The sequence below is a fragment of the Planococcus citri genome, chromosome 2, assembly GCF_950023065.1.
Source record: "Planococcus citri chromosome 2, ihPlaCitr1.1, whole genome shotgun sequence".
NCBI classification, from domain to species: Eukaryota; Metazoa; Arthropoda; class Insecta; order Hemiptera; family Pseudococcidae; genus Planococcus; species Planococcus citri.
Window position 1 is genome coordinate 51,019,148 of NC_088678.1, and position 110,080 is coordinate 51,129,227.

The 110,080-nt window shown below is 32.9% G+C and overlaps 2 protein-coding genes across 2 annotated transcripts; one reads left to right on the forward strand and one right to left on the reverse strand.

The window, feature by feature from the left end:
- Window positions 1-1,115: 1,115 nt before the first annotated feature.
- On the reverse strand, window positions 1,116-86,184 carry LOC135836368 (uncharacterized). The gene is made up of 5 exons (XM_065351162.1): window positions 86,017-86,184; window positions 36,980-37,160; window positions 19,103-19,245; window positions 8,959-9,097; window positions 1,116-4,785 (listed from the first exon to the last, which is right to left on the reverse strand). Exons 1-5 carry the CDS (start codon window positions 86,063-86,065, stop codon window positions 4,548-4,550), a joined length of 750 nt encoding a protein of 249 aa, XP_065207234.1. The 5' UTR covers window positions 86,066-86,184; the 3' UTR covers window positions 1,116-4,547.
- On the forward strand, window positions 26,142-34,450 carry LOC135836366 (uncharacterized). Its single transcript, XM_065351159.1, has 5 exons — window positions 26,142-26,682; window positions 29,783-33,079; window positions 33,169-33,593; window positions 33,676-33,999; window positions 34,077-34,450. Exons 1-2 carry the CDS (start codon window positions 26,472-26,474, stop codon window positions 32,380-32,382), a joined length of 2,811 nt encoding a protein of 936 aa, XP_065207231.1. The 5' UTR covers window positions 26,142-26,471; the 3' UTR covers window positions 32,383-33,079; window positions 33,169-33,593; window positions 33,676-33,999; window positions 34,077-34,450.
- Window positions 86,185-110,080: the final 23,896 nt, after the last annotated feature.

Here is a 110,080-nt window from a genome sequence, read left to right on the forward strand (position 1 = left end):
GAAAAATACAACTGCAATTTGAAAATTTTCTTTCAACGTGTACGTATATTTTATTCTCGGGTAATTTAAATATACACGTATGGAATCATAACAACGTATTTATGATGAAAAAAAAAGGTACGACGGTGAAAGAATAACAATTTTAACAAATTTAGAAAACGTTTTCGCGTTCATGGTTAAAAATTCTCCGTCTCTTTCAGTCGTAGACTGCACACAGTGTACAGTATTGTAGAAGTGACTTTTCTCAAGATTTAAATAATGCAATAGGTAATAAACTAATAAAATGTCACAGCACCAAAGAAACACCTACGTGTATTCAATGAAAAAGTCCAGAGCTACCAATTTTATAAAATCAATCTTATACATACACTTATAAGTATTCGTTTCTATGCTTCATACAATGTATGACAAAAGGAAAAATCATTACTTATTTAAAATGTGCTTAAATGAAATTTACCTAATATGAGAACCAGCAGCACGTGTAAATTCACTGAATAAATTTTCAACTAAATACTTAGATCGCAACTTGCACCAAGTAGGTAGTAAGTCGAATTAACGTACAACTTGTAATTAAACGCAATTCCAGGCAAATAAAACTTTCAACTATGCATATACAAGTAGGAATGTACTTTTGTCTGGTACACTACACATTTTACCCTACTCTACATTTCACGTATAATGTATCTACCTATATGATGAAAACTTGAATATGTAGTAATAAACTTCTCACACTTCCACATGGCAAATTTCAGCTGACAATTCTGCTGACTAAATGGTTTATATGTATGAAGAGGAAAAACTTTGTCAATATTTCGAACAGCATACCAAGTACCAACTATAATACTAAGTCGTACTTTAATACGGGAAATTTTTAAGTCACCTTTACCTACTAATTAAATTTACTCGTAGCATTCGCGGATGAGTACATACTTAATTTCGTTACATACTTTTAGTGATTCAACGTACTACCTACTATCTATTTAATGAAAATATTTTCTTACTTAGTAACTTTTTAGCCTTTGGGAAATTCGCAGAAAAGTTTGAAATACCATATCTGGTCGCATCTTCAGGTCGTCGCGCTGAAAATACGAACGTATTTCTTTTCAACTCGTATCAACATTAAACGTCGTTTATTAAAATTGTTATACCAAGTTTACAAAATATTTACTCGCGGTAAAGAACGTATAAAAATCAAATATCTGTACACAATATTAAATAAACCTAATACATTTTCTTTTTCTCCCATACAATAGAACATATACCAATAAAAATGCACATCGATTTCTTTAACAATTATTCGTAGCTTCGATACATAAGCGAGCTTTCCTTACATAAACACAATTCGTTGGAAGAATTATAGTGTATCTTATACTACGAGTACGTAGGTAGGTATAGAGTATTATATGTAGACCCCCACAGCCTATATTATTTATTTTTCTATTGTAAATCAAACAAAATGCCTTGCCAAGAGCTGAAACTAGCTGAAACACACGTTCCTTCTGTTATCTTCGAGATGAATTTTTTTCTTCTTCTTTTCTTACATAATCGATCATTTAAGTAGAAACGTTCAACGTTGGTTTGTTCTTTTACGACATTTCGGTATCAACTCGTGCACGAAAATTTTCACATCAGTTTTCCATCAGTTTTCCATCAGTTTTTCATTCCGAGATTTATTTTATTTGGTTTTCAATTAAAAAATGGTAGATATTGTTCGAGTTGAATTGATTCCACTCGTTTTGCCATTCTTGATTAACATAATTTTTGATTATTTCTTCGTAGAATACTTGAGAATTTTGACGTAAGTAGGTGATTAGAAAGTTCATCATCTTCGAAACCGTTTCATATTTTTGAAAAAAAATTAGATGGAGGTGGAGGAGCTAAAGCGAATGAGATGACATCTAAGTATGCAAGGCCTGCGGGCACGTGTTCAATGGACAAACATTCAGGAATTTGAAGGAGCAGATGAGATTTGAAGGTGATGAAAATGATTTTGAATAAGTTTCTGATAGTAAGAAAGGTGTACATACTTTGAAAACTATATTACGAACTAGGTAATCCAAATCGAGTTTTGCTAAACTTCAATATTCGAACTTCCGAGTTCTGCAAATCCTGGCATAAATTTGATATTTCGTCAAACCAAACTATAGGTATATTTCCTAAATTTCAGGAGCTAATTCAAGAAATGTTAGTACTTAGGTAGATAGGTACACAAATTGAAAGTTTTGAGTATGAAAAAAAAAAAAACACACAAAAACGAAAATATTTTTTTAAAACAAATATTTCAACAAGAAATAATTGAAACAAAAATCAATTTCCATTTGCATCTCTGTATTTTAAAGACATTTTTTCGAAATTTCTTCCAAAGGAATATTGTACTCCAACAGTCATGAAAATGTTTGGATTGGGCAAAGGAGAATCGGAAATGACCTCAATGTGCATCATCAGCAAAAGTTGTAGCTGCTGAAATTTATTTTTGGATTTTTGGCGAATTATTTTTAATTTGGCACATTATTTCGTACAAAAAAAAAAAATTAAAATTTGAACAAATTAACATGGCAGGCTGGAATTTGGTTTGTGTCCTATTTTCAACATCTCCAGTCGATTTGTGATAGTTTCGAGCAATTCTAGAGCCTCTAACGGATTTTTGGATTATCATATTTTCAAAAATTCATAAATTCAAAATGAAATTCAACATCCAACTTCAAATTTTATGCTAAAAGCCAAACCCAATTTAAATTTCAAAGTTGGTACTTTTTTTGTTCAGCATAAAATATGATTCAAAAATCCATTCCCATTGAAAAAATTATATTTTTGATTATTTTAAATTTTTTTTGAATTATCCACTTGCCAAAATGAACGCTTTTCAAAAAAGTTTTGTGTATTATACGCGAAAATTGCATATTACGAGTGGATTACAGTAGCAATTGTCTTCTAAAAAGAAAAAGCTTTGAAGAAAATGAAAGCTTAGTTTTTTTTTTGAATTAAAATTTGCAGAAATCCTACTTTTTCATCAAAACTACTCAGAAAAATCTGTTTGTTGTCAAAATGATCAAAATGAGTAAAAGTCAGCTGTTTTCTGTCAAAATTTCTAGAAATTATTCCTTTTTTTGTTGCCAAAAAAGTGTTTCTTTTTTTGTTAAAGTTGCAAAATCAGAATTAACAAATCGTCTTACTTTTTTTGTCAAAATTGCAAGTAATCCTACCTTTTTATAAAAGTTAAAAAAAACATGTTTTATCAAAATTGCCAGGATTTGAAAAAAAAATCAGGTACTTACCACCAAAAACTCTTGTTTGTTTGCCAAAATTACAGAAAATTATACCTTTATTTGATCAAAATTTCAGACAATCTTGCTTCTTTTTTTTTTTTTAGCAAAAAATCAGTTTTCATAAAAATTATTTACTCATTAAAAGTTCTACTTTTCCCCCCAAAATCCTAGAGAGGCCTGTTTTTTTTTCTTGTCATGATTTTCCTAGAAGTCTTACCTACCTACTTTTTCCTTGCCAAAATTGCATAAAAGTTTGTTTTTTTGTTTTTTTAAAACCAAAATTGCAATAAATTTTTACATTTGGAAATCAATTTTTGAAGGGAAATTCATTCAGGGGTACAGTCGTCCGAGAAATATCAATTTCGAAAATCGGATCCAGAAATTCAAGTCATGAAAAAAACGTTTAGGAAAAATTTGTTTGGAGGAATGGTCATTCGGGATGATGGATTTAGGAAGTTGTCCCAGAATCATTGTGAATCACTGTATAGGGAAACGGAGTCTTGACTTCAAAAAAATTACTCAAGTCTGAAAATGAGCCTTAAAAAATTTTCAAGTTAGTAATCGTGAGATGAATTTTCAGTTCTACTTTAAATTATTGTGATCAATTTGAAAAAACCTTTTTTAAAAAAAATACAACGAGCTCGTTTACTTACATAAATTTTTAATTTTGGAAAATTGCGATAGTAAAAAACGATATGAACTTTACATTTTATAAAACCTAAAAATTACACGCTTCCATCATATTTAATGGACTATAACCTGCAGAGACACATTTCTTACTTTTTTTTTTTGATAGAACAATACGAGCATTCTGATTGCAATTTGTACTCAAATAAGTGGGTAATTTATTTCATCACACATATTTTCCCAATATACGTATACGTAGGCAGAGGTACTCGTTCAAGCACAAAATAATACATATTACACGACGACGTACACAAGTCTTTTGCCAAACTTCACACAGATGAATAGAGGAAACTTGCAGAAACGGTTGTTGAAAAATCCGTTTACCAAACAGACATCGCGGCTTTTAAATAATCTAAATCGAGCTACATTTCAACTTCACGGTTGTTTTACTCGGTGCTGAAAAATTAAACATCCATTTCAGCATTGTTCGCGGTGATCGTTAATCATTTTTACACCTTTATTTCAGTTACAAAATAGGTGCCATTTCGTTGAAATATTACGTTTTCTTACTAAGTTGGTAATTTTTTCAGATTTACGGTATTGCTTACGTACGCTGCCGGAAAAAAATTTATAACGTCGCGTAAGCCGGTTTAACTAACCGTAAAATAATTTACAAATCGAAACAATCGTTGCTGAAACCATTAATAAAATAGGAGCTCTTAAACAAGGTTCTGCTGAACTACATAAGGTGACGTTGATACTTTTACAATGAGGACCATATACCCTGGTATTTGATAAGGTGTCGGCAATCCTCGTTATGAATAACGTTTCCTCTTTACGGCATTTTAACCTGGTTGTTACTAAAACACAATTTATAAAACCATGCCTGGCGCTGTAACAAGCAAAAAAAAAAAAACCAAATAGGTATACGAATAAAGTAAAAGAAAATAAACGCAAAAACCGTATTAATTAGAGGTTTTAGTATGAGGTTCACGTACTGTACATGTGTTCGCAGTTACCTATTTTCAAAATACCTTCATTAATTTACCTTTGAACTTGAAAACATACATCAACCGGTGCTCTGGGCGACTTTCCGTATTAAAAATCTAGCCTTGTTTATTCGAATATAAGTAATGTATCCGTATGCGTTATATTGAGTTAACTGGCCTACGTATATTTTTTCTTCTTCGCAAATTCTATTATTTGGTATTTCATTTTTCAAATGGGTACTTGCACGATTTTTATATGAATACGGTCGAGCTTTTCGACAATATACGAGTACGTTACCTGCACCCATGTATCTAATATTTTCTATAGAAAAATATCCCATAATGCCTTCCTATAACCGACTAATGTGTATATTGGCGAAAAGCTAATAATCAATCATCGGAATTATTACTTTCCACAAAGTACCTGTATATGGTACATATATTCTCTTTATGATGAAAAATTTTGATTTTTTTTTAAAGCTCATTATTTTATTTTGGGTAGTATTTTTTTTAGAAAAATAACTTGAAATCTGATAATTCAACTCGCCTACACAGACGTAGGTAAACAATTTATCGGTTGAATATAAAATATAAAATAGGTACCTACCTTACCTAGCATGGTTTGAAAAATTGTGATTAGGGTGACTATTGTTGAAACCGGAAGTTCTTATCGAATGCACGAGCCATTTTATTAGATTCATTTAGCATTCTTATACGTACATATATGAATAAGCAATCACCCTTTAGTGCCAGAATTTTTTACTCGTCAGAATATGGAAAAACTGTTGGTCAAATAAGCATGAAAAATTCAAAGTTATTTTTAGAGTTTAAATAGATTTTGGCTGATGCAATTGTATTTCCCGAATGAAACATTTTTCCAATACTAGGTATACTTCACTGAATCGTTAAAATGAATATTTTTTTCGTTCTATTCTGCAACCTACTTATTTACTTAATTTAAGTTACAATTTTCACTTTTAGGTAGGTAGGTATAAGTTCCCAGTTTAGATTAAAAGAGTATACTTCGAAAAAAATACATGGAACTGATTATTTTTGATTTTTGATAGCAGAAGGCATTGATTTTTTATAAAAAACTTTTAATCAAAATAATATTTATTATTTTTTTAGATCAAGAAATTTTAATGGATTTCTTTAGAAATATTGTTTCCAGTTGTTTAGACAATTTTCAATACCTAACAAATTTTTTCAATGAAAAAATACCATTTTTTGCTTTTTGAAAATATTTTCCAACGTTCTCGATTTCTTCAATAATTTAATTTTTTCATTAAGTAACATTGAAAAAAAAAGTTTACTAGAGAAAATTAATGAGTAACATGCTCGTTAATTGATTGGTGAATTAATTTTCTACAAAAAAAAAGAAATTACCAACTATACTCGTGGAGATAAAAATCTGAGTATAGGTTTATTTACTGAAGTAGACCTCTTCACCTCCCCTCCCCATCCAACCAATCCCATCCCGAATCGAATACCACCATTTTTATTAAACTGATCTGAAGCCTCCAATAAAAGTTGACTTTACTCTAGCAATTTCAAATACATAGCTTCACAGGGTGTTGTACTGCACCACCCAGGGAGGAGGGGCATGGTCAAAAAACAGGGCAGATTCATAGTCCATGACTCTGCTTAGCGCTTTTAGATAAGGATGATAGTATAGCATATACGTAACACCCGAGCTTCCTAGAACTTTGTGTATTTGAATCCCAATTATATTTACGCAACAGATCACAAGTGAGTAGTTCATGTTACGTAAATATGATGTCCATTCGGACCGGACACTCACATAGGGGCGCTAGTGAGCTGGCCAGAATGTTTACATTTTTCAGATGGGGCTTTCTTATCAGCGTTTATGAAAGCATTACTTTCAACGGTTAAAACTGAAAAATTAATTTGATGTACTTGCATTATTTTTACGATTATTATTGCATATTAATCATGACCGAATCATATTTTCATTTTTAACTTGTAAATTTAACGGTTTGGTAAAATATGACTGATAAGAAAGGGTTAAGAAAAAAGCCCCGTCTGAACTCTAGAACAATGGGCACACTAGTGCCATCTACGTGAGAGACCGGTCTGAATAAAGACAAGGCTCCACACCTCAACTTGTCTTATCTTCCAGATAGGAAGCCTGAATGACATAGACCTATCTCGGTGAATGGATGGAATACCCATGCTACGCATGGTGAGTCTGTGGATGACTGAAGTCAGTGTGGCTTGGACACTTGGAGCTCTCACAAGTCACAACACGTTCGTCAAGAGAGAACTAATCCACCAGATGGTACTATTATGTAACTAAACCGCCAGAATGCGTTTTTATGTAACTAAGATGAGAAGCAGCTGAATACAGAACAATTTTCTCTCACCTAAGCGATAGAAAATGCTGCAATTCCTCCCTTTACACGAATTTTAGACAGAATTAAATTTTCAACAGTCAAAGTTGATTACGTCTTCTAGAGTGATTTAAAATTGCTGGAGAAAACTCAACTTTATTTGGAGATTACAGATCAGCTTGAAAATAATGACAATCGATTTGGGATGGGGAGGGGAGTCAACGGCAGTAAATGAAAAGATTACCAGGTATTCATCTCTACATTTAGGTGATATTTCTTTTGTAGAAAATTAATGTACCGATAAGCTACTAATATTTCCACTATTTTCAAAAATTCTCCAAAAAACATTTTTCTTTTCATCACTATTTTTTTCATTTTTTCAATTTTGAATTAAATTTTTTGTTTTCGAGCCCTTGAAATCGTTTTTAGTTTTTTTTTCAATATCAATTAAAAGATTTATTTTCATTTTTTATTAATTATCAAACAAAATATCTTTCGATCAGATATTTTAATCCATTTCCTCAAAAAACTAAAAAGCGAATTTTATTTTTCTAAGAATTGAGAAAATTGTTGGTCTGTTTGATTTGATTTAATATTATTACAAATAATATGGTTGATTTTTTTCTTTTTGGCCATTTCAATAGGATTTTTTCCATTTCATAAATAGGTAAGTATTTATATAGGTAGGTATATTTTTTTTAATTTAAAAGAGGTTTCATTAATCTGCTTCCTAAAACAAAAATGATCCATTTTCATTTTTTCAACATTTTAACAAGGTCGGTATCATTTTTCTGCCATTTAAAAAAATTTCCAATTGTTTTTTTGAAAAATGACTTTTTTTTCTTTTCTTTTCATTTTTTGGGTATCTTATCAAGATTACATACCTATTCCATTTCATAAAATGAGTGTTTTTATTATTATTTTTTTTTTCATAGCAGGTCGGCTATTTTTTTCATTATACGCGTACTTAGAATTCTAGAATAAAAAACCAGCCATTTTTAGCACAACCCAAAAATTAGGCATTTTCATTATTCTTCAAAGTACCTAAAGCCAAGAATTAAAAAAATTTCAAGGGCATAAGAGAGACTGAAATTCCAATAAATCAAAGAAAAAGGTTGCCTCTCTCAGAAGATTTCTTCAATAATCTGCAATACATTAACAAAATTTCATCCGCAGTTACTAGGTTATAGGAATAGGTAAATCTAATAGATATACAATGAAACTATTCTCTTTATACATCGTAGTTACCTACGTAGGTGGATAGTTAGGTACATTTCTTTGTTCGGCGTTTATTTAATCCGGATTATTCATTCACTTTGTACGTTGTACGAGTAATTTTACTTTATCTGGCTTTTTTGGGAGGGAAATAGCGAATTAGAAATCTGTACGCGTACCTATGCAAAGGTACCTACTACCACCTACTATAAGCGAGCCTAAAAAACGTGAAATCACCCTAATGCAGAAGTGGTAAAATTCAAACAAGCGTAAAACAGCTTTCAATTCGTCTCAGTTCAAAGGCAAAAAATCCTTCTTTCTGGCAACTCCGAATACCGCAACAGAAACCTCATTTTGATCAAAAGGAATTCAAAACACCATTAGCGTTCAAACAAAGGATGTAAATTTTTCAAATATTACAAATTCAACAATGATAAACTTAGTTCATCAGTTAGTCAATCGTTGATTTTTAATTTCACATAGGCCTATATAGTTGTACTATGTACTTACCAACAAATTTCGAGTAAACGAGATGCCTTTGAAACATTTTTTCTTGCGAATTCTTCTTTTACTAGAGCAACGAATTGATTAGCGCAAGCATTCCAGTTATCTTTTATGCCACGAAGGCAAGTGGTGTATTTTAAATATTCTGTAAAAAAAGAAAAGAAAAACAAGGAAACTTGTAAAATGTACTTGACTTGTACTTGTCGCAATTTTTATAGTTTTAAAGAGAGGTATCCAAACTAGCAAAACATTTTTTGAACTGTATAAAGCTACATACCTATAAGATGGGTCGAAAAAACAATATGCAAAAATATATCTATTTGTAGCTAAAATTTCAAGTGCTAAAGTGCATTTTTCGATTTTTGGTAAATTTTTCAAAATCAAAGGGCCAAAAATCACAAAAAAATCAAAATTTCCCAAATTGACCTAGAAAGCTGAAATTTGAAATGTGCCCTATTTTCGATCTGCTAAAATCGATTAGAAACGATTTTGAACCGTTTCGAGCAGTTCGAAAGCTTCCAGAAGATTTTTAAAACTTGAAATTTTCACAAAATTTTACCAAATGGAGTTGGAAATGAGAAATTTACTCTGCGCTCAGATTTCAATACGCTATCAAGTCGACTGCAAGTGGTTTCCAGTCGTTTTGGAGCTTCCAGCGATTTTTTCAGAACTCTTTGATCATACAGCAGATTTTTGAAGCTTGAAAATTTCATAAAATTTTACCAAATGAAAATGAAAAGCTGAAATTCATTTTGAGCACGTTAAAATTAAAATACGAAGAGAATTTCTGCTCCCCAACACGATTTGGTAAAATTTTGTTGAAATATCAAGTTTCAAAAATCTGCTAGAGGCTCCAAAACTTCTCAAAACGGGTCGAAAACATTTTCAGTCGATTTGGGAAGTTGAAAAAAAGTTAAATACAAAATTTTAGCTTTCTCGGTCAATTTGATGAAATTTTGATTTTTTTCTCATTTTTGAGCCAAATTTGGTTTTTAAAAATTTACCTCAAATCAACGCACTTCAGCGCCTGAAATTTTGGCTCTTTCTATCTAGCTTTGTCCGATTCAAAAATGTTCGTGCCACATAATATTATTTCAACGGATGTCTTCAAAGCCCTATAGATTTTTTTTTGATTTTTCACATCAATAATTTTTTTTGTGAATAAAAACTCAAATTTTTATTCAAAAAGAATAGATTTTCAAAAAAAAATCAAAGATGTTACGAAAAAATGAAAAGAAACAGAATTGTAGAGGGCAAAATTCCCCACATTTGAAGTTCAATTTATTTTTTGCCTCTGATACTGTGTTTTTGAAGAAATTCGAGGTAAAGCTAGAAAGTTCCACTTGAACAGATTGTTTGTGGTAGGTAGACCTACATGAACTAGAATTTCTGGAACTTCCTTTTTCTCAAATCCATTTTCTTGATGAAAAAATAGAAAAACGAGATACATAAACGTATAATATGAGCCTTTCGTTTCGGAATTTTTACCAACCAAAGCCGAGAATATATTCATTATACTTTTTTTAATATTAAAAAAAATCCTCACAAAATGTTATTAATAATTACAAGATTACGCAACGAAACAGGATTTCGCGTGGCTAAATATTTAGCGTGACACTTTCACAGCGAGCTGAGCTGGAAATTAAATTACGTTACCCAAATGGCACATCGTTAAGTGCATGCTGTCGAATTCCACTTGAAATAATTTCACAAAAGCCCACAAGTGTACTCATAAATCTGGACCAAGTATAACGACACTTTCAAAGCTTACCTTTCCTGTTTCCTCACTATACTCACGGAACTTGACAAATAATGAAACGTTAATCTATTTCTGTTTTTAGAAATCTGAGAGCAGGACGAAATAGCGTAACCATTCGCCTGAATAAAAATTTTCAGACGTCGTGTAATGGTAAAATTTAAGTAGGTAGATATTACTACGTTCGAATATACTTCGGAGCTGGAAATTTTTTAGAAAATTATTCGATCGACGAAAGAACCAAATGTAAATTAGAAGATAATATCGTTATACCTGAGCAGATTAGCATACATCATAAAGAAAATTTGGCAAAAATTTCGAATCAAATTGCCTATACAAAATACCTATTTTCATCTCTAGTCTCTCTAATAGGCAAAATGAATTATTCCGTTTGATACGAGTAAAAGTCATCGCAAAACTCTGTATATTATGCTCTCTCTAGGTTTATTTTTCAAATCACCGAAGCACGTCTCATGGCACAGCTTCGAATTAAATCACTTTCTGAACACATACTCGTACGAATAAAAGTTTCTAATATTTTTTTAAAAAGGCAAAATTTCGACAAAATTTTCCACATTATGACCGCAATACAAATTACATACGCGTATTTTCGTATTCGCCCAAAAACACTGATGGCGAATTGAAATTCGAAAATATTCATTGACCATCGTTTCAGTCTAGGCAACGAGAGCGTGACTTGAATTTTCAATACGATAACCAAATTTTAAGCTGCGGCGTGGTGTTTTGTTTATACAAAGCCGTAACATTTAAAGCGATCCTCTCTACCACGTGTTTCTTTAACGTTCGATGATGTTTGAAAGAATTACTCCGAGGACCTTTTAATAGCTCCTTTTCTCGCTTGTTAATTATATATCAGAACAAATTTCGTATAGAGTCGACTTCGGAATCGCGATAAACCTCGTAAAACCGGCATTTACCGTGAAATGTAAATGGTTTTATAACGATTAAGGCCGTCTTTTTGATAAATGGCGCATTTAAAATTCTACTTTATGGCAAATTTTATCAAATAAAAGAACAGCGTATTTTCTTTTAGCAGCACTAAGTGTAATAATTGTTTTACTAACCGGAACAAATTTCATATTTACTTTAATATAAAATTAGAATTAGCTAGGCTGTAACACCTTTGAAATCCCTGCTTCCGACTAACTTTAATTCGTATAAACGCGTCTATTCATTTTAAAATTGTAATTGTGTATCCTACTGTAACGGTTGAAATCGGTTTTAATGAGATTACCTAAAATATTAATTATGGTGAGCGCATAAAAAAGAAAAATTTGAGTTATTAGAGAGACAATAAGAAATACCTCCTTATTCGACCTCCGAAACATTTTGAGTTCTCACTCCTCTTCACTCTTCGTTTCTTTTTTATAACAAACCGAGCCAGGAGCCCAAATTTGAGAAATTAGTGCTCTCAAGCCACAACAGAAGGAATCGACATATAATGCATTGTGATTTTACAGACTTTTTTTCAAAATTGTAGCAATTGAAAAGAGCACTAAAAGGTATTTCTTATTTTTAAGACTTTTCAATTTTTTTAAAAATTTGATCAGTATTAAGAGGGATAGGGAGGAGGTGCGTCGCACAGTGGTCCCTGAGAATTTCTATGCGGCCAAAATTCCAAAAAATGAAGAATAATGCCCACCCAAAACAATAATCACATTTTGATTATTACCCTTCAAGGCGTCTAGTATCGCATGTGACAACCGCCTAAATGTCGAATTCGTTGCTATAGCAACGCGGAAAGTTGGAGGTTTCTACCATGAGCTGGTTCTGCGATTAATGTGCGCGTTTTTAAAACCTCGCGCAACGTGTTACAAATGTGCTAGTGAAACACATGGTTATATCAATTGATAGCATTTTTCACGCTGATTTCAAATCTACATTCGTTTTTATGTTTCGAAGTACCTATATCAAGCCGAGCATCGAGCTTTTAAAGAGAGTACATTTTTGACATTTTCATTTTCACAAAAGTATGCTTACAAAAATTGCTTGGAATTTCTTGGAAAAATCAAGAGCATACATTTCATTCTTAATGTATGTATTTTGACTACCAATCGTTACTTTTTGCTACGAGCTGCTACCTTGGAAGAAAATGTTACAAATACGTTCAAAATTGAGCTGAAAAAGTTTGAATATGCGATTTTCTCAGAAATTTTGTTTCTTCTATAGCTTCATGTGAAGGCAAGGTCGGCTCTGGTTATGACGTCACTGTTTTACACTCGTCAGCAGTTTGAATGTTACATTGCTGACGATTAGCGATCTGTATTTAGTTGAAATGAGGAGGATAGCCATTTGCCCTCGTGGTGTAAAGCTTGATGCGATGGATCGGGGAGATGAAGGTTGTGGGTTCGAATCTTGGTAAACCCAGAATTTTTTAAATTAGGAATCAATGTTTTTTTTGATAAAGTTTTGTGAAGGAGTGCTGATTTAAAAAAAAATGATATAAAATGCAAATATCAAAGTTGACTTTTTTTTCAATTATTTAAAATGAATTATAACAAGTTTTGATCAGAAAATTAATTTTATTGCTATTACCTACTTATCATTTTTCAACTGAATATTTTACAATTTACCAAGAAGTGATTATATTAAATGGGGTCTGGGGGCTAAATATTTCTCTCCAATATTAAACAAAATAGAATAATTGAAGCGAAAATGAATTAATAAAGCAGCAACGTAACATTCAAACTGCGGATGAGTGTAAATTGTCCAGGAAAATTAGCATTCCCCAGGGAAAAGTTTGATAACAAGCTGAATTGGTATAAATACGGTGAATCCAGTGCACGATTCTCCCTTTTTTGTGGACCCTAAGCACCCCAAATTTGGTTTTTTGCGTAGAAGTTCAAAAATATGCATTTTTATGCAAAAATGCTTCTCATTGATTTTGTTCTACTCAAAATTCCCCTTTGAATGAAAGGGCGGCGAAGTTTCCAACCCCAAGGAGGGTGGACCTATGGTCACTCGAAGAGGGGGTGCTTGAAATTCCAAAATAAGTAATTGAGATGTTCATATTCAACTTTTTCTGCATGAAAAATGTATTCAATAACGTCACAATCTCTAACGAGCGAGGGTCAATTTTTGGAACACTACCCCCTCCCTTATGGGCCACATTTTGATTTTGGGTAAAATAGTTTACAGAAACTATGTTAGAAGGTTCAAAAATATGCATTTTGATATCCTACTTGATTTTTTTGAAAATTTCAAAATTTTACCCTCTCCCCTAGAAGCTCTATTGAAAGTTCAAAAACATATGTTTCATACCACACATGATTTCTTGGAAATTTTGAAATTCAAAGCCTTCCTGTGGAAGGCCCATTGAAGTTTTGAGTAAAATAGATCACAGAAATGTATTTAGAAGTTTCGAAAACATACATTTGGATACCCCATATCATTTTTTTTGAAAATTTTGAATATTCACTCCCCCTCCAGAAGCTCCAATGAAGTTTTGAGTGAAATAGTTCCCAGAAACGCATTTAAAAGGTTCGAAAACATACATTTTGATACCCCACATGATTTTTTTGAAAATTTTGAAATTCAACTCCCCCCACCAGAAGCCCTAATGAAGTTTTGAGTGAAATGGTTTCCAGAAACGTGTTCAGAAGGTTCAAAAACATACATTTTGATATGTCACATGATTTTTTTGAAAATTTTGAAATTCAACTCCCCCCTCCAGAAGCCCTAATGAAGTTTTGAGTAAAATGGTTTCCAGAAACGTATTCAGAAGGTTCAAAAACATACATTTTGATATGTCACATGATTTTTTTGAAAATTTTGAAAATCAACTCCCCGCTCCAGAAGCGCCAATGAAGTTTTGAGTAAAATGGTTTCCAGAAACGTGTTCAGAAGGTTCAAAAACATACATTTTGATATGTCACATGATTTTTTTGAAAATTTTGAAATTTCGCTCCTTCCTCCAGAAGCTGCCTGAAGGTTTAGAGCAAAAATGGCTCAAAAAATGAATTCAGCACCTTTGAAAACCCCCATACTGTGAATTTCAGAATTTTGGCCACATAGAAATTCTCAGGGACCACGTGCGTCGTCTCCCCATGGATGTTGAGATCCTAGTTTGAAAGTAATTTTGTTGAAAAGAGAACAATAAGTTATCAGCACAAATAATACATATATACCTATTAGAATTTTTAGATGGTAGCTTTCATTTTTTAAATTCTACGTGAAAGTTCATACTTTCAGGTTTTTATTGATTTAAAATCTGATATTTATTTTTTCTGAAACCGCATAAGCAGTTTTTCTCCAAGTTCAACTAATCATGAGATGTCGAGATATAAGCGTTCAAAGTTAGACACTTTCATAAAAATCACAACGGTGTGTAAATTACAAGCCCCCTCTCCTCAAAATAAAATACAGGGATGACAATGGTTATTTCGCTTTACTCTCAAAAAGATACCACAAAAAAAAAGTAAGTAGCTCTGTATTAAAAGGAAAACGCGTATTTGCGGCAAACTGGTTATGCAATTCTATTAACATCTTAGGAAATATTCTACGATTTGCGTCTATGGAGATCTGAAGGCAAAACAACACCGAGCACAATTTTGATTCAAAATCATCACCTCTTCATGCTGGATGAAAATCTGATAAGTTACCTACTTTCAAAATGGCCAAAGCTTTGAAAAAAATAAGACAAAACATTAAAAGGCATCAAAATTTGATCATTTTAAATAATTTCACACAAGCTGGACAGGTACATTTCAAAAAAATTAAGCTCGCAATATTGTTGAAAAAAATAATTATTATTATCTTTAAAAAAAAGTTTCCAAATTGATAGAAAGCGTCACTTACAATTAATCTGAACTTGTGAAGTTATAGCTACGATTTTATTTGAACCCATTGAGTTATTTTTAAACATACATATGTGAATATAGAAGCCTGCCGGAGGCTCCAAGATGGCTCAATCACACCTATTTCCGGCAATCGGGGCGGTATGATTGAAAATATGGCGCAAATTCAATCATTTATGCAACTTTCTATTTTGATTGCATTAGTTTTTATTAGACGATTCATAAACCGAATTGGAATCCCCAAATTTTGTCCAAATCAAGAAAGAAATTTAGTCCTTGAAATTCAGAATTGTGATGGTTTTAAATCACAACTTCGAATTTTTTAGGTATCGTTTGCAGAAAAATTTGCCAACATTTTTTTCCAATCTATTTTTTCAAAGTTTTTCTTTCATCCATCAAAATTCAAAAACGATAAAGTACGGTGAAAAATCGTTTTTGATGATGATTTCTCACCAAAAATTTTTTTCAGAAAAATAACTCATTTTGTAGGTAAGTATCTAATGAAAAAAATTTTTGTGAAAATGAATATAATATAAATTTTACGACTGGGAAGTCCTTTATTTTTTGAAAAAACTCCTTTTTCAAGCAGTTTTTGCTTTCCAAAAAAATTTGATTTCTTGCAGAAATTACATACTAAAAATTGTGAAAAAGCTTTGTTTTTTTGGTTAAAATTTTCAAAATTGTCAAGAAGTATCTCCCCCTCGAATTACCAAATAAATTTTGATTTTTACAAACTGCCAAAAATCTTGCTTTTATGAAATTTCAGAAAAAACTAGCCCAAATCGCTTACTAAAAAATTATACGGTTTTTTTTTGTTAAAATTGTAAACAAATTTCGCTTTTTTGGTCAAAACTACCAAAAAGATCTTGCTTTACATCGAAATCTCGTTTTTTTTGCCAAAATAACAGTCACAAAATCTTACTTTTCGTTAAAACTGCCACAAAGTGTGTTTAAAAACTCTCTGGTGAAATTTTTGATTTTCTAAATGACATCTCCTATTAACAACCAATTTTTGAAAAACAACGAAAACGAACAATATGTCTGGATTTGAAATAACAGAAATAGATTTTGGGAAAGTGGGTCGAAATGAATTGAAGAAAAGGTAATCGCTAATACAGTTTGGTTGCCATCAAGGGTACTTTTCCTAAAAGAATCTCAAAAAAGGATAAATCTTCCAATTGACTAATTTCATATTTGGAGCCTTGATCTTCAAAAAAACTACGCACAACTCAAACTCTGGTCGACGGGAAAAACACATCTACCCACAAAGAGCCAAAGTATCAACCATAATGATGACATAAAAACATCCAAGGTGAGGTAAAAATTTCGCGACCCATCAATTTATTATTTCAACACACTTTCCATCCGAGGTTCCTCTTCGTCTTTCCACTCGGTGTTCAAAAAATTGAAAACAAATTGATTTTTTTCACGTCGCTCGCTGTCAGCATTATTGTATGTGTGTTTATTTTATAAGCCTAAGTGCGAAAGATGGTTTCGCCATTTATTTACGTATTTATTGCCACCGTAGATTCTTGAAAATAAACTCAAGACGGAGACGCCGAATTCCGACGTAATAAACGAATGCCCCTGAAAAGCACAAAAATGTCGGCCAAGTAAAAATACATGTATCTTTCCAAGTAGCCTATACACGGACAACGATTTATTTCTCTGAAAGTTTTTATAAATCGTTCATAATTGGAGGCCAATACCACGTATATACGTAAAGCAGAAGATGTTAAGATTTGACTCAAACTAATGGTTTGAAACTACATATTTTACTACGCATATTTCGTTTTTTACATCCTCATTTCGTAACCATTTTCTGTCGCCCTATTTCCACCAAGATTCTTCTCTTCAAAATGAATTTCGCCCACCTCGGATTTATATAGCTACCGCGTTGTTTATTTATCGATACTTATTTTTCACTCGTCATTCGTATAAATACGTAGCTGTAGCAATGGGAATATCTTTATTTTGGCGTTATAAAAAATAAAATTAAAAAATAGCCTTAAAAATAAATCAAAACAAGTTTTTTTTTTCTTCTAAAAAGACAAGAATTTGCGTCGAAGGTTTTCCAATAAAAATTCATTTGAAGGGAGAAAATTACCGAAGAAATGTTTCATCTAAAAAATTATTTCGAATATTTAAAATATTTGAGAAAAAAAAATCAAAGTAATTCCTGTATCTTTAAAGATTAAAAAATTTTCGTTTCTCAGCGATTTAAAAAAAAGAGACATGACCGGGGTCAATTTTCGTCGTCGATTTGAATTGAGAATAAATTAAGCGAAACAAGGTTTCGTGATTTTATCCGGTATTACACTCTTACGAGTATATCACAGGAAAAATATGTTAATATGAATTTATCGAGAATAAAGTTTTTTGCCGGAACGCGATATGTGGCATAACTCTTATTGAACTTTCTGATAAATGAGACTTTGAACGCAAAATCTCTAACGTTGCGGCGGAAATTTCATATCTATACACCCGAAATAACCCATCCGGTGAAATATTTTGTGTCGCTCTTATGTGAGGTTGCTAAAATATCCAGATATAATGAAATTTTCCTATCTCGAGACATGATTCATAAATCAATCTTGCACCTTGAGCTTTACCTATACCTAATATGTTTTACAAACTGTGGATACTGGATATACACGTTAGATAAGTAGATAGATACAGGATACTAGGTACATATGCGTGTATTAGAGAAATAAAGGAGGAAAAAACAATCGAGTACTTATAGGGTTCTGCACACACAGGTCCACTTTAAGCTTATTACTGGTAGCGTGGTTTAATCAAATATCGCCTCGTCATTTTTCTCCCTTCATGGAAGATGGAGCTGCGAGAGGGAAATAATCGAGAGGAGTAATTGAAGCAAGAACGTTGTGAGACGAAGAATGGTCGAATTGCACAAATTTTTCTTCGTAATTCTAAAATAAATAATTTTACAAATGAGATCCTCTGATCACTACAAAATGTGGCCCAAACTGACCTGGGTTAAAATTTTGAAAATTGAGAATTCATCGTGATTAATGGCAACACTTTTCTCCTTTTAACTGAGCTAATGGTCCAAAATTTCTTTCAACTTAGAGTCAACTTTCAGAATTAAATTTTCAAATTCGTCGAACGATAAAATTTCCAGTCGACTAATTAACACAGCAACGTCAAATGAAACAATAACTTCGTCAAAATAAATATCTCATTTGTCGATCTGCGTCTACACAATCCAACAAATCCATTACAACAGCACAGCGGAAACACGTCAATTTGTTTATTGTGAAACGCTTTCAAATAATCAAGGGCAGTCACAACATTGTTGATAATTTATAAATCATGTCGCGCTCGCTATCTCACGTCTCGCCTCATCCATATCTATAGCACGCTAATTACCTACTAAATTTCAACTTTAATATACTTGAGAACTGAGAACAACTTCCAAAACTCTTGAATTGTCTGAATGTGCACGGTTAATTTACTACGAAATTTCATTCGAAAAAGGAAAAACCTCCCTTCAACGTGTTCATCGCATTGAAAAACTAATAAGTAGGTAAGTTAAGTAGGTACAACTAAAACTGACCAGTTTGAAAACGTGCATCGTCGCATAAGAACTTGAACGTGTATTTCGCTCCCATAACGTTATTCTCGATACTTTTCTTTTGTTCGTTGGATAAACACGATGAGGAATAATCGTCGACGCATTTCATGCCTGTTTTGAATGCTCTGTAAAAATCGTAAAATGTTATTATTTTCACAACGTGAAATGAAGACCTAAGGTAAGTACATAAAGTTGCTGGCAAAGTTGAAAACTCGTAATTACGAAAACGAGTGGGCAGAATTGCATATAAGCGATGTCTACCGAAAAAAAAAATATTAGCTTGAAATCGACGTAGGTGCTTACAAATACGAGTAAGTAATAAGCAGATGATACATATACATCGAGTCTCAGAATATCACGTGCTAATCGTAAAAATAAAGCTAGAGTTGATTTTAGAAAATATAAAATTAAATTGATTCCGAATAGCATGAACATTTTTCGAACAGATAAACTGACAATTGAATGAAAATAATATCCAAAAATCTTTAAAGTTCTAAAGAGTTTACTCATATGGTCATTTATGAAGGAGGGGGGGGGGTGGACGGAGTTTTGATAATAAATAATCCTCAGTACCAATAATGAGAAACCTACGTACTTTGATAGCACTTTTCAGACCTTGATAGGTAGGGAAAATATTTTGAGAGGACGGAAGAGAAAAAGAGAATAAAGGCAGATGGAAGGGAATGGAGGGGAAGGAGAGGGGAGGGGTGTTGAAAAGACGGTAGTCACAGTGTTTCGACATTACAACGCATTTTCATCTCATTTCAAAATACGCTCTCTTGAGAAACATTATACTGATATATCGTATTTACGGCAAACTAAGTAGGCAAATTATTTTGCATATGTGCTTATATTTTTCAAAACCATGAACAAGGGTCTAATAAAATTTCAAAATGAAAAAGTAGGACTCGGGCACGTCAATATTTCGCTTTTTTCTAATATTTTTGGATATTCCAAGCGCTTTTAACGGAAGAAGGGATGTCAAAAATATCTGTACTATTTTAATTTTTCATTTTCAATGTATTTTTCGAACACCCTATCCATGGCTTTTTTAGGAGAAGAGGGGAGGAGATCAAAACTTTTTATACTTCAATTTTTCGCTGTTTCAACGTCCTCGAATATTCAATGTGTTTTCTTTTCGGGAGTAGAATGTTACAATAGGTACCTTTGACTTTTTCAGCTTTTCATTTTTCAAAATTTTTAAATGTCTTCTAAACGTATTATTAGTAATGAAATTTTTACAATAATTTTTAACGAACGTATTTGTTCTAAAATAATAAACCTAAATCAAGACTTTGAAAATGAAATCACTTTTGAAAAATAATCGAAAAAAAATGTACTTTTTGATAAAAAAGCAAGACAAAATCAGAACTTTGCAGGATTAGCAGAACTGTTGGACTGTGGACACCCTAAAAATGGGCATTCATTAGGATGTATCAGGGTGTCTAACAGAATTTCAAAATGAAAAAAAAGGACTTAAAAAAGGAGTTTTAGTAGGACTTTCAGTAGGTCATTTTTCGATCACTTATGGAATTTTTTGAGGTTGGGGGGGGGTCGATTTTTTTTTCAAGGTGAGAGGTTCAAAATTTTCATTCAAGTATTTAGCCAAAGAAATTTTAGCAGGACCGTTTTTGAACACTTGAAAACTGAAAATGAAAAAAAAACAAATGGGCACGAGCAATGTGATGGCAAAAGCTTTCGGAAATTAATATTCCGAGAGGCATAAAAACGATGGCATTCAAAACGGGCCCGAGCAAAGCGAGGGCGAAAAGCTTTCGAAAATCAGTATTTCGAGAGGTACAAAAACAAAGTTTGCTTGTGTGATGAATTATTAATTTATGGTTTGCTTCAAAATTTTAAAATTTGAATTATGATTATTTTTGGAAATTTAAAACCAGAAAAAGAAAAGCTAACGGGCCCGAGCGAAGCGAGGGCAAAAGATTTATAAATTCAACATTTTGAGAGGTATGAAAATGATGTTTTTTTTTGTGTAATAAGTTACCTACATATATTTTGCTGCAAAATCTTAAAATTTAAATTATGATTCAACACCCCAATTCAAAAAAAAAAAAAAAAGAAAGAAAAGAAAAGAAACGAAAAAATTCAAACTTGAAAAAGAAAAGCAAACAAACCCGAGTGAAGCAAGGCTAAAAGTTTTCAAAATTTCATGTTTTGCAGAGAAGTAAAAAAAATCTGTAAGGAAGGAGGAGTTTATTTTTCTGATTCAAACATCAAACTTTGAACATTTCTTGAATTCAAACAATAAGTCACTTATTTTGGAAAAAAGGTGTCATAGGCAAAAAAAAGGACTTTAGTAGAATAAATAGGATAAATAGGAGTGTTAGACACCCTGTGTATGAACTGTACTTTTTCTTTTCCATCTTTCTTTCAGTAAAATTTAATTCGAAAATAAATTTTAGTAATTCAGAAAACTTTGGATTTTTTTTTTAAAAATCCGCTATTTTTTTCACAGCATTTGAACGTGGACATTTCAAAAACAATTATGATACACTCCAGGAAAAGGTACAGAAAGTGGGCAAAGTTGATTTTGAAATATACCCTAAAATAGGGGTGGGGATTTTTGGCCATTTTGGGGTTATGATGGGAATGGATAGCCGAAGTCTTGAGGTTTACGAGGTAATGGTCAACATCGCCATCTGGTGTCTCTCCTTTAGCCTGTAGAGCGCATTAAATAATAATTTGAAAAAGTTACAATAAGTCAGTAACAGGGTTTTTTGAGTTGTAGGGACTACATCTGTGTATGTACCTCTGCACAAGAAAGGCTCAAAGATGGAATGCTTGAACTACAGAACTATATCACTGATATCACACGCAAGCAAGGTACTACTGGCAATCATACATGAGCGTATCAAAGTGTACATCCTGCCACTGATACCTTCAGAACAGGCGGGTTTTGTGCCAGGAAGAGGCAGAAGAGAACAAATCCTAAACATACGCCAACTGATTGAAAAGGCAAGCAAATTCAACAAGCCATTGTACAGCTTCATTGACTATGAGAAGGCATTTGACAATGTGAAGTGGAAGATCCTCTGGCAAAACCTCAAAAAGCTTGGAGTACCACAGCACCTTGTCAGTCTCATGGAGAGTCTGTATGAGGACAATATGGCATAGGTGAGAGTTGAAGGAGAGCTCACCAATCATTTCCATACAGCAAAGGGAGTAAGACAGGGATGCATACTAAGCCCAATTCTCTTCAATGCATATGGAGAATGGGTAATGAGAACTGCCCTAGAGGATTGGGAAAGGGAGTCAGAATTGGAAGAAAGACATTGTCAAACTTACGATATGACAATGACACAACCCTCCTTGCAGAGACACCAGATAAGATGAAGGAAATGCGCAGGAAAATTGAAGAAGCCATGCAATGAGGCAGGCCTGAGGGTCAACAAAGGAAAAACGAAAATAATGATAGTTGATAGGGGGCAAAAGAACACACCTGAAATATTGGAGATTGGTGGTATAGAGGTTGTACAATGTACAGGACTTTGTGTACCTTGGTTCATTAATAACGAATCAGGGAAGCTCAGCAGGAGAAATCAGGAGAAGGTTGGCTATAACAAAGATAGCAATGGGAAAGCTCAACTGGATATGGAAAAGCCACAACATAATGAAGGCCACAAAGCTGAGAATTGTAAGAACGCTAGTCTTCTCCATCTTCCTGTATGCGTCGGAGTGCTAGACAATACCCAAGGCAGATCAAGATAAAATTGACGCATTCGAAATATACTGCTACAGACGCATGCTAATGATATCATGGGTCCAGAAAAGAACAAATGTGTCAATGTCAATACTTCAACAACTGAGTGTAAAGGAAAGGCGAAGCACAGTCATTAGGAGACGAATACTGCGCTACTTCGGACACATCGTGAGACAGGACAACTTGGAAAAATTGACAGTCCAAGGCCACATAGAAGGCAAGAGAGGAAGGGGAAGATCACCCACCCGATACACGGACTTGATCAAGAAAACTGCCAAAATGTTACTGGGAGAATGCATGAGAAAGGCCGAGGACAGAGATAGCTGGAGGGAACTGGTTGTGGGGATTTTGTAGTCACAATGTCCGGATACGAGCAAGCGAGGAAGAAGAAGAAGATTGAAACAGTGACTGTCTCAACCACAAGACCATACCTGGGTCTGAAAACACCTATGAGTTTTTTTTTATATAAAACATTAACTTTCAAACATTCCAAAAAAAAAAATTCAATCACTCAAATTTTTGTAAGATGGGTGATTTTTGATTCTCTTTTTAATTTTTGTCCATATAATAATTTTTCAACCCATCATTTGGAATTGGGAAAATTGAAAGAGTTGATATAATTTTAACATAGGTAGGTAAATAATTCGATGCTCCTAAATTTTCAAGTCAATAAACTTTTAAAAAGTTTTCACACTTGTATTGCTTAAATCATTAAACGATGTGATTGCTGTTACCAAATACCAACACCCCTTCTGTCCGGCCCCTACACTCAGAAAGAACTTTTCCGTTGAATTTTATTTATTTTTACATTATTAAAAAAGCGATTGAACTTGATCTTAAAAATACCCTTTATCTATACTCAATATAACTTTATTTTATTCTCGTCATTGTACGTATACTAAAATTAATGAAATTAACTAAAGGGCACAATCTATCTCGAAATTTTAATTAAAATTTTCCAAAGAATTAAAAACCTGACGTAAAAACTAATCGCTTATGTCTTTGTTTTCGCTAAACATACCAGGGCATCTAAAAAAAAAAGGTAAAAATATTAAATAAGGAGAAAAAGGGTGACGTTATATTTTGAAAAGAAAATAGGTTCGCACCAGCAAGACCTACATAATGGAAATTGTTTATTAAATTAATTCAACGTTTACTCGGTGACTCCTAATTTAATTGTTTCGCAAATAAAATACCTACATATCGATATCCTGAGCTTTTTTTCACGATAATAGGTAGGTAAGGTATGTCAAAGGTATACATAACATCAATACCTACACGTGCGTAACTAAACTATATACATTCTGATTCTTTTGAACTTATCAATACATCACATGCTGTGTCATCATAATACACGAACTTCAAACTAATAACAAAAATTGCCTTCGCATTTGCAAAAAAATATATGTATTATGATGCAAGGTTTCAAATTACTTCGATAGGTACTCCATACGTCAAAATAATATCTTCGTTCGTACAATTAATTTTCAGCGCAGGTGGATTGGTCTATAGGTAATATGTACGTAGATATCTGTATCTGCGATATTTTCACTTTTAAAACGCATCAAACACGTCGACATTCCATTTTCCTATCATTCGTTCAAACTACATCACGACATAAAATGAATTAATTGCTGTAATATCGCCAATTGCAGCTTTTATAGCTCATCGTTTGGGGGAAAAAAATCACCCACCCTATCGATTAAGCCACCCGAGAGAGTAGGTATTTTTTTCAGGAACTATTCCAAACATCGACATAGTATCCAATTAATTATTAAATCTGATAAAGTACGAGGTGAAAATCCCGCCAAAAACATTTCATAAACGTTAATCATTAAATTTTTAACAACTAAACAAAAAATTTAATTCGATTTCCCGTTCCTCGTTCACTTTCATCAAGTGGTTTATTTTCATTGAACAAAGGGACACTTTAATGTAAGTAGTATACCCGTGCGTTTAAACCCAGCCTGCGGCTTGGTTTAAGCGCTCGGGTAGGAGGTTGTTGGAACTACGAAAAGGTAGCGGATGACGACGCGGTGGTAATGGAACCAGTTTGGTTATGAATTCGTACTGCTAAGGGATGTTTTTAGGAGAGGGGTGGCGAGGTATGCACGATGAAAATTTTAAAAAAAAAAAAAAGATGACGAAAATATTATTTTTAAAGGAATCTTTACTTACACTTACCAGGTCTCTACTTTGAAATAAAATGTTACGTACTATGCAACAGTTTCAATAATTACTATACATATGCTTTTTCATAAAAAAGTACCATTTTAAAATGTGGCCCCAATTGATACTCTTAAGAAATTATACCATTTCACTCTTACCAATAGAGGAAAATAAGTATGTTTCATCTCGTGGGTACATCGTCTAGTTAGGACTATGAATACAAACCCTGGGTTATTAAGTGACCACTATGAAGCCCGTCTGACCCCAAACTTCGTGCAAATAAAAGCTGCAGGAAGGGAACAGCATTGCCATAGATGAATAAATGTTTTTTCAAGAAATTCATCAGCCTTTTTACCAGTGTAGAATCAAACCCCGCAATTATTAATTACAATAAAAATGTTGACTACAAAGAAGTAATTGTAATGTGGTGCATGGTGCCCAGTAACAGTAGTTCTGGTCCCTGTATGTTTCATTTCGCGGGTACATCGTCTAGTTTGGACTATGAATACAAACCCTGGGTTATTAAGTGACCACTATGAAGCCTGTCTGACTCCAAACTTCGCGCCAATAAAAGCTGCAGGAAGGGAACAGCATTGACATAGATGAATAAATGTTTTTTTTCCAAGAAATTCAGCAACCTTTTTACCTGGGTACAAGGAAGTTGGAACTAAGGATCATTAGTGGGTGATGTCTTGGAAGCTGTGGCTCCTGTTTGAGCACCTATTTATATATAAAGGCTACGGATAGGTAATTATCAATTACAATAAGCGTCCTCGCCAAATAAATAATTGTAATGTGTCGTATGATGTCTAGTAACGGTAGTTTTACTCCTAGAATGTTCTGCCTGTTCTTTTCGAGAATATTCTAATAGTTTTTCTAGCACATTTCGGCATTTTCGATCATTATTAATTACTAATAAATGTTGTCGCCAAAAAGTAATTTCAATATGATGCATTGTGCATATAACGGTAGTTTTTGTCCCTGTATGTTTCATCTCGTGGGTACAATGTGTAGTTCAGCTTGTACATATATACCCAGGGTTATTAAGTGACCACTATGAAACCTGTCTGTTTTGAAAAATGGTCGAAAATGTCCAAATGTTCTAGAAAAACTACCACAAATAAATCATTTTAGAATATTCTGGAAAAGAAATGGGGGTAGACCATTCTTCAGTAATTGAAAAATAAAGTGATGATTGAAATCTTCTGAGCTGAGGAAATCAGTTCAGTTTTGGCAATCCCAGGGTGCATTCTACTTACGAAAGTGTTTTTTGCTGGGTATAAATGCAAATTTTATGAGTACTTTACGGATTGAATTGAATACATTATTTTCGTTATTTTTTTCCGCTTTTTAAATATATTTCTTTCGTGATTTTTTTCATTTTTTTAAACATATTTTTTCGGGATTTTTTTCTTTTTTTTTTTCTTTTGCTATAAATTTCATTTGAAATAAAAAGTGTTCAAAATGAGTGACATCCGTGAATTACAAGAATTGATCGAAAGTTTAACACCAGAGGAGATTGAAAACTTGTTTGATGACTGGGATCCGGTGGCAGTTCCTGTGAATGCTGATAATTTCCCACATAATCCACAGCCGAATAATGTTGCTGCTGCACAACCATCGAATAATGTTGCTGCTGTCCAACAGCCGAATAATGTTGCAGGTGCCCAATCAGGTAATAACCATATTATATTATGCTTTATTATTTTCAAAATTTTCTCTCTTGCTGGTGTTTGTGTTTTTTTTAAATCCATATTAGTTTTTTTTTTTTTTTTTTTTTTTTTTTTGGGCTGATAATGGATTCTTATAAATCAAAATTTAAAAAAAATTCTCAACCATATATACTTAGGGCTTTTCTACAATCCACTGGTTACATACTCTCTGTCTGATTCTTATCACTCTGGTAGGCAAAACATTCCGCTGCTGTACAATGGTTTACAATTGAAAAAAAAAAGTAGACAAGAATATTCGCTCGTTGTAAGCTTCTTATAAAGTCATACACGAATATCAGAGTTTTCAAAATCACTTAATCTTTTTTTTTTCATAGCTGACTTTTGCAAATAGTGTTAGTTTGTGAATTCGCATTTATCTCGAAACAAAATAAACATATTTGAGGTTTAGGCTGTTTCCCTAGCAAATATAGACGCGATTATAAATTCACCTACTCAACCTGTTAAATAGGCGATGTTCAACAATTTCGAACTAGGTACTTTCTTAACTTTGGTAGGGAAAATACTATCCGATCGAAAATAATTCTCAAAAATAAACCATCAAAACCATAGATTAAAAAATACGATGATACTTTTTTTTGATACCTACATTCGAAAAAATAATTTTCAAATATTGTGAGTAAGTACAAAGTACATACGGACTTTTTTTTTTTGCAACGATGTTCTTTTGCATTCTACGGACGAATACATCTGAGCTCTATTCCTGTTAAAGTACTCGTAAGTATATTTCAAACTGTCTTAGAGAAGAAAAAAAACCAAATTTCTTTTCCACCTGGTTGTTGGTGTTGTGAGAAAAGTGTAGCAGACCCCACAACTCGTTCTAATTCTTCAACACCATTTTTTTCCAAACTTGCACAAAATCACCGCTCACCGCTTCGGAGTTTTCTAGAGACGACATGAAGCATTTTACAGAAAAATAAAGTAGAGAATTGAATTTCCAATCAATCGTGTTATTGTACTTAGTTTTTTCTAAGAGGCTTACTTTTTTTTTGACATATTTGCAAAAGAAAGTATATTTTTCTCAATGTTTTCAAATAGACAATTATTTAAAAACATAGTATGGGGTTCTTTCGCATTGTTGAGTAAGTACTATTTCTCTGTAAAAAAAAAAAGGATACCACCTACGTAACTTCGAAGATCTGTTCTTTATTTTTTCTAAAAACGGGTACTTACTTACCTACAAAGTGAAGACAGTGAAGACAAAGTCAGTGGTTTGAATTCTTTTTTTTCTCATTCTTTTTTTTCAAAACGAAGTGTTTATTTCAATACAATTGTAGAAAATTGCAAACTGAAAAAATATACCCCAATTGAGATAGATTTTTTTCCAATTTTCATTGTACCTAGGTATTATAACATTGAAGTAACTTCGCAGATCTGTTCTTTATTTTTTTCTAAAAAAAAAAAAAACTTGTACTTACATACTTACCTACAAAGTGAAGAAAAAGACAGTGGCTTGAATTTCTTATTTTTTCAATTTCGAAGATCTGTTCTTTATTTTTCTACAAACTGGTACTTACTTACCTAAAAAACAATAGCTTGAATTTCTAATTTTTTTTCAATTTTGAAGATCTGTTCTTTATTTTTCTACAAAATACTTCGTTCCAAAAAAAAACTTTCAGTGTACTAGAACTTTGAAACAACTTCGAAGATCGTATTATTTGGGGGTGATGGTAGGAAGTTTACTTTATTTTTATTCACTCATTCTGTTACGAAACATAATTTCAACTTGAAGTACCTTGTCACTTTTGTAAATAATTATTTTTTAAAAGCAATTTTCTGAATTCCGAGGATCGCCGATGTCTCAATTTTATCTTGAAATATTAATAATCGTATAAAATAAAAAATTCAGCAAAAAGTTGCAAAAATTTAAAAAAAACAAACAAAAAATCACACTACTGTATGAATGAAATGAATACGCAACGCTCTAGACAAGAACAACAACGACTATTCAATAGGTAGGTATTTTATTAAGTGGTTAGTGATCAACAGTTCAACACTAATGGCCAGTAATGGCGGACAGATTAACATACTGAATTAACCACTTTCCGCAACTTTAAACAGCGAGAGCTTTTGAACGGTAAAAGCTAGAGCCTAGAGGTGAAAAAAATCATTTCAAAGAGAATAAAATGACCATTTTGCAATAATAAAATACCCAGGTGTTCGGTCTAAATTTCGAGTATTTTTAGTTCAAAGTTGTCATTATGAAGAAATGAGGGATAAAAGTACTCATAAAACCGTTATTTTTACGCGAAATGATAAAAATTATACATCAATCGATAGGGAATTTCACTGTCTTTAATTTGAGACTACATTCGAGTTCACCAGCATCCGCAAACAATCGAAAAAGTTGCATTTTTTTTTTAGGTAAGCGTCCATTTTAAAGAGAATAAAATGACGAACATTTTGCAATAATAAAATACCCATTTGCTCGATCTAAATTTCGAGTATTTTTAGTTCAAAGTAGGTATTATGAAGAAATGGTGGATAAAAATATTCATAAAACCGTTATTTTTACGCGAAATGATAAAAATTATACATCAATCGATAGGGAATTTCACTGTCTTTAATTTGAGACCACATTCGAGTTCACCAGCATCCGCAAACAATCAAAAAAGTTGCATTTTTTTTTAGGTAAGCGCCCATTTTAAAGAGAATAAAATGACGAACATTTTGCAATAATAAAATACCCGTGTGTTCGATCTAAATTTCGAGTATTTTTAGTTCAAAGTTGGCATTATGAAGAAATGGTGGATAAAAGTATTCATAAAACCGATATTTTTACGCGAAATGATAAAAATTATACATCAATCGACAGGGGAATTTCACTGTCTTTAATTTGGGACCACATTCATCCGCAAACAATCGAAAAAGTTTCATTTTTTTTTACATAAAAAACTGGAAATCCAAGTATTTTCTATAGCACGGCGGAATGTTTTGCCTACTAGAGTGACAAGAATCAGGTAGCGAGTATGCAACCCTTGGATTGTAGAAAAACATAATTTTCTGGGTTTTGGTGGTAATTTTTTTATTTTTTTTCATTCCCAGACTCGGAAGAATATTATCGGGTTCTGCAAGTTCAAAATCGTACAGTTAAAAAATTCAACGCTACAGCCAAACGAATTATCATACAACTGATAGAGAATGACAGTAATCCGATCGAATTTATTGAAAATGCCTTTAAAAAATTGATCGAAGAATTCGTAAATAATGATGATACTGGTGCTAATAAAGTTGGCCTGACGATTAATAATAGTGAAAATAGTGAAAACAACAGACCTATTTTTATATCGTACAGGCCACTCTCTGAATTAACAGCAGAAATTATTTTGAATGAATTTCAAAAGGTAATTCAGAGCAATGCCAATTTTCTGAGCGATGAACCGCTCCAAATAAATATCACGAAAATTATTGTACCGCACGGAAGAGGAAAATCAACCCACCTAGACATGTTACCGTATGATGAATTTTGTGCTTCGAAAAAACGGTCTATCCATGTGATCCGCAATAACGATAATTTATGCTTACCTAGGGCTTTAGTTCTAGGCAAAGCCTATTTCGACAAAAATTGGGCCAAAGAAAATTTGCCTAAAAAAGAAGACAAGGAATATGCCTTAAGATATAAGGAAGCCAAGAAATATGCCTTAAGATATAAGGCGCTAAGTAGGTTAGATCGGTCTGATAAATTAGGAGATGCTGCGAGGGATTTATGTGAAGATGCTGGAGTAGTGATTGGCAGCGATGGAGGGGGTCCAGCTGAGCTTAAAAAATTCCAGGATTACTTAAGTGATTACAAAATTGATGTTTATAATGGATCGGACCACAGTGGGAAAACTCTAGTTTTCGAAAGCGAGGTGCAAGCTGCGAAGCACATAAACCTTATATATGGACAAAATCACTATAATGTGATCTTGACACTTGCCGGTGCATTCGCAAAAAATGAGTTTTGCGCTGGTTGTCATGAAGGATTCGAGCATAAAATTGAACATAATAAATGTAAAAAGGCATGTCACAGGTGTAAAAAGGAAGACGAATGTAAAAAAAATCCTAATATTGGAAGGATACAGTGTCCCAAGTGTCTACGAATTTTCAATGGTCAGCAATGTCTTAAAAATCATACACTACCGCACTATGAGAAAGGTAGGTCAGTTTGTGCCGTTTTCAAATATTGCGATATATGCCAGTACCAGTACTCCACGGAGAAGCTAAAAGGAAAACCACATAAATGCGAATACATTCACTGCAATAATTGCGAAACATATGTGCTGCATGGGCATTTATGCCATGTTCAAACGCTGAGTAAAAAAGATACCAATCGGCCAAAGAACGCATATGTATTTTTCGATTTTGAGAGCCGTATTGACGATGAAAAGCATATACCAAATTATTGCGTGATCCAAGTGCAATGTTTTAAATGTGTTGATGATATGGATGTGTCTCAGAAATGCGCATTTTGCGGTGAACGCGAATTCGTAATAAAAAGACATGAAGGAGATCACCTTTTATTGGATTTTTTCAGAGTAATTCAAGATCTCCTTAAAAAAAAATTTACAAAAATACTGGTATTTGCCCACAACGGTGGTGGGTATGATTTCCAATTTATTGCTGACTTTATGCTGAGAATGAGTTGGCAACCTGAATTAATTCTCAATGGAAGCAAAATAATGCAAATAGCTTATAAAAAAAAAGTTGTTTTTAGGGACACTCTCAATTTCTTTCAGAAACCTCTGAAATCGCTACCCTCTATGTTTGGACTTCAAAATATAGCAAAAGGACACTTCCCTCATTTCTTCAATAAGCCTGAAAACCAAAACTATATTGGTACCCTCCCAGGTGTAGAATACTATGGTGCGGACCAGATGAGTGGCAAAGAGAGAAAAAATTTTCTGAAATGGTATAATGAGCAACTTAAAGAAAAGAAAACATTTGATTTCCAAAAAGAAATGGAATTTTATTGTCGTGCTGATGTGGAGATTTTACGCCGTGCATCGTTGATATTTCGTAAATTGTTTGTTGATCTACTCCATGTGGACCCCTTAGCTGTAGCATGCACAATTGCTTCGGCATGCATGGTTGCATATAGAACTAATTTCTTGCCAAAAGATACCATACCGCTGATGCAATTTAAATCATATCGAATGAGGGAAAAACAGTCCGAACTTGCTGTGAATTACATAAAATACTTCGAAGAAAAATTTGATGTTCGTCTCCAATCTGCATACAGGGGAACTGAGAAAAAAATAGCAAATTATCACATTGATGGTTACTGTGAGAATTTTCCAGCTGAAAAACTAGGGTCGAAATATGGTACTGGTAATCGGCCATTATTATTGGAAATTCATGGATGCTTTTATCACGGCTGCCCTACTTGCTTTAAAAATCGCACCGCACCAATTTACAGTGGTTCTCGCACTTCCGATAAAGTTGATATGGACATGAGATTTCAAAATACCCAAACAAAAATGAGCTTCTTGAGAAACTTACCATGTAGACCAATTGTACTGGAAAAATGGGAATGCGAGATCTACAGAGATTGTACCACAGACACGCAACTGAAACGCTGTATGACTGATAGATCAACTATAACCCCGATATATACCAATCGCGAAGCTTTCTTTGGAGGCAGGACTGAAAATTTTTATAGGTAAATTTCATAAAAATTCATTTAAAAATGCTGGAGGGTTCAATCATGTAGCTTATTTCATTTCAATTTTAATTTTGTTTTTACAGGTATTACAAAGTCAAAGAAAATGAAAAAATTCGATACATTGATGTTAATTCATTGTATCCGTACATTAACAAGTATGGTGTTTACCCTATAGGACACCCTCAAATATTAATTGCTGATGATGTACCTCAAACTTTACAAGGTATAACAGGTGTAGCTAAAGTACGCGTTCTTCCTCCAAAAGATCTGTACATGCCTGTGTTACCTCTTAGGGCCAATAACAAATTGACATTTGCACTTTGCATAGTATGTGCCAACTGTGAAAATACAGGTACGTGTACACATAGCGATGAAGAAAGAGCGTTTGTGGGTACCTACACATGTATCGAGCTTAATAAAGCCGTTGAGAAAGGTTATATATTGAAAAATATATACGAGGTATGGTCATATGAAAGTATGCAGTACAATGAAGAGAGTAAAGGGCTGTTCTCTGAGTATATTGATCTCTTTATTGCCATCAAACAAAAATCTTCGGGATACCCAGCAAATATTCAAACACCTGAAGATAAAGAAAAATTTGTGGAAGAATTGCTGAGACGTGAGGGAATCACACTGACCACTGACGAAATCGAATCCAACCCAGGACTTCGTTCCTTGAGCAAAATATGCCTTAATAGGTACCTATTATATTTTCTACATTAACTTGATCAGTCGCATTCTCGTCTTCATAATACAAGTCAATTATTTCATTTTTTTTTTTTTGCAGTTTATGGGGCAAGTTTGGTCAGAGAAACAATGTGGGGAAAATATCTGTATTAAAGAAAGCATCGGAGTTATACACTTTCTTATCTGACCCATCTAGAGAAATAAGCAATCTCAAATTTTTGAATGAAAAATCCGAAGAGGATGCTCTAGCATACGTGCAGTGGAAAGTCGTGGATGAATGTGCTGTTGATGCAGGGTTTATAAGTCCAATTATTTGCGCATATGTCACCTCGCAGGCTAGACTCCACTTGTACAGATATCTGGATGAGCTGAAGGAACGTGTACTTTACTGTGATACGGACAGTATCATATATGTTGAAAGAGAGGGAGATATACCCATAGAAACAGGTCCATTCCTAGGTCAAATGGGGAATGAATTGGAATCTGACTATGGACCAGATGCTTATATCACGGAGTTTGTATCTGGTAATGATCAATTCTTCTACCCAAATTTTTAAGAACTGTTTTTTTTAGGCGTTCACTAATATATTGTGTTATTTTAAAATAGGTGGGCCTAAAAATTACAGTTTAGCCGTTTACGTGCCTAATACAGGTGAAACGGATTACATCACCAAGGTGCGAGGGATAACGCTAAATTTCCAAACCAAACAGCTGATGAATTTCAACAGCATGAAAAACTTCATTTTAGAAGATTCACCAACTAATCCCCCAACACCTATTGAAATAGTTAATCCCAATAAAATACAGAGAAAACGCGGTTTTTCGGTCATAAGTAAAGACATGACTCGTCATTATAGGCAAGTCCCCAGCAAGAGGCGAAAACTAAATCATTACAGAACCCTGCCATATGGATATGTGGAGAATTAGTCTTGTATGTAATAAGTATTTTAAAGGAGGAAAATTTAGATTTCATTTTTGCTAAAACTTTTTTTTCTTTTTGTTTAACAGGGTTTTCAACATTGCCTTATGATGCTATGATGCAGATTGTTGATAGGATGTCTATGGCGAATATTTACAGCAAATTACCATACATAAACGAAACATGCCGTGAATTGGCCATTAGAAAAATTTACCAAATGCGTCATGTAATTTGCAGGGAGAGACGCAACAAAAATTGTGTATGTCTAACAAAAGAGGGGAAGCTAGAAGAAATTAAACTCATTAAAAGTTTAATTGATGCTAGAATGTACCCTATCTTCGTAGATGAAGAATTAGATGACGATTAAAAGTAATCTTTAAGATGTACATATTATAGGCATTGATATTTTCCTCATGTATTTTGTAGAAATTAAAATAAAATGTAATACATTTTGTACAGTGCAGCTGCTTTTTACTACTTTGAGTTTTATTAACTTTTGAATAGTACGTGCTAGTGCTTTGGGTTGAAAAATATTCGAGAGGATAAAATTCTGTGCATTTTGGTTAAATAAAATACCTATGTGTCCGCTGAAAATTGCGTGTAATTTTAATTTAAAGTGGTATTTTCAACATGAGTGACTACTTTTTACAGCTTTGAGCTTTAGTAAGGTTTGAGCAATAAATGCTAGCACTTTCGGCAAAAAAAAAGTCCATTTGTAAGAGGATACAATTCTGAAATTTTGGTTAAATAAAATATTTGAAGTTGGAATTTCTTCAGCTAATTATTATTTTTACAACTTTGAGCTTTAAAAACTTTTGAATGGTAAACACTAGCATTTTCGGTTAAAACCCTTTTGAAAGAGGATAAAAATCTGAACATTTTGATGTATTAAAATACCTATGTGTCCATTGAAAATTTTGCGTAATTTCAATTTTAAAGTTGGATTTTTACTGTAAGGACTACCTTGTACAACTTTGAGCTTTAGAAACTTTTGAACGGCAAACACCAGCGCTTTCGCTAAACAACCATATGAAAATGAAACAAAACGAATTGCTGTTCCATTTTACATAACTTTGTGAAAAACAAAACGAAATTAATTTCGTTTGCCAACACCAATAAAAAGACTGGTGAATTTCTTGAAAAAAAAAAAAACATTTATTCATCTATGTCAAGGCTGTTCCCTTCCTACAGTTTTTATTGGCGCGAAGTTTGGAATCAGACAGGCTTCATAGTAGTCACTTAATAACCCAGGGTTTGTATTCATAGTTCAAACTAGACGATGTACCCAAGAGATGAAACATACAGGGTCCAAAACTACTGTTACTATGGCCACTTAATAACCCTGGGTTTGTATTCATAGTCCAAGCTAGACGATGTACCTACCCAAGAGATGAAACATACAGGGACCAAAACTATCATTACTACGCACCATGCACCACATTACAGATTTATTTGAAAATCAAAAATTATTGGTAAACATACTTAAGGGTATTGAAAGAGGACCACCAAGACGCAATTTTTAGCACTGTTTAGAAAAAAAATATTCACATACGCCGACGCTGTTGCTACCTCAACAAATGGTGGCTTAGTCCCTTTCTACACCCAATTACCAACGTAGAAATCAGGTAGGTAAGTATAAGTAAAAAAATTTTCAGAAAAAATCATTTCATATCTGTCATAATTATTCTACTCCATACTATTTTCGCCGTCTTTTTTTTTTTACCCCTTTCATTGTGCATACCGCGACACGCCGTTCCTAAAAAACCTCCCTTGACAGTACAAACTCCATAATATTTTCGTCATCTTTTTTTTTTAAAAAAACTTCATCGTACATACCACACTACCCAGCTCCTAAAAACCTCCCTCGGCAGTACGAATTCATAACCAAACTGAACTCCATAATATTTTCGTCATCTTTTTTTTTTTTTTTTTAAACTTTTCAGCGTACATACCTCACTACCCCGCTCCTAAAAACCTCCCTTAGCAGTACGAATTCATAACCAAACTGGTTCCATTACCACCGCGTCGTCATCCTCTACCTTTTCGTAGTTCCAACAACCTCCTACCCGAGCGCTTAAACCAAGCCGCAGGCTGGGTTTAAACGCACGGGTATACTACTAATGTAATGCCATTTTAACGCCGGGTTTCTTTAATTAATTTTTTCAGAGTAGATATAACGTAATCGTCGAATCGTTTTGTTTTCCTTTTATCGAGTATATAATGCCGAATCATCCACGGTTTATTTCAATTGCGTCGAAATTCAATTTGATTTTATCCAATTCAAAAAGATAAATTTATCAAACAGCTATCGAAAAACAATCCACAAAATTCTCGTAAAATGACGAAAAATATTACGTATAAGCGGATAAAATTTGTACAAGAGAAAGACGTGTATCGCCGACCAGTCCACGAATTAGGTACTATTTGTTTTAAACGTTGAAAAACAGAAGAATAAGTGCTCCTTCTCGTACTTTCAATATTTCGCAAAACTTTTCAAAACTCCGTTACAAATTTTCCAGCCGCTCTAAAGCGGATATAAAGCTTATAGAAAATTTAAAAGAAAATTTTGAAACGTACCAGACTCTAGCGAGTACTATCTCCTTTTTAACATACAACAGACTCTCGTCGTCTCGTCTCAACGTCAAAGTACCAGATCAATATAATACACTTGAAAAATCATAAAAATGTCGCTGCAAAAAACCTCTCAAGGTAGGCGCAGGCACCTTAAATTTCTAGATTACCAATACCACCTCGCTATTCGTATAATATAAAAACCATAAAAGAATTTATTTTTCAATCATTCTGAATACGAAAAAGTAAAGTGATAAAAACTAATGAAGTTTAAGTATATTTTTGTAAAAATATCTCTCTAATAAAAGTAAACAAAATACACCATAAAGTTCACCGAAGTAATAAAATCTTTTATTTTGTTATTTCCGTTCAGAATTATTGTGTATTCGTGTATCGATAAAACGTATCATTTTTTCCTTACTTGCAAAGTACATCGACATCTTCTTTAGATGTTGGTATGCCATGCTCCGTGTGTTTCAGTATGGGAGATAATTGTCCTAGGCAGTCTTTTAAAAAATCTCGAGCTTTGCATTTTTCTAATATTGTCACGTTTCCCAATAAGTCGTCGGTGGTTGTGGCTGATCTAGCCAATACATATTCAACTGCGAACATAATAAAAAATAGGTATTGTCGCATTAATTTGACGTTTTACTACGTGAAATTTATTCAGTTTATACATATAAGAAGAAGTTTAATATTTATACGTAAGTGTATGGTGTATCCGGGTTGCAGCTTGATGCCTTTTATGTGTGATGACTCTGCAACCCAAATTACACGAGAGAAAGTACCTACCTAAGTGAAGTTGTTGAACTCGAAACCTCAAACTTTACAGGAGAGGAAGATAATCAATTAACATTAATGATGGACGCTTTCAAGTTACTTATCAAGATAAACTAGGCAATTTCTGGTAAGTTGATGAAAAAAAATTTTTAAAAACTTTTTAACTGTATTCATGATTATTTGAATTTTCAAAGAGCTTCACCCTCACTTCGTTCCGATCAGATTTATTTATTTTTTTTTTTTTCGTTTTGAATTATACTTCGTGGTTCGAATTTTTAAAAATGTCAAGTGTAGACATTTCTTTTTGGGATGTTTATAATTGCAAGATTATTGCACCCGAACCAATCATGTGTTATCATTATGTATTGTTATTCACTGTGACCATCTGAAACATTTAACACATAACTTTTTTGGAGGGTAGGTACTCAATATTTCTATGCTTCCTGTACGTACAAAGTGGGTTAAACAAATTTCGTTCATCCGCATTTCGAAATGATTTACACAGCTTGAAAAAAATTTTCAATTCGAAATACGAATAGTTTGGCTGCTTCGAATTTCAAAGCTGGGTAACTCGCTTTAATTGTGTAGTTTGGATTGCAGCATTGTTACCTGGAAGGAGGCCAAAAATTTCGGCACACACAGAATCTACAATAGACGCGATTTTACGAGTATAGCGTACAATAATGAATAAAGGTATCTATATAGTGATAAGTACCAAGTAGCCATTTTATGGGCGGAAAAAGTGGACTAGAATAAATGTCAGTCTGCGTGCAGCTGCAAAAGCTTTATGTTATGCTTAAACGTTGGCAAATCTGGGCGAAAAAATTATCTAAAGGGTTTACAATAACACGCGAAAAGTTAACAAAATGCTTCCAAATGGATGGATTTCAGTTGAAAGAAAATTTAAAACGTTAACCGAATGGCAAAATGGAGTAGAATATTCGATACGCGAAACGTTTACATTTAAATAGCACCAAAGCGCAACTTTATACTCCCCTGTCCCGGCAAGTTGTTCATTTTATTCACGAAGTTACATCGCCAAGTTTAGCTGCCTTTAAGTATTACTTAATGCAGCGCGAAAACTATCAACGCGAGTGAGATAATAATAGAGTACATTTATAAGGACTTATTTTTTTCAGCAGGTTTTTTTATTCCTCATTTTAATAACGTAGGTACGTTGGTCTCTTTTTTTTCTAATATAGATTTATATACATCACATCGTATTATAGATGTGTTAACAATGCGATATAAAATTCTTTTACACGGAAATGATTTTAAAATACGTTAGTTGATAAAATTTTATCTGGAGTTGTGCGGAAACGCAGTGAGTACCCTACCTATTTCTAATTGAAAAAAAAAGACATCATCAAAATAAGTAATACTCATATTCGTACTCGTATATATATCAAGTACATAGGTATACCTATTCGTGTTTTATGCATAACCGAAATGTATCATAACTTGAAAAATAAACAGGGTAACCGCATCGTTTCGCTTCGTGTTAAGGTGATATTTATCAAAATTTTGCCATTGCCACCAGTGTTAGAAATTCCTTACCAGTTGTACTCGTAATTGAAATTGGTAGAAAAAGTTTTCACTTTTCATGCACGACATTTGCGTTTGCGAAGATGTGAGTTGTAATGGGGTTGCCTGCCGCTTTGATTATAGGATGAGACGGTTGCAGCAAGAACGACGAGAAAAGCTTTTCAAATCTGTTATACCTGCATGAAATTGAGTAGAAACTGCGGTTAAGCGAAGCTGTAACGCGTTAGTTGAGGTTTAAAATTAACGTCCCCGTTTCAGTGAAAAAAATCAGAAAATTTCACCAAAGGTGTAGGATGAGAATTGGGAAGTATACCTACTATACATATTTAGGATGGCAATAAGTAAGGTACCTATTGCTAAAATCGACGTTGCTGTATCATTATAGCGTAATGATAGGTAGGTCTAGATACGATGCTACAGTTCATTACGACGATAAACGAAGCAGATAGGTAATTAGTTGCAGATAGTTAGGTCATGCGATAACGTATCATTACCCGATACATACGACTCATACGAGTAGTTGTTACCGAACGTTCAGATCAAATAAATGGGTTTATTCGCAATTTCGCACCAATCATTTCAGCTATACGTAGGCTAGATATGTATTCACATACGCACATATTTTATTTACAAAGTAAGTAAATTTGATATGCCTATTATTTTAATAAATATCCAAAAAGGTAGAAAATTTCGTGTTCTACGTAGACATATTCGTATCTTTGACAGAACGAGTTTTCTGAAAAACATGAAAACTTCATAGTAAAAAAATCCAAGATTCGTAGGAAGTTCCAAAATAAAATTAGAAGACTTTATTTTAGAAATACAAAGTTAACCATCCAAAAAAAATGATCGTGATTTGCATTACTTACCTTCCTATCAATTTCGATCTTTTTTTTTACAAGAGCATATGAAACTCATCAGTTAATTCCCCCAACATTTTTTTTTTTCAAATTTTAAGTGTAATTATGCTAAAATTCTGTAAGTAAAAAACACTTTTTTTGTTATTTTTTCTCTATTTAAGCAAGAAAAAAAAATTTTAATCATCTTTTCTACATCAAAAAAATTATACTTAAGGCATTTTGACATAATAGAAAAAATATTTTTTTGAAATTTTTTACAGGAATTTTGTATTGACTCGCAATCTTTAATTGCATGCATTTATCAACATTACAGTTACACATCAAGTACCACGCCATCTGTTAGCAGAATCAAAAAGCTAAAACTGGTCCAAGCGTCTATTGAGGTCAACATTCAGGAGCTCAGCACCACACTACCCCTCTACCAGAGGAACAACAACTGCAGACCCTGGCTGGATCAACGACATACCTATGTATTATAAAAGTAGTTGACTTAAATCACGTTATGATATTGATAAGTTGTGTAATGTTAAGGGTATATACTAGAGCTGAAAACAGTTATGCTACCCGCTAACTGGTATCTGGTTAAAATACCGGGTAAACCCGCTAATGGTTGTATCCGGTTGATTCGGGTATAGATAGCAGAGTCCTGCACGGTATAGTTAAAAGTTATCTGCGTTAGTCGCGCGCCGAGGGCGGGTAGCTATAGTTATTAGTCGTCCTAACGGCAGGTTATAACCACACCGGCCCGTGCGATTATATTTGTAACTCAGATAACTTAACCGTCGACTAACTTGTAGTTAAAATAACTACGCTACCTGCGATTATCCGCACTCTCATAGATAATATTATTGTGCAATATATTTTTGAAAAATGATTTTTCAATCCCTTCCCCGATTGATGAGTCACTGAAATATATCGATAAGGTCTAATCATTGCAACGAATGCAACGATGACGAATGCGGTATAACCGTAGTTATTAACCTAACTACCGCTGCATCGGCGGGTAGTTGTAGTTAGTTATTCGTCGGTTGCGCGTGCCGACAAAACTAACTACAGTTAGTAACCTGTAGTTAAATTAGCCGATAGCTCCGGCAGTTATTCGGCTATTTTAACTATACCGTGCAGGACTCTGATAGATAGTAGCGTATAGCGAGCACAACACAAATGTTTTCGCACTTGGTCTGCGCACGCACCCCAAAATTTGATAATGCGTAAGTGGGAGGAGTTACATTTCGACACCTGTCGTTTGTATGTGTGATTGATGTTTGACATGATTGATGACAATGATGATGTCATGCTGGTGCGCTACTAGTTATAATGTGAACTGGTGCGTCATTTTTTCAACTCGCTACCCGCTACTAGCGAGAAGCGAGAATTTACGATATGGGTACAGTAGTTACCCGCTGTCAGTAAGTACTGTTTTCAGCTCTAGTACATATGTAGCAGAGCTGAAAACAGGTACTTGCTAAAAGCGGGTAACTACTGTACCCATACCATAAATTCCCGCTGCTCAGTAGTGGCTGTCCCACTTACACATAATCAAATTTTGAGGTGCGAAAGCAAATGGGTTGTGCTCACTATACTCTACTATCTGTACCCGAATCAACTCAATACCATGGCTACTAGCGGGTTCACCAGTATTTAACCAGATACTGGTTAGCAGGCAGCTTAACCGTTTTCAGCTCTGATTAGTAATAAGGAACCTCTAGGTAAGTTATTGTACCCCCATATACCGCAATAAACTAGCCCCGCCCACAAAACATTGGGACTAGGGAACCCACAAAAAAAAGTCTCTAAACAACCCACCTAGCTCTAAGGTACTTATGTAGATGTCACTAGAAAGCAAGTGAAAAACTTCAAGTGAAAGCTTGAAAATAAATTTCCATGAGATATGTAATCAACGCAATAGAGGCAACACCAACAATCCAACATAAAGGATGATAGTCCAAATGCAAATTTTGGCTGATTTGGCATGGATGCAGTGTTTTATGAGAGTCCAACTTTTTTAAAAAGCATGCAAAAATTGTAAAAAAATATACTTTTTTTACTCATGTCAAGGGAGGTCCTCGAAGTATGTATAATCATCATTCATCATTTAATATTGCCAAAAAAATATTTCCAAAAATGTATTGGTCCATAATTATGATTCGTAACTCAGGGCTCTTTTTTTGAGTATATTCGAGCCCAGAAATACTTGTAGCTGTTCAATCGCATTATATTTTGAGATTTGAGAGATTTTTTAAAATTTTTACAAAAAATACACTTTTGCTCACCTAGTATGAGAATTTCCAGAGCTGCAGCTGCCTAACCACACATTTTGACAGTTTGAAACTTTTTTTTTGAAAAAACTACTCAACAACACACTTTTACCAGAACGTAGATAGGTGTTGAAAAGGGCCCTCAAAACGCGTTAGTAGTAAAAAATATGACTTATAAAGAAACATTCGTTGGCTCCATGAAGTTGTAGCTACCTGGCCTCCTAGATTTTTCGATATTTTATACTATTTTTTGAAAAAGGGGCCTCAAAAACATCAGTTTCCTTATTATGAGTCAGTATAATCAATCTAATCATAAAATTGAACCTCACGTTGCTGGAATTTTACCGTATCCGCCTGAAATGGTAGAGAGGGTGCCTACTTAGCACGTACTACTTACTGAAGTTTATTTTTAGCCCCTTCACTGCTTCAGAAAGATTTGAAATATCTAGAGAAAACTGAAAAATCACTGCATGCTCCAGAATAGCCCAAAATTGTAATTGTTGATGTGTGCGAGTGTAATTTGAAGGGAATATTGACATTGGCTCATTTTGCTCGAAAAATTTATATTTCAAGAAAAAGTTTACAAATCGCTTATAAACAGCTTTTTTGATTTTTCAAAAATTCGTCAAAAATTCAAGATTAAACTTCAGCCCCTGAAATTTTTGTTACAGGAGTTTTAGAACATGATCTTTCTATCTGGTTTGGTTTCGTTCAAATCGAGAGAGCCAGTTGAGAAGGTTCCCTTGTAAGAAAAATGACGAATGTGCTGAAATAAGAGAACAAGAGGGAAAAAGCATGAAAATACTGAAAAATAAACGAATGAAGCTCGAATGCTCGATCATCTGCAAACAATGAATAGATGACTGTTTAATTCCAATTTCTTCACGATAGGTTTTTTGATAAAAATATCTTGGAAACACACGTAGGTAGGTTTGAAATTCGAACAAATTTCCATCACTCTTCGTTTCAATAAAATCCATCTGAGAAATTGCGATATCACTCAAATGTAAAAACATGTGGAATTCGGCTTTTCATACCTATCCGTAAAAGTAAAAATACCTATTCGAAACAATCGTAACAAAAAAAGTCGTGAATTCAACGTACAAAATACCTACCTACTCCTAAGTCCCACTTTCAACTACTGAAATAAGGTTGCTTTCGCTGTGACGGAAGAAAATGCCTTATACTGTTCAAGGAGGATTGCGAAAATTAAGAATTCGCTAAAAAGTAACCCAATTGAGAAGTGTGTCGTAGATTGCGGATTTGAAAAAGAAGCAAGTTGAGAACATCCGTTATGGCGAAAAATATTCTAGCAACGAGAAATATATATGAGTAAGAAGTCGAGCTGCGAGAAGATATAACATTGCGAATAAAAATATAGCCTTATACGTTTTTTTAAAACAAGATTTATTTTAAAGTAACGTAATAATTTAACTTTTAGTTGCGTCTTTAAAAATCTTAACTATGATATTTTTCCGTTTTAACACTGTCTCGTTAACTTTTGTCGTTTGGTAAATTTTAAAAACACTCGAGAATGGAAATTTATATTGCAGTAGAAATTGCGCGTTGGCGAACAAGGATAAAAAATACCCATTCGTGTGATTTTCCTCTCTTTTTCGAATTACAAACCGAACATCTTTTTCAATTATTGTTTTTTAAATGGTGGACATTTTTTGATAAAATACTACATAGAAGATATTTTAATCTTTTTTCGTTCACGTTTTATTAACTTCGAACTAACTGTAGGTGAAAAAAACCTAATCGACGGAGTACTTTTTTGCTCTTTTTTTGCAAAGTGATAGGTATTCTAAATATTTTATATTTGAAAAACCTTCGTCTGGTTGAGCTTTTTTTGCCATTTTATACGAAGTATCGGTGTGGTTGTAGAGTTTATACAGATTAATTTTTTTCATCGTTATTCGTTTTCATATTTCACTTTTTAACAAATGAGTCCGGAAGGATCTTGGTATTGGAGAAACTGTTACGAAAACAATAAAATATTTGCCTTTTGTTAAAGTCTAATCTTACTGTATTGTTGCTTTTTTTTTGTGTATTTGATTAAATATTTCATCGCTTGTTCGAATTCCAAGTAAGAGAATTGGTTGAATATTCGCGTTATTGTTTGATACGAAAGTTTTTTTTTCAAAACGTCGATCCAGATTTTTCTCGGGTAATATGCATCGATTCGGTTATTACGTATGAAAATATGAATGAAAATGCATCCCTTTTCGATTGCGCCCTGTCTGTAATTTATGTACGAGTTGGAAATGCGAATAAAAAACACAATTCGTACGATTTTTCATGTTTATTGAATTCATCAGTGTTGGGAAATTCTACACAGTTTCCTGTTTCACGAACGAGCTTTTTCGTTTTGTACGTTGATAAAATGCCAATTGAATGAAAGTTCATGTTGGCAGGGGGAGATGGGAGTTTGATTAAATGATGGAAGTTTTCAACGAATTTATAGCTCACGATTAGAACTGTTGTGAATTTTCTTGTTATTTTTTTTCTTCATTTTTTGGGTATACATAGTCAAACTGAAAGTATATAGGTTCAGATTTTTATTTTTGGCCAAACCTAAACAAATATTTCAGCAGAATTTTTTTTTGGAATGAATTTTATTGCTGTAATAATCCATATTTTTGATTTTTTTCTAAATCGTATCTCGAGGTTTTTCCCACTGATTTCAATTAATTTATTTCAATTTTTCAATATTTTCAAAGTTTTGCTGCTTTTCTGTTGAATTTTTAAGAATTTTCAATTTTTCAATTTTCTATTATTTTACACTATTTTGATATTTTTTTTTCAAATTAGCTTCAATTTGTAAACAAATTCTCTCATTTTAACAATTTCTCAGCAATTTTGAAAAATTTAATAAACGATTTGAGCAATTTTTCAACATTTAAAAAATTTTAGGTCCATTTATTTCTAATTTGTTCAACCCTTTGACCATTTATTTCGACTAAAATTTGACCTTAAAATTTTCTACCCACCAATGTCATTCAATTTCTCCATAAAACCCGTAAGAAATTTTGAAACAGTATAAAGTAGGCTAGGAGAGCATCATCCCTAATCGAATTTTTCCACATCACAATACACTCAATCTATTGTAAAAATTCCATCGTGAGAAGCTACTTTTTCGTTTTTGTCGCCTCTAATGAAATCATCCAAATACTCCGACTTCGGCGAGTACCTACTCTTTGAAAAATACAATAGGTCAGGTTGTTATTTCAATTAAACGGAGCTCGTTTTAATCGGTGTAATAAGGAAGTTAATACACTTATCTAGGAAGAAAAAGGCTTCTAGACAAACAACAATATTCCGTCTTTTCTCATCAAACAAATTATCTCGAACAAAATATAACCTAAATCAGTCGCCCGGACGGCCATGAATTTAATAGAACAGTTCACCTACATTCCTAAACGCACTTTTCTTGTAAATTTGCGTCATTTTTCAGCTAGCACGTGGATGAATTTAGCATGTGTTCCTTTCAAGTTCTACATTACAAATACATTAGTCTAGGTATATTTATTTATTCGAAATTTAACCAAAAAGAAAGTACGATGTACGAGTAAAAGGTATGAATAGGTAAGCTACGTCGTCGTTTCTCACCGAAGTAGAGTTCTCTTTTTTTCCAAAAATGGTGCTTTTCGTAAAAGTTCAAAAAGGAATTTAATCATTGTCATTGTAAATGATTATCAACAAGGTACAACCATCAACCAAGGTGGCACCTTCTCCCCCTCTTCCACCCAAAGCATTTAACGCGAGCTCCTTAGCTGTAATTTTTTGTGCATTCTATCAATGGAATCACTCGAGCATTTTAATTTTTGAATTTTTAGAATACATAAGCGAGTTCAAATCAATCTATTTCAATATCAGGTAAAGTTCAATTCAGTGATGAATATAGGCTCTGCAGGGATGTTCCTCTCTTCGAACAGCACTTAAATTTTAAAAACAGTTGAATAAACAACAGAATTTTAATTCAAGTAGAACCTACCTAAGTAAATTATTAACCACACTTTCAAACCAAAATTTATACCTAATAATTTTGCCGGATTTCCTTTTAGGTACTTAACGTTCGTAAATCGTTACAATCGTTGAACTAAATCAAGTAAATATTTACTCGCTAATTAAGTAAATATAAGTTTAAAACAGCGAGGAAAAAAAAAAGTTTCCTTCTGAAGCAAAAGCGTTAATTAAAACACACAGATTTTACTCGATAAGCAACTCGTTAAACCATTATACCGCTAGTAATTCCGTAAATAATTCATTTACATTTCAACAAGAAGAGAAATGTGAAACTTACATTCAAATTTACAATTTACTTAACGACTTTTTATTCCAAAATTCCATTAAGCATTGTATCGAGATTCGGTAACGAAATTAATTCTTCGTTTTATCCTCAAGTCGAGTAAATTTCGATGTTTCGAAATCTCAACACTTAGCACCAGAAATACGAGGGGCAATCAATAAGTGCGTGCACTTTTGCTATAACTTTTGAACGGGTTGATATTTTTTGATGAAATTTGGAGAAAACATTCTTCAGACCTTTGAGAAGGTCTTGTGATAGTTGGTTTTGAATTTGGTCACGGTGTTGATAAATTACAGCGTTATCCGTAAAGTAAGTTTTCAAAAATGCCGTCCAAGAATGAAATTTGTTCAAATATTCATTTCCTGTGGTTACAAGAAAAATCTGCCACCTAAATGAATAAAAAAATAACTAAAACGTATCGTGCTAATGCTATCTTAAAACAGATTGTGTTCAATCGGAGTAATTTGTTCAGTAATGGTCGTGAAAGCTTAGCTCATAAGAAATGCATCAGTAAAGCAAAAAAGTTGTTTTTTTCACTGCACCTTTCATCAAATGAACAATCGCGACTGTTACTGAAGAATTACTCTGATTGAACACAATCTGTTTTAAGATAGCATTAGCACGATACGTTTTAATTATTTTTTTATTCATTTAGGTGACAGATTTTTCTTGTAACCACAGGAAATGAATATTTGAACAAATTTCATTCTTGGACGGCATTTTTGAAAACTCACTTTACGGATAACGCTGTAATTTATCAACACCGGGACCAAATTCAAAACCAACTATCACAAGACCTTCTCAAAGGTCTGAAGAATGTTTTCTCCAAATTTCATCAAAAAATATCTACCCGTTCAAAAGTTATAGCAAAAGTGCACGCACTTATTGATTGCCCCTCGTAATACTGCATAGTCGTAAAAAATCATCTTCGAATATCAAATAGTAGCACACTTGTAATGTTTCAATGGAAAAAAATTTATAACGTTGTTCTTTCTCGTTCATTGCGCGTTTCCCACAGACAATAAGCTATAAAAATTCACTAGAAAAATTCTCGGCTCGAATTGCAACATTTACTCTCGATGGTGGTTGTCGCTTCCAATAATTTTTAACCATTGTAAATACTACGAGTATAACATTTGATCGTGTCGTTTGGGGACACATTCTGCAGCACTTTACCAAAACCGCGTACTCGTACTTATAAGAATAGCGGATAATTTCATTTTTGCTTCGTGTACAACATCCATTTTCATTGTTTTTATTTGATTTAAAATCAAAAATGGTTCTTGAGTGGTGATAATATCAATCCCACATGTTACACAGATTTAGTTTCTCCTCGAGTAGGTACCTAAGTGTACATCTGCGAGTTGACAAATTGCTACATCACCGTTTTACGTTTCGTGTAGGTAGATTGATACTTTCGTTTGAAACTTTTTTTAATTTTTTGATCGTTTGAAAAATTTTTCTTTAATTTATCATTACGTACTTCATATTTTGATTCGAGTTCGTTGAACCAAACTGAATATACCGGATAAATTCGCCAGAATGTACTCGTGTGGAAATTCATTTAAAAGGGATTGGATACTCTTATGGTGTTCTACACCACCGTCGAGAATTTTATCAAGTTAATCTTAGGGGTATTACTACCTACTAAATATATAATTTTAAATTGCTCGTAAGTACTTATATCTGTCTATTCGCAATTTCTATCAAGATGATCCCAACAAAATAATGTTAAATCGAATCTAATGCAAGAAAATATAAACCAGCATATTTCGTTTTATTAGTACCGACGAGCTAAGTTGTGTGTATTTTTGGAATGTTCTTTCGACTGGAAAATTTTAGATAGGTACTCTGAAAATATTCAGATTGGTACACACATAAGTTATGTACTCGTAAGTAGCTAATCCACTAGGGAGATGAAGTCCTTACAGGTTATCCATTCCACTCATACGTAAAATTGATGTTGAAGCAACTTAAAATTAAGCACTCAAACCGTCTCGATGTGTAAGGAAGAATGAAATTTAGATTTTAACATGAGAAATAATGGATTTTACAACTCACGATCAGCTCAGCTGAAAATCAACTTGCAAATTATACCTATCTACTGAGGGTACTTTTTTGTAAAATTCTGGTAATTTGGCAATTGTTGGTAAGTCACTGGTTAATTTTGGTAAATCACTTGTCATTTTTGGTAGGTACTTTACTGGTATTTTTTTGGTAAATTACGGGTAATTTGGCAGTTTTTGGTCTTTTGGTTAATTACTGATAATTTTATGCGTAGTTCATAATGAATTTGGTTAACTTTATAAAACTAATGAAGTGATCTGTCAATGTTCCAAAAAGAGTCGAAGTCGAGTTTTTTCAAAGATTTTTTAAAATTCGCCAAAAATCAAAAAAGTCGTTACCTTGGAAAAAAAATCAAATGGGGTTGGAAGGTCGAAACCAGCAAAAAGCGCTCAAGTGGCACCATCCCATTGAATGCTGGACATTGGGGCTCCTTAGGTCAGTTTTAGGGGTGGGGTGGGGTCAAAAATCGGGCTAAAATAAGGTTTTCTCCACCTTAAATGGGATGCGGATAACCTAGGAATCTGAAATTTGGATATGTTGATTACAATAGCGGTACACATGAGTGGTATGATTTTGGACCATTTTCATGTATTTGGGACCAAATTATGCTGCTTCAAAAAAATGACCTTTCTATAATTTTCAACGTTGACCCTCCCAACTCCAGGGGTCAAATATACCTCGCGAGAAAACATTATTTTCAAAGTTTGACTATATTTGATCAATAAGAACAGGTTCCAGATCATAAAATGTGAAGCTGAAACTCACTTATAAATACAGTATGACACAAAAGTAGTGTTCGGTGGCTTTTATTTCTAAGTGGAAAGAGCTAGCGAGATAAATGAAGCGGCGTTGAGTAGGGAAAAATAAGGGCTTTCAAAAGTGGCCTTGAAAATTTCAGGCCCATGCACAGGGTGTCCAGCTGTCCATAAATTGTAGAACCGGTTTGGACAAAAAATTCAAACTGATTTTTACTGTCGCAATGTATTCTACACACTAAGGCGACAAAAACGTGATATGAATTTTTTGAAACCGGTTCATTAATTTGCAACCAGTTAACAAAAAATACCCAAAAATTGTAGATAGAGAAAAAAGCTTGAAACAAAAGTTATAGAGCGTGAAAAATTACACAATTCTGTCTAATCACATTTTGAAACCGGTTCACTGGTTCGCATTTAACAACCAGTTTTTGACCATCAACTAAAAATTGGAGATAGAGAAAAAAGCTAGAAACAAAAGTTGTAGAGCGTGAAAAATTGAACCATTTTCGCCGATTGGATTTTGAAACCAGTTCATTAATTAGCAACCAGTTATCAAAAATTACCTAAAAATTGTAGATCGAGAAAAAAGCTTGAAACAAAAGTTGTAGAGTGTGAAAAATGACACAATTCTGTGTAATCACATTTTGAAACCGGTTCATTAGTTCGCATTTAGTAAGCATGTTTTTAATAAACACCTAAAAATTGGAGATAGAGAAAAAAAATTGAAACAAAAGTTGTAGAGTGTGAAAAATTGAACCAATTTTGCAGATCAGATTTTGAAAATGGCTAATTAATTTGCAACCAGGTAACTTTCGATGGCTTGCTGCGAATTAATGAACTGGTTTCAAAATCTGATGGGCGGAAATATGTATGTAGTTCAATATTTCACACACTCTACAACTTATGTTTCATTTTTTTCCTCTATCTTTAATTTTTAGGTGATTGTCAAAAACTGGTTGCTAAATGCGAACCAGTGAACCGGTTTCAAAATGTGTGATTAGACAGAATTGTGTAATTTTTCACGCTCTACAATTTTCGTTTCAAGCTTTTTTCTCTATCTACAATTTTTGGGTATTTTTTGTTGACTGGTTGCAAATTAATGAACCGGTTTCAAAAAATTCATATCACGTTTTTGTCGCCTTAGTGTGTAGAATACATTGCGCCAGTAAAAACCAGTTTGAATTTTTTGACCAAACCGGTTTTACAATTTGTGGACACCCCGTGCATGGGCCTGAAATTTTCAAGGCTGCTTTTGAAAGCCCTTATTTTTCCCTACTCAACGCCGCTTCATTCATCTCGCTAGCTCTTTCTACTTAGAAATAAAAGCCACCGAACACTACTTTTGTGTCATACGTTGTATAGGTAGGTGTAGATATACCTTTTTGACCTACCGCAATAGCCCCCCTTTTTTTTAATACAAAAATTTGTGTAAGAATACACCTCAACATCTGGAATTTCGGGTGAAGATATATTTTTGTATGTTCTTTCGATTAAACTTTGTCTGGTTCAAAACATTTTTTGCAGGTTGGACTTATTATCATAGTGATTTGCGATTTTTAAAAATTAAGAACTCTGTACTTACCTAATTTACCTACATTATCACTCAGAACTTTCAAAAAATGTCCTTAGAAATTGCATACCATAACCTCTTTCCCTACGTTTGTATCCCATTCTTCCTTTAACATTGAAAATAACTGTTCTCATTCATATTTTAATCGATCAGCAGTGCTGTTGTTTTTCTTAAGCTTCTGGTGTAAAAACTAATACTAAATTTGACATTGAAAAGCACTTAATAAAATGTTTGAAAAGAGTACACATGAAGCTAAATCTACTCGAGAATTTCAACCAATCATCATTTTTCACTTAAATTCTTTTCAATATTATACGGATTAGGTATCTATTCTAACACAGCTTAAAACAGGTCAAAAATTTCAAACAAAGAATATATGACCGGAACATTCATTCTTTACCTCATCTTTTAAATACGAGTAACCCAAATTAGCAACGTTTCCGTATTGAAAATTTATCAATTTTTTCTAATAAATATATCTACCTACAAGAGATAATTTTCTGATGATTTTGAAAACTAGAAAACTTGAATTCAGTTAGTTAATTTTCCCAATTAAAAGTCATATTTGTCAGAACAAAAAAATCCAACTTCAAACGAAAAAAACCTTTTTCCCTTCTCGAGTATGAAAATTCATCCGGCATGTAGGAATCGTCGTTGCGATGATGACTTGATATTAGTTATACACATTTAGACTTCACATGTGACGATGTGCTTTTAGCAAAATGACTGGTGCGATTTATTTTCAATATGATTCTAGAGCAGAACAGATTTTTTTCATGATATTTTACTTTAGTGTGCCATGAAGGGTTATACTACTTCTACTAGGTACCTACTCGTATGTAGTAGAGAGTTGGAAATTTGACGTGTATTTTTTAAGACATTCCATTAGGTTATCGCGCAATACGTCGTAGGTGGTGGGTTGGTGCCAGGTAATGGTTTAATAGAAATGTTATTACGTGATGTCGAATAAATCGAAATCGTTTAAGACAGATTTTAATACGAACGATTTATAACTTTTTTTTCTGGTGCCTATACCTATATCTCGTTTGGTGCGAGTATTAGATCATTATTATGCTTCAAACCTTTCGAACGAGCTTTATTACATAAATCGTGATAAATATTTGGTATGCGGTGTTTGACATTTACGTACGAACCCTTGGCAAAGGGAAATAAACAATGGTTTAGGCAGTTTTTTCGTAGGTAGATAAAAATACGGAAATAAGGCACCGATGTCATCATGCTATGGATTAAAAGTGATTATTGCGGAAAAAATCAGTTATTCCGCAACTTACAAAGGTATTATAATCCTCGTACAAATGAACGAGATGAAATTAGATGAGATGCAAATTCATAAAAGAACAAGAAGAAAAATACACCGAAGAGAAAGTACCTTTCTAGGTAAATTAAAAGGAAGAAATAATAGAAAAGCATAGAATAAAACGAACCAGAAGATAAAAGAAATGAGAAGAAAAATGAGTAAAGAAATTGTGAAACGAAAATGACAAAAGATAGGTAGCATTACTTGATTCAAAAATTTCAATTTTGTTTTAATTTTAGATCATTCGTCTGTGAAATGGACCATCTTTCTTGAAGGAGTTTAAAATACTTTTGAGAAAAGGTTAAATTATATCATTAAAAATTTTTCGTAAAGTTTTCAAAAAATTCGCAGAACTGCAAGCAAAATGTAAATTTAATGAATTATTTTTATTTACGTATATTTTTCTCAAACTCCGGCTCTACAGAATCATTCGCAGAAAATTTCGAATAAACAAAATAACAAGAGACCGTAGGTACAATCTGATGTCGTTCTGTTTCCTCACTTTTCAGCCAACAAATCTATTAAAACTTCTCGATGAGAAATTGCAACGAGAAGACACTCGATGTCATTAAAATTCTTCGTCGACTTAAGACTACCTATTCAATTTACTACGCTATCTGAGGAAAATAGAAAAATACCAGAGTGACTTGAAACTACAAACTAATCGAATCAAATTGAGAAACAAATAGATAGAAGTAATTCTAACTTTGACACGAGCTCCGAAGAGACAATACGAAACGATACCAGTATTATTGACTTGTTTTCTAAATGCATTCGCGTCGAATTAGTTGCATAACCAAAGTGCCACAAATACCGGTACATAAAATGTACTCGTATTTTTTAAAAAAGCACTTGGGCAATTTTATCAACTTATTTAACCGTAACTTCACTCCGAAGTGGGATTTCACGCAATTAGAATTCTGTCTTATTTGATATGATTTATGGAATGGTTCGATTCGACTCGTGCATGATTAAAGAAAGGTTTATTATACTACACTAAACCGCAATGTTTCATAAAAAAAAAAGTACGGATATATTTCAAAATTCGAGCAATCTCAGCGATAATTTCTCTTCGACAGTTTTCCTTTTTGAAATGAACTCTAGATAGGTTACAAGATTTAGTGTTGCGAACAAGAATACCTCGTGTAACGAGAAGACGATATCTTTGAAGGAGGAAAAAAAACGTATCTTGTTTGACATACCCTTCCAGATGTATCCGCTTCATATGTAATTTGTGGTCGGTTGTGTAGCTCGAAGTTTCATATCGAATAAAGATTGATAACTTTCATACGTTATTTATAAAAAATTATTGATTTCCTTGAAATCTCCACATGGTTATGGAAAAAACTGATTACACTAGTATAGGAATGTTTTTTGTCAGAGTTGGCGAATATTGTTCGTCGAATTCAAACTATACTTACTTACTCGAGTGAAGTTTCAATTTATTGAAATGTTTCAAAGTTACAAACAATCTTGCTTTTTCAAAGTATAATGAACTGGCAGACATTCTATCAACTGTTTTTCTCTTTAACAGACCAAAGAAACCGTAGAATTTCATTTTTTCCCCAGAACTATTTTGGTAAGAATTTGACAGCGTTCGTCGTTATAATAAACCCATGTTTACAACAGTCGAATCTTATTTGAAAACTTATCGTGTGAAAGGTTCGTGTTTCAAATTAGAAGCAAAAAAAACAACAAAATATGCTCGTGTGTTGTAAAACAACTCGTAATGCTTATTTATATTTATTATTTTCGTTGCGACGTTGTGACGTTATTTTTCTGATTTTGCAATCGTTTTTTTTTTTTTTTTTATATTATCGAATCTAATAATTATTTGAGTTGAAAATTTTTGATAATCATATTTCACATGTTTTTCAAAAATTTAGTTTCACACACATGGAAAATTCTTATGAAAAAATAAACACGAACCGCGGAGGCTGAATTAAATTAAGAAGAATCGTTGGAAATGCTCTGATACTGCGATGTGTTGTCATGAATATTTCGCCGGAAAAGATATTAATTACGAGCGTGAAAAGTTGGTTAAATTTTTATTCGTTTCGGAACGTCATTTATGTAATTGTTGTTTAAATGCTGGGATAGCGAAAGAAAGAACTACTGAGTATAAATGACTCTTTGAGCACAGAAAAATAAATCTCGAAGGGTTTTTGTAAAGTGAAGTTTTCAACTTTATTATTCCATTTTGATGTCTAGAAAATTTGACGTAATTTCAATTTTTTTATATCGTCATTTTCTAATATTTCGTGCAGATTTAGACTACTTACGTACATACTTTATCTTTGCAGAAGTTCTCTCATTTGTTATACAATACGTGTTTATCTACTGATTGGAAAAGAGAAATTTTAATCTTTCAATGGTCTCTAGTTTCATTCGTGTTTTCCCCTTTTAATTTCTTCTACCGTTAAAAATAAAATAAAATAAATACATCCGACTTTAATTAGACATTTCCTAAATCTGAACCATTCAATTATCTTGTAAACGTAGAAATTCGACTAATTCTCTAATGAATTTTTACACAGTAAAATTGGAAGGTATTTTTTCACCACCCTCGAAGAAGACCGCTAAAGCTTATTCCTTTTTCAAATAGCCTACTATACGTAATACACATTTGTATACATATAGGCTACGTTTGAATAACCTCATTATAAACTAACATTTTCACCATCTATTGCAATACGAGTTTAATTAAGTCCTTCTCTGAGGAAATCTTCACCATGAAAACGTTTCCTATTTTGAAGTAGGTATTAATCATTAAAATACTTCTAAAAATAGTTGACTGAAGAAAGAGAGAAAGACAACTTGAAAAGAATAGCCACTGTAAATTTTCAACGTTTTAACGCACTATGAAGTAAACTTGGATAAATGTAGGTATCAAAACATTTGCTCAACCAAAAATTTTTTCCAGCTGCAAAATTGTAGTAGGTACATTTACTTAAATAAACGTTACGAAAAACCTGCAAATAAAATAACGTCTTGAAATGCAAAAATTCCTAAAATAACAAAAAATTGCTGAAAGTAACAAAATTCAATAAAATTGTACTAGAAAAATTGATTTGGCAAAATTACTAAGTACGCCGGGCATTAAAATAACTACAAAATTGACATTATAGTACGGGCACCGAACGCTGTATCGTTTCAAAATCGCAAAAGAGTGCAACCGGCAAGATATAAAAATTTGGCAATATATAGTCGAAAGTAGACCTTTCCCCGATCCCGAAACCACCATTACATTTTTGAGATCGGATTGCAAAACCATTTCAGGGGTTCCCAAAGTTGTGAAAATTGCCTATTTTTTTCCTACATATTTTGGCTTATGAGTCTTCACAGAATATAGGTAGGGAAACGATTCTGGGCTTAAAACACTCGTAAAGGACCACCCTTCAAATAGCTACTCATAAAAAACCTCGCTCCGTGATTCTCAACCCTTCAGTGGTTCCCAAAGTGGAAATTTTCGAAATTTCTTTTTTAAAGTCGCGCGATCAATCGAGTATTACTCGGAGGGTAATTGCGCAGATGAAAAATGATCTCAGTAAAAAGTTTGGGCATTTCATGAGGATTTCAAATATGTGTCAGTTTTTGCCCTAGCGTTGATAGGGGTTGAAATAAGAGGGGTTGAGGGGGGAAAAACATGGTTTTATGCAATAACAAAAAATTTCTAATTTCGTTTTGTACAAGTTTATATCGTTTCTTATACTTGATATATTGTAATTTCTTACTCCTGTGAGTGATTTCGTCACTTTCATCCCCTAAATTCCGTGAAACATGAAATTTTTCAAATTGAAAAAAAATCTGAAAATTGAAAATTCATCATTATATTATTATTATCATTTGCTGTTTGAGTATAGGTACATAGCCGGATAGCGTTGAAATGCCCTTCATCTTTATTTTTACCAAAGAGCATCCCCCTCAATTTTGAAACAATGCTATATAGATCGACGATATTGGCGTGGTTTTAAAATACTTCTAACCTTGAGATCAGAAATTTCCCAAAATCCGATTCATTCTGCAAACCAATTTCAATACGTTACAAAGTCGACAGCAGGTGAATTTCAAATCGGTTTGGAGCCTCCGTCGACTTTTTGAAAATTACTGGAGCCTCCAGCAGATTTTTGAAACTGGAAATTTCCCAAAATTTCATCAAACAGAGATGGAAATTTTGATATTTTCCTTCATTTTTTGCCTAAATTGGATTTTCAAAAATTCACCAAAAATCGAAAAACGCACTTTAGCACTTGAAATTTTGACAGGTGATGAATTTTTGCTTGATCTTTCGATCTACCTTTGTGCAGTTTAAGAAATGTTGTGCAAGTCGCAAGTCCTATGTTGGAACGCAAAATCTGCGATTTCGGCTGACCTATCAATCAAAATGGCCGCCATTTTGTAAGTAGGGCCACTTCTTTTTTGAGTACATGGGATAGAAATGTTCCTTAGGACTCCCCCTTTAAGAAAAAAGTTGTCCCGGGGCATCGACGGGGGATGCAATTTATCCTTAAGTTGGTGAATTTTTGAAAATCCAATTCAGGCCAAAAATGAGGGAAAAAATCAAAATCTCACCAAATTGACCAAGAAAGCTGAAATTTGGGATATACCCTATTTTCGACATGCCAAATCGATTGGAAACTGTTTCAAACCGTTTTGAGCAGTTCTGGAGCCTCCAGAAGATTTTTGAAACTCGAAATTCCCACAAAATTTCATCAAATGGAGTTGGAAAGCCGAAATTAATTCTGCACCCTAATTTCAATACGCTATGAAGTCAGCATCAGGGGGATTTCAAGTCGTTTTGGAGCATCCATCGATTTTTTGAAAATTACTGGAGCCTCCATCAGATTTTTGAAACTTTAAATTTTCACAAAATTTCATCAAATGGAGATGGGAACCTGAAATTTACTCTACACTCCAATTTTAACACCCTCTGAAGACGACTTCAGGTGGGTTCAAATCATTTTGGAGCCTCCATCGACTGTTTTAAAATTACTGGAGCCTCCAGCAGATTTTTGAAACTTGAAATTCCCGAAAAATGTTACCAAATACAGTTGGCAAGCTGAAATTTACTTCGCAAACTAATTTCAATACGATATGAAGTCTACTACATGGTGGTTTCAAATGGGTTTGAAGCTTCCAGCTACTTTTTGGGAATTTCAATTTTCCAAAAAACACCATACGACCTCTCAAAAAGTGGGTGGAGGCTCCAAAACGACTTGAAATCCACCAGCAGACGACTTCGTAGCGTATTAAAATTAGTTTGCAGAATGAATTTTAACTTTCCATCTCCATTTGATGAAATTTTGGGAAATTTCCAGTTTCAAAAATCTGCTGGAGGCTCCAGTAATTTTCAAAAAGTCGACGGAGGCTCCAAACCGATTTGAAATTCAACTGCTGTCGACTTTGTAACGTATTGAAATTAGTTTGCAGAATGAATTTCGGATTTTGGGAAATTTCTGATCTCAAGGGTAGAAGTATTTTAAAACCATGCCAATACCGTCGATCTATATAGCATTGTTTCAAAATTGAGGGGGATGCTCTTTGGTAAAAATAAAGGTGAAGGGCATTTCAACGCTATCCGGCTATGTACCTATACTCAAACAGCAAATGATAATAATAATAATAATGATGAATTTTCAATTTTCAGATTTTTTTCAATTTGAAAAATTTCATGTTTCACGGAATTTAGGGGATGAAAGTGACGAAATCACTCACAGGGGTAAGAAATTACAATATATTAAGTATAAGAAACGATAAAAACTTGTACAAAACGAAATTAGAAATTTTTTGTTATTGCATAAAACCATGTTTTTCCCCCTTCAACCCCTCTTATTTCAACCCCTATCAACGCTAGGGCAAAAACTGACACATATTTGAAATCCTCATGAAATGCCCAAACTTTTTACTGAGATCATTTTTCAGCTGCGCAATTACCCTCCGAGTAATACTCGATTGATTGCGCGACTTGAAAAAAGAAATTTCGAAAATTTCCACTTTGGGAACCACTGAAGGGTTGAGAATCACTGAGCGAGGTTTTTTATGAGTAGCTATTTGAAGGGTGGTCCTTTACGAGTGTTTTAAGCCCAGAATCGTTTCCCTACCTATATTCTGTGAAGACTCATAAGCCAAAATATGTAGGAAAAAAATAGGCAATTTTCACAACTTTGGGAACCCCTGAAATGGTTTTGCAATCCGATCTCAAAAATGTAATGGTGGTTTCGGGATCGGGGAAAGGTCTACTTTCGACTATATATTGCCAAATTTTTATATCTTGCCGGTTGCACTCTTTTTGGAATTTTCGTTTCGGTGCCCGTACTATTAGAATAACTGAAAAATGTCATAAAATTGATGAAGTGAAAATTTCATAAAAATGTGTTGAAAAGTTACAAAACAAATGAAAATGAATAAAAGTTGACGACACTGTAAAAATCAAGAAAAATTAAAAATTCCTCAAATGACATAAAAATGATGAAAAAAAGGATCGATGTGTAAGTAATTAATGATCAAACGAAATCTTGCAAAAATTACACAAAAAGAGATAAAAACTGTAGGATTTGAACAAAAATTCTAGAAAATTACAAAAAAGATTATTGAATTAATATATCAGTAAAATTGAACAAAAATAGGAAAAGTGTCACTCGTATGTATTTCGTCAATTTTTGCAGAAATCAATTGAAGAGCTCTATTCCAAAGTGGGTTAAGTCATTTTTAAAAAAATGCACGTTTTACGGAGATTTTTACTTCAAAAGTGAGTTAAGTCATCGATTTTTCAAAGTGATTTTTTCAACAAGCAATTTATTGTTCTATGTCCAAAGAAAGGAAATGTGCACCAACCTTTCGAAACAGAACAAATTTTAGCAACAAAAATTTTAAACGCATTTTTTAGTGAAAAAAATGACTTAACCCACTTTGGAATAGAGCTCTTCAATTCGATGTAGATAATATTTGCTGAATTAAATTTTTCATGACTTTTTAACAACTTTCTCCTCATTTTTAACGCATTTTTGCAAAATTTTTCTTGATTTTTACAATATTTTATCAGTTTTTATTCATTTCCAAACCGTTTTCGTGGTATTCTAACCAATTATTGAACAGTTTTGTTAGAATTTTGTTCAAATACATATTACTATTTTTTTCACCTATTCAATAGTAAATTTTAGTGATTTTGGATGCGAATTAATTTTCGAGCAATTATTGCGAAATTTTGCTCAGTTTTTCTGATCCACAGTAGAAGATGGTTGAAAAAAATTTCCGGAAGAATGCAGCCTGGACAGAAGGGATGATGCACAAATACCTCTGCCTATACCTATCATTCAATTTTTTTTCAATTCGATTTATTTACAGCACGAATGACCCTAACATTTCATAATCCCCCAAAAAACCGAGCCCACAAATTTAAAAATTCGTCGAAAACTTTTTGAATTTTTAAAAATGCATCAAAAGTTCAAAAATGAGCTTTGGTGTCAAGTTCTCTAATCAGGACATTATGTGTAATTAAGCAACGAAAAATGTGTTTTGAAATTATTTTATGGTGACGGAACAGCCCCTACAACTCGAAAAAATTCTGAAAAAATCATCAGCTGAAGAAAATGCGTTTAAAATTGTTAGAAATGATTTTTTGGCCTTGTTTCAGAATTTGGATCGCATCCACAGTGATTTGAAATTTAAATTTCCAAAGTGGATTTTCCAGAGTCATCGTTAAAGTAGAAAAAAAGTAAAAAAAAAAATCGAAAAATGAGGTTCATTCCTCTTTGATGTCCCAGATGTCAACACTAAGCAATGTTCCGAGTCAATTGGTTGAAAATATTTCGAAATAACGAGATACTCTGGAAAAAGACAAATTTATGGAGGCACCATCCCTCTTCCTGTTGACACCCTTTCTCAAAAGAGCGATTGAAAAATCGCTTATTCCTCTAAAAGTAATCACATGTTGGTACTGAACGAGAAATAGTAAGTACTTACTCACTTAACTTACAATTAGTATAAAAATCACAATCCAAAGTCAAGATGGCTCCACCATACTTTTCTTAGGCGAAGCCCTTTCTACAACTCATTTCACAACAATTTTCTGCAAAAATCCATCATCTTGAAAATAAATTTCTCAATTTTTCATCCTTCTCACCTAGGAAGTAATTTTCATTTTTCAGACTTTCAGTTCAACCCAAGAAGTAACACTTTACCAGAAACTAGGGTCCGAAATAATTCTTAAAGTACGTACATCCACGTACATATAACGTATTCATAAGATGAAAATAATATCGTAAAATTTCACCAATAATGAGAGTAGGTACACGTTTATTGAGTGATACGCGTACATAAATTTTCCATTTGTTAATTATATGCACAGAATGAGATATAGCGTTTTATATAGCATGAATTATTCATCGAATTTTAGTATAAATTGTAATGAATCAAATAGAATTTCCACCCATTCTATTAATCTGTCTGATACGCGCGGAGGAGACGCAAAGAGCGGAAGGTGAGATGGCGGAAAATATGATTAGCGTCATTAGTAAAGCGAAACGTATCCTGGATGAAAAATTCTTTTATTACATCGCATTACAGACCACAATGGTCGATTTAAAATGAAAATTTTTTTCGTCGATTATTTTCTATCATTGTCATCAACCGATAAACCACCAGTACTTACAATATATTTTTAAAACGTCGTTTGGCAGTCAGGGGTAAGAGGCTACATTTCATCGAACCATTTTCACGCGTGAATTGAGAAAATGATTTTTCAATGGTGGAATTTGTAACGCCATAAGGTAGCACACGCGTATAAGGGCCTTCTGACAAAAATTTCTACCGCAGTCGAGGGATGAAATTTTTTTAAAGAATGCTTCGTTCATGATCTGAATGCATTATTTGTGAGCGCGCGAAGGCGAAGCTGCGACGAATTTGAAAAATAAAAATAGCCACGACGATGCCAAATACCCTATATATCGTTGAAATGAGCTACAGTGTTTTCCATATTATTGAAATTCGACTGAACACTGAACAGTCAGTGTCAGACTTATAAGTCTACGTATAGGCAATAGGCATGGCAAATGCAGCTCAGTAGGCGTTAAAATGGTGTATTTTTCATCGTCTAGTAGTGTGTATTTTTGTCGGCGAACGTTTGTGTTTTCATTTGTCGCGCCAATAAAGAGAAAACGAGTCTACGGGGATATCGATAGATTGAGTTTAATGATATATAAAAAGACAAAGCTGCGTGGTGGTGCTGATTAATGTCAAATGTATTCCGCGTATTTAGCGGAAATGAGTTTAATACAAGTCGTAAAGACACATGAGATTTCGTCCAAACCGATGGTTTAGATTTGCGCTTTTTCAGGGACATGAGAGAACGCCGAACAGCGAATGCGCGAGTGCCATCACATCGTATTTAAGCTTTCGGAGATTTCGGCTCTTTGTATAGAGTGAAAATGTAACGCTGTGTTATAGTTTGATAATAATGAAAAATTTCCAATGTAAGTGTTCTTCGTTTTCGTAAAATTTCGCCATATGTTCGACGAATGATATTCGTTTTATTAAATTCACTCCTTCTCTCTGGTTTTATTCAAATGTGCAAATCTCAACGTGTCGTCTTACGTACCATACTCGTGTATGTACAAAACAAACCCCTTTACGAAGAGTGTTTCTTCATCGAATGGAAATATGAAATGATATTCTTCCTCCCTCCGGCTCGACTCGTACTCTTCCTTCCTTCATCCTAAATCTGCTCGTCTGCTATTAATTAGATATACGTGTAATTTAAGAGAATCCTTGGTTCCCTGGTTGCATTCCGCGTGCCCTTTGTTTTCTATATGGTGATACACGTTTAGAAATGTTACCTCGTTTTTGTTTTTGTTTCTGTTTCGTTAATTTATACGAGAGCCTATCTCATTCGTTGGATTTTTTTATTCGCTTGGCTGGCGTGTTTACTTTTTCAGACAGTCGCGAGTCAGCTACATAGAAATTTCGCATGATGTAATTACAGCTCTTAATTTACTCGTAGTTCGCCATTTCGCATGAAAATGCAAACCTCGAGTCCATTAGCATTCATTTACCAGCTAGGTATATAGCATTAAATGTAGTTTTGTATAAGTTAGCAATGTAAATAATTCGCGATATCGTTGCGAGTGAAAATTTCTTTCATTTTTTTGTGTATTTACACTTTCGGTGTGTTAAAAGCGGTTGAAGTTTTATAGCGCTTTGTAGACCGCAGTAATCCGATTACATCTATAACGGTAGAATCACCTCGAGCGGCCAGATTTGCACTTATATTATATGTAGGTATATACCATACCTACTTACTTAGAATTGGAATAGATAAAGTTCTGATTTTATAGTTAAACTATTATAGCCTCGGTTGACTCGACGGGCGGCTTTTACTAGTTTTACTTAATAAAGGGCTCGTTTAATTGGAAATGGTCCGATTGAAATACCGAATCAATTCAGGGGTACGTAATAGATCTCTATTTAAATATTTTCTTTTGTAGGAATGAAAATGAATCTTGAAAGGTTATAATGAGGTGATGAATGATAATAGATGGATCATTGAAGATATTTTACAAACTGGTCCCTGCCTAGATACCCATCAATCTACTTTTCTATTTACCCAACTACGAGTATTGAAAGAAAATTAATGGAAAGTGGAAAAATACCAGCTTTCTTTCATGCAAATACATATTTTGAAGCTCCAGTAAGGCTCGAAACTACAGCCGATCGATGCTGGAGGTTAAAAGAATCAGATTTTTAAAATTCTCTCATTAATTGATGGACAATGTCACAAGTACCGTTAATTCGAGTTCGTAGGAGGAGGAGGAGGGGAAAGTAAATTCCAAGTTGGCTTTTTTAAATGACATTTTTATCAAAACTCGAATATTTAAAAATCTTTAAGAAGTTCCACAGAATCTGTGGTGTACACTTTGAAATTCAAGGTCCAAAAAATCAAAAAAACAAAACACTATAAAAATAGCAAGCGTTATTACGTTGTTAAGTACTTCGTTGTGGGCGGAGCTACTACACCAACTGGTTTCATTTCAGGGCTGTATAGTACGTAAGGAACAAGCATGGCTAGAACGCCAGCGTTGCCAGATGCGGGAATTTCTCCTCCGGTAGAGAGATTTTTCGCTTCGCGGAAATCGTTTAAAGTTTTTTTTAGGGATTTTGAATTTTTGTATTTTCATGGAAAAATATTTTCATTTGTTTGCGGGGGTAAAAAGCGAGCAGCACAAGCTGCTCTCTAAATTTGAAACAGTGAAATTTCACTGCTTAGCAGTCACGACATTTTGGCTTCTTAAAAGCAGTACCTAGTTTTTTACTGCAAAACAGTGAAAAATCTACTGAAGTGGTCAGTAAAAATCATTTTCACTGATCAATTCAGTAAATTTTTTACTGTTTTGCAGTAAAAAACTACTGCTTTTAAGAAGCCAAAATGTCGTGACTGCTAAGCAGTGAAATGTCACTGTTTCAAATTTAGAGAGCAAGGCGAGCAGCCCGAGCGAAGCATGGGCGCGAGCCGAGGGTTGGGCTGCTCCCTAGTTTTTCTACTTTATTCGAAGTGAGAATATACAAATTCAAATTTTTGCTCGGAGTTGCTCTGAGCACCGAAAAGAACACAAGATTTTTAAGAATGAGAAATCGAAAGAGGTGAACAATGATCATGTCAAAATCTACTTCTATGACGTATTGAGTTCCTAACATTAAATATGTCAAACATACAAGAAATTCTATTTGATATTTTTAATCAAATTGGAAGAATTCAATAAATTGCCAAAATTATGCCAAACCTCAGTTTGTTTTCTGACATTTAGGTAAATTGCATGTGATTCTGGTAAATTACTGATCATTTTTGGTTGATGAGGAGCTGGTAATTTTTGGTAAAATAACTGATCATTTTTTGCAAGTAATTAGTAATTCTTATAAATTATTGGTCATTTTTTGTGTTAAATTACTTGCAGGTAATTCTTGATAGATTTTGTAATTTTTGGTAAATTACTAGTAAGTTGTTTGGTAAATTCCCGTGGTAATTTTTTTTTATGAATCACTGGTAATTTTTGTGGGAAATTACGGGTAATTCTTTGGTAAATTACGGGTAATTTTTTTTGGTAAATTAATGGTATTTTTTTGGTGAGGTAGTTTTTTGGTGAATCACGGGTAGTTCTTTTCATGGTATTTCGGGGGGAGGGGGTAAATTATTAGTAAGTTTTAGTGCACTGACAATTGACATATGGTCATTTTAGACAAATTACTGGTATTTTTTGGTAAGATAGGCTACTGGTAATTCTAGATAAATTACTCGTCATTTTTGTTAATTTACTGGTAATTTTTCAATCACTTGTTAATCAGTGGTTTGCTGGTAATTTCTGGTAATTTTTGGTAAATTGCTGGTCTTTTTTTTTTGACAAATTTCTAATTATTTTTAGAATGTGTGGTCATTTTTGGAGAATTACTCGTCATTTTTGGCAAATTACATAGTCATTTCACAGTATTTTGGATTTTTGGTTAGATGAATTGAAGCATGTGTTTCCAAAACGCACTAAGTCCATTTTCAACGATTCTGAGGTTGCAAGGCCATCTAGCATAAAGTTGCGGCCTAAAATGGATGATTTTTTGATATGTTGTGCCCAGAGGTCTTGGCTACAACATATCAAAAAATCAGCCAATTTGGGCCATTTCTACATTTCCAAATTGTACTAAGTACCATGAATTTCTTATCAATATTTTTTTGGACTTAGTGCGTTTTGGAAACACATGCTTCAATTACTGGTAATTATGTCAAGTTAAGAAAGTTGATGAAATTAAGGTAAGTTGTTGGTAATCTTAACTTGAATGTTTTTTGCGAGAGAGTCTCTTCAAAATTTTTGAGTGAAACAATCCATCCGTGGGCGGAAGGGGGGGGGGGGTAAGCGGAGCAGTTTGTCCCAGGCCTCCTGCTTTCTGAAGATCTCAGCAAAAGAAGGGCATGTGATAAAGAAAAAAAAAACTGTTTTTATTTTTTTATTATTTTTTTTTTTACTTCTAAAAACACAAATTTTTGAAAGCTTTTACCCTCGTTTGCCTTGGGCTAATTTTTTATTTTTTTTCAATTATAAAAGATATTGTTTTTCTTTCGCCCTCACTTAGGTCGGTCGGTTCTCCTTTCTTTTTCAAAATTAACATCCTAAAAAAATCATTCAAAGTCTAAAATTTTAAAAGCCAAAAAATTAACTTTTTACATAACAAAACATCGTTTTTGAGCCTCTTGAAATCAAATTTTCAAAAACGTTTGCCTTACTTCGCTCCGGCCAATTTGTTTCCTGTTTTAAAGTGAAAAATTCACATATTTGGGCTTCCAAATATTCAAAACAAAAAATTGAAGTTTTCATAAGTCATATGCAATGCAAAATGATGTCAATTGGCAAAATGGTATTTTCCACTATACATTAGTCGGCAAATTTTCTGTCGAGTACTCTCCCCTCTTGCACTTTGAAAGACTATAGGTATGCATAATACGTATATATGTAGGTATCGTCCCTAGAAATGAGGCCAAATTATTGTGTAGAGGGTCAAAAATGGTTTGAATTTCAAAGTAAGTTTGTCAACGAGGTCGAGAAATTCAAATCATCCGCGATATATATTGGTGTTCTGCTCTGATAAGACTACCCAAAAGTGGCAAAAAAATCACTTTTTTCTTCAAAAATTACCCTTTACAGCTGCGTTGAAATTTTTATGGGTAGTCTCTTACTTCAAGTAAACATCCTTTCCAATTTTGGTCATAATCCAGGAAATACTTTCGCACTTCTCTCCAGCGAACCGTCGCCAAGCATGTCCTTGAATAATTTCCAAAAAGTCGTGCATTCCTGCGGGTTCATTTTACCACCACATCGCGAATATACGGAATAGAAACTCAAATGGCTTGCGGTCTAAATTTTCCGCCGGAAAACTTCCATTTCAAGTGACTCACCGATCTTATAAAACTTACACGCCGGACGCATTAAGGAAAAAACCTCAACTTTTCAATGAAACGCTATAAAACTAGCCCATAAAAAGTTAAAAACAAGTCGGCCCGAAAATGGCAAGTACCTACCTTATAAGTACATAAAACGACAAAATTTTTTGCCATATAAACAAATGAACACGCGAGGACACATTTCGTCAAAATATTACGAGTTTCTCACCGCTCAAGTTTCATTTTTATATGCGCGTTCGCCAAACTACGTAAATCTCGTAAGCATTCCAGCTGAGATGTAGAGTAATATCGAAGCAATAAACTAGACAAATACTTATTCAAAAAGCATGAAAATTTTCACCTCATAATGAATAACGTTAACCAGGCGCAAATTCAAGGTGATAAAATAACGGCGCTCCGTTGGTCGCGTTCGGAATATAGAAGGTGAATTCAATTTACACTTCGAAATAGAGGCGACTTGATTCGAATGCGCAACAAATGAATCATAGGTAGATAGCTAGATTCATATCGTGTGTCCCGAACGATGAATTTGATTAATGGATAATTCTATACGAAAGGTTTACTCTTTGCCTCTCTTCACAAAGGAATATTACCACTACCGGCATGCTAAATACTTGCCAAATGACGAAAAATATCCTATAATGTGGCACCTAGGTGTACTGTATACTGTGGTTGGTGGTTCTTTTTTTTCTCGTTTAAATACATACCTATCAAATTATGTTCATGTGAAAGGTAGGTATACATCAACGTTGGTTGAAATAGCTTTCAACTAATAAATCATCATTATGTAAGCGAAATTACAAAAGCTTTGCTGTTACTATTAATAAACAATGAAATTACGCCTGTATATCTATACCTATACAAAGAGTGAAAGAAATCTCAAATTGATGAATCATGGTAGGCTTCCAGCTAATTCCACGCGATAAACGAATCTAAAATTCTAAACAATCCATACACCATGCTCTTTGGAAAAAAAAACTAGATGGATTACAAATTGAGAAAATTTCGCCAACAAATTGCGAAACCAAAACGTACCAGATCTGATGAATAATTCAACAATTTAACACACATCAATCGATGATTTCGACATCAAAAATATCTTCAGGCTGTAAATTCTCCAGCAAACGCATCGAATCGCTATTTAACACCTTCTCAACTTGTACGTATTCCACTTTTCAACACGATCGATCGAGAATAATTGCGAGCAAATCGGCCTCCATCAATTAAAAATGCCTAACAATCTTGAAATACATCGCCAGACGCAGCAAAAGCTACGTAAAATTAATGTATTCGCGGTTATACTTGGCACCTTGGTAACTTTTGCGCTTTAGTCTATTGTTCCATTAGATAGAAATTAAGCTCACGTTCATTATTAATTTAATACCAAAGCTGGAGTAAAAAGCTACGCGAAAGCTTAACCAAATTGTCCATTAATTTTTTTTCAATTTTTTCTTCAGTTGGAATACATTTTGGAAATTTACCTTCACATTATTATAAGCTGATTACCAGCACGTTTCTTAGCAAGACCAGCAACTTTTTGCCTATTTCCCCCTTGGTTTGGTTAATCTTAAAAGCCTTTATGCTTACAGTACCTACGAAAATATGTGCAATAACACAAAAGTCGAAAGTCCTCGTAAATTAAATTAATGGTCGAGAGAGAGAATGTTGTAGAAGTTTTCTAAAATGTTGCAAAAAAGACAACATTAAAATACAAAGAAATTGCAGAGAAGGGTAAAAAACAAAATAAAATGCTATTTATTTCATTTGAGTACCTACAAAAGAAACTCATTCAAACGGCAACTCGGGACTATTCTCATTTGCCTGGTTTTCTTTTGCTTTTGACAAGAAAAGGTGGGCTATTGTGGTTCATCAACAAATGGGAGAAGGTGAGTAGATGAATAAGTATTTTTGATTGGCGTATCTCAAAAAAGAAATTAGTGATGCGAAATTCGAAATTTGCAATCTAAATTGGCAGGCTTTAGCGATTGTACAAAAAATCAATAACCGTTGAAAAATGCCTAAAAATCCACTTTTATTTAGCTTTAAATGGGCGCAGAGGGAGTGAGCTCTCTAAATACCAGCCTCCCTGGTCATATTTGTAGGAATTGGAGGGGGATGTGACAATGTTTTTCAAAGTCAAAAACACGAAACCCCTTATTAGAACACTCCGAATTCCAAATTTCTCGAAGAGACTGACTTTTAGATGTGTTACAACTTTTGATTTTCTTCCGATTGATTCCTATTTTGACTTTTTTTAAATTTTCAACTCGGCCCCCATCCCCACCCAACCGAAGCGAATTTTGGGTCAAGCTCATCTTTTTTGAGACTTCTCAAATCCAGTCCCAAACCAACAAATTTGAAAGAATTTCTTTAAAATGGCTCGTTTTTGTAATTTATTAAAATAATTCATTATTCCTTTTCAAAATTTGGATTTAGGAAATAATAAAAAAATCTGAGACGCCTGCACATTTAAAAATTCTTCCAAGGACGGCATGGATTATCGGTCCCATTGAGATTAAATTTTAAATACTCGGATAAGGAAAACATATCTATAATTTTAATTAGATACCTATTTATGTTCTATAACCTCAAACTTTTACTACCAAATCGCTATCGCTATTCATTATGCTAATAAAACACAAAAACACGCTTCGAAATCAATTCACTTAGCTTTTAAACGAATTACGGTCGATTAAATAATAGTTCAATAGAAATACCTATAACCCTTTACTGAGGACATCGCGTCGTTTGCAAAACGGCAGCACAGGGAAAAATACTCTGCTGTAGGTAAATGGAGAAAGTATTTCAATTGTCAGGAATTGCGAAAATTACGTTTTGTGTATAAACAAGGATGAGTTATTTAACAAAAACGAACAACATATTTCTCAACTGTGTAAGATTTATCACAACATCAGTGGCCGAGAAGACAAATACAACGACCGCACTTAAATTTCCCTCGAGAATAAATTTCCTTCGGAATATACATTCGATTTAGTATACTAAAAGGAGCATGCGACAAAAATAGCCAAGTTGGGGGTATTTTTTCTCTTTCTTTTTTCGCGTTTGTAAAGCTTCATAAGAACTGCAGCTGATGACGCGAGTATTTGAAATGTCACCTTTTTTACTGAAAATGTCTAAGCTGATAAAAATTTCGAGGTAGAAATTTTCGAAAAACGTGACGTTAATTTGGAAAGCTCGTGTAAGGTATTTTTTTTCGACGTTTTATATATATATGTACGATGAAATGAGAATGTAATGATTACCGACCGAGCGAAAAAGGATCATGCGAGTTGAAATGAATACCTACTTGAGAAACTTCAGTATACGTAATAATTTTCTGCTTTTTTCATTCGTATAATTGGTAGGTACGTGGCATGGTGGCAGATTCGCATAAAACCCGAATACCCTGTCCGGTGTGTTTGAAAAGTGATAAAAATGAGACGTAATTTTTCTGGAATTAAAACTCGATACAGTTTCATCCATAAGTCCGACCACTTATTTCCTGCTTGAATGGATTAAAGTACTTTTGATTTGTCAGACAGTTTTAAGCTGTCAGTGAAAACTTGGCAAGACATTTGAAAAGCTCTTATATTATCTCTGTTAACCTACTCGTTTTTGTTCGTCCCTAAACACGAGATTTTTCCATTCGGTATTTTTTTTTTCACTTTTTAAAGTCTGCTCGTTGAAAGGGGAAAAAACTTTCGCTTTGTGCTCGAGGGTGGCGAAGTTTAACTTTCACCAATTTACTACTGCCGAAAATAAGATAACGATGGACAAGCGGTTTATTGATTACATTCCCAAATTTTATTTTGAATTTTTATATTTCTCATCCCTTCTCAAATACCAAGTGTTATGTTTTGATAATTTGCAAAAAATTTTAATATTTCAATAATCAATCTATAACTTGGTAAAAGCCTGTTAGAATTCAACTATCAAGATGTGTTGACTGAGATCCAAAAAAAAAAAAAAAATTGCATCATACAAGCAATTTTTCAATTTTTTAGAGAGATTGTACGACGTTTTCTCTAACGCACGTTCTCTAATAACAAATTTTTTCAGTGTCATTTTTTCAAAAACTGAATTCACTAATGATGAATTTCCTAACGTCACGTTTTGTAACGCATTTTCTCTAACACAATTTCTTCTAAAAGAGAAAATTTGTAATTTTGCGTCGATCTAGGCCATTTCCATCGAAATCAAAAATCACTTTTAGAGTCCTAATTTACTGAGTGATTGAATTTAAAAGGATAAAAATTCATTATTTCAGTAGTTTTCGGTAAATTACCAAGTAATTTCTGGTAAATTACAAGGTGATTTCGGGTAAAAATTATCAAGTAATTTTTCAATTTTTTGAACATTTTTGACAATCACGGGTAATTTCTATTTATATAGCCTAGTAACTTTTGGTAATTACCGGTAATTTTTTGAAATTTTCCAAATAATTTTTGGTAAGTTACCCAGTTATTTTTGGTAAATTACCGGGTAATTTTTAGTAAAGTTACTAAGAAATTTTTGGTAAATTACCGGGCAATTCTTGGTAAATTACCGGGCGATTTTTTGGTAAATTACCGGGTAATTGTTGGTAAATTACCGGGTAATTGTTGGTAAATTACCGGGTAATTGTTGGTAAATTACCGGGTAATTGTTGGTAAATTACCGGGTGATTTTTGGTAAATTACCGGGTAATTGTTGGTAAATTACCCGGTAATTTTCAGTAAATTGTTCAGTAGTTTTTGGTTAATTATTAGTCATTATCCAAGTAACTTTTGGTAAATCATGAGTCAATTATTGTCAAATACTGGTAATTGTATGGTAATTTGGCAATGTTTGGTAAATTATTGGTAATGACTATTGTTTGAGTCATAAGATAGGTACCAGAGTCCTGCACGGTATAGTTAATAGTTATAACTAGTTGGTTGGCAACGCTAACTCCGGTTAACTATAGAGGTGACTCATCGCAGGCAATAGTCAACCTGTCTAACGATGAGTTGTTATAGTTGACGCGCAGATAACTAACTTAATTGTCGGACGGTTATTCAAGTAACTATTCAACTAGTTGGAATAACTATTCCAACTAGTTGAATTATCCCCACCTATAGCATATTTATCCGAAATCTTATAGGGCAAAACGCGAATTTCAGGTTGCATACTTGTACCCTTGGTTTTGTGGGCTAAACCTTACAAGTCTAGCTGTAAACAATGCCGTTTACTTCTACATTTCAGCTCGTCAAGTCACTTTTCTCGAGGAAGGCCTTTGCGGATTTCAAAAAATGTAGTACCGTTGGAAACAGGACAAAATCCTCTACAATTTAGAGCCATAAAATAATGGGGTCCTCGAGATGGTTTAAAAGCTCTGTCGCCTCAAAGTTCAAAGAGTACAGAAAAATATGTTGAATTGGCTACATTTTTCGGCTCGTTAAGTCAATTTTCTCAAGGAAGACCTTTGAGGATTTCAAAAAATTTATTACCGTTGGAAAGGGGACAAATTTCTCTACAATTTAGAGCCATAAAATAATGGGGTCCTCGAGATGGTTTAAAAGCTCTGTCGCCTCAAAGTTCAAAGAGTACAGAAAAATATGTTGAATTGGCTACATTTTTCGGCTCGTTAAGTCAATTTTCTCAAGGAAGACCTTTGAGGATTTCAAAAAATTTATTACCGTTGGAAAGGGGACAAATTTCTCTACAATTTAGAGCCATAAAATAATGGGGTCCTCGAGATGGTTTAAAAGCTCTGTCGCCTCAAAGTTCAAAGAGTACAGAAAAATATGTTGAATTGGCTACATTTTTCGGCTCGTTAAGTCAATTTTCTCAAGGAAGACCTTTGAGGATTTCAAAAAAATTATTACCGTTGGAAAGGGGACAAATTTCTCTACAATTTAGAGCCATAAAATAATGGGGTCCTCGAGATGGTTTAAAAGCTCTGTCGCCTCAAAGTTCAAAGAGTACAGAAAAATATGTTGAATTGGCTACATTTTTCGGCTCGTTAAGTCAATTTTCTCAAGGAAGACCTTTGAGGATTTCAAAAAATTTATTACCGTTGGAAAGGGGACAAAATCCTCTACAATTTAGAGCCATAAAATAAAGGGATCCTCGAGTTGGTTTGAAAGTTTTGGCATATCAAAATGCAAAGTGGACAGAACAATCACTAGCATGTAGCCTACAATATGTAAGGGGAATCAAGAGATACCACCATTTATACACCTTGTGACGTCAGGGCGTTTTGCCCTATCGGAAATAGGTATGCTCGTCACCCCTTGCCTATGTACTCCTAACACAACGAGGAATAGTTGAATCAACTAGCTAGTTAACCATACCGTACAAAGTAACCGGAGTTGGGAGTAGTTGGTAACTATTTGATGCGCGCGCTGTCAATAGTTATCTAGTTGACAACTCATAGTTTAGATTATTCGAATACTCCCACAGATAACTAGTTGAATCAACTATACCATGCAGGACTCTGATAGGTACTGATAATGCATATTTTTTAGTGAATTATAAGTGACTTCATTCATGTAAATAAACTATGTACCAGTGCCAAACTCTCAGAAATGACGTCTGGAAATTTTTTCAGACTTCTGAACACTTGGAAAAATTGTGTAGAGTTTCTATTAATTACATTTTATACTTATTCGAGCTTTAAGCTAAAAACATAATTATGAATTACAAGGAAGAGATTTCGCTCCTGACACCTGAGAACTCGGTAAAAAATGCATTCTAATTTTTGACTTCAGGTGCTATTGCTGCTTTTAAATTGAACATGAACAAGCAGACAATATTGTAAAATTAGCCTTTTCTTAATTAATTTAATGTTTGGTTGGGTATTCGAAAAAAATGAGAAAAAGAAAACACCCAGCTAGCGTCTGTCTACAACATACAGCGATAGGCGACTAATTACATATAAAGCCTGGCCATAAATTAATTCAATTTTCAGGCATTCACCTAGAAGTCGTCTCGATTCATCGGTTACTGGAACAAATTATTATACTATGATAGGTAATTTAAAACTTTAATGCGTCTGTAATACGAAAAAGTCAGCGATCATCCGTAATATTCGCCTAGGTACATACAAATTTATACGAGTAATATTGAAAACTTGGAGATAAACTTATTACGACAAATAACGCTCAAAATTCCAACATTTCTAAAAAAATGGATTGTAATTTTAATGAAAAATCAAAATTTATGTAAATTTGTCGAATATTCATCGCGATTCTCAAGATATTTTTTCGTCTGTGGTGTTGGTATATAATTAGCATATCAAATGACGAAGTATTCCCTCCTATCCCCGAGTCGTAATTTGATTGAAAAAGAGGGATATAAGAATTGGTTGGAAATTTAGACGCAGTATTATTCGTTACGAATTGTGAAAAAGGTGTAGGCTTTATAATTTAATACTTTTAAATTAAAAGGTATAGGTAAAAAGCTTGCGAATTTGCGAAACCCTAAAAAAAGAAAAAAAAATGCTTGACTCGAATTTTAAACCAATCAAAAATATTTTCCTCGGCGGGAAATATTCGATTGCGTTCAAATTGCAAAAATATCGTAGGCATATTCATTTCTTTCCGCGAAAATAATCATCTTATTATGTAGACTACAAGCCTATACTTATGTATGAGGTAGACCTACACATAAATTCGTCGAAAAATCTAGCCTATCGAATTATAAAATGGAATTCCAATTGGATTAGATTACAGGTGATATTTGATATAAAAGTGTAAACAACTGTTGGCGTGTGAATGATAAATTGAAAATTCTCTCTCTAAAAAAAGAAAAAAAAGAAGGGTAATTGAAAGTGATATGTCCCATCTGTTTCAAGACCTGAATCTGATTAAATTCAAGTTTAGTGTCATTGGATTTCATAAATTTTAAATTCAGCCGATGTTTTTGTATAGTGAGAATGATTAACGTTTAGAGAGTGGAATTGAAACGTATGAGGATTGAGGATAGTTTTTCATTTTTTTCATTTTGATTCGTTGCGAATTGCGATTGATAAACTACATACATTAATGGGTTTCATTGACGAAGTACACGAGGGTGGTGTTAATTAGAGGGATATTTTTCAGTTTTCTGGTGCTCGTTGACATTGAACTTGATCGAAAGAAGCCAGAAGAATTACGCTGGATGCTAAATTTGGAACATATGAGAGGAGTTTTTACCTTGAGCGATGGCTAGTTGTTTTGATGTGTGTGATTATTGCCATAATTAAATCCCTTCAACTTTTTTTTTTTTTTTTTTTTTTTTTAAGGTTTCTTAGATGGCATAATAATTTTTGAATGATGGCATTAAAAATAAAAAACCACATGAAATTTCATTTTAAGGTTTTCAAGTTTCAAGACAAATCTTTTCTATGGAAATGAGGAGGATATGAATAATGTTTGTTCATATTCAACTGACCATTTTTTTAAAATCTCAAATCGTAAAATGTACTTGATTGCCAATTAAAAAATTTTCACCATCAATCTCAATTTCTAGCTAAGATAACACGAATTATTGGTATGAAATTCACGCGATGAATTTTTGCAATTTTTGTCATTCCTCATTCGTATTATCCCACTGTGAAAATAGGTAGGTAGGCAATTAGATGTACCTATATTACATCAAATTGGTAAATTATTTTGCTGACCACGATGCCCATCTCTGCGGTAGGCCAGTTCAATTTATTTTTAACTACGAGACGAACACTGTACTCGAATCGTAAGTTGAACTGATATGGCATATTATTTATGTATTTTTTAATGGCAATAACCAACTCGGAGACTCGGAGAGTTTCAAACGAGCAAAAAAATGGTTCTCTCGAGGGAGTAAATTTTTCCCTCAAGAAAGATTGAAACGAGTACCTACCACGAAGAATTTCTATCATCGTGGTTTATTCGACACATCGAATCGTTTTTTAACGAATTAAAATTGGTAAAAAAATGGCCAGAAGGTAGCGTTGGAATTTCATTTTTGCCTTGACATTTTATCGTTAATTGAAAATTACAGACTATCTGACGCGACTTTGAATGCATAATGCGGAAATATTTCAACTATACGCGTGTTTCTTGCAAAAATGTTATATTGATTTTAAATTAGATGTTTTATTTTTACACCGGAATTTTGTATTAAGGAAGAAAACTTACTCGATTCCCATTTCCCCGATGAGTAATATTCTTAGTTTTAGGTATTTTGATCGCTGAAGGGAAATGAAATTGTTTTGGAATACATTTTGAATTTGATTTAATGCATCGAAATACTTGAAAAAAAGTTTTTCAGAATTATTTATTATTAGGAAAGTAATTTTCAAGAATAACTTAGTACATATATAAAAGTCGATCACGACTATTAATATTCAGCCTTTGGGGGTCAATTATGAGTATCTATCTACTTTACAAAAAAATAATTGTTCCAAGGCACTTAAAATAACTATAGTTTTGAACTAAAAAGTCAAATAACGTGGATAAGTTATGGCACGAGCTACGTAATTTTCATAGTTAAAAATGAAATACCCATCTATGTGGATTTTCGATTAAAGCATTTTTGTTTGAAATATCTGCATTACGACACAATGTCGATAATCGCGATAGTCGAATAATATTTTGGAAATTTTCGAATTTCCGCGTTCCTCGAGTACAACCAGGAAAATTCTAAAAATGAATTCTTTACGCTTTTCAAACACACACACAGAATTATATCAAACGATAAATTGCGTAGTTTTTCTCTCTTTGAGGTTGAAAACAATTACACATTTGTTTTTTAAAGTGGATGTTGTTTTTGTTGTTGTTGGTGTTGGTGTTGGTGGTGGAGATGGTGTTTATGATACGATTCTGCTGATGCTAGTTTCTGTTTTTTGAAATATTGTTTTCTGTTTTGTTTGATTGTAATTTTTTAAATACATAAATTGATTGTTGAATATGTAGGTACCTATTTAAATACTACTTGCGTCACATAGCTATTAAGTTTCCTATTTAACTATTCTTTTGGGTAGAAAAGAAGGAGGGGGCACGAGGAGAAGGATGAAAGTTCAGCCTTCCAAAGGCTCCATTCTACATAGATAATTGAAAATACGTACATCTTTTCAGTCATTTTGGTCTTAAATCCAACAGCAAAAAGATGTTTTTCGTTTTCATATTATTTATTATTGATTTTACACGATGTTCAATGAAACATAATATTGGGCATTTCCAATAGGACTGGACCCTACTGATATGTTCTATGGTGAAATTTGTTCGAAATCAGATAGATAGATGTTCGAGTTGATATTAGCAATTCAAAAATTATTAAACTTTGGCGACAAATTACTCAAGAACAAAAGTCTCCTAAAAAAAACTAATCACGAGTACACGGTTAAAAAGTTACCCTAGCTGTTTTTTAAAAACTTCTCAAAGAATTTCATTTTTCAAACCCAATGTACATCAAATTAACCTTATGTCTCAACAGGGTGTCCACTCATTTCTGGAAATGATTTTTCCTGACTTTTCCAGGTTTTCCAGACCAATTTCTCCAATTTTCCACATTCTTGAAAAATTAATCACACATGCAATCAGGTGGGGGGGGGGGAGTGTGTCAATTTTTTTTCGAACATCATGAGCTCCAAATATTGTTCGTAGATCTACAGTTGTGCCTTTTTTTTTACAAGCATGACTGTGTGCTCAATAGGGCGCCCCTTATTCAAACTTGGTGGAAAATTTTCTTTTTGTTTTTTAGTGGGAAAAATCAAGATTTTAACATGCTGAGCTCAATGGATAGTATCAAAATTTTTAAAAACATAGGCGTACTGTTAAAAGAACAAAAATTGTATTAATAATTCGCATTCACCTTCTAATTATTTGTAAATGAAAAAAGATCGGAAATATATTCTATTAAAAAAAAAAAAAAAAAAAAAATAGACAGAATAAAAGAAGATAATTTTTCAAAACTTTTTAAAATTTTTATTTGAACCCTCAAACATTTTTCATTGGAACTTGAAACGAATAATGAACTGGACAGAATACTGAACTGAATACTGAAATTTCTTTTTATTTTATATTTTATTAGGTAATTCATTCTTTCATCCGGTCTTTCTGTCTTTCCATCTTTCCATTTCTTTCCGTCTTTCTGTCTTTTCATCTTGCCATGTCTTTCCATCTTTCTATCTGTCCATCTTTTTTCTTTTTGTCTTTTCGTCGTTTCGTCTTTTCGCCTTTTCGCCTTTTTGTCTTTTCATATTCTTTATTTTTGTCTGATTGATGTTGAATAGCCTGAGCGATGCCAGGGCAAAAGCTCTGGAAAATTTACTTCCTAAAAAAAGGACGACTTCATTAAGAAATATATTTTTTTAATGTCAACATGACTCAAATTTAATCAATAGTTTTTTGAAATTCCAGGGCTTGTACATTTTTTTCCCAAAAAAAGTGACTTCAGTAACCTAAAACGCTCAAAAAAGTAACCAAAAAGTAACCAAAAAAGTGAATAAACAATAAACATGGGTAATATTTTTAATGTAAAAAAAAATTATCAAAAACAGAACTTTTTGTTTTTAATTAAAATCTAAAAATGAAACTCGATAGAAACTTGTTATGTTTAATTTCAGCAAAAGGTAGGACATTTTGGCAATTCCTTTTTCCAATTTTTTCCAAAAAAGTTGAAGTAAGTAAGTACATACAAAATATTTAGCAACTTTTTGATTGAAAAAAAAAACATTTTTTTTTGGTAATTTTAGACCAAAAATTAAGAATTTTTGCGATTTCTGGCAATGAATACGAGACTTTTGACAATTTCAGCAGAAGAAAAGTTTTTTTTAAAACAATTTCTGGCGAAAAAACGACACATTAGAACTATTATTGGAAAAGAGTGAGAGCACAATTCTTAGCATCTTTTTCACAAAAAAAAAAAAAAAAAAAGAAAATTCTTGACAATTTAGGCTAAAAGCGAAACGTTTTGCTATTTTTGACAGAAAATGAGACGTTCGCAATAATTTCAGTAAAAGGCAGATCTTCTTAACCATTTTAATCAAAAAAGCGAAACATTTTAGCGCTAAAGAGCGAGATTTATCAATGATACTCATAACTCATAAGTTGATAAAATGCAAGACTTCAACGATTTTTGCAAAAAACAAGACTTTCTGGGAATTTGGCAATTTATTACAAAACCGACCAGCGAAAAATTGCCTGAGCAAAGCGAAGGTGAATTTTTCCATTATGAGAAATGGAAAAATCTGTTTGAAGTAACCTTTCACAAAATTCCCCAACTTTTGAGTGAAAAATGCTGTAAACCAAAATTCCCTGGCTTTTCCAAGTTTTCCAGATTTTCCAGGCTTGTGGACACCCTGTATCATGTCATTGTCCACTGTGTTTTTGATTTTTTGTTTTTTGTTTTTTTTTTCAAAAACGGGGAAAAAAGTAAAAAAAAATTCCTAGATGTGAGTAGGTGTTTGCTCCAGTCATTACTAGGTTTATAAAATTTCTCAAAAAATTGTTCTTTCCGCGACCAAAATACCTTCGAAAGAAGAAAAACACCGGGTGTTCAATGAAGCAGAATATACGAAAAGAACATTCAATATACCACCAACTGCGACCTTAATCGACGAATTAGTCCTTAATAAAAACGATACTCATCTTATATACGGAGCTATAAGAATCTCGCATCGCTAAGATAATTAAACCTTTTGAAAACTTATTACAAGACGATTCTTCAATCCAAGTGTGAAATTTTATGGTGAAAAATTCTCCATTATCCATTTTCTATTTCTTTCGTACACACACTGCGAGCAAATTCATCCACTTAAAACATACGAAAATTTATATCCTTGCGACGACGCATCTTAATTTGTAAGTTATAACGTTGATTTAGAGTTAGATAGAAAATACTCGTACTACGTCGCAGTTTCGAAAGGTTTATCGTAAGTCGAGTCAGTGAACCCCTCTTTCCTTCCCGGTCCGATAAATTTCCAAAATTCCCGTACACATCTCTCGAACACGTTCAACTTTTTAATTACCGTACATACTTGTATTTTCATGGGCGAATTCTTCGCTTCGGTTTATCGATAAAAACTCAATTTTCCCGCCAAAAATAAACTTTCCTATCGCGTCGTTATGCGCCTACATCGATAATTTTTCCCAAACCACTTTTTAAACGGAAACAAAAAAGACAAGTTTGTCAATACTCTCCTGCTTCAGGTACCTGTAACCTTGGCGAAGTTACGAATAATCAGAAAAAAAAAATAGAATTTCCTTTGTGTAGGTAATACGTTTTGCGTTACCTGCCTTCGGAAAACTTGGCAATATGAATTAATGACTTTTCGCTAGTAGTGCGACAAATAAAATGATTAACAATTCTTTTATGAAGATTAATCGACTTTTTAATGACGTTAGAATAGCTTCTTTTGAATATAAGATAACTTTGGAGAATTATCTTTTCAATTCGAAGTGCATTAGAGATACTTTCGTTTGATTTTTTTGTCTCCTCGGAATTCCTTTCGCCCTTCACCGCGTTTGTTCAATGGGTCATTATGTCATTAGGAGAAATTTTAATTTCATCCGGAATTAAAAAGGTAGCTAAGGTAGAAACAGAATCGAGCAAAAAATACAATTACACAAAATTGTAGCCGAATTTCGGTAGCAAAATCCATTTTGAAAATGAGCTACTACGATACTCGACTCGATCAACATTCTTTTACAAGAGTGTTTTATGTTCTGTTTTTACTACAGAATGGGTATTTTAGGTGGACGAATTTTTCGAAAAGAAAGTAAAAACTATTGCAGTTACCATGGCGGTTGAGGGTTGAGTAGTTGTGAAAACCATTTAGATGTTGACGAGGGTCCAGTTCGAGCAATCTCATTTTACTTTTGAGTCTCTTAAAGGTCAAGTGGTCGGTAGGTATGATTATATTTTGCTATTAAAATTCCAGTACAGTTGGAAACAAAAATAATCTTCGAAAATGAATTTTAAAAAATTAAGACATACAAATTTGTGAAATTAGAAAAAAAAAACACCAAAACAGTTGAACAAAAAGACTAGAGGCTCCAATAAAAACTCATAATCATAAAAAATCGTGAAAAATTTCAAGAAAAAAAATAGAAAAAACACACCCAAAAAATGAAAAAAATAAAAAAATGTGATTACCTAGTTATCTACAGGTAGGTACATAATTCGTATATTTTTCTAAAAAAAAAAATCAGCTCTGAAGAAAGAATCTACCAGCTATGCCCTTGCGTTTTTAATTTCCTTCCATTTTTTATTATTTTTTGTAATCAAAAGAACTACACTTTGTAGATTCCACGCGAATTCATTATTTTCCAAAGTAAATAGACCGATGCAAAGACATTTCAAGCTTCAATTATCAACGAATTAAAGCGTTTCCAAAATAATAAAGATTTCAAATATGTACATTTCTAAATCAATTAGACGTTTTATTGTAGCTGGCTATAAATAGACATGAGGGTGAATGTTCGTATTCGAAGAGTTGTGTCGACTCTAACAGTCTGTTAAAATTTTTTCCACGTCTAGAGAATACGAGTACCTACCTATTCTTATGGCCATACTAGGTTCATAAAACATCATAAACCACGTCTACCATGTTTTAGATTACAATTGCGATTATACAAGCAAAGGAAAAACTTATAATAAACAATTGCCTCCAACAAAATTCAAACGAACAGCAGTTTTTTAAAATTTGTATGCTGATTTTGTTATAATTAAAACTTCTCAAAACAAATAAAACAGTTTTAAAACAAAGCTATTTAATAAAAACTAATTTAAAGAAATACGGATGAGTAAGTAAATTACAGAGGAAAAAAACTCACGTAAAAATTTTTTTATTCATGAAAATTTTCCACAATGAAAACTTATTCTTGAGAGAAAGTTGGAGCGATGACTTGAAAAAATCTTATTTCTAACTCCTTTTTTTTTTTTTACGTAGAATCTGTTTTTAATAAGCGGAATTCTTAGGATTGCTGTAGACAGACATTGTTGAACATAATGTAGTTGCAGGCAATACAAGTAGATATCTAAGTACATCATTCTTCATGCCAACTACAAACTTTCTCCTGGCACTATTGATGGTGAAGAGGGGAGAAAAACTTGACAGAATAATTACATAAGTTTACGAACAGAAGAATAATAATGTTTGAATGAATAGGTACAAAAATTAGGTAGGTACCGCATTCACCAAACACGAGTACCTAGGTAGATAGATACCTAGGTACATGCGAGATAAAAATAAAAATGTTCTAAACATTCATGTTTATTATTCATGTTTGGTCCATTGGCGCGGATACACTATGGATGTGGACGAAAGTAGATCAAGAGTCGATATATCTGTTTTTATTTTAAAACTTGAAAAGCAGACTCAAACTCAATTCTTACCCCCTCCCTTTCCTCTCTCCTCTGGAATCATAACTCCTACAGTTATAAAAATTAAAAGAAGTAGGAAAATTTTGGCTGGAATTTGGGTCACTAAAAATTCATGTCACCCACATCTCAGGACAAAATTTTCATCTGCCGGAGTCAATTCCGTGCGTGCTACAAACAAAACTAACTTTTACTGGAGGCTCCAGACCGACTCCAAAATGGTGTCAATCGATTCGGAGGGCCGACTTTAGTTGGTATACGAACCAAATTTCAGATTTTTATCTCGTAGTTTACCATTTTTATAAAATCTTACCAGTGAATAGACCATTTCAGTCTTTTTCAAAAATTTGCCGTTGCTGGAGGCTCCAGACCGACTCCAAAATGGTCTCAATCGATTCGGGGGGGGGGGGGGGGGTCGACTTTAGTTGGTATACGAACCAAATTTCAGATTTTTATCTCGTGGTTTACCATTTTTATAAAATCTTACCAGTGAATAAACTATTTCGGTCTTTTTCAAAAATTTGCCGAAAATCGAAAAATCAATCTGAATTACAAATTACACAAAAAATGGACAATTTTTAGTCGCAAAATCATTTTCCTAGACTATTTTTCTCGAAATTTTCTGAGAAATAATTCACATTTTTCTTCCACTTTCTTCCGAACACCTACTTTAAAACGTGAAAATATGAGAAAATAATTTTTTTTTATAACCTATAGTGGCCTTCCCCTATTAGTAGGGATTTTAGGAGATAAAATTGGGTTGGCAATATGTCACCCATAACCCATTTGTTTACTTCTTCATTCAGAGTTGCCAATTTGATTTATTTGTGCAATTAAAAGTTCCCAGGGTCACAAATTTTCCTGCATCCTCGACACCCCTCCTCCTCAAGTACCCTTCCAGCCTTCAATTTTGAAATCTATTCTATCTACTTCGAGGATACTAAGTTCGAAATTTCGAATCTGCTTGTAGTTTCATATCTGGCTTCCATATGATCCACAATGTCCTTCACTTTCTTTCCAAATTTATAGGTTGGGGAGACATTGAGGTCGATACTCGTCTTCAGCGCTGGGTAGAATTTAAAAAAATTAACTGATGTTTTGACTCGATTCCTCCGGAAATCTGTCAAACGAGGCCCAAATTTCGTGCCAGGTATTTTGGTCGTGTTTCAGAATTTTGGCCAAAAGTGGGAGGTCCTTGACCCCTCAGAGCTGTTGGAATCCAATTTTTTTGAAAATTAATTTGTTGGAAGGAGACTAAGATAAGGTTTTCACTGCAATTTTTTTAAGTTTTGTACTTTTTACTTTTTGATGAACTTAACTTGAAAAGTTGAAAGATTACCACGGAACTTGAATCTTAAGCTCTCCAAACCTCAATTACGAGTATTTCAGACACTCGTAAGATATTTTTCTAAGAAATTAATTGGTCAAAAATCACAAGACCATCATTGAAAGAAATTTGCAAAAAAATATCTAAGCGAGATCAGAGCACTCAAATTCATTCTGAGAGGGAGGTAGGTACATATTTCCCCCGTACTAAATTTGAGCAAAAATCATTCAAAAGTATAAAAATTCAATTTTTTGAAAAAAGATAGAATACATCTTTTAAAAAAATCAATTCTTGTTTGATTTCTTCACTTGCAATTTGATATCCACAGAGTGGAAAGGAGAATGTCGATGAATAAGTACACGAGATAGGTGTATCTTCCGTTCAACTTCAAACATATAATAATACGTATTTACGGCAAACTGGTTAGGCAACTTATTTCGCATCACTTTTTCTATACAGGATTTACCATCAAAACAAACTCGCAAGCTCTTCCTTTTTTCTGATAACTTTCCCAGTAAAAAAAGTTTCTCTTGAACGCGAACGCACGCCGAAGCCGGTAATGATGGCGTGCTAATTAAAATCTTTTTTGATTGATTCAATAAACAATTCGATTTCAATAATTCAGATAACATCATGGGAAGCATATTATGTAATTTGAAATTTTTTTCACAATATTGAACATTAAAATTTCGAATTTTTTGTTTATATGGTCAGTTTAATTTTGGAAATTCAGAAAGATTAAAGAGAACTCATGAAAAAAATTCGAGTGAAATCGAAGGTTGAAAATGATGTAAAATATAGACAATTTGCCTCGAATGTTTCTTCAAAAAGGTGACAACTGATAACTACAATGATGAGATTTTCATTTTTTTCAAAAAAAAAAAGGACAATATCGTTTCCCTGAAATTTATATCATCGTTTTTTAAAAATATTTGAAATTTCGAAATTTTCAACATAATTGAGCAAAAATCAACATTGATGTTATTTTGAGATCTAAAAACAACAGCTTCCATTTGCTGAAAAAAAAGAGAGAAAAGGGCAATCTCAAGACAATAGGAAACAGAACAGTCTGATTTACTATGTACAAGAAATACAATAGGTAAAACACAACAAAATCAAACAAAATGTTAATTACAACAAACACGACTAAAAAACATTTACACATCGAGTTTTACACAATTCGAATTATAAAACTTTTAAAACAATAATTTAGGGAGAAAACTTTCTCCTAATTTTGTATTCTTACAACGAATTAAGCAATTTAATTACATTCTCAAGGTATAATTGTTTTTCGATAAATTTATTCTCATTTAGTTAAACAACGCAACTGGAAAAACTCATCTTGTATCGGATGGTAAAACGCAAGAGGAAAAAAACACCATTCTTACGGTTTCTCATTATTTTTGTCTTGATCTTATTTTAAAGTTGGGTTAAATTCGATCAAATGGCTTAGGAAGTTTCCTTTCAAAATACGAAAAAAAAAACTTTTTTCACGCGTTCATCGTCATTTTTGCTTGTCTATGTAGGTACCAGAGATTACGTGTATAGGAACAGGAACAGTGCTGAACATAGAGAGAAAATTTGAGCAAATATTTTCGCAAAATATCCGCCAAATAGGCGGCTTTTTTTTTGTAAAATGCCAAATGTGTTCGACTTCGATTTACAAATGTAGTCATATTATCGTTTAGTCAAACGTAATCAATAACTTATTTTGTATTACAACTTGGGGAAAAAGGATATTCCATCGTTTAAATAAAAACTATTCGTATGTGAATGAAAATTTATGCTTTATAAACGTGCATGTTCTTTAGCACCTAGAATTTTTACTACAGCATCGACGCTATCGTTTCATTTTCTTTCTTTTTTTGTTCTCTCTCAATTACATGTTTGTAACATTGGGACCTATTAAGTAATCGCCTCGCAAAAACTCACGATATAAATCTTCCCACCAATCCAATAAAAGTCTTCATATAATACTCAAAAACCACATTTCAATTCTAATGGATATTTAATAGTGCTTTAAAAGTTGAAATTCGCTAGGGTATGATAACGTATTCATAAATTATTTAAGACATCTTATTTCGTTGAAAATTTACTACAAAATTGACCCACTCTGGTGCAAAGTTGTGCGAAAATTTTCAATATAGGATACGTCTAAAGTAAGTGAGCATCTACACCGCTTTCGAAATTCTAATTTATGAATACTCGGATTAATTTATTATAAGCTTCGAGTATATCTACATAACTCGCTGAAAATCATTCAGTTTCGGTTTAATAAAATTTACGTAGTTTTCCAAAGTATAAAATTCAATTCGTCGCGGTAATTATACGAGCTAATTTTGAATACGTAATACATATCAAAGATTTCTTCGACCATTCAGCCAGATAAGTAACCGAGTTACGAACACGTGGCTGGCGCTGGAGGTTTACGTACCCTTTACACTTAGAAGTCGTACTCGTACCCTTTATTTAAAATTTCCAAATGTATCGTGAATACGAAATTAATTAAGTGTGATTAATAAGAAAAAGGCATTCAGAAGCAGAGTTCTATTGATACGAATATCAGCAAACTTTTCAAATTTATGGGCCATTTCCATTGATTCAGTTTCGAACGATATGATTCGAGAGGCCACATGAATTCGTTTATTATAATGAGCGATTTTTTTTTTCAAATGAAATCATCATTTGAATGGCCGAACTTTGACAATTCATGAGTCAAGTTCAACTAACGAGAGGAGAACTAGGCTGGTTTTCTGCAATTTGCTTAACAAAAACGCTTAAAAATCTCCACTTTTAACATCTTCTGCATATTTTTTTTAACATTCTATTTTTATGAAGTAATTTTTACATTTCTATCTCAAACAAGTCAGTGAATCACATAGACATCTTCTCGCAATTTCTTGCAATTTTCTAGAAATTTCAAAAACAAGTCTTAAATTATAATTAAAAATATTTTTCATGTACTTAGATCATTCATAATCCAGTTTTCAGAGTTTGAGATGCAATGATGAAACAATTGTCATTGACTTAATGATATTTTATGACTTTTTGTTGAATTATTCAATAAAACTTGGAATTATTCGTAGCCCAGGTATAATTATTCCAAAACATCTATGTAGGTAGATATTCTAAAATTCATAAAATGAAATCTAAGAGAAATTAAAAAGCAAAAATCAATAGGTATAAATGTTTCTATCACTATGAATTCCAATTAACATCTACAAAATGACAAATAAAATGAAAAAATGCCCCTCAGATCATTATAATTTCTAAATAATGAAGAATGATCTATCCCTCGGATGAAAATGATCATTTTATAATTTTACACACTCGCAATGTGTAAAAAAATCGCCGGTATCGTACCTAAAAATCTATACGCCTACCAACATGATTATTTTTACTCGTTAAAATAAATACTTACTAAAAAATAACACCAGAGCCAAATATGTAAAAAAATCATGTATAAACATTCTCGATAATGTGCGAAAAAATTTCAAAATCGAGAAATACGCGAGTCTCCGCTGCTAAGGAGCAATGCAGAGGTATAAATTTGGCAGAAACATGTAAACTAACCCGTAGCTTCGTGTGATGAAACGTTTTAGACGACGAAATACTCGTAGTGAGTATGTCTGTACCTGTTCAAGGCGCAAACTCGAGTTTCAATTTTTATTATTTTGGTGCTATTTAGAAGCCCGAATCGCTTGATTGACTACGCTATAGCAATTTGAAGCTTTGATGAAATTTTAATTGTATTGTAGATTCGTTAGATATCAACAACGCACAAATATAAAAATAAAATGGAAATTGTTTCTGTGTTTATGCCTATAGCGGTAATTTTATTTAATAGGCCTACGAGCGATGACTATAAAAGAGAAGCAAACGTAGAGTACTTATACCTAGACTATATTGCACGAGATTCATCGTTTCGTTAAGAATCTTTCTTACAAGCAGTTCATTTTTAATGAATAAATCATTTTTCGAGTGAACTAAAAAGTGTACAATCAAGAGCATGTTTCAAGTCGAAGAAAATTTCAAAATAATTTGAATAAAAGAGTTCTGTCTTATCTACATCTCATACATAATTACTAAATACGACGCGGAGAGTTCCATAAATGACACTTGGAAAGAAAGAAAAAAAGAAAGAAAGAAAGAAAAAAAACAATTTTTCTGATCAAGAATTCAACGTATTTTTCATAAATTTTTCATTTTAGTCCAATTAAGTGTTGTATGAAGGATCATTAAATTTCTGCTTTTTATCACCCTCCCCGGTCCTTTTTTGCAAGGCTTCTAAAATGTAGTAACATAATTGGGGTTTAGGATTCCAGCCTTTGCAGTACTTTTTCCAATTATTAATACTTTTAAATCAGTGATACAGAAATGCTCAAAAGAAATGATAACAAATAAATGCGTTTTATACCACATTTTTTCTTACAAAATGATTTTTCGAAGTGCCAGGTGCCTTTAAAGCTGAAATTCTTGGTACTTACGTCGTCGTCCAGGTTGGTAAGTAGGTAACTATAAGTAAGTAAGTTTGGTTTCTCAATATAAAATCACAAAAGTTTTGTAAATTTTTTTAAATAAAAAATTGATTATCTACTTTTTCTAAAATTAGAGATTTTTCTGAAATTAAGTTAGCCTCTACTACAAAATACCTTGTTTTGATAAAGAATTTCATTGTTTGCTTCCTTCCTTAAAAACAATTCTCTTTGGCAAATATCAAAAACTGGATAATTTTAGGGGGGGAAAATGTTCGCTAAAAAGCAAGTATTTCTGTTTTAAAAAAAGCTAGACCATGATAATTTTCACAAAAAACAAGACTTGTGACAATTATTAGTAAAAAAAAATATATTTTTTCGCAATTTATGTCGAAAAAGTTTGATTATTTTGCAATTCTTTGACGAAAAAGCCAAAATTTTGGGTGCTCAATTTTTTTGGGCAAAAAGTGAAATATTTTAGTAGATAATTTGGCTAAAAAGCTAGATTTTTTTGCAAAAAGCCATACTTTTGGAAATAATTGGAATACTTTTTTTGCAATTTTTGAGTAAACAGCGACACTTTTTTCTATTTTTGGCAGGTTTTTTGGCAACCTTGAAAAAGACGAGATTTGTTACGGTTTTTTTTTTTTGCAAAAAGCGAAACTTTGACAATTTTAGCAAAAGGCAGGGCTTTTTAACCTAACACTTGAAAGGAAGTGTAGCCAGATGCAAAATAATGAAAAAGTAATTAATCGGGGGCCCGCATAAGGATCTACTGCACCCCTCCCCCACCCACCGATCCTCCGGGAACACTTTATCCTTGAAAGTGGAGTCTTAAGGAACATTTCTAGCCCTTGTTCTCAAAAAAAAAGTGGCTCTACTTACAAAACGGCGGCCATTTTGATTGACAGGTCAGCCGAAATCGCAGATTCTGCGTTCCAACATAGGACTTGCACGAAATTTTTCAAGCCGTACAAAAGTAGATCGAAAGAGCAGGAAAAAATTCATCATCTGTCAAAATTTCAAGAGCTTAAGTGCCGTTTTCGATTTTTGGTGAATTTTTGAAAATCAAATTTAGATCAAAAATGAGGGGAAAACTCAAAATTTTACCAAATTGACATAGAAAGCTGAAATTTGGGATATACCTTATTTTCGACCTGCCAAATCGATTGAAAACTGCTTCAAACCGTTTTGAGCAGTTCTGGAGCCTCCAGCAGATTTTTGAAACTCGAAATTCCCACAAAATTTCATAAAATGGAGTTGGAAAGCTGAAATTCATTCTGCAAACTAATTTCAATACGCTACGAAGTCAACTGTAGGTGGATTTAAAGTTGTTTTGGAGCCTCCAGCGACTTTTTGAAAATTACTGGAGCCTCCGGCAGATTTTTGAAATCTGAAATTTCCCCAAAATTTCATCAAACGGATTTACTTCCACATGGTTATTCCTTCAATGTTGATATTTTCAACATTTTTTCTTGTTTTTTTAAGAAATGGGGCTGAAATTAGGAAAAACTATATTTTTGAAAATTAAAAAAAAAAGTAACTTTAGAAACTAAAACTTTGAAAAAAAAATAAGCAAAAGTTAGTAACCGAATAACTACGAGTCCTGTACCATAATAATGGGTTAGGGATCTACTCTCGAAAACAGGGCAATAGAGAAGAGGGAGGGCAAAGGAGACAATTCACCCACAGCTCGGGTGACTCATAAATTTGAATACTTAAGTAGGTATATTTAGCTAAGCTTACCTGATCTAAAATTCCAAAATAATAGGTAGGTATATTATTTCATCATAATTCATCTTCGAAGAAACACGCAGAATTCAGACAGCGCAGCAAACGAAGCCATAACATTTGTATATCGAATATCGATGTTAGAATCTGAAACACACATTTAATTACACCAACTCGTAATATTTACCAAAATAAGACAATCACAGGTTATTATATTTGCACAAATGGCTCGAAGATATAAGTACATACTACATAGAATATTACGTCGAATGCTATCATTTCAACTTGTGCATATAGTGCATAGGTAAACAAGTAGATAGGCAATTTAGAAATGAAATATCAACCGTCATCATAGGTATTCTTTGTATTTACGAACAAATATCCTTTGCCAAAGTTCTAATCAAGCATCTACGATATGTATTCCTATTCGATCAGCCTCGTTTTCATATCGTGTCTAGATATTTCTATTCGTATCAATACCAACATCATCTCAAAATTTTAAAGATATAAAACGCATAACAGTATCTATCTCTTTTAGGTATTATGAAAATCTGGAAAAACAGGAAAATAATCTTACACTGCACAACTCAAACCAGATGAAAAAAATCCTTCCACGATTTTTCACATCCCCAAAAAAACCTCAACCATCAACCTGGAAATAAATTCCTCGTTACGATGCAAAAATCTAATTCAAAGCTTCTACGTAATAATAACGTGAGCTGGTATCATATGCATTGTAAAACAACATTAATACAAACTAAACACCATATATACGCTTCAACAAACTAAAAACAATTTATCTAAAGTTTTGCAGAATTTGTAATACTTTTCACGCCTTGGTGATGCGGGTCACTACGGCGGCAAAAGGTCATGAGATCCGTTTGTTCATTCAGTGCACGATTATTGGCGAATGTAAAAGAAATCTATAGCATTTTATTATGAAAAAGTTTAGGTACTAAATTAAATTTACATGCTATATTAGCTTTCGAAAATCTCAAGCAGTTATCAAAAGCAATGAAGAAAAATTATCTTCGGTGAAAATACACAAGGCTCTGCAGTTTTTTTTTCATCGTATCGAGTTTATTTATATATTTACTGCATCGAGCTGAACTCGATACGAACTTTTCAATAAAAAATTTACGTATATTAACATTTTTATAAAGTGTATTTATAAAAAAAAAAAAATGATTCAATATCGAGGCAATCTACATATTATACAACCAGAAGGGAGATTGATCTTAATAAATTATCTGCTATATAGGTAGGTAGGTACTAGTGCCAGATATTTTCATCTCATACTTTATACTGTACTTTATGCATATACCTATAGGCCATATTCTTTGAAAATTTTAAATTGAAATTCAATTTTGGTCGCTGCTAAAAGTTTTGAAAATGTCTACAAAATCGAGACTTTAGAATATAGGTAGGTATTAAATTATTAATATTCATTATTTCGCTGACACTTTCTCGTATCTGGCAAAAAATCTAAACGAAAATTAAATTTAGTCTTAATCAAGCAGCTTTCGTCACGAAATATCTATCAGGCAAAATTAAGATGCTGAAATTAATAATAACGAATATTCTGAATAAACTTTGCCAACACTTGACCTCGAAGGAGTTAATTTTTCAAACCGGCGATCTCATTATCTTAATTAAACGGTTTCGAATATCAAATCTTGGGAAAATTCTCATCACTGTGATATTTACTTTTCATGGCTTCGATATTATTAAAGGAATTAACGTAAACTAAACATAAAATATCTTCGAGGTTAAATAGGTTCCTTGGTCTTTTAGAGTTATTTCTTACGTAATTTAAAAATTGTGAAAAATTTTCTATGGGAGTCAAACAAGCAAGTAGGTAGGTAAGTGAAACGCTAGAGGTAGGTATAGAAAAAAATTTATAAATGACTCGAATTTTATTTAATTCACTTTTACTGTTTGTAATTTCTTTCAGAAAAAAACAAATTAAAATACAACTTCTGTTCCACGACTAAGCGTTAAAAAGTTATACAACTGGAAAGAAAACAAATTTTGAAAAAGAGAAAACTTTCACTGATTTTTAATTACCTTGACGAAACTTCGCCTAAAAACCGTGATAAACATTGTATGTAGGCAGTTTGTTAATCACTAGAAGCAAAATTCCATTGAAAATATATCAATGATTTTACGAAAACGATGACAAATTACGTATTGAAATGCTGACAAATTTTAAGACCTTCAAGTTTAAAGTCTACGCACAATTATGGCATTTCACGGTAAATTATTCGCATGTTGATACGAAAAAGCTTCGTTCATTGTATTCTCGCAGCCTCCCATTACATGAAAAATATTCCTATGAAATTGTGGAATTCATACTTGAGCAATTCCTTTCTTCCATTCAGTTTTCATATTTTTTTTTCTCTCTCTCTCTCGAGATAAACCATTAGAGGATTATCCGATGAAATTTGCATATCGGTTGGTAAGTTTTGTAACTTGATGTTTTTTCTGTCGAGTTTTATTTTTTTTACGGAATTGTGTGGTCAGCTTACCTTTTTTCGAAAAATAGTAACTCAATTTTGGTATCGAGAATGTTACATGCGTAAGCTAAAAAGACACCTGATTAATAATAATTCAAAAATCTGATTTTATAGCTATACGTATCCACACATTTTTCGAAATTTCTGGCATGATCACATTATAAATCACATTTGATCAAATGGTTGAATATTTCATCAGCCACGTAAACATCCTTTCATAACCTCTTCAACTTCAAGTAGGTACCCTTCTATAGGCAGTTAATCTTTTAAAAAGTTGAATTTTCTGCATCGCTATAGATACCAAATTGGAAATAATTTCAAAACACCAATGTTTAGTATAGAAACAGCAAAACTTATATAAAATATAAAAATTCAAAGTTCATGAAAAAAGTTGATAATTCACCCTTTCATATCTGCTTATGGGTATACTCGTCTCGAGTAAAAGAAAATCTTCGCAAACTACGAGTAAAACTAGTAGCAACTTTCGTGGAAAAAAATTTTTCACATAATTTGTTATTCGTTCTTAGGAGAGAAAAAAATTCAATTTTAAAACTTCGTTGGCCGAATTAATGGTACGAAAACAGGAAAACATTCGGCGAATTCTTTGAATGTGAAATATAAAAACGATGAAACATATTTCACTTCTTACAACTCGTAATACGTCGGTATTAAAAATTAATAAGAATTCCTATTTTAGGACATTTCTACATTTCGCATTTTCCAACTTTGTTATTAGTAGGACTCGCGTCGTCGCTATTAAATAAACCAAAATTTTCAACGAATCGGAAAAAATGTCGAGCATTTAATTAATTAGAATTTCAAGACGTACCATCGCAAAAATTATTTCATCATTTGCGACGAAAGAAGAAAATTTCCTAAATTTTTTCAATTATTTGCATAATTTATTAAAATAGAATTAGCAACGAAAAAATATTAAGTACACAACCTAATGATAATGTCTTCGCGATAAACAGACGACCGAAATTCGAAATTATTTTTCCTTTGGAATTTTTTCGAGTCGAAAATTTATTTAAAATGAAAAAAGACCTATTATTTTGTGAAATATTTACACCAAGATTTACGCTATATCTACTATGCCCTTCTCCCTCATAAAAATATCAAGTCTGAAAAAACAAAACCACCGCGTTTCGCTTTCGTATAAAAAAGATTTACCACTGATAAAAGAATAAGGGGAAATCACGTTATCGTAAATTTCAAATATTTTTCAAAGCTTAAACGACCTTTCTTCTTATAAATTTTCCAAATTCGTTTCTTTTTCATATAAAAACACGCTTTAACAGGAACAAGCTGAAAATATGTATAAGTCGCAAAGCAGGAAAATGCCTCATATTATTAAAGAATATTCAAAAAAAAAAAAAAAAACAACTTCCGAAATAGAGTATACATAGAGTAAATTTAATCGCAGCACCTATGTACGAAAAATATGTAAACGCATTTTACACATTTTTAACTCTCGGTGTTTTCAAACCCTTCTGAAGTCTCCAGTTGATTTTGCGTCAAAATATTATTCAGCACGCACAATCTCAAATTATCCCTCCTTGTATAAGTAACTACCAAACGTTCGTGAGAAGGAGGATTTTCCCCCCAAAATAATCGCTTTGGATTTGAACCAGTTGGAAGAGATTTTGATATAATTCGTTTATAAATCGATCAAAATAGATGGTATCTACTCGAGTTTATAAGTGCTAAACATGACCTTTCTGTAGTACCTAACTTCTCCAAAACTGTAAAACTCAGAGATACGCTGATGGCTTCAGGATGGCTGATAACCACCACTAATCATTTTAAGAGATCAAAATTAAGTTATAGGGTGTATAGACTGATTGGCACCACAGATTTCCACCTATAAATTTATGAAATGCCCTTGTTGTTCTCAGATTTTTGAAACTTTGAGAAAACATTGTTGACTACCTTTTAACAAAATATTGAAGCCAAAAACATTTCTCCCACTCGCCTCCCTTGCTCACAATGGTAAAACATTTTGAATACACCCAAAACATATGTACTTAGAGGAGACATTGTCTACCCACATGAATTTTTTCAAAAAGTTTGGCCCAAAGGGAATGAGATACCGACAAAAAAATTGAAACCGCCATATCTCCGAACTTGATAATTCAAGCAAATGAAATTTTTTTCTTTCAAAAATAATATATTATCTGCATGAGTAATACATGGATTTTTTTCAAATTTTTCCTCGAAGTGGATCATCTTCGAAAACTCAAAATAAGTTCTTTGTGTCACGACAACCCCTCCCCCCCCCCCCAAAATACCGTCAGTGATATAATTCTGAAATTTTGCATGCGGGCCTGGACAAAAACAACAGAAAACCGAACGACTTCTTGGAAACCAAATTTTGGGACCGTACGACCGTAGGCACCCCCTACCCAAATTTTGGGGCGAAAGAAGATTGGCAATATGGGTATCGTCATCATATGAATCGAACCCACTGAATACGAATATGAAGTTAGATTTGCAGTTAGACCCTTCTAAGGGCCACATTCGGGGAGAGGGGGACCCCCAAAAATTGGGCCTATATCTTTTCTTTAGACTCAAAATGACGGTTTCTGCTAAATTTGGTAAAAATCCACCAAGCTTAGAGGTGGGATGGGGGGGGGATTTTTGGCCCCAACATCTTTTTAATGGTACTCCACAATGTTTCAAAAAAATTTCAAAAATCCGAGGATAGGGGCATTTCACCTACTTTACCAGGGAATACCCTTTGAATTTTTTCATGAAAAATGAGGCTTTAAACATTCAAAAATTTAATAAAAATTGAAAAATAAATTTTGGCACTTAAAATTTGGCCTAGTGGTTTATTTAAATGTATGTATGTATTTCGCCTTTTTATTGTTCAGTCTAAAAATTTTTTTGTTGGTCAAAGTACCTCCCTTGATAGTTTATTTTTTTTCAAAAGTTGATTTCAGTATAAAGTTTGTTGACATGATATTGATTTCAACTTGAGGAAGTCATTTAAAATATTAATCTAATAATCTATGTACTAGAGGTTATTGGTTGCTTTGACTTCAGGATTTGCAAATGCTGATTACAGACAGGTACACAGCTACCCACCATCAAAGGATAGAATAAACTACATGTATGTAATATACCTAATATCCTACATGGGTATATGTATGCAAACATTGCTATGATAGTATCTTATTGCTCGTCAGTGATAAGAAATATAGTAGAACAGATGATAAAATTCGAGAGCTAATAATCGATTTCAAACAAAGTCATAATACATGTAGCTTTTTCAATCAAAGCACGCCGTTGATAATCCAGGCATGAAATGAGCTTAATTTTGCTATATCTTTTGCCTTATTATAAAAGCAATGAATACAATCGGTTGTTTGAAGATATCGGATGTAAACCAAAATCAAAAAGTCTCGCGATGTTTGCATTTGATTATTTTATAACGCTTCAATCGTCAATTTTTCGTATCCTAGGTACCTATCTATTTGTTCAAAATCAAATATAAATATTCGAGAAATTTAAAGTAACTCATATTTATGTACGTATCTATTTATAGACGATATCGATCCAATTATTATGAAACTTTAAATGAGCATCAAGTAGTTGATCAATGATTCGACACAAATAGGTACAGGCTTAAAAATTTACTCGGTTTTCCATTTTATCCGTTTCCTTTTGAAAACACATCCGCGTGATAATTCATTATCCATTCTATCTTAATTACTAACGCAGTAGCTGGTCTCTTTTCATCGCTGGTTTTCCATCGTGAAAAGCTTTTGCGTTAGACAGAGTACCCAAATATATATCACCATTGTATGTATTGACATTTCACACGATACCTTTATTTCTTTAACCATTAATCTAATTTTTTCAAAATGTACCAATAACATAAGGCCTTTACTTTTTACATACAATAACATGTTAAGCTCATTCTTAACCAAAAGGTTAATGGCCATTGATATTTTTAATGCCATTTAATTTGTCGACGAATAAATTCAAAAAACCATTTGATTCGGGTACTAATAATTTTAATATAGGCCTATTTTATCGAACCATCTAAATATTAGGATAAGTTGAATAACGAAGCATTGCTTAGTTTATTTTTATAGCGTTTCCGAAACTTCGATTAAATTATTGTACGATAAACTCGCCTGCTGAATATCGCCAAGTAAAACTCCCAATCCTTTTTCACGATTGGTGTAGGTATATTTCTATAGATACTTAGAAAAATACAATTTTAAAAAATCCCAGCAAAAACAACGCTTTTAAATAAACAAATGAAATCCATCCTGGAATACTCGTATAGTCGTAGAATTTTCATATACGCCTGTTTAACCATTTACATTTCTCTTTAAAACAAACAAAGAGCATCAGTAGTTATATATCTCCGAATATACTACACTAAAAGCCTGCATTTGACGGAAACAGGTACACAAAGAAATTTGCATTTCTCCCAAGAATGGAAAGCTCGATTTGACTTGACGGAATTTCAAATAGGTACCAACGTTTTATCAAAAATATATACCGCGTGCGTTATCAATTGATGAATAAATATAACCCCCAGATACCACCTATATACTCGTATGTGGTACACCTACCTACCCTGTAAGTAGTAGGTAGGTACTCGTACGATACATATTAGAACGAAACAAAACACCGACAAATTTTTGTTATTTTTGGAGAGATTGCTTTAAATTCCACACGTGAAAGGATTACCATCTGGTGATCTAGGTACTCTATCCCAATAGCGGATACCTTGACATTATTACTCGTATTTGTATGCGAACGAGAAAAAAAACTCACCTTATCAACCACATGCCTATGATTCATAAAAATTTTGCTTCGTGAAATTGATCCTAAACATCGTATTTTTCTCAGCCCAAACGACTTGAGGCATGATATTTCGCAAGTCATTAAAGTTTAACCGCAAAAGGAACTCCTTATGTAAACATAAACGCTTGAATAATTAATTTTTTTTATAGGTAAACCCGTCTAATTACCCTTATATATCACAGAAAGGTATCATACAAAGGCACCCTTGTATCACGCCGTCAGTCTTATTTTGCGGTTCAGCGAAATTTTCATCCCAAGCGTTAAAATAGAGGTGTTGAGGAAATATTCACATTTCTTGTCGATGACAAGTTACCCAACTATTAAATGGGAAGTATACAGGCCTACCTCAGATATGTACATTGTATTCGTATATGTAGGTAGAGGTACAAATATTATAATATGCGTTATAAGCATACCTAATTAAACGTGTTTTATGAAGCAGAATTTACATCAGTTTATAAGGGAACCTTTTGAACTGGCATCCTCTGATTTGAACTGAAACAAGTTGAATCAAAAGAGCATGACGTAAAACGCTCGTGTGACTAAGATTTCAGGTTTTAAAATTCATTTTTGGATTTTTAGCAAATTTTTGAAAATTATTTAGAAAATTCAAAAAAAGTTTTTTCAATTTCAAAGACAATTTTTTAAACTTGTTCAAGAAACATGAATTTTTTTGAACAAAGTGAAGTGTGAACCAATGTGAATAATTCCTTCACTTTGGGATGGGACTTATTAGGCAGTGGCAGCTGGGCACCCTCTCGATCGTTTCAGGTGGTTACAGCCAAATTTCAAAAATGCTGCGTAGTTCAAAAGCAAATTTTTGGCCAATTTATAAATTGCAGAAAAAGTAAAAAAATCAGATTTTTAAAGATACATAACGAGTAATTTTTGCAGAAAAATATCGCCTTGTGTGTCCAAACACTCACTCGACTTGAAAAAAAAACGCAATTTGACCTGCTGGAGCCTTCAGCGAGTTTTCAAATTTCTCTAGAAATTTCAAGTCGTTCTGGAAGAACTAAAAAATGAACTTTATCACCCATAACTTGGATTAGTGCTTATTGGGTACGTTGTCATACGGTTATACATTAATGAAAAATCCGCTCGTTACATCTGTACCTTCTTTTTGGTCCCTATAGAACGGATTAAATTTCTGGAGAACATTGAAAAATCGCCTGAGGCTCCAGAATGGCACAAAATGAAAGGTTGTTGATTGATGTATAGGAGTTGAATAATTGAGAGAATATTATCAACATTGGTTCATTTCGCTCAAAAGCAATCATATTTGGTAAAAAAAAACTTCAAGAATCGTCCTTAAATTTTTTTTAATTTTCAAAAATTTTCCAAAAATCCAAAAATAAACGTTAGAATTTGAAATTTTTGCTACAAGGGTTTTAGAACATGTAGTTTCAAAATGGAGGGTGACAGTTCAAAAGGTTCCTTTGTAAGTGATTTGATTCATCAGTGAATCATTCATCAGCGAACGGGTTTGTCATTTCTGAGCAAGTACATCATTCCACAATCAAATTAGGTACGTATCTTCAATTCTTGAAATTATGGATTTGAAAATGCAAACTTTTTTCCCATCCTCTTTCACTGAATTTGATTCAGTAGTGATTCAGTAATATTTTCAATGGTTTATTGATCCTGAGAAAATCGTTTTCAAAAGAATGAGTCCGATTTTTGGAAGATAGATTTAAGAGTGTCGAAGTTTCATCATGTCATCAGCTGTATCTACCAAATTAAATTTTTCAGCGATTCATTCGTTCACGAACGATTTTTTTTCGGAGCAAATCGTTCGTGACCGAATCATTCATAATTTATATTATGGTTACTTGTTAGCTTGAAAAAATGTTTGTTTTATTTTAAGATGTGTGATTTTATTACCAAGTGATTCAGTTGCATTCATTCGCAATCGATTCACCTCTTTTGATCAAATCGTTCGCGAATGAATCATCTCTAATTCTTCTTGGTGGATTTTAAAACGTCAACTTTTACTAATAACTAAATCTTTAAATAATTGTAGGCACGGCCCACTCTCAATTTTTCCCGAAAGTTTTTGAAATTTTAACCCCTCCCCCCCCCTCACCCGTTAAGAATTTAAAATATGCCAATTTTTGAAAAATGTAACCCTCAAAAACCAAATAAAAGATCCATTCGAACTCACTCAGTGTACCATCAAATATTACTCCACTTCCAATTTTTAAAATTTCGATCAAAATGAGGGAAGAGGGGAAGGGGTGACCCTAATCAGCTCCAAAAATTGAATGAAAAAAAAAATCTTCACTGTAATTTTTCAAATATTCAAGTACCTTGTTATGAACTTGAGTACTTAACTACTTATCTTGAAAATTTGAGCTGTTCGTCTGAAATTTCAAGTTTGAACTTTTCAAATTTCAACCAACTATACTTACCTACTAATTTCAAGTTTTCCACATAACTATTCCTGGTGTAAAATTCTGTAAACAGATTTGCTTCCGGTTCGACTAATCTTGAGATACATAGGGGAGAAGGAGGATGTTCTGGACAGGGTGATGTTCTGGACGAAATCTAGTTTGACCACTTTGACTGTGCCTAAAAATTATTTTTTCATAAAAGTACGTGGCATTGTGATACTACATGCGTTTGCACTGACAAACATTCCCCTGGCAGTTCTTATCAAAAAAATATGTGACTTTGTCTAAAACGTGTGTGATTTTTTCGCCGACAACTTTTTTTAGTTTACAATATTTTGAAAAGAAGAAACGACCGGAGAAAAAACTGCAGGCAATTATGAAAGTAGTGAACCTTACTTTATAACGTGAATTGGTGATATTCATCCTAGAACGCTTTCAACTCGTAATATTTCCGATTGATTCCAAAATGAGGGGGTGTGATGTTCTGGACACTTGGGTTATATACATGCATGGAATACCTACATTGTCTCAGAAACTGAAGAAATGCATGAAAGATTGGAAAACTGGCCTAGAAAGAAAGAAAGCTTGGTTTTGCGTGGATATGCGTCCTTTTTCGAAATGTGTCATTTTTTTTTTTTTTGCATGATGTTTGCCTCGGATTTTCAAAAAATGACCAAGAGGTTGTAGAATGCCCTAAAATGTTCTGAATAAACGCATAAACTGTTTTTTAATAAATTTCAATCGTTTTTCTTTTGATTAGAATACCACATCGTTGATTTTAGGTACAATTTGTATGCTGTCCAGAACATGGCACCCTCGCGTCCAGAACATGGCACCCAAAGTTATGTTCTGGACAAAAACATCGAAATTTTCAAAGTTGAATTACTCCACCAGTTTTGTATTTAAAAATTTGCAAAAAATATATGTGGTATGTGTCACCCAAAGGAATCGTTTGCCGCACTTGATCAATTTTTTCCACATTACTGGGAGTCAAAAATCGGGTTCAAACTTTTTTGTCCAGAACATCCTCCCTCTCCCCTATAAGCCTCAAAAGTTTGACATACTTACGTGAAAATGAGGAGAACCCCTCCCACTTTCAAGAACTGGGTCGAAAACTCTATCAAAAAGAAAAAAAATACGAACGAAATCTGAGGATCCGAATTCATCTTTTGTTCCAAGGTATACATAAGAAACGGATTTGAAGATAATCTGATGGTGTTAATAAAATTGCATACCCAGTTTGCCGTAAATACGTACTTTTAGTAAAGGCGATTGTTTGTTGATCTACCGAACTACGCATTAAAAGGCTCATATTTCAAAACTGGTTGAACTTGGAGCAAATGTATTCGAGGGTTTTTAAAAAAATATATATGTAAAAAGCTCAAATTCAGCCACAAGACTCTAAAATGTACAAAATTGAATTTTCAAAATAAAAGCTCAATTTTTCATGATGAGTGTAGAAATTGAAAGTTATACATATAATTTCTTTAACTTGAAAACAATACGTTCGTCGATAGTACCATGAACGAGTATTTGAGTATAAACAAACCCACACATATCATTTTCGTTGACCGATTTTTCTATAAATTTCTAAATATAAGTAATAACTAGATTAATCCCATCTAGTATTTCTCAATTAAACAATATAAGTTATTAAATTTAATAAAACTTTCGTACGAGAAAAACCACTGTTGCCTTAGATAAAAATTCCACATGCAGGAAATATACCCATCACGTTCATCGGTGTTACGATACGTGATGTGATATAACGTGAAGTTTGTGTTTTTGTTACTCGAGTAATACGTACGCTAAATTACAAACTCCCTGTGAAATACTTTATCTACTAATCTAAAATAAACCTTTTTAACTAATTGAACAATGTAAAATGTAAAGTTGAAAAGACTAATTGAAGGTGAACTAATCCCTGGTGTTTCAACACTTAGATATATACTTACTTTAAAACTAGAAAACACTTAAGTAGAGAGAGGCATATATAGTGAAACTTTTTAATAATTTCAAACTTGGAAACGATGACTGCTCACACTGAACCTATATCGCCTTGGGAATATAATGTGAAAATGAATCGAATAAAAAGAACTTGTCGTAACAAAAACTTGATATGTTTTTCTTCACACACACAAAATACAAGTATAACAAAACAAAAAAATTAATAATTCAAAAGCTGACCGTAAGTATAGCTTTCACGTATGCAATATTTAAGATGGATACATATTTTCATCTACCTTTTCGTCCTTCTACGATATAAAAATACCTATATTTGAAATCATTTCAACGATATACGGCTTCAGGTGATGGAGGAATATAACTCGACCCCTGACCATTTATATTTGAACTACCTACGTACCTATACATAGGTGTTTATTATTTGTTTGGAATTCTATATAAATAAAATAAGAAAAATACCAAATGGATAGAAGTATTCGAGCAACAATTTCTTCAGACTACTTCACTGTGGTGGTCCTTTTGCAGAACCCGAACAGGATCGTAAGGATTTTATAGGTAGGTACCCACGCGTTAAAATCAACAAACTCTCATGACACATCGGTTTTGTATTCTCCATAATAAGTATACAATTTCCGAGCTATTATCTCTCAATTTTTTGTGTTTATTCGAAAACACAAAACATTTTCATATAGGTAGTCTAATTTTGACCGCCATTTGGGTTGTGACGTACCTACACTATTATCATCTGTTGACTTGAAAATTCACATCTACGCAGGTATAAATGAGAATAATTTCGTGGAGCAAATAAAAAATGTATGTAGCTTCCTAATCTAAAATTTTTTAGGCTTTATGAATGAGTAAATAATAAATTACGAAAATTATACTCTTTTCGTACAAATATTTCCTCAGCAACGTGTAGATGCATAAAATGGTAATAAACCACATCCATCAATCGTAATTTTTCCGCCAGAAATATAGAGTCCATTGTTATCACCGTAAGAAATTCTGTAGGCAACCTTATCGATCAAAAGATCACGAAATATTCGATATAGGTAACTACATCGCCTTAGATATTTAAAGCTTTTAACAAAATTAATGCGATACCTAAGCCAGCTCAGCATTTTTAGCTACCTAACGTTATAAGAGTTGTTTCTCCTATTTGCATTTTACTTGTATACCTACAGGTAGGTAGGTAGGTAGGTGGGTAGGTATTACTAAAAACAAACTACGTATGCAAAAAAAAATGTAGACACTTAAATACCCTAAATAAACAAGCTTGAAATTAAACGGGTTCGTTTAGGTAATGAATACATTTGCAATTAGCCTAATTTCATACTTTGTAATTTTATGAATATTACAGCCCATAATTTACCATATAAAACACCGTTAATTATTGACAAAAAATGAAAATATTTACATATTTCTTATCTATCTGCTTTCAAACCTAAACGTAAAATTACTTGGCGCGAATTTTTTTACGTACTTAATTTGGGGATTCTTACTCTGGAAATTTATACTTTTTGAGATGTTTGCTCGGTCGCTCATTTACTGCTTTAAACAAAATAGATGTCTAATAAAGTACCTACACCGAATTTATTTAAGCTGGAGATATTTTTTTAAAAAAATGTGTAGAGTTTTTTAATATGCAATAAGAAAAGTTTATTTCTTTTTACGAAAAATACTCATTGTGAGATGAAAAATCAATTTGCACTTCCACACAAAAATCAAAATTGTCAGTACAGCTCAAAATTTTTCACAAAGTGTAATTCATGAAATGTAATCGAACAAAATTATTTTTAAAAATGTGTATTTTTGGAGCTATATGTATGCATAGAAAAGAAAAGTTGACCAAAAACAAAACTTTAGTAGCTGAATTATAAATTGAGTGTGCTGTAGGGGCTTAAAGATTGAATTTTAAACCTTGCTAGATGAAAAAAAATCGAACGATCTATCTGAAAAATGTCATCACTGATCGTGATCATATTTTGTAATAATTTTCCACGTAAGGATCACAAAAATTCACGACCAATTCCAATTTTCGGAGGCTAAAAATTGGAGTTTTCAAGTCGGAGTAAAAATCATTAGGTATTATTTTTAGGTTCAGCGCTAAATTTCAGCACGTTAGCAAGAATATTTTCGAGTTCTGTGCAAAATATGAGTAGGTATTACCATGTTTAGATCAGTTTCAAGAACATTTTTGTCAAGGTCGCAAAAATTTGCAAAAATTTTCATTTATGATGCAAAAAAAAAAAAAAAAAACTCATTCTAGAGGTCAACAAATTCAGTTTGAGCGAAAACACGAATCACCATCAATTCATCGACTCGTCATCTTTTTCATCTTTTCAAGTTCAGTGCAGAATTCTAATCCATTTTGATGAGTTGTTTGTAGGAAATCTTGTACTGAAATCGCGCAAATTTAGTCAAAATTCTCGATTATAAAACCAAAGGAAAACTAGACAGCTAAGCAAAGCTTAGCTGCAAAGTGTGCGTAGCTAGTTGCCTTTTCTACAGCTATAACCGTTATTACATCTAGGTAGTGCATAAGTGAATCAACCATGTCACAGTGATGAGAATTTTTGAAACTCTCACTGCTTCAAAATAATAATTGTTTTTCAGTGTTTTCATATTTTCCAAATTACAATAGGCATTTCAGAATAATTTATAAGCTTGTATTGCTTCTAAATTAAGAAATTTCTAGTTGTTTTTCATAGTTTGCATTGTTTTAAAATTTACAAAATTTCAAATTGATTTCCCGAATTCCCCATCGCTACAATTTCATAAAGTTTTCAATAAATTTTCAGAATTTTGCATTGCTGCTGAGTTAGGAAATTTGCAATCAATTTTTAGAATTCACATTGCCTCTAAATAGTCAAATTTTGAATAATTTTTCAGAATTCTTATTGTCTTTAAATTAAAAAATTTCAAATTCAATTTTCAAGTTCATATTGTCCACAAATTGTAAGACGTTTACTCAATTTTTGGAATTCACATTGCCTCCAATTTTTCAGAATTCTCATCTTCTTCATAACTATTACAATACTTATTTCATATAATTTTCAAGTTCACATTATCTGCAACTTACAGAACTTTTAATCAATTTTTGGAATTCTCAGCGTCTCTAAATACAAATTTTCATATTATTTTTTTTAGAATTTCCATTGTCTTCAAATTTATAAATTTTCAAACCAATTTTCAGAACTTGCTTTTTATTCTAAATTAAGAATTAAATCTTATAAAATATGTTAAGAATTTGCATTGCCTCTAAATTACACGAAAAAAATATGGGTAATTTTTACAAAAAAATTTAACTAAATATGTACTGGTATTTAGCACAATTAAGTACCAGATCCCATTCAATAATTTTTACTGTAATCATAGTAAAACTTATCATTTTAATAAATTTTGCTATAGGTACCAATAGTAAAAATCATTTTGTTTTAATAATTTTTACTAAATCATGATAAGTTAATAAAAATTACATGTTTCAATTGTACAAAAATTAGTTAATTACTCATTTTGAAGTAATTTTTAAATTATAAGTAAAAAGTTAAAAATTATTCATGTCAAGGTACTTAATTCTTACTTTATACTTATGGCTATAGGTAGACAAAAAATTAATGAAATGAATTTTTAGTTAGCAAATGATAGGTATCATAATTCATAACTCAGTTTCAGCATTATTTTTGCCATTTTGCCCCATTACCATGTACTACATAGTAACTCCAAAGCATTTACCTATCCAATTTTCCTACGAAAAATCCGTCACCTACCTACTTACCTCACGGGGATTCGAACCTGGGTCCCTAAATTTCCTATTCCTACCTACATGCCCTAACCACTCGGCCACAACTTTGCTACGAGGGTTAAGGCAATAAAATAATATATTTGTTTGGTAAACGCCCCACCAAACCACGCCCACTTGGAATTTACAGCTAACAGACCGGGGGTGTAACAGGGTACAATGAAACACTGCAGCTGGTGATGGAATAGACTGGGGGTATAGCAGGGTACAATGAGCGGCAGGTGTTCTACAAGTCCCCTTTTCCCTTTTTTAGGATTTAATGCATTAAAATAATGAACTAAAATTGCAATTACTCAGCAATTACCCATCCGAATTGAATGAAAATTAATCTATTCCCTCCGCCTTAATGATTCTCAAATGGTGTCCAATAGGTACAAAAAACGGTTGGATAGCTTAAGAGAACATTCATTGTAATTGAAATTTCAATTTCTCAAAGCGAAACCAATAGTGTGCTACGCACACTAAAAATCCCTATTTTTGAGTTCAGCTCAAAATTTTAATTGATTTTGAACAATTATAGAGCTTTTTCCGCTCCTTTCCTCACCCAGAAGTTGGTTATGGATTTATGACGTAGTTTAGTCAGAAAATGGCCACAATTGTTCAAAAATTATGCGATAAAATAAAATTATGCAATTGAGGTCAGAAAATCACTTAAATGCGTCTTTTTAGATTTTTTTTGAAAAATTTGAGTAGTGACTGCAAAAAAAATTGTTGGACACCTCCAAAACGATGGAAAAAATTTCTAGTCTCCAACTTGAAACATCACTTCCCACCCTTAATAGTATACTATTTTAATTTCATATGAGAGGAAAATAAATGCTGAAATTTTAAAAAATGGCTAATTTTGAATTTGTAAACATGTGTGGAAAACACTTACTTTCCTCCCTAGGGAGGAAAATAACTACTTTCCGCACTTGTTTTGATAGATGCGTTACAGACGTATTTTCCAACCACAAAACTGTCTAGGAAACTACTCATTTTCCGATCATATGAAATTAAAACTTTTTGATTCACAATGAAGTATTTTTTAAATTTTTTTACGCCATAGGTAAATGGTTTAAGTAAAAAAATTTCGCTCAGTTTTTTGTAGTGCCCCAAAACTTTTTTTTTGAATCCAATTTTCCAAAAAAAAAAGTCAAACGACTTGCTCTAGAATTATATACGTTTTGATCTCCCTCAATTTTTACTAAAAAAAATTGAGAATTTTAAGCTTCTTAATCACTTAAGAAGTAACATGGGATCAAAAATTGTAATTTTTTCGCAATCAAAGGGTAACGAAATCCAGCACAAGTTTCCTGTCACTGAAAAAGTCTACAGGCCCATTACATTTATGAGGCTCACTTTCATAAAGGTGTCTGCTTAAAAATACCATTTTTTGACACCAGTAACTACTAACTTCAAAAAAAAAAAAAAAAAAAAAAATGGATAAAAAGAAATATTTTTAAAAAAGTGTTCTCATCAGGTGAAAAAAAGTTTAGTTTTGTTCATTAAAATCTTGAAAAAAAGTTTCAGCATCATTTTATTTCTTGAAAAAAAAAACACATTTAAGCAATGGCTACATTTACAAAATTCCCCTCCTTCCCTTCCTCCCACTTCGAAAAAAATTGTGGCAAACATACGCAAATAGAGAGCTTAAAAGTTTAATCTTTCAGCAAAAGTTTCCTAAAATGTGAAGTATGTAGTTTGAGGAAGAGAATACAAACTCACCACTTGAAGAGCTGACATTTTCACTGCGTTCATCGCGAATCATATCATTTCGTAATTTTTTTCGAAAGCCCAATCACAGGTAATTCGAAAACACAAATTGAAGATTGATCTGCTTGTTACGAGTAGTTCATAACCAGGCCTAAATCTGAAACAAAAAACGCAGGAAACGTTCACTAAAGGGAATAATATAAATTTTACCAACCATACGAACACGATTGATCAAAGTTTGAAAAAAATGTATAAATAATCTGTCAAGTACACATAGGTGGGTAATACGAGTAAAAACGACATGTGAAGACATCTTTGGTTGTAATTTAGAATTTCCAACTTCACATTTTTGATGAAAGCGAAATCTACAATTCATTTTCCAAGTTCAGCAATGAAATTCGTAAATTCTGAGTAAGAATACCTACAAAAATTATGTTCTTTATCAACTGAGATACGTGTACTGTTTTTCTAAGTCAGAACTGAACCATTCGATGAACTTAAAAGCAATAAATCATTTTTAAAATAATAATAGAGGCTATTTTCAAAATATTCCAGACTAAAACATAACTCAAAGTAACAGGTAGGTACCTCAATTCATATATAGAACGCGCTCCAGTATCGAACTGTCCGAACCATCTACTTATTTGATTCCATACCTACGTGACAGAATTCGCTCAAAGCAGGATTTACTTCAATGGTTGAATTATTTGATAGTTAATTAGGTAATAGGTATCCCCACTTCACATGGTGGATAAATCATTAAATAAAATTAGCAACAGTGCGTTACCTACACTTTAATCCAGTAGGCTAAGGTTAGGTACAGAAATATTTCAAAGTCATCCAATGAAATGGACATTCATCGTGATTTCCACACCTTTAGGGAAAACAAGTACCTGGCAGCAAAAAAGAGTCGGAAATAGTGTCGTTTTAGATTCCAAACACCTAGATACCAGATTGACATATTTCATATTATTATACTATGTATAGATAGGACATCGCAGTTAAGGTAAAAGTTTGTCATAAAAATTTCAATCTCACACCCAAAATCCAACACGAAAGTTATCCCTTTCTTCAAAATTTTCCATCTTTGATCCCATATCGACGCGAATTTCAGTTTAAGGTTAAAGTTTACCTCTTTCGTTTTCAAATCGAAAATACAGATATCTAAACATTTTCGTAGGTATACTTAACGGTACAGAAATCGCTAGGGATTTCGATTTCAAACTTTTTCAACGCAGGAATTAATTTCAAATTCTAATAACAAAATTTCTACACGTCCAAATACGAAAACTATCCGTAGATCTGTTTGAAAGATTAAAAAAATTTCTCAACTTTAATACCGTAATTAAAAGTGAACATCGCGATTAACAAACCATACGCGAGATTCCAAAAGTAAATTCAACCCGGATTCACAATTTCACATACACACTAATATAGGTTTTACTTTTTATTTTAATAGATGTGCCTTTTCTCAAGTGAATAAAAATCAAAAATTTCCTTTAGATAGGAAAGTAAGTAAGGCAATAGACGGAAAATTTTCAAGAGACGCTATTTAATTTCGGGATTTATTTTTGAAATCAATGATATATTTTTTGAAAGTAGAAACTACGCTATCACTTCATAAGTAGGTACTAGTTTACATTATGAAACATTTTCATCGGAAAAGAAGCATAGAAACATCAAGAAAAATTCATATTCTAAAAAAGCTACATCACGAAACAAGCGTTCAAAATAGAGAATAGAGACTTTCACAAGAAATCATCTTAAAATAAGACATTACAATAGTGACTAAATAATTGAAATACAATGAGTTGAAAATAGGAGCTCGGTACCTACCTAACTACCTACCATGTAAAATAATTAATACTTACTCGTACAAAAATACCAAAAATTGAATATTTTTTTGTAGACGCTGTTCATCATTTTATAGGTAAACTTACGTACCTACGTATAAGTCGTTTTGTTTAAATTGAACAAGTTTTAGACTACAATGAATTCAAATCCGAAGAAAGAAAGCCTAAAATTCTAATTTACGATTCCGTGGTTGCGAAAATGGATTGAGAATGAGCTGAAAAGCTTATTTAACAAAACACTCACGCAGTTTGGCTTCGGTAGGTACTTACGCACACATACCTAAACACACACATACACACACAAATAAGAAAAAATTTTATCGATGTTTTTTTAGTACCTACGGATTTTCAATTTTCTTTTTTTTTTATAAAATGCTTTCAACACGCTACCTATTATATGAGTAAATGTAGGTACCTACCTAAATACCCGCCCAAAACTGTGAAAATTTTTTATTTTTTAAATATTCACTCGAACTACGGCTTCAATGCAGCAATTGGAAAAAAGAAAAAGATCTGTGTCTTTTCTCGATTGTGAAAATTGAAAAAAAACGAAACTAAAAATGACGTGAAAACGAAATTTTAGGTAAACCAAATAAGAAAATTGAAAATGAAAACCAAAAAACTTAAAAACGAAAACCGAAAAAAATGAAAAACTCCAAACACAACATCAAGATCGAAATAAAAAGTTTTGAGGCGTTACAGGGGACAGAGGGGGGAAGGAACTAAAAAATTAACCACCAAAATTACTTGTACACTTTACGTGGTATATTTTCACAAAATTACATTTCCAAATCTCAACGTCTTCCAGATCCACAATTTAGAGGGCTGTGCCTCACGCAAGGGGGAGAAGGGGGAAGATTATTTCAATGGTGAAAATAGAAAGTGCTGATCAATATCCAACACCAGACACCATAATATTGGATTTTCAATTGAAACTCAATTCACAGAAATATTTTCAAAATTGTAAGCCCTAACCCCCTCGAAGGAGGGGAGAGCTCGAATGACTCTCGGTCTTAAATCTTCATTTATGTCCGAAAATTCATCATACCAAAATTCACGCTTCTTTCATCAAATGCTGGTTTTTTTCATAAGCCACTCCACTACTTTGCAGAAGCCTTCGCTAAAGCGATCGCCAAAACTAACGCCAAAGCCTAAAAATTTCAATAAATACGCACAGAATTTAATTTTTGAGAAAAAAATGAACAGAAGCGAAATTATAGAGCATGAAATTTTGCATCATCAAATATGTACGATTATATGTGAGAATAGTTTTTCTTTAAAAAACTTTGCAAGCTGAGAAATTTCGGGCTAATTAATTTCAAATTATAAGAATAGGCTACTCGATTATCTTTGCATTATGAAGGCCACATACAACCTTAGTTACCAGAAAAATCAATTCAAGAACTACTTCATCCTAAATAGTACATCATCTTTTAAACAATTTTGAGTAGAATTTTTAAATGCTCAGCATAAGACATGAATCAAAAATTCAAGTACGAGTCCGCATGAGAGAAACCTGTACTTACAAGAATAACTTTTTCATTTTTTTAGGCATGAATTTTCAATTTTTTTTTAGATAAAGCTCTTGCAGAAATACCCAATGCTTAGCAACAGGATCAAAAAAATTTTCTTCTTCAAAAAACATAATAGGTGGGCACCTACTTTTTTGCCCCTCAGATATCCACTCATTTTTGGACCATGAAATTTTATAACAATAACAACATCGTTAGTTCATCTGGTATTTATCCTTGCCAAAAATCATAATACCTTTTACAATACGTATAGGTATGTTGTAGGTACCAATCTTTGAAATCCTATACCTTTTATAATGAATAACGTACTCATGCACAATTTTATTGTACCCATACGTATAGATGTCTCCATATATGAACGTTTCTATTAAAATATATCAGCATTTCAAAAGAAACTATCGGCGCGTGTACGTTTCAATTGTACAATATACCGGGTGTCCAATAAATTCTGGCAGCCTTAAGCACGAAACAAAATTTTGAAAAGTTGGATTTTACACTCGTTAATACGGCTTTTGATCAAATGACTACCGCGAGTAAAATTTACATTTTATAAAGCTTCTCTTAAAGCAATATAAATATTTCTGAAAGTAGGTACTCGCAACAGATTCATTTGCTCTTTTTTTCTTCATAATTTCATCTCATTATCAACTATTCCTACGTCACCGTATCTTCTACACAGTTAACTCTTTGAGCAAC

Excerpts from the sequence above, each read along its gene's own strand:
- LOC135836368 (XM_065351162.1), bottom strand. The coding sequence starts at position 86,065 with ATGTTTATACATGATTTTTTTACATATTTGGCTCTGGTGTTATTTTTT. Across the intron at positions 37,161-86,016 it reads GGCTCTGGTGTTATTTTTTA|TTGAATATGTATTGGCTAGA; the intron begins GTAAGTATTTAT and ends TTATGTTCGCAG. Across the intron at positions 19,246-36,979 it reads GATGTCGATGTACTTTGCAA|AGCATTCAAAACAGGCATGA; the intron begins GTAAGGAAAAAA and ends CGATTTTTACAG.
- LOC135836366 (XM_065351159.1), top strand. The coding sequence starts at position 26,472 with ATGAGTGACATCCGTGAATTACAAGAATTGATCGAAAGTTTAACACCA. Across the intron at positions 26,683-29,782 it reads TGTTGCAGGTGCCCAATCAG|ACTCGGAAGAATATTATCGG; the intron begins GTAATAACCATA and ends TTTCATTCCCAG.